The sequence below is a fragment of the Trachurus trachurus genome (genome assembly GCF_905171665.1).
Source record: "Trachurus trachurus genome assembly, chromosome: 18".
Lineage (NCBI taxonomy): Eukaryota > Metazoa > Chordata > Actinopteri > Carangiformes > Carangidae > Trachurus > Trachurus trachurus.
This window is the reverse complement of record NC_139909.1, coordinates 25,297,769-25,420,435: the sequence shown is the minus strand read 5'-3', so window position 1 is coordinate 25,420,435 and position 122,667 is coordinate 25,297,769. Positions and strand designations below refer to the sequence as shown.

General features: G+C 43.2%; 6 protein-coding genes across 10 annotated transcripts; 3 read left to right on the top strand and 3 right to left on the bottom strand.

Moving 5' to 3' along the window:
• The first annotated feature begins 4,264 nt into the window (after window positions 1-4,264).
• paip2b (poly(A) binding protein interacting protein 2B) lies at window positions 4,265-15,447 on the top strand. 2 transcript variants are annotated; one of them, XM_083992700.1, is made up of 4 exons: window positions 4,265-4,519; window positions 12,891-13,057; window positions 13,749-13,931; window positions 14,056-15,447. In XM_083992700.1, exons 2-4 carry the CDS (start codon window positions 12,902-12,904, stop codon window positions 14,110-14,112), a joined length of 396 nt encoding a protein of 131 aa, XP_083848826.1. In that variant the 5' UTR covers window positions 4,265-4,519; window positions 12,891-12,901; the 3' UTR covers window positions 14,113-15,447. The 2 variants fall into 2 exon arrangements, with proteins under 2 accessions (XP_083848826.1, XP_083848825.1); XM_083992699.1 differs by lacking the exon at window positions 4,265-4,519 and adding an exon at window positions 7,070-7,247.
• A 2,341-nt stretch (window positions 15,448-17,788) lies between these two features.
• LOC311001793 (uncharacterized protein) lies at window positions 17,789-19,419 on the top strand. Its single transcript, XM_083992947.1, has 2 exons — window positions 17,789-18,396; window positions 18,476-19,419. Exons 1-2 carry the CDS (start codon window positions 18,321-18,323, stop codon window positions 18,745-18,747), a joined length of 348 nt encoding a protein of 115 aa, XP_083849073.1. The 5' UTR covers window positions 17,789-18,320; the 3' UTR covers window positions 18,748-19,419.
• Window positions 19,420-27,765: 8,346 nt separating this feature from the next.
• nagk (N-acetylglucosamine kinase) lies at window positions 27,766-31,428 on the bottom strand. Its single transcript, XM_083992768.1, has 10 exons — window positions 31,367-31,428; window positions 30,881-30,965; window positions 30,602-30,700; window positions 30,288-30,429; window positions 29,779-29,889; window positions 29,586-29,698; window positions 28,726-28,813; window positions 28,533-28,630; window positions 28,358-28,436; window positions 27,766-28,169 (listed from the first exon to the last, which is right to left on the bottom strand). Exons 1-10 carry the CDS (start codon window positions 31,393-31,395, stop codon window positions 27,964-27,966), a joined length of 1,050 nt encoding a protein of 349 aa, XP_083848894.1. The 5' UTR covers window positions 31,396-31,428; the 3' UTR covers window positions 27,766-27,963.
• A 2,459-nt stretch (window positions 31,429-33,887) lies between these two features.
• On the top strand, window positions 33,888-49,261 carry dok1b (docking protein 1b). The gene is made up of 5 exons (XM_083992874.1): window positions 33,888-34,185; window positions 44,280-44,603; window positions 45,895-45,994; window positions 46,078-46,250; window positions 46,899-49,261. Exons 1-5 carry the CDS (start codon window positions 34,129-34,131, stop codon window positions 48,294-48,296), a joined length of 2,052 nt encoding a protein of 683 aa, XP_083849000.1. The 5' UTR covers window positions 33,888-34,128; the 3' UTR covers window positions 48,297-49,261.
• Window positions 49,262-57,953: 8,692 nt separating this feature from the next.
• On the bottom strand, window positions 57,954-108,222 carry m1ap (meiosis 1 associated protein; the record flags this gene model as incomplete). Its single annotated transcript, XM_083993151.1, has 11 exons — window positions 57,954-58,187; window positions 60,148-60,229; window positions 60,727-60,842; window positions 61,339-61,481; window positions 61,584-61,653; window positions 62,369-62,510; window positions 63,916-64,069; window positions 64,681-64,836; window positions 102,583-102,754; window positions 106,988-107,194; window positions 107,965-108,222. The coding sequence occupies 11 exons, from the start codon at window positions 108,220-108,222 to the stop codon at window positions 57,954-57,956; spliced, it is 1,734 nt and encodes a 577-aa protein (XP_083849277.1).
• On the bottom strand, window positions 72,183-75,175 carry LOC311001752 (uncharacterized protein). 4 transcript variants are annotated; one of them, XM_083992878.1, is made up of 12 exons: window positions 75,067-75,175; window positions 74,806-74,925; window positions 74,671-74,718; window positions 74,500-74,583; window positions 74,345-74,410; window positions 73,622-73,682; window positions 73,471-73,521; window positions 73,350-73,394; window positions 73,184-73,248; window positions 72,992-73,100; window positions 72,610-72,672; window positions 72,183-72,527 (listed from the first exon to the last, which is right to left on the bottom strand). In XM_083992878.1, the coding sequence occupies exons 3-12, from the start codon at window positions 74,709-74,711 to the stop codon at window positions 72,219-72,221; spliced, it is 894 nt and encodes a 297-aa protein (XP_083849004.1). In that variant the 5' UTR covers window positions 74,712-74,718; window positions 74,806-74,925; window positions 75,067-75,175; the 3' UTR covers window positions 72,183-72,218. The 4 variants fall into 4 exon arrangements, with proteins under 4 accessions (XP_083849004.1, XP_083849007.1, XP_083849005.1 ...); XM_083992881.1 differs by lacking the exons at window positions 74,806-74,925; window positions 75,067-75,175 and adding an exon at window positions 74,017-74,179 and having other exon boundaries at window positions 74,345-74,583; window positions 74,671-74,697; XM_083992879.1 differs by lacking the exons at window positions 74,806-74,925; window positions 75,067-75,175 and having other exon boundaries at window positions 74,017-74,583; window positions 74,671-74,697.
• Window positions 108,223-122,667: the final 14,445 nt, after the last annotated feature.

Genomic DNA, 122,667 nt, shown 5'->3' with positions numbered 1-122,667 from the left:
GACGTGTGAGCACCACAGTGTGAAACACACCAGAGGAAACCATTAGACAGGGAGTGAAGAAGAAATGTCCACACCCTCTGACCTCTTGTTTTCTTTCTGGAACAAATGTGTAGCAGGACTATATTTCCATGTTCACCAGAGTCCTTCTTAGAATCAGGCCCATTGCTCGTTGGCGGCGCAGCATTAACTGTACCCCGGTGGTGTGTGTTAACAGGACCTCAGGCTAGAAGTGTGAAGCACTTGTGTGTGCAGGAATACTGAGCTTGTGCAGAAAATAATAAAAGCAATATTGTACCTTTGGGTGTGCGCGTGTTTGTGTATGTGCGTTAACGTGCCTCTTCCTGTTCATGTGCATGCGAGGGTGTGTCATATGTTCCAGTGTGTGCATATTCATATGAATGTGTGTGTGTGTTGCATTGGACAACATTGCTGGTGCGGCCTCGGGTGGGGACCCAGAGCCACAGGAAAGCCTGGGGTAGAAGATACACACTCACACACACATGCACGCGCATGGGCACACATATTAAACATGACTGCCCTCTGACATAAAGTCTGGGCTATTGTGTAATAAAAAGAAAGGGGGGTGCAGGAGAGAGAGGAAGGGGATTTATGATTTATGATTGAATAGCAAGACAGAGGGTGAAATTTATAGCACAGGGGGACTGAGGGAGAGGGGGGAGACAGGGAGATGAGGGAGGGAGGGGGGCTCATGTAATAGCAAAGGGGGGAAAAGAGTCCAAGTGGAGTGATTCCTGTTCTCTGTAACTAAGTAGTGAGTGTGAGAATAGTTGTGTGGATGCATTATATTACAGTTTTTCTCCATTGGTTTGGCTTATTTTTTGAAACAGAAATTACATTCTCAAAACAACATGGACAAACCTCCAAACCACTTGGCAAATGTTCACAACAGAATTGTATTTCTCATTCATTTCATCAAATTGCAAATGTCTTCGTACATCTTTGCAAATGATAAAATACAGATAGCCTGCAGTTAGCACAGTTTCCAAGAGAATAGATCTTGTTGATATAAACTGATTGTTGATTCTAATGGTTGTTCTCTCCAAAACATGTCAGCCTCATTTCATTCTATAAGTCATCACATGCACAATAGTCTGTTCAGTTGTCAAAATTAGTCGAGAACATAATACCATGAATAAAAAAAAATAGTATAGTAACTATTGTCAATGAAGGACTGGGCTAAGACTGAGAGGTGGACATGAGGGATATTTCAATCCTCCTCTGCCATAGTGACAAAACATCTAAACATTTTGACTTGCAGTGCTCACACAATGCCAAAGGGACGATGCATTTTGGAGGCACTGACTATATGTATGAGAAGGAAATTTAGTTTTGACACATGAGTAAACTGTTTTGAGAGAGAGATGCGCTTTTGCAAGTGATCTATGGTGTTGTGCTGAACTGTAACACTGTTTTGCCAAATGATCTTAGAGTTTTGAGAATGTAATTTCTGTTTCAAGAAATGAGCCAAACCAATGGAGAAAAACTGTACTGTGCAACTCTCATGACTTCATGTGGGTGTGGGCTGGAATATGAAGCATCAAGTCAAAGGATTTTTTTTTATTTATTATCAAGTAACAGTTTATGACATATGTTTGTGCACATTTGGCTTCTGTTTGGATGCAGATTGTATTTACATGTATGCGATCGCAATGAAGCAATCTGTTCCTGCAGCCCTCCACGAGTTTCCCAAGGAGAGGTATCACAGCTGCAGACGCACACACTCACACTCACACACACACACACATACATTAATGCTTACAGTCTGAGGAACATCTGGTGTTCTTCACTGCTGATTTAATGTCCCCATCTCCTTTTTTATGTGAAGCAACTGCCTATCATTGTGTCAGACCTTCTTATGTTTCTGTGATGTTTCTATGTGAAGCACTGAACCGTAGCACTGCGTCCAAAACCATCTCCACCTCAAGCGTAATAAAGTTTACTCTACTTTTACTGTACATTCTCCATACATGCGCAAGCTGGAAATCTGTTACTGATGATTTATGGTCATGACGAACCTCAGTTTTCTCTTAGCTACATAAAGACCAAGTGCAATGCTAAATAGACACAAGGATATGCAGGGTAGTCCGTGGCCAGTGAGGACAAAGCAGTCAGGTAGACCTGTTGTTATGCTCCTCTCTACAGATGTTATTAGTGTGGGATCAGCCTGAGCTCCAGCACTTGGATCCACAGACACAGCACAGTGTATTTTGTCACATTGTTCAACACTTACACTGTGTGCTAGAGTCGCCCTCCGCTGTAAATTCAGGGTAATGCATGTAGATCAGACGAGCAGGAGGGTCTTCAAACAGGATGGCTGCATTACTGTAATGCAAGTGAGAGCCGTAGTTACATGTTGCCCGTTTACCCTCAGTTAAGAAGAGCAGGTGGAGACAGAGGAATGCAACACAAACAAGACATGGATTCTGTTGCCATTCAACCTTACACCGTGTCAACGCGTTGCAGCTTTAAAATGCTGCCAGTGAGCTATAGTGCTCGCTCTCATGCCAGCCTGAGAATCACTGGAAATTCAAATTTACAAACTTCTACCAATCTGTGGTGAATAATATGGGTTGGTAGCGTTATCTCTCTCTTTGCATACACCTCAATTTCATTATAGTCTCTAAGGGAAACAGAGTTTCAGATCCAGCTGTCATCACTAAACACTATGCTCTGCTAGAGGGGAGGCAGGTGAAGAGGAACGGTTTGGCTTTGACCAAAAATAGGCAAAATAGTCACTGAGGCTATAAAAAGGCTCTGATGTAAATGAGGTGGCTGCTCTGAATAATCAGAATAAATAAATCACTCTGTCTTTTTGTTGGCTTTGCCATTCAAATATAATTTTCTGGACTTTGATCAGTGTTACTGACAGTTGGTGTCTCTGCTCGGTGCTCGCAGACCTGTGTCAGGAGGAACAACAAAAATGATGAGTGACTGACTGACACTATCTAGTTTCCCCCTGAAAATCACAGTCTAACCTTGGCCACCACACGAACTAAGGTTATGCTAAAACGATAAATGTCGCCATCGGTGATGTCAGTATTTTGCATGAAAGACTGAATTTGACGGACACAACAAAGCACTGAAGATGAAAAGCTCCCTGAGCTGACACACAATACACAACACCACATACACAACATGTTGGGCACGTTACTTTTAAAAAGTAATTTGTTACAGTTACTCGTTACTTTCCCCCAAAGTAGGCTAACTTGGTTAGTAACTGAGTTTCTTCATTATAAAAGTAACTAGGAAAAGTAATTATTCTGTTACTTTTTAATAAAATGCTCAGATATGTCAAATTACTTGGGCTCACCCCCCAAAGCCCCTAACCATAACCCTGACCTCCCGTTTATCTGGAACTATCCAACTCAGTCAGTACTTCTCCACATTGGTTAGTTCCAGATAAACTGCTTTTTTTTCCAACCATTTGAAGGACAGAAATTGTTTTTGTAGCTATATAACATACACTTAAGCAGGTGTATTACTTTTTGACGGGATTTCTTGAGTCAAGTAATGGCGAGTAACAATGCATTTTATTGTCAGTAATGGTAATGGCATTATAACTGGGAAACAGTTACTTTTTTGATTACCCATTACTGAAAAAAGTAGTGCTGCTAGTAGCGCTGTTTATATATAGGCCTAGGCTAATGTTATTCCCATCACTGTAGCCTACACCACACAGAGCATTAATGTTTTATAGCTAAATAGTTTCAATTTGACTTCTCTCCTGCAGAAAAAACATCATCAACAATCTTTCTTCATAGGGCAGGTTTACAGTAGCATACTGGCAAAAATTATCACCTACTTAAATGAATATCTCTCTTTCAGAAAAGTAGATGTGACATCAATGTAGGCTAATGACACCAAATGAGACACGAGCTGATAAGGGCGTCCCCCGCCCCTGAAAAGCCCGCGCACGCCACTGCTCACACTCAGACATTAAATTCTTGCATTGACTGTGACTCTTCGTCTTGTCCGGTCACTTCTCATCTCAAACAGCCTCAACAAACACAAAACTAGAGCTTTGTCTGTTAAACAAAGGTCAGACCCAGTTGACGCAGCCACGCAGTCAAATATTAACAGCTGATATTGATTGCAAAATAAGGGGGGGCAGCAAGAAAAATGGGTTATATTTTGTTTACTTACGTGAATGGAGAGATGGGGCGGGGCGTGTGGACATCCGGGCCAATTGCATTGTGCGGAAACCTTGCGTGACGTAGCCTTCAACCAATCACAGAAGCGTACAGCTGGACAAACGCGACCACGACACAACGTTTTTTTTAGTCTCAACGTTTAGGCAGAAAAATAGTGAATTAATCCATTTTTTAGCCAAAAACGCGAAGAAATTGTTAAAGGAGACAAGTGTTTGTTTGTTGCACTGAAGATTATCAGAAGAATTAGTGCATTGTGTGGGTTTTCTGTGAAGTCCGGGACCGGAAAAGACCCGTTTCCCCCCGACAGCTGGTTCACGGATCCCCCACGATTTGCTCTCGAAGTTGTGGTGAGTGTGTTGTTGTTGGTGGAGAGAAAGAGGGAGATGGACTGAGAAGGGAACAAGAGAGAAAGACACAGCAGCGGTAAAGCGACAGTGTTTATTTCAACTTGTGTTACTCTGTGTATTTACTGCATTTTTTGAATGTTTTTTTGGTTTTTTTGTTGTGCATGTAGCTACATTTACATCAGGCTAGCATAAGTTTTCGAGCTGCACCGCTGAAACTCTCAGTTGTGAATGTTAAAAGATGGAAAAACTGTCACGACGACAACGGAAACACGGTGAAACAACTTGTTCACATTTGCTACGTTACCAATAGTTGTCGGTATTGTAGTGGGCTATGAGTCCTACAGAGTTGGAGTAGCTACTCACAAATTCGTGTAAAAAACCGAAGTGTTCCAAAGCTAGATTTATGTATTTGATTATATCAATAATGTTGATATAAGTGTTATGTACAAACACTGATTTGAACGTCGGACCATAGGCTATGATTTCGTCGCCTTTTGCCTTTTGTAAACCGTTGCTGTCATTTTGTCTTCTTCATATTAGTCTGTTAAAGAGGGACATGTTGGATTATTTGTAATTGATCGACAGAAACACGTTTATTTTCGAAGCCACGCAGGCATTTGTTGTTTTGGAAGAGAGTAAGCAGTGTAGTGTTGGTGTGGCGGAGCGAGAGGATGTTTGTTCTCATGCTGCGTTCACGGACTCGACGTGAGCCCCGATTTCCCGATTGTCAACGGTACTGCGACGTGTATCTGCTCAGCCTGAATCAGTTTCTTGGCCTGTTGAGCGACCCCAGGTCTGTCTTCTAGTTGCTGTTCAGTTCAAGATGCATGTCTGTTAAAAGGTATTTAATTAGCCAGTAGCCAATTTTATGTTTCACAGTAAGTCAGGACTGGGGTGAACTTTACAACTGAAGGACAATTAATTTGCAAAGGTTTGATTGTGAGTTTGAAGTAATGCCAGTGATCACTGTCATCATTTGTCAACTTTGAAAAAAAGCTGCTTTTCTCCTATTAGTAACTGAAAATGAAATATTTAGAGGTTAAGGGCTGTTGGTTGACTCAAATAAGCACATTTTAGACATTATAAGTAGCTAGGAAATTGACTTTTTTCCCTGATAAATGATTTATCGTCAACAATTGTCTGATTGAACAACAAGTTTTATTTGTATAACACCAAACCATAGCATCTATTTGGTCAAGAAACTTTGCCATAGGCTACTAGATTGAGACGCAACAGTATCATAAAGAAAAACCGATACACTGCCACGGTAAGCAGGTACTGGGCCACAGTGGAGTGGAAGACTCCCTGTAATGAAAATGACAGTTTTTGCTCAGTTTTTGTTGCATTATGGAGAGAGAGGGTAAGAGTGACATTGTTAGGCGCAAAAGCATTTGGCTCATTCCTCATTTGCTGCTATAGGCAACCACAATGTCAAATCCTGTCTGTCACTCAATTAGCCTAATTAACGACATGAACTACTGGAACATCTAACCAGAGAAGAGACACATGTAATATATCTATTTCTGGAAGTGGTGCTGTGAGCCCGATGGTGTTTGTTTCTCTCGTGATATGTGCTGCTGATTAAACAGGATGGGAAAAAAACAAACCCACCACATTTGCAGTTTTTCTCTAAATAAAAATTGGCTGTTTTTCATCTGAATGGACATCAGAGGAAAAGGGTCAATGATTTACAGTGTTGTGCTGTGCCGCGTGCATCAGTGCTGGATCTTGTTCTGTCTTGGGATCCATCATCTAATCATGCACTCTTAGCCCCGGGGGAAGAAGGGAAGGAAAAACTGTGGTGGGATTTAACCAGATGTCGTGGTGTAGCTGCTTGCATATCCAGGCTACATCTGTCTGCATCATTGCAAATAGTTTTCTGCACGATAAGACAAAAAGAAAAAGAAATCTGGCCCTTTATTTTTTAATTTGCTCATCACCTGCACAATTTCTTAATTCTGGTCATCGATCAAATAGACATCAAAATGTTCTCAATATTCTTGCTTTCCCACACATGTCAATATTTAGATTAATTGAAGACACCTGACATAGGGCTGGGTGAAATAATTAACACTAATGTGAGTAAAAAGGAAGTATATTTTCCAGTATCAATCATGATATGATAATGAATCCATAGCAAACAGGCTTTAAAAACATGAAAGTACTGTTTGTTTTTCATGAGAATTTGTTCAAAACTGTTTTTTGGACATTGGGAACATGAACAATATGATTCCACTTAACCTTAATAAACAAAGTTATCAAATTATTCCTGAGCCCTAATTGGATTTTAGTCAATTTTCAATAGAGTTCAGACTCTTTCATATAAAAAAGCTTGTGGCTGCAGTCAGATACGTGGAAAACTAGTCTGGCAAATGACTAAGATCCATTATAAACATTTTAAAAAGAACAGACTCCCATTATTAGAAACGATAACATGAGTGACATTTTTAAACACCTAGGCCTACTTCCTACTTTTGCATTGTGTTCATGTGAAAGTTCACTGTAATTTCCCACATTTCTGGGAGCCCACGAACGCAGCACACGACCACGTGACCAGCTTCACCGTTAGCAAGGTGGCTAACAGGATTTAGCTAACTTGAGCTACGTTGCATCGCAGCACGGAGAAATCCCCGCTGGAGAAACGACGAGCACGCACTCTTCGCGGTGTGGTTGCATTAACTTTGTGTAACGTTACAATTTGAAACGAACAACGAGATCACAATGCCAGGTAACTTTAACCCCGGGGGGCGGTGTGAATTTTAGACGGTTTGTGTGTGTGAGTGTGTGGAGGAGCGGAGGCTTGTTTTGTTGACCTGCTTCAGTGATGCTGCCATGCTGTAGCAGCGTGCTAGCTGGTAGCGGAGTAGCCCACTTTGTTTGGCCTTAAGCATCCAAACGGGAGCGGAGTTTGACCTCGGTGTGAGCTTAACGTGTTTTAATAGCCCATGGTGTCCGTTTAATTAAATGTATTATTTACGTTTGAGCCGTTTTCACGCAAAAGCACTTTTCTCCTTTGGTGAAAAATAACTGTTTCTAGCTCCCCGGTCCGCTACCCTTTTGTTGTTGCTGGGATAGCTTTCACCTTAGGCCCGTTCATTGACAGCTATGTGCGTCTATCTATTTGCAGCCACGGTGGACTAGCTTCTTAGCATTACCCCGGCTAAACCCGTCCAATCCCTTTACCAAGTTTTTCCAGGTAGGCCCGGACACCTGGCCGTGGCCGCTAGCCGTGCGGAGACGTTAGCAGGCTGCGAGCCACGACGACGCTCCCATTACACACAGCAGCTCCCTAACTGTTGCATTACATAATGTGTTATGAAGCGCCTTATTCTGTGCCTTTTACAGCGTCTGCTCCGCTCACTGGATGCACCCAACACAAACACGTCCCAGCTTTGATTCAATCTCTGTTTGGGATTTTGAAGTTTTCCTTCACACGCAGGGACACCGAGTGTTTTGCGTCTCGCTTTTCATTTTTTCCTCCATTTAATATTTCGACAAGACCGACCGCACATTTTCAGTTTAGTTAAATATTTCAACCACTGAAATTCTTATTACTGAACTACTTTTGTTATTCAATTAATTGTAGCCGTATTATTCAGTTGTTTACGACAGTGGTGAATGAGGGGATTGAGAGAAACGTCAGCTATTATCTAACTTATGTCTATGAAGCTACTTTCCTGATGATTTTCTTGTTTTAAATACATTTGAAACCATTTCCCTAATTTTCTGGTCAGATATGTGTAAGATTAGCAGAAAATGTCCAGTTTCTCCAAAGCCCAAGATGATCAGATTGATCCAATCCACAGCCCGAAACTCCAGAAATATAAAATTTACCACTACAGTGTACCTGAGCATGCATTATAAATGGCATAAACTATTAATCACTTGCTTAAAATGTTGCTGTTGAGTTTAAAATATATTCCACCACATGCATTTCAGATCACAACAAATGCAAATTTTACATGACGAGCGCACAGTCATCACACAGTTTGAGTTTTCTGGTTGTAGCCCTGCTGCTGAACAGCATGTTACCTTCTCCACTGTTTATCCTTCATCCTCATCCCATCAGATCAAATCACACTCTGCTGGCGGGCCAGGAGGCTGGGCCAAGCTAGGCTCCTCTAACTAAATATTACATGGTGACCAACACATGGTTATGCAACATGAACATGCTAAGTGCTTCATGCAGTACATAATGGCACGGTGCGTACGGTCTCTATTTTCCCTTCTTTATACCTGTTCCTCTGCCACACAGTCCTTGTGTGGTCCGAGTGGAGACACGTTGGCATGCAGGGACTCTTGGCAATGGTTGGAAAATGATGTCCGGGGTTAGGATTCACATGCTAGTTGCTAGTCTTGAAAAGAAGAAAGTTTATTTTTAACTAAACAGCTAACATTTTAAAGGCCGGTGTTTTCCAAGTTGCTTGTTTTGTTGACCCACAGTCCAAACCTGCAAATACTCAATTTAAAATCCTATGAAGGATGAGAAAATCAGGATATCTTAATGTGAGGAGCTGGGAAAAAAATTGTCACTTTTACTTGATAAACACCAGGCATTGATTTGATTTGTTCTGATCTTCATTGCATGTCTCATGGATTTTCTGCGGATAAACATCTCAGGGATTTCTTATTTTTATTTCAAAGCAGACTTTGTAAACAGACACATGTATCCAATAAACTTTGGCAGTAGGTGTTAGAAGTGTGTTGTTTCGCAACACTTCACAGACTGCAGTAAAAAACCAACATGGACACTGGCACACGCACACAACAAGGTGAGCTCTGACTTCAGTGTGTGAGTTACACTGGCCTGGAGTCTCTTGTTCTTTCTGACCCCCTCATTCACGTCTCGTTGAAATCACTGCAGTGAACAATTGTTGTGCTTTATCACCGTCCACAGACATGGACACACCTCTTGTTAATCTACTAACCTACTTAGGTTGTCTGTGTTTATTGGAACTCCTCTGAGGGACAGCGTGTCCGAACAGCGAACAGCGAACAGCGAACAGCGGCCTGCCTGCACATGTTGATTTTTATCACACCAACCAAGGTGGAAACGGCAGGAACATCCGTGGAACTAACATTTTGTCCTCAGTATGGAGATGGGGTGAAGTTTCTGTGAGTTCAGAGATGTAAATCAGTATTTTTCAAGTCAAACATTTTAGTGGTGTGTGTGTGTGTGTGCTTTAGGCTGACCCTGGAGCTGTGTGCATGGCTGGGTTGAGATCATCGTTTTACCCCCCCCACTGTATTCACCGGGAGGCCGCAGTTGAGTCATGACAAGTCTGTTGGAGCTGGCTGGCAGACTGAGGATTATGTCATTGTAGTGGGCATGTCTCATCAGAGCGGTAGTACTGTCTGTGTCGCAGGAAAGGGGATAGACTCGTACTGTCTAATTTCCTTTTTTTTTCTTTTTTCATTATTAAATGTACAGCACCTCAACATCAAAGTATAAAATCTGTCTGACTGCACCAAAGCACAGTGAACGCATCTCTGTGAGGCAGAAAGTTTAATCTTCTCTTATCACTTTCCTCACATGAAATTCCCCAAGTAAGATTGTTTGTGTTGAAGAGCCGAGCAGCACTCTGGTTATATTGTCTACGTATATTTTATATATTAGACTTAAGAAGAGGTAAAAAAGGAAAAAGAAGCTGCTGTTGTGGAGGCACTAAATAATTTCTGTAGTGGATCCTCGTCATCAGATAGACCGTGTGGTATTGTATTGGAATTTCTTTTGGCTTGGACGACGTCCAGCTGCGATGTGAGCGCCGGCCCAGCGGAGAGATGAGGAGGAGACCAGGTTCTACACACAGGAAGGAGGGAGGGACAGTATGTCCAGGCACAGGCAGGTGTGAATCCAGAGACGTGACCTGCTTCCATCTCGAGGGACAGCTTCTATATCCAAATGGGGAAAGGTCATGTGCAGCCAGGGACTGTCCCACTGTCAGAAAAACAAGGAAGTGTGAGGACAAGGTTCAGCATTGATTAGTAGTAGCGGAGACTTTCCTTCCTCCACTCCCTCTGTGCCGAGCTCCAGTCCATCCAAGAGATTCACACTCACTCCTTGAATCCCAGGGGCTTCAACTGGCCAGAGCCTGGAGACATTGAGTCCTTTTGTTACAGGGCGGTAGTCACGGTTTGTCCCGCGCTCGACGGCGAAGCGGCTTGATTATCTGTCAGGCGCGAAGAAGGAGCTTCATTTTGGTGGAAGTGACTCCATCTCGCCGTCTCCCACCTTTTGTGCTGCGAACGCCGCGTCGGGTGTGAACAGCAATAAGCCGACACGATAACAAAAGCGCCAACTTAGTGTCTCCTCCGTCTGTTCTGTGGCAGCGGTGCCAGCTAAGCATGTGCCCCGCTGCCTCGGTATCTGTATCAAATTTGGCACGAGCGCTCGCTCTGTCTCAAGGATGATTAGATTTCAGAGGTCAAAGGTCAAGGTCGACGTGACCTCCTGTGCACACAGTTTTGGCTACAACTCAGAATTCATGATACCAGTTCAAATCAGTCAACTCCTTCACTTGACGATAACGTAGATCCTGTGTTCCTCTGACAGACAGGGGTGGAAGCATCTGACCATGAAGTGGTACTCCGTTAAATGCTTGAAAGGGTTTCCTTCTGTTTTAGTCTTGCAGTCATCTGAAAGGAGAGCGTGTGTGTGTGTGTGACCCGCAGCCTATAAATTGCATCATGCTGCACCGTTACTTGGGATGACTCACTGTTTACCTTGATTAAATCATGTGCAGCCGACACGAGGCCGCCGCAAAACAACCGCACAGTTGTCTGCTCAGATCTCTCTGTCATATATTCTTATTGTTTCATGTCCGACCGTCTTTGTTCCTGGTCGTCTCTGTTGTCCTCTCCCTCGTGGTTTTCAGAAACCCCCGTACTTTTTGTTTTCATGTAATGTTGTGATACAGCAGAGCAGGTCTGCACCTCATTGCAACTTTTCATTCAGCTTTCTTCCATTTAATGATCACTTCTACAATTGATATCTGCAATTTGGACTAATTGTGCACCATGTTAAGATACTGAAGTTGCCTTTAATGTGATAAAATAGCAACAAAATGAGGAATTCTTTGGAGTGAAACAATTCACCAATAATTTCCTGTTAACTTCACTGATTGTATCTGGACAGCAGATGCAAAATAATCAATTAATCGTTAAGGAAAAAGATGTGATTCTGTAATTAGAGCTAGAAAATGAGTCTGCTGATCCAGTGCTTATATAACTATTGCTTCACCGGGTTTGGGCAGCAGTCTCGCCTCATGTGTTGCATGTAATTCAATGTAACCTTCATAAATCAGCTCAGATAAAGGAGACGTGCATGATGTGAATCTGTGACTGTGACTAATGTAAATGTTGAACATTCATCAGTGGTTGGAGTAGTTTATTTGCATCTTGACCGCATTTGAACTGTTCACACCTTCACACCAAACCTGGCCCACATCATAGTGACTGGGAGAAGCCGTCAGAACACGCCCTCTCTGTTTGTACTAGGGATGTATCACTAATTATAGTGCCATTAACTCAAAGGCCACATGATAGGTGTGTAAAACTGTCTTCTAACTTTCTCATGTGTTTACTTCACTGCTACGTGCTCTGCTCGTGCCTGGATTTAAATCTGATTTGACTGGGCCGTTTTCCTTCACACATAGCTTAGTAGGGAAATGAGGAAGCTGTGACATCATGTGGCGTTTTCTCTTGTTATTAGCATAAGCTAACAGATTTAGCCCCCTGGGTGTTTGCTTGCCTGTGAACGGTGCTGTATGTCTTCATGGTGGGGGGGTGCATGGGGGTTAATATCTCAGTTTGGCCTTTTTTTCCCTGCAGCATTGCAATTCACCAACCTGAACAGCGATTTGACTGCAGTCGTAAAAATGACAACGACTCTATTAAGCCTCAGACTCATTTAGGTGTTTTGCAGTGAGAGTGTGTGTGATCAGTCCCAGTCGGTGCTGCAGTTTTCAGTCTGTTTTCTTATTCAGATCATGAGATGCCGAGACGCCGTGTTTGGTGGTTTTATTGTTCAGGAGGACTGAGACTCCAACACTTCCCCTCCCCCTGGGAGCAGTTCTCCAGCTGCTGCTAAAATGTATTTGAGACACTTTCATTTGGGCAGAAAAGCCCCGGTCTGGAGTTGAGACGAGAAATGTAAATTTAACAGCAACAATCCAGCTGTGGCCCGATGAGGAGATGAGCCAAAGTTTTCTGGCTTCAAGAACGGAAGGAAATCAAGTGCACGCTCTCTTCAATTTAGCTTCAGGAGCCACTTGTGCCTGATGTGGAGAATATTCTCAGCGTTTGAGTTTTGTATTTGAAAGTGAATTTCTCTGAGCAGCATTAACGTGTGTGTGTGTCTGTTCTGGTGCAGAGCCGGCTGAGATGAGCGGTCCAGAGGTGGCCAAGACACCGGGAGGAGGCGCTCCGGGCAAAGAGGGAAAGGAGCCGGTGGCCAATGGGCACGCAGGAGAGGGCAGCGACGCCAACCCGTTCGCCGAGTACATGTGGATGGAGAACGAGGAGGAGTACAACAGACAGGTGCGTGCTCACATCTCTGCGGGTGGATCCACTGTGGTCTGCATGTTCACGTTAACCCCCCTCCCCCCCTGGACCCACTATCTCAGGTCGTGACCTTCATATCTCAGCCGAGTCGGAGCTTTAAAAGCTTTCCCATGATGCCCTTTTTCGTACTTGGAACGCCCCTTCTTATCAGCCCCCCCCCCCCTTTTTTCTTCTTCCTGCCACTTCACACTCACTCAGACCCACCCCCACCCCCCTGCACTTTAAACTCTGCCACGTTATCCTGCGTTCTGTTCGTCCTCCACCCTCCGTTATCATCTCCATCTGCCCTTGTTTTGTTTCCCACGACGACCGATAAGGTCACAGGTGAACCGACCTGTTTCCCCCCCCCCCACACTCACCTCGTTCTGTCCTTCACTCCATAGGAATGTTTCTCTTTGGAGGTTTCTTTGAGTCTTAATAAGCTGATACATAAGCAGAGAGGAATGTGCCACCTGCTTTTTCTTCCTGTCCCTCAGCTCTGAGTCATGTGTTTTAATGTCACCACATTACTTTTTAGGAAACCTTCCACCTACTTGTCATGCAAATGATCTTAAACAACCCGCCCTCCTCTCCTCTTCCTCCTCCTCCGTCCATTCATCCCCTTGTTCTTTTCCTCCTGTACCTCCCTCCCCTCTGGTTTGACGCTCACTCGTCTCTTCTTCTCCAGGTGGAGGAGGAGCTGTTGGAGCAGGAGTTCTTGGAGCGCTGCTTCCAGGAAATGCTGGAGGAGGAGGACCAGGATTGGTTCATCCCTTCGCGTGACCTCAACAACCAGGGGGTGGGGCAGCTGCAGCAGCAGCTCAACAGCCTGTCCGTCAGCGATCACCACGGCAACCTGGAGGAAGTGGCGGTGAGTCACAGACGCATCTCGTTTCACAACACTCTTTTTCTTTCTTTTTTTTTTTTTTTCTTATAAAAGCCTTCTTAGAAAAAGAGTGTGTTCTCACCCGTGGCCTCTTCTTCTTCCTCTGCAGAGGAAGAGCATCTTGAATCCCGAAGCGAAGGAGTTCGTCCCGGGGAAGAAATACTAGGAGTCCCCCTCACCCCCATGGAGCCTCCACGTGCACACAAACACACACACACCTGTCCACACATATGCTCAGAGACTCTGGCGGCGCCGACCGCGTACACACTGATACTCACACACGCACGCATGCACACACACACGCACACAGACCTATACACACTTGAAGTCAGTGGCGTGCTGGCAGGCCCAGTCGGGGGGTGGGGGGATTTCTTTTTCTTTCTCCTTTCTTTATGTTTCTTTAATCTTTTTATTTCCTGTTTGTTTCTTGTAAACTGAGGGACATTTGGGAACAGGGGTGGGGGAGGGGTGTAATACCAGCACCGCCCTACTGCGGGCGCTAGCTCATCATCGCATTTCAGATGACGCCGTCGACGTCTGCAGAGCGCGCAGAGCTCATCCAAGCCCCCTGTTGAACTGAGGCAGCTACCAAGGAGTGATGCCAGGATCTAAAACTTCACATCCAGATCGTCTAATAAACATTAAACGACTTCACGTACTTGTTAATTTGTTTGCTGTCAAATTGGAAAAAACAACAACATCGCGTTACCTTGAGTTGAGGGGTTTCCAGGACAGTGAGGTTACAGAGCGACTAACATTTCAGGGGACTTGATGCGTGTCTGCCGCCGCTCTGCCGAGTCGCGGCGCTCAGTCCAACCCGTTGACATTAGCTCCTGTGATGTCGTAAGCTCCACGTGACATCGCAGCTCATGCGCATCTCGAGACGCGGGTTGTTATTTGTATCCGCAGCGGCTCCGTTCCAAACCAAATACAGACCCCGCACCTCCCTGTACATGTATGTGTGTGTCTGTGTGTGTGTGTGTGTGTGTGTGTGGTCAGAACATGGACAGGTGTACTCATGGATGAATTGTTGCTTTTTTCCCAATTTATATGGAAATCTATGTTGATCTTCAGTCCAGCCTGTGAGAACAGAGGCGTCACCAAATCAAGTTCAGTGAGAAAATGTTGTTGCAGAGGGAAGGTCGTAAAAACACTCAGTTATTCTCATTTCTGTGTTCACTCTCAGTCTTTGTTTTGGATTCATCACATATTGAATAACCTCGTTACAGGGGAGTGTTTGGTCTGGAACTCAGCCACTGCCTCTTTCTGCCGGAACAACTTGGTTTGTCCAGCATCAGATCAAGTGTCCATATCCAAATCAGGTTTTCAAATAGCCTCTCCTCCTCTTTTTTCTTTTTTCTTCATGTTTTTGAGGATGAGGCGTTTTGTGTCTCTACTGGGTACAGTAGCCTGTGGTGTCCATTCAGTCCTGTTTGTAGGAGGAAACCTGAGGAGACGGTATTGTCAGAATAAAGCAGTATGCCACATGTGGCCGACAGTATGGCCTCCTTGCTATTGTTTTCTTTGTTGGTTGACTTTTATGAGGAAGTTCTTCTCTTTTAACCACTGATTTCTACTGTGGTCTGGCTTTCCCTTAAATACCACCTCCTGCTGCAAGTATAATCTCCGGTTTTAAGTTGTAAACCAACAGGAGAAAGTTGTATATCTGAAGATGATTTTATTTCCAGTTCAATTTTTCTTATTCTCAGCAGCCTGGTTTAGAAATACGGAGGCAGTATTGACTCGATCTGAACATCAGTCCTCTTCATGCCGCTGTTCATTCATTGAATTTACAGTGACGTGTGTATTTTTCTCTCAGTGCACTTGTACTTGCATTCAGTATCTGACAGGTGAGAGCAACTTCTGTCCATCCAAGCAGGTTTTTAGAATCTTCAACCTGTCAGAGACCACGAGAGTGTGTGTGTGGTTAAAGGGGAACTTCCTCACTTAGTGTTGGACCACAGCTGTCAAATGGCACCCTGGTGAAGCCAATAGGAATGTCCGCCAGGTGGATTGTACAACATGAAATCATTTTTGGTGATTTTGTTTGAGTTAGGTGACAGAAGCCGTTTAAGAAAAAGAGGTCCAGAAGACACAGAGTATGAATTTCAATACAAACAAAAATAATGAAAAAAGATGAATAAAGATGTTAAAGACAAACACCTGGTGTCAGTCTGTTGTCATATTTTAGTTTCGACCCCTTACAGACCTGAAGGATTCAGTTGTATTTATGAATTCAGACAAGGTCAGTGTCAAACATCATCAGCAGACATCTGGCCCACTTCCCTGTTCCACCATTCATCTCTGCAAGCAAGTTCATCATAAACTAAACTAATTCAATGTACATTATAAACTAAACTCTATTGTAGTTATAATAGTGGGGCAGATAAGCTCATATATGGAAGGAATTGTGCGTTTTAATGACTAAAGCATGAAACTTTCAGCATTTCATCTACATACCCCAAGGTTTAATTTCAGACGTGGAACCACTTTGGTGGCTGACCTTTAGGAGTCTTTAGGGGTCTTTTTCCACATTATTCCCCATTGGAAACCTATGAAAATCTGGGAAGTAAATCATTACCAATAAATTTCTTCATCATTGTGTTTATGAAGGTGTGTAATATCATGTAATAAAATGTTGAAATTCAACTCCAGTGGGAAACCCCCTAAAAAACTACTCAAAGTTGGGGTACCCGTGCAGATTTTGCGAAAATTCCGAAATGTTAAATCTGGCCTTAAGTATCTTGTGAGGGGTCAAACTAGAGGTTTTTCATGATTCTGAGTTGATCGCAAACATTCGTTTTTCAGCCAAAACACTCCTTGGTGGAAAAAAACAGCCACACCCACTTTTCCTGCTCATCGGAACCCCCCCCCCAAACTAATGTTTGCGATCAACTCAGAATCATGAAAAACCTCTAGTTTGACCCCTCACAAGATACTTAAGGCCAGATTTAACATTTCGGAATTTTCGCAAAATCTGCACGGGTACCCCAACTTTGAGTAGTTTTTTAGGGGGTTTCCCACTGGAGTTGAATTTCAACATTTTATTACATGATATTACACACCTTCCTAAACACAATGGTGAAGAAATTTATTGGTAATGATTTACTTCCCAGATTTTCATAGGTTTCCAATGGGGAATAATGTGGAAAAAGACCCCTAAAGACTCCTAAAGGTCAGCCACCAAAGTGGTTCCACGTCTGAAATTAAACCTTGGGGTATGTAGATGAAATGCTGAAAGTTTCATGCTTTAGTCATTAAAACGCACAATTATTTTGCTTATCTGCCCCACTATAATAGAGATAGACCAATTATCAGCATTGGCCGTTATTTTCCACTGATAAAAATAATTTATTTTAAAACACACTCTCCTCTGGCTCTGCCTGAAGTCACCACTCTTGGCTGTGAACCAATATTTGTGTTCGAGTTTGTGGTATTCTACAAAAATTAAAGGTCCTTTGTATCAGATTTTCACGGTGTACAAAAAGAAGCAAACAGGCTATACTGTATTCAGTCTAATTCTAGGTGTGTTATTCTAAAAATTGGTGCCATTTTTTTTTTAACTGCAGTGACAATATTGGTTGATTACTACTAGGTATCTGCCTTGGAAAAACCGTATCGGCTGATCCCTAGTTTATAAACTCTAGAGGTGAATGGGCTCTATGCACAGCTTTGCTACTTCCTGAACTTAATGCTGCTCCTTTGGACAAACTGATTAATCCAGGTGTGTCTGACCATTGTGACTACTCACACGCACACATGGATTAATCAGTGTGTCCAATAATGTAAGACAGGAAACAAAGGAGCAGCATTAAGTTCAGGAAGTAGTGGAGCTGTGCATAGAGCCCATTGGCTGTGAACACAAAAACCACTGGAAACCACCAGACTTCACACTGAGCCTTCAGCAGAGCTTCTAGATAAATGCTAAAGCTAATGTGCTAATATCTATTTGGCTGCAATGGCAAAGCTAATATGCTCATGTGAAGATGGTCTAATGACACGTTCACTATTTACCATAGTTAAGTGAGTTAAAACACTAACAAGAACCATTTTTTACTGTAAACTACAGTATTTATCCTGAGGTGAACATGACTGAAACAGTTGGACCAGCCAACCCACAGACTCATTACGTCTGTCTAAATACACATGGCTATCCTACTCATAACACTCACTGGTCTGATTGTTTCTGATGTAACACATGAACACAGTTCACAGGTCACTGGTGCAGCTTCCTGGTCTTCCTCAGCAGATAGATTGTACAGCAGCAGTTGTCATGGAAATGAAGAGTTGATTTGGTTTAAATTTCAACCCTGAACATCTCCAATCCACCTCCTGAGGAAGACAGTGAACACACCTGTGGTAAAACCAACACTAATGGACACTCTGCGAAGAAGGGAGACGTATTACATAGAAACGGACCTGATACCTGAGCAAGAGCAGAATGATCCAGGTATGATAGATGTTTACAATCAAAACTGAGCTGAATTGACTTTATTTTTAAGTCTTATGAGTTTCCTTTCTGCGTGCAGGGAGTCGGTACACCATCAGAGTGTTCATTATCAACTTCAGGAGTCGGTGTCTGACGTCCGAGGACGTGGACAGCCTGTCGGTGTTCATACCTCAGCTGGAGCAGCGTTTCAGGGGGACGCCTGCGCCCCAGGTGACCCTGATCGCAGACGTCAGGACGGACCGCCTGTGGTCCCCCTTCACCTACAAGGACGAGGACGTGGAGAACGACAGACGCTCGTCCTTGGTGGAGACACCGGCGCGGGTCATGATGACCCCCGCAGGCTTCAGGTAGCTGCCGTCTCGTCACGCCGACGTCACCTGGTTCCGCTTTCACCTTTGTGCTGAAATTCCTCCTCCAGACTTCCTGCCGGCAGACTCCTGTCTCCCATCCACCCACAGGAAGCTCCCATCATGGCCCTGAAAGCAGACCGGAGGAACCGCGTCTTCGCTTTGGAGTCGGAGGCCGGGCCCTTCAACAGGGTGGTGGCCCCCGTCTACAGGGCCACGGAGGAGGAGGTGGCGGGCTGGTTGAGGGTGTCTGACTACACCCGAGACGGCCACATGATCCTGTCGGTGCTGTGCTCCTTCCTTCCTCCTTGTGGAGGAGAGGGAGGAGGAGAGGGTGGGACAGGAGGAGCTGTAGACAGGAAGAGGAAGAGGGAGGAAACTGACGAGGGACAGAAACGTCTCAGACTGTAAATGTCGCAGTAGGGTGGGCTGGGGGGACATCCAATCTAAAACCACCTCAAGGGATTCTTATCCTGATGAGAACTGTTTATTTTCATGAATAAAAAATAAGAGACACGATGCTCTATCCTCTTATTTCCATTTCTACTTAGTGTGTTTACCTACACTTTTAGTTTACAACTGATTATTGGCTGAATATTGAGCTACAGTCATGAAGACTCTACATCAGTGGTGGGCAAACTTTTTGGCTCAGGGGCCACAATGAGTTTTAAAATTGAATGGCTGGGCCAGGCCAGTATCAGATGGATGGAGAGTGTTTGTGTGAACTAATGCCGTGTTCCAGTCAGGCTCTCCCTGCCTCCCTTCCTTCTTCAGCTGTTAACATTTCCATGTTTCCCACACTCTCTGTTATAAACTGTTTTCTTGTCTGTAACAACATCTATTGCACGTCTGTCTGTCCTGGGTGAGGGATCCATCCTCTGTTGCTCACCCTGAGGTTTCTCAGATTTTTCCCTGTTACAAGGGTTTTCCATGGAGTTTTTCCTCAGTGGATGTGAGGGTCTAAGGGCAGAGGATGTTGTTATGATGGGATGTAAAGCCCTTTGAGACAAAGTGTTTGTAAAAACGGGCTATACAAATAAAATTACCTTGCCTTTTGAACCCGTAAGTCACGACTTACGACTCTGTAGCGTTCCAGGCATCCCGTAACTCATGTTTTTCCGACCTGTTACCCGTGAAAATGCACTACAACGGCCGTCAAACCCGTAACTTACGACCCGTGAACTCGTACCAGTTAGTTCACGGGTCGGAAAAACACGAGTTACGGGTTGCCTGGAACGCACCATTATATAAACTACATGTGAAAGCCATTACCTAAATGTAACGCCAGTGACAGGTTAACTCCTGGCAAGTCATGGTTGGCCCACCAGGTCAGGTCAGCTGAGCCAGCGGAGCCAATCAGGCCGCTCTACGTCACTCAGGGGCCGTCTCTTTTTCCCCGGGGACGGAAGAAAACGCACCTGGCACACAGAACAAGCCAGCCAGGCAGCCGTCCACTACTCACGGCACGGTGCTACTCACACATCCACGACTACAGAGATACGGACACGAGAGGACTGAAGCAGAAAGCCAGAGCTTCACTGCAACAGTGGGAAGACAGTGACTGCAGAGGAAGCCGGACAAACTCTTATGTCACGTTCCACCTGAAGAAGAAGCTGGTGAGTGCAACTCATTCATGAAGATGCTAATGCTAATGCTAGCGGGACGCCGCTAACGCTAACTAGCATTGCTAGCTCTGAAGCTCTGATGCTAATTGATGATGCCCCGTCATTTAACAGTTATCTGCCTGTTCGGATGATGTGATGCTGTGCTGCTGCTGCTGCTGCTGCTGAAGAGGATGTGTGCTGGATCTGGACTTAATACTGGTGAGGAACTGTGTGCTTATTGTGGATGCTAACTCATGCAACCAGGAGGAATTGAATGAATGAATGATGATGATACCTGTTCCTTAACAGGTCAGGCTTTTTAACCCTGATGATGATGATGATGATGAAGAGGAAGACAAAGACGAAGACAACACGGATGGCGAGCTACCCAGAAGAGTAAAGACAACTGAGCAGCTAAGACACACACACAGGCCGCAAGCCTGGCTGATCCCCAGGTGGTGTGGTAGCACTAGCTTTAGCCTGTTCCAGTTATTTATGGGTTAACAGTAACTAATTCTGCAATACTACTATACTTGAATCAAGGTCTAAAGTCTTTATAAACCACTGCGTACATTTCTGCTCATGGTATTGGGAAGTGTTGTGTATACCTGAATGATTGTGTGTTGAAGAGTTGATTAACCTCAGCTAAGTCAAAGCTGCGTGGAGTACAATCTCCATTTTTGATAGCACTTTATGCTTTATCACATGGAACCTTTGTATATAGTTTTCTTTTCCAAAGGCCTTTATTTTGCTTAATTATTTTGGTTAATTATTTTGGTTATCAAGTATTATTACTGCACTTTAACGTTTCTGTATATATATATCTTTTTTGTCAATACACATTGTCTCTTTGCAACTCAGTCGTTGTGTGCGTTGTTAATTCTCCATAGCTCCTGAGCCGAACCTCCTTTACATACTAGTCCACATACATTTTGGTATTCTCTTCTACCTATAAATATAATTTGAGTGTATCTTAAGTGCTACATAAAGGTAAAAGAAAACTTACATTCTAATTCCATCCAGTTTCAGTGGGAGCAGTGTTGTTGCTCACCCTTTTTTGCCTGTGCATCAAAGTTTGTGGGCTTTGCTATAATTTTTTGACGGGCCGGATTAAAAAGCCCAACAGTCCACATGTGGCCCACGGGCCTTAGTTTGCCCCTTGTCTGCGCTACAGAGTCAGATGGTGTTGGACCTGGTTCCTCTGAGCCGTACCTGCAGCTTTCATCTGCACTCCTAAAATCTGAATTTAATACTATACAGAGGAAGATTTTGAAAACAACAAAATGCATTTTGAGGCTGCTGTCAACCTCAGACAGCAGCAGTTTCAAATGCACCAGAGAATAATAATATATCATTTTGAAATGGGCCTTTCTGCATTATGAATACTTTTATTTTGAAATGAATCTTGCAGATGGTTATTTTATTTAATGCAGGACTTTTGCCTGGAGTATTTCTACATTGTTTATATCCCTCCTCCACTGCACTACTGCATGCACATTTATACCTCTTCCAAACAGGGGGATGACAACAAGCACATGCACACACACACTTCACTGTTTCCTTTGGGTGCCTGCCAGTGGATGCTTTCCTGCTGTGTTCTGACTCATCCTCAGCTTCTCTATCCTGAGGCAACATAACTGAGAATCACAGACACACATTTACACACACACAGACACACAGGGATTGACTGTTACTTCAGTGAGGAGGGGCCGGTCATGTATGAGGTGGACGGATGTTGAAGAAGAAGCAGCAGCAGAGCAAACAAACTGGTTGATCATGTTTTACTCAAAAAACTTGACAATGTTTTGAAACTGCTGTGACAAAATGTGAACTTCACAGTGAGGAGTGGCGATTCCAGTGACAGAAGCGAGGATACTGATGATAGTCTCTCAGCTGGACCGGAGGCTCAGACTGCTAGGAGGAGACAAATAAAGGATTTATATGTAAGGAGAGCCAGTGTACAGGGCAGCAGCGTAGTGATCAGCACACACACATATGCACACTCTCTATCCCCTCCTCACCTGAGCAGAGTAGCTGGTCTGGTACTCGGTCTGCAGCGGCTCAGTGCAGCGGTCAGTGGGCTGTGCGTGGTCCTGGTCCTGAGGCGGGGGGCTGCTGCCCTGAGCCATGTGAGGTGGGACGGTCTGCACCTCCACGTTCAGGCTTCTAGGGCACTCAGTTCTCCTGCCACAGCTGTGGGCGGGAGAAAACGTCACAGAATAAGAATCTCAAAAGTTCTTCTAGAGGTTAAAGGGATAGTTCAAATTTTTTTTGGCAAATTGGCCCATTGCCATAATCCCTAGGGATTATGGCATAGTATAGTTTTAGGAGTAGGTTCGTTACCTTTAACTGTAAGTGCAAGCTCTTTTTAGAACGGCGGAACAGAGCCGTGAGCTGCTCAGCGCTATGCTACGGAGGCTAATGGGATTTCTTGGTTTCCCTCATCAAACTCATCAAATACACAATCCAACAACTCCAAAACGCTCTGGTGGACAAGTTGTGACCTGCACATTCACCACGCTATGAGATAATAACGGAACGACGGAATCGCGCATCAGCGGTTTTGCATGAATTTACCTCTAAAACAACTCCGTCTCGTAACGTTCCGTTATTATCTCATAGCGTGGTGAATGTGCAGGTCACAACTTTTTCCACGAGTTTGGAGTTGTTATGAGTTTGATGAGGGAAACCAAGAAATCCCATTAGCCTCCGTAGCGTAGCTCTGAGCAGCTCCACCGATCTAAAAACAGCTTGCACCGACAATTAAAGGTAACAAACCTACTCCTAAAACTATAGGGATTATGGCAATGGGCCAATTTGCCAGAATGTTGAACTATCCCTTTAAAAAGCCCAGGTTTGTGTGTGTGTCTGAGACTTACAAGTTGCACCAACAGGACGTTGGCTGAAGGACAACGCTGTTTCCTGGTCCCACGCTCCCCATGTAGGCGCCACACTCCCAATTTTCAGCATCTAATCAGAGGTGGAAATGACTGTTTTCATCCAAATCACCCACTTCTTTGCAAGTTGTTGTGCAGGCAGCGACATCCCAGTCCGTCTGCTCTGTGTTTGGTCTGAACCTCTCAGCCTCACATGATTTTACTCTGATTTTGAGTTTTATGAATCATGGAGAAAAGTGTGGTTCATGTAAGACGAGTGTGTGTGTGTATGTTCTACCTTTGTTTGCGATAATGGGACTGGAGGCCACAGGGAGGTTGAGCAGGTGCTGCAGCCCGGCCTCTCTGCACACAGAGCCGAGGAACTCTGCACAGCAGGCCGTGTCGGACGAAACTACAAACGTACCTAAAGGTGCACAAATATGGAACAGTATCAGATTGACTTCTGTACTTTCAGCCTCTCCTTCATGCAGCCGGAAAAACGTTAGAAGCAACTTAAATGATGAAATCAAAGAGTGCGGATGTTCTCACCTCTCTCATAGAGAACATTTATCTTCCGTCGCGGCTCATCTTTTGCTTCATACTGCGCCAACACCTTTGCTGTCGATAGAAGAAGCTGGATTAGTTCCTCCACATCCGCCGGCTCAGTTTGCGTGTGTGTGTGTTTCAGAGAGATGAGGGAACTCACAGTGCAGCTGACCGTTGTTCTCCACACCAAGTAACCGCACAGCCTCCACATCCTGTGTCCGGCCCTTTGTCAAGGAGGAGCCAGCAACCCCTGTCGCCCCGGAAACAGATTCAGCGAGGATGCCGAAAGGAGACCGGGAAGAAGGGAAGAGGCAACAGGAGGGACGCTGAGGAACAGAGCACAGAGAGGGTGGAGATGTGAATGAAAACGTAGTTTAAAAAGGTTTTGTTTTATGAAACTGTGAATGTGATGTTGGTGTTCACCTGTGCAGGTGGACCATAGCTGCTGTTGGTCGTCTTGTAGAAGTAGTAGTTGAACACAGGCCAGATTTCACGTTTAGTCTACAGAAACAACACAAGAAACAAAAAGGAGGATTAAAATCAATCAGAGACGTCTGTCTGTTCTGGTCTTCAGTCCATCAGTCTGGTCTATCTGACCGGCAGTGGGGCGATGAACACAGGAGCAGGTTCAGGATCAGTCCTGGGGTTCAGCTGGTGGAACTGGAGGTGGCGCTCACTGAAGGGTCTGTAGTCACTGGTGTATGAGGTGGTGTATCTCTCACAGGACTCCTGCTGTGAAGACTGGAGATGCAAGTAAGAAACAGGAGTGAGAGAGGAAATAAGCTTTTTCCTTATACAGCATTTTGCAAACCACTGCTGGAGGAAGAATTCACAATGTTCAAAATGTTTCTTTGTAAAAGTATCACAAGCAAAATGTGCTGTAATATACAATGATACATAATCGTGGTGTTATTATCATGCTCTATGAGCAGCATTTTACTGTGACTGATGAAGGTTTATGTCGAATTACACGGCTACTGACAAAGAAAACAATATGACACAATATGTTAATAACTAAAATATCAAACTACAGCTTTTCATATAGGACTAACAGGACATATAATGGAAAAAAGAATAAGAAAATCCCCAGAGGTTTTTAACGACTCAGAGTTTAACTTTCATCTGCACTCATGGAATCTGAATTTAATTCTTTACAGAGGAAAGTTTTGAAAACAACTGATTAAAAAAATTTGATGTTTGATTTTCATTGAAATAAACTCCACCTTAAATAGCAGCAGAGGGCTCAAAATGCAACAGAGAATAGTTTCATATCATTTTGAAATGGGCCTTTCTGCATTATGTATCAAACTTTTATTTTGATACTTAAACTTAATGTTGCAGATGATAACACTGTCATTTTATTTATGTGCATTTTCGAATCCAGGACTTTTTCTTGGAGTATTTTTTTTACATTGTTTATATCCCTCCCCCACTGTCCTACTGCAGACATGCACATGGAAACCTCTTCCAAACAGGGGGATGCAAGCACATGCACACACACAGACTATACGGTTTCCTTAAAATCAATCAGAGACGTCCTTCTTTACTTATCACTCAGTTCTCTGGTCTATCTGACCTGCCGTGGGCTGATCAACGCAGGAGCAGGTTCAGCATCAGTCCTGGGGCTCAGCTGGTCGACCTGTAGGTGGCGCTCACTGAGGGGTGTGTAGTCATTGTTGTATGAGGTGACGAATCTCTCCCAGGGCTCCTGCTTTGAAGACTAAAGGAGATGCACAGGTATGAAACAGGAAAGAATAAGAATAATAACAGGAATAAGCTTCTACCATACACAGCTGTTTGCAAACCACTGCTGGAGGAAGAATTCAGATCCTTCACTGAAAAGTCCTGAGCTGAGGATGTTGCTTTGTAAAAGTATCACAAGCAAAATGTACCCTAATATACAATGATATATCATTGTGGCATTATTATCATGCTCTATGGTACGAGCAGCATTTTACTGCGGCTTTGATTAAGCTTCATGTGGTTTTACACGTCTACAGTGGGAGTGATTAAAAAAGCTGGGCAAAATAGTCTCAGACAATATGTAAATAACTAAAATACCAAACTACAGTTTCTCACATGAGGACAGATAATGGCAAAAGAATAAGAAAATCCACAGAGGTTTTTAATGACTCCGATTGTAACTTTCATCTGCACTCATGAAATCTGAATTTAATTCTTTACAGAGGAAAGTTTTGAAAACAACTGATTAAAAAAACGTGATGTTTGATTTTCATTGAAATAAACTCCACCTTAAACAGCAGCAGAGGGCTCAAAATGCAACAGATAATCGTTTCATATCAATATGCATTATGCATGGGCCTACTTTTATTTTTGATCTTTAAGTTCATTTTGCAGATGATAACGCTGCACTGTAATTTTATTTATGTGCATTTTTTAATACAGGACTTTTGCCTGGAGTATTTTCACATTATTTATATATCCCTCCCCCACTGTCCTACTGCATGCACATGTAAACCTCTTCAAACAGTTTCCTTAAAATCAATCAGACACGTCTGTCTCAGTTCTCTGCTCTGACCTGCTGTGGGGTGATTAACGCAGGAGCAGGTCTAGCATCCGTCCTGCTGAACTGTAGGTGGTGCTGACTGAAGGGTCTGTAGTCAGTGTTGTAGGAGGTGACGAATCTCTCCCAGGGCCGCTGCCCTGAGGACTGGAGGAGATGCACAGGTATGAAACAGGAAATAAGCTTCTACCATACACAGCAGTTTGTAAACCACTGCTGGAGGAAGAATTCACATCCTTCACTGACAAATCCTCAGTTGAAAATGTTGCTTTGTAAAAGTATCACAAGCAAAATGTACCCTAATATACAGTGATATATTATTATGGTGTTATTATGGATGCTTTATTCTATGAACAGCACTTTACTGTGGCTGTGTTTAAGGTATTGAGTAGCAAAAAATGTAAACAGTCGAGTCAAATAATAAAACAGTGAGTGAAAAAAAAAGTTAAATAACGTTGTTCACTGTGGGAGTGGTTAAAAAAACTCAACAAAGAAAAGAATAACAACAATATGTTAATAACTAAAGAACCAAACTACAGTTTTTCACATAAGACGAACAGGACAAATTAGAGAAGAGGAAAAGAAAATCCCCAGAGGTTTTTAATGACTCAGACTTTAAAGAGTGAATTCTAGAGGAACATGTTGTGTCATGAGGTGAGAGTGGAGTTTGGTAACGTAGCTGTTTATGCCGACTGACGTGTTTGTGCAGTTTGTGGATGGTGACAAATTTCCCTGGAGGCTGCAGACTAACTTACACGGAAGCAAAGTGTTGTGTGTGAGTGTTGTGAGCAGCTGTTGTGTCTGTTGTGTTGTGCATCTTCAACACCTTCTCATTTCAATTCAAAACACTCTGAGAAAAAAAAACAATTCAACTAAAAAATGTGCAAAATAATAAGGAAAAGTCATGTGTCTTTACCTTCAGGGGAATCATCCGATGTTTCATGACTCCTCTGTGGACGAGCGTCACAGCAGCGAAGCTGAACTGAACCGAGGAGCCGGTTCAGACTCAGTGGAATCCTCCTGCTGCTGTTTTCAATCAAATTCTGTTGTTTTTTCAAATGGTATTTATTCTGTTCACTGTAGTGACAGCACATGGAGCTGCACTTCAACTGATGCTGCTCCTTTTTTGCATGTCTGTCCCATCACAACTTCACGCTCTCTGAAATCCATCCCAAGTTATTCTTGTCTGTAAATCTCACTGGCTAATATAAAAGAGATAACTGGCAAATGACTGTTCTAAGTAATCTGAGTCCATGTGGACCTGAGGAAGTGAGGAGCAGGGCGGTGGTGTAACAGCACCATCTACCTGTAACCAACAAACACATAGAGGAGCTGCCAAAAGAATGGACCAAGTTGTAACTTATGTTAAATGAGTCATTTCTCTCTGTGTAATAAGTGGTCAGTATTTTAACATATTTAACATATATTTTGTGTTTTTACTTCACAGATTTAAAACCATGATTTAATTTTCTTGCAAATCAACAGTTTTATTAAAATATGCAAAGTTATACAAAGGTGCAAAGATTTGGAATGAAAATAAAAATGAATTGTCACATAATTTCTATTGTCAGAACAGCAGCTGTTTAAAAAACCACCACAGTCTGGAATATGTTCATCTCAATCAGTCATGATTAGCGTTACGGTTGCAGCTCGGTCTGAACGCCGTGTTCTCATTGGCTGCTGCTGTTGAAGGTGTGTCGGTAGAAGATGTTGGTGTTGGCTGCGTAATCCATAGTTAGGTTGGCACCTGATTTCTCCGCCCCGAGTCTGGCGCCGCCGAGGGCCGAGGACTGCCGCAAAACCAGGAGGCTGTAACCGCGGAAACGGCCTTTGAACTTGTCGGACGATGCCATTTTATCCAGGACCTCGGTGAACCCTGGTTAGAGACGGAGAGAAACCACAACTGAGACTTCTTCTTCACAGTGGCTTCAACTCTTTCTACTGCTGCACCTGCTTGTCTCGGGGCCCCTTTTCTCCATTGCTTCCTTTCCTCCCTCCTTCTCCTGTCCCTACCTTTCTTCCCACCTTCCCATCTCTACCTCCTCCTTCCTTCCTTCCACTCACCTGGCTTCAGGAGCTCCCAGCTCTTCCACACTTGGCCCTCACACAGGATGGGCAGGCCCAGGTCGCCGCTCAGTAGAGGCTGCAGAGAGAAAGATGAGGAGGTTTGGAGAAATTCAAATGAGTGAACACACAGCTACGTATTGTGTGTATGTGTGTGTGTATGTGTGTGTGTTACCTCTTGTGCTGCAGGTAGCACCGCTTCAATATGTTTGGCCAGGGCTCTCCCAGCCTGAGTGAAGACGTACTGACACAGAGCGTCCCCAGCCTCCGCACCTTCAACACATTAACACATGGTTTCACTTTACTTACTAACATTTTGCTCTCTTTGCCTTAAGAGGAGCAGGCGGTGGTGCAGCAGCAGCACCCACCTGCAGCCAGCTTCTTGGTGAAGGAGGCAAAGTGCGACTTCTGGAAGTTTCTGTAGAGGTGCGGCAGCATGCCCATCAGATCGGACACCTGGGGAGAGTCACAGGTTTGTGAGAGCGTTTCCCTCAGCACCTCCCTACTCCAACATGACTATGTTTATGTTTATATGTGGTGACCCCCTGCTAGTCTTACTGGGGTCCATATTTAAAGGGATAGTTCAACATTTTGGCCCATTGTCATAATCCCTATAGTTTTAGGAGTAGATTCGTTACCTTTAATTGTCGGTGCAAGCTATTTTTAGAACGGCGGAGCAGAGCCGCTAGCTGCTCAGAGCTATGCTACGGAGGCTCATGGGATTTCTTGGTTTCCCTCATCAAACTCATCAAATACACAATCCAACAACTCCAAAACGCTCTGGTGGACAAGTTGTGACCTGCACATTCACCACGCTATGAGATAATATTGGAACGTTACGAGACTGAGTTGTTTTAGAGGGAAATTCATGTAAAACCACTGATGCACGTTTCCGTTGGGGGCAGTTTTTCGGCAAGCAGTCTCTGCATTTACCTCTAAAACAACACTGTGCAGCTCGCGGCTCTGCTCCGCCATTCTAAAAACAGCTTGCACCGACGATTAAAGGTAACATTATGGCAATGGGCCAATTTTCCAAAATTTTGAACTATCCCTCTAAAACATACATTTATAAACATGGCATGAATAAGACAAGACAAGTCAACAAAAACATAAAATCTTTACATATAAATAATCATCCTAAATCAAAAAACATACATAAGACACTCAAGTGTACAGTGGTTATAAAATAAAAAGGCAAAACAAAACAAAGAGAAGTTAGTGCTCAGACCTGGAAGTGTTCCTCCATGGCTTTTCTGACATGTGTGACATCATGAGGGGGAGTGGCCAGATTGTCTTTGGCGTCAAACACCGTCTTCACGGCTAGATGGGCGATCCAGTACCCTGAGAGACAGAAAGACGAGTAAAAACTTTACATTCTGCAATTTGGTTGTCTGTTTGTGTTTGCACGTTGTCGTGGTTACCAGATCCCTCGTCGCCCATCATGTGCCCCCAGCCTCCACAGCCGATGTGCGAGCCGTCGGGATTGACTAACTTGCAGTTGGAGCCGGTCCCTGTTATCACGACTACACCTCCTGCAGGACAGAAGAACAGAGTGGAGGGAGCTCAGCGGTCGGACATCCCATGAAGACAACGATGGCTGAGTCTAATCAGGCCATAAAATATATGACGGTCCTACAGCCGCACCTCAAGAGGGTAAAGTATCAACTGTCGCCCTGCTGGGACTCCTTAAGGAAATGATTTCAACTCTATATGTTACTTTCAAATGTAAATTTAAATAAAATGTGTTGCTATTAACATGTTCTATAGTAGAATATGACATGCTAAACATGGTTATGAATAAAAAAATATAAGACGCTGATTGAATTTAGCCAACACACAGAAACACACACATAGGCCTACACATCTTACAAATGTAGTTTTGTGTGGAGGATTGACAAAATACACAATAGAAAATGTTGGATGTTGTTACCACGATCGCTGGCGGTTGCCACGGCGCCGATAGCATCAGTGGTGATGAAGTAGTGCTGGCTGAGACTGGGGAAACGCTGCTTCATTTGAGTGATAATTCCTTCAATGGCGTCCTTTTGCTCCCCTCCACTCAGAGACATACCCTACACACACACACACACACACACACACACACACACACACACACACACACACACACACACACACACACACACACACACACACACACACACACACAAAATCTGTGTTTATTTCTTCAGCAAACACTTTCATAAGAGGTCAATAAAAGTGTGTGTGTGTGTGTGTGTTGCTGACCAGTGAGCGCAGCGGTGTGTTTGGATCCAGGCCTGCCTCCACCTTGGCTCTCTGGACCATGTCGTTGATGGTTTCTATACATTTGTCCACTCCAACCAGCTGTGGACACACAACAACATCTTGTAGCCTAACGGTCATATTATGATAATCACTCAAATTAAAAAAGAAAAACTCCATCTCATGCACTAAGGAAATGTATCAGGCAAGTAGGAACCCCATCGCTTTTTCTTTACCACTTCATGTTTCATGCATTTCTCTAATAAAACTCCTCCTGCTCACCCAGTGGTTGGTGGATGGTCCGTCGGTCTCTGCCAGGATCTTCCCATCTGCTGACACCAGAAGGGCCTTGGAGTGGGACCCTCCACTACAGACAGAGGAGACAAACACACTGTTAATACATTTTCTTCTATTCATTTGTTGTGGTTGATGTATTAACTCTTATTTATACGGGTATTTTGAAATGCAGTGAAACAATTTAAATATACAGCCAACTAGCCTATATCTTTTAAAGTCAACTGTACATTTAAAGAAATGTTGCTCAATCCAAACCGATAGTGATCATGAGACCTGCAGGAAGCTGGAAGCTTCCTGGTGTCCCCCGGTCCGACTGTCATGGTCACAATCAAACTCTGCTGATACGTTACTCTCTGTGTGACGCCAGCGAGAAAACGAGTAACAGCACGAAACACACACAGACCTTCATTTATAACTCCTAAAAACATAAATAAAATACTATTTAAATAGTGTATTTTAACTTATTCTCACCCCTCTACTCCGCCGAACACTGATGCCATGTCTCAGTTCCTGTTTTGGTCCCGTCCAGCCAGTCAGTGCGCAGATATCGCGAGAACACAGTAAAGTTTCCATCTGCAATGTTAATTTATAACCAATAGATGGCAGTGGTGTTTTATTCTGTTTTCAAGGATGCAGCTTTTTAAATCACCCACAGATACATGGTTTTAGCATAGACTGTGGGTTTAAGTTATATGATCATGTTTTGAGACAGTGGTCCCAAAATGAGTCAACTAAATCCTTTATCTACAGGAGACCACGTCTTTATTATTTTTTAAGAAGGACAACATATAGGCCTATGAATAGTTTTATCAACAAAGTCTGAAGTAAAAGTGACTACAGCCACCATATAAGACAGTACAGGCCTATGTATTGGACAGGTATCACACCAAAAATTACCAAGCACAAGTGTGTTGCGTTGTTGTGTTATAAAAATAATACAGTGTCAAATGTATTATCCTTTCAAATGTAGTGAAAGAGGGGAAGATTACACTCAATAGCCTAATAAAAAGTACAACTACCCAGAAACCGCATATACAACACTCAAGTAAATGTAGCCTACCCAAAGTGACATTCCACCACTGAATATACTCACTAAGGTTTTTTATGATGCCTATATGTTAGAAAAATGAACAACGGGGCAAGAACAAAAGAAAAAAAGTTGTTGTTGTGGCCAATTACAAAAACCATTGTGAGTCTTGACTCATGGTATAAAAATCTGTGCTCGCTGTCAAGAACAACACTGACAGAGATCTCGCTGCTGGCTTTCAAGCTGAAAACAGGAACATTTTGAAGTGAGCTGCCAGCAGGAGGCATCTGCAACACATTAATTTGGGGCCAGTTTCTCCTGCCAGCACGGGCTGCTTACAAAATACTATCATTCTTTGGCCAATCAAAAGTATTTTTCTAGTTAAAGTGAAGAAGTAGTAACAGTGAATGAGCAGGCCGCTATTACGCTTAAACAGTAACAGCATCTCTGCATGAGGCTGAAAGCCCTGCTGTAAAGACTTCCAGTTTATGTAGGCTACAGTTGTAATCATTAACTGTTGTTCCGTCCATTTATCATATGTCACATCAGTCATATATGTTGCATTTGCATTAGAAAGTGCGTGTGTCAGAGCTGAAACCATCAGAGAAGTTACACAAGAGTGAGGAGGTGGGAGGAGAGGAGAGGAGAGGAGAGGAGCGGCTGAGTGCGCTGCGCTCACCACGCGCTGCTCACTCCTCCTGCAGGACACAGCTGCGTCAAGCGCCACACACTCTCCACACAACCGGATGTTGTCATTTAAAAAGTAAAATGCACATCTTGTCAACATCTGTCATCTACAACATATGCATATTAGATATTAAATATTTTCACTTTAGAACATTGTAAAATCCAGAAGCAGTAGTACGGGTAGGCTATCGCTGCTAATATTTGCCCAAAATATATAATTTTACCAGGTGATAGGGGTTACTGACAACGATTACCAGACATACAGTAGCAGACAGTCATTGACAAAATCATCTGAGTTAAATTTGATGTCCTTTTCCCCCCTTTACACTACCCTAACCCCCTATCAAATTACGATCATATTCAGTCAAATGTATTATTATTTTTTATTTGGGGCCTGGGGTTTTGGGCATTTAGCGAGGCTGAGCATCAAACAAAGCAGCTTTGGGAACCTGCCCTGGGGGCCTAAGAACCTCAAGTGAGGGGCCCATGGACTTATTATTATGGACTTCCTGGTAGCTGTATAACTAAGTTGTTAAACTACCCAGCAATAAATCTGACCCCGATTTCAGGTTTCTGTTTGTCATTTGACTGACTGCTATAAATAGATAAATAAAGTAAAGTATGCCTTTATTCATCCCATGATCCCACGACGGGGAAATTCGCAATATTTTTGTTTCTTTATTTTATTTTATCACCATGGTTGCACTTTTTTGTTGCTTGATGGATCATTAAATGTTTGTTGCATCCGTCAATCTCTGGTGGACATTGCCATTTTTGATCAGTGTGCGAGCCTTTTCCTCCTGTTGCTCTTATAAATAAATGAAAAAATAAAATTAATACATTTGTAATCTGTCCTTCAGCAAGTTACCTCAAAATATTACTGATGACCATTAACACATAATGTTAAAATAGGAAAATCACTGAGGATAGCTTGCAGTTTTGTTCTTGGGTACCACACAAGGTAATTTGGCTCCTGGTTGGCCCTCAGTAATTAACCAAATATACATTTTCTCACAAGTTTTAGTTTAAATCAGTGTCTGTCACTGTTTTTAAATGTTTATGTTTTAAATGAGTCACACACTAAAGCCCCCAGCTGTGTTATCCTCGCATGCACCCAAACAGCGTCTGATGAGGCTTTTATTGTGGAGGCGCTAACCGGAAGCATCGTGTTACCTCTGTTTGTGACTTTCACCGGTCCAGCCCTGCAGGAGGAGTGAGCTGCGACAGATAGGCGACCCGCCGACAACATTTAGACATTATTAAAGTCGGTCGGGACCACCCAGACAGTGTTTGGACCTTTTTCTACTCCCACCATGACACCGTTAACTGTCCGCCATCGTCACCGTGAACGCGTCTTGACGGCTGGGGAGCGGAAGTGAGTGAAGGGGAAGTTGTTTGGAGGAGAGAGGAAAAATTAAACCGCTCAAAAAAGAAAAGAAAAAAAAGTGATTATCTTCTGTCAAGTTCAAGTCAAATCTCGCCTTTCTGGGGGACGGGGACCCACGGAGTGTCAGTGGGCATGGACACCCACGTCAAAGAGGGACAACTTTATGTGCAGCATCAGAAGTTTGGAAAGGTAAGTCCATGAAGAAGCTGTGAGTGTGGTGGAGTGGCTGTGGCGTTGACAGAAATGACCCTAATGAAAAATCTCTGTAGCCAGGGGCAACATACATAATTAATGTTTTTATGATGCTGTAGGCCTATAATATTGAAATGATCTGTGGAATCATAAGAATAAAACAGAAGTTTGTTAAGCAAGTTGTACATGAGGAACTGAAAAACTCCACGAGGCTCTGAAGTCAATCAAAACTAGTGCAGTTACTTCTCAGACGTAGAAAAAAGTTTCTGTGGAATACTGCACAAACACTGCAGGAGCTGAAGAACAAGTGCAACAAGTCTCTAAACAGTCACTGATGGCCATTATAAACAGTTTAAATCCTCATAAAATTGATGTAAATGGTTGTAAAACACAATAGGAAAGTAGGACTATCATATCAGACAAATGAAACAGATTAATGTCAGCAGGTAAACACACTAATGCTCATAAAGATACCAACTGTTCACAGAGATGATAGTATCCCCTCCCATTGAGTAAAAAAAAAAAAAAAAACTACTAATATGCTATTTCCATGTGTAAGCCAGAGGGGAGCACACAAATAAATAGAGCACACACTGGTGCAATTACAGACCAGTCACTGTGCCCAGTGTCTACAAAGGAGAAACCTAGTGGAGAGGCAGAGAGAGAGAGAGGAAGCTATCGCTGCTGATCTGGCCTTGTTTTGATGTGGTGCTTTGGAGTAAAGCTGCCGTAGCCTCCATGTGTGTGAGTGAACGTTCATGTGGATGTGTTTATGAGCTGGTGAAACCCCCCGGTGAGCTGGTCCAAGTCCAGTCAAGATGAAGATAAACTGAGGCAGAGAGAGGACGGGTCGGAGAGTTATTGTGTGTGAACGCAGTCTCATGATGAAAGCTGTAATATTGTTATCACCGTTGCGAGATAACTTCCCACAATAAACACAACAAAAGGCTGCAAATCAGTGGAGTATAGAGACGGAGTAGTAAAAGCTGAGACAGATCTTGTTGACAGATGTGCACATGCAGCTGTTGGACAGTCAGCAGGCCACCTTTATGGTCACATGGCAGCGCTGGCCTGGGCACTGGTAAATGTCAATGATAACACCTTAGTGGGTGTGTGCTGCTGGTCTCAGGCTTTATCCTCCATGCTGCTCTGCCTTTTACTCCCAGAGCCCCACCGAGTAAGAGCTCATCGACTCCTTCAGATTTTCTAAAGAGGGTCTTTGTCTCTCCGTCTCTATCTGGTCATATGACATGGGCCAACAAAATATTCTGGCCCCGCTTCCTGTCCTGAAATCAACCACTCCACAATAGATATTCATACTCCCCCCAAAACACACTCTCAATGCCTTTTATAAACAGTTTACAATAGAAAAGCAGCAAAACAAAACCTCCACATTCTCATAAAAAAAAAAATTTGTTATCTGTGCACAAGAGAGACCAGGGGCCGCCCAGACGTGGATGTGAACCTATCAGTGCAGAAATGAATAGAACAGGAAGTTGAGAGCTGGCTGATCTGAAAGTGTTGAAACTGGTGTGAGGTTAGCATGGTGCATTATGCAATCGTTAGCGCTGTCAGTGGACACACACACACACACACACACACACACACACACACGCTTGCTCACACTTGAGGCCTGTTTCCCACGTGCGTGTTCGGAAAATGTGACTCAAGAGCAGCAGCAGCAGCAACGTCCGACCAGAGAAGATTCTGTTTCTGTTTCTAGCTGCTCTTTTTTTTATTTTTACGACATGTCAAGTAATGGCCATTACCGAGCTATTACAACACAGACTGTTAGGAAGTAAACCACCCAACAACATCTGTGTTTCTGATATGAGCTGTGTCTGAGTTTCTTCTATTTCTCTGTTCCCTCTTTATTTCTAGAGCTGAAATTATTGGTTATCGATTGAATTTGGTGTAAAATTGAATCCACCATCAATATTATTTACTTAGTTTGATATCTCACAGTTTAGGAAACACTGTAATGCAGTGTTTTTCAACCTTGGGGTCAGGACCCCACGTGGGGTCGCCTGGAATTCAAATGGGGTCGCCTGAAATCTCTAGTAATTGATAAAAAATACTGATAAAAATATTTTTTTGACCAATTACTATTTAAAAAAAAATTGTGATTAAAAACACCACACCCAATCTTAAACATGTATTCTATACTTTCACTTTCTCGAATATGAATCGAGTTTAAATAAAATGCAGCATATAAAAATATCTGATATTATATCCAACGCTCACAGGAGATTGTATCCATGTCTGGCATTCATGCAATTGTGTCTATTAGCTCTTTGTTAGTTTCAGTTGTATTGTTTTTTTCTCACTACAGTTTTTTTTGAAACTCAATAAAAAACAATTTGAAATAAAAATATCTGAGCTGGCGCATCTTGATTGGCGTCACAAATTTCTGGCGACCCCACGATCACGTGACTGCTCGAAATTTGCGATGTCAAAATGGGGTCACGAGCCAAAAAAGGTCGGGAACCACTGATATGAGGGGACAGACATAAAAATGAAATGACAACACTTTAAAAAACTAAACTTTGCAGCATTTTATATGAGTGTAAACAGGGTCCCTTTGTTTTTTTTAAAATTCATTTCAAACTTTGCAAGAATTTTGTAGTGAGATGACACACTGAGCTCTATGAACTTGGACACAAAGCCCTAGAAATGAAATGCATCATCAGAAAAAAAGTTGACAGATTGTTTTCTGTTTGTTATTTCGTCTTTTAAGTCTTAATTTGGTGACGCGAGTGATGAGTAGTGATGAGTGTTAACAGGAAGTAAAGGGAGAGGTGAGAGGTTTCAGGTCTCTAGACCACCAGGACGCCCCAGATACTAACAGCGGTCATTAGCTGCAACCTAACCACTAATTGCAGTATAGTGTAATGACTCTTTTTTACACTGATATATGACTTGCTTCCAGCCATCTAAGACACTATAAACATGTTTTAACAGGCAGTGACTCGCGTGTTTGTCCTGAGGGACGTAAACATCACAGGCACAATTAGTGAGTCGTCTCTTAAATCAGAGAAATCTGAGAAACGATAAGCTGTGACAACCACCGCAGTGTTTCCGACTCCTCTCTCTCACACACTCCTGCAGGACACACAGACCCTCTTCTGAAGGTTAACACACACTTCATTACAAAGGTATTCGTGACATCTGAGGCACGGCCGTCTCAGCCAATCGCAGTCAACAACGTCTGAGCGGCGTCGATGTGTAAAGCATGACAAATATTCGGGGGCCACGTGGAATGCCCTCTGAGCTCTGAAGAATGCTGCTGAACTGAGCTTCTTCTGCTGTCGTGGCTCCAAGTTCAACATGTGACGCTGCCGTTTGATTTTATCTGGCGGTGAAACCGAGCGCAGCGGAGCGAGTGTGATGGTGTTGGTGATTTGGAGGGAAAACATCTGTCTGTGTGCGTGTGTTTGCTTGTCCACCAGATCCAGCTCCAGGATGCTGCGACCTGCACCCTGCAAGCTATACTAAGCAGAGTGCTGCTGTTGGCATGGTTACAGTGTGGTAATGGTAAACTGAAGACATCTTCAGCGACCTGACTAGACAGGGTGTGTCAGGATAAGTAGAAATACACACCCTGGAGCTGCTAGGTTAATACAACACAGCAGTGTGTTATGTCTAAACTGATAATTACCTCATTGATTAATGGGATTGGATGTTGGAACATTTCTGCTTTTCATTAAAACAGACAGCCAATCAGACGCTGAGTCAGATTTCTGAGAAAGAAACACCACATCAATTTAGTACAGAGAATTTTTAGTGCAAAGTATTTATGAAGCAGTAACACATAGGAAAGTGTATCTATCTGTGTGCGTACATACAGTATAGGCTATAAATGTGCATGAGTAAGTTTGACGTTGCTCTAACGTGTGATCTGAACACATGGTTAGGAGCTGTGTCCTCCCCCCTCCTCACTGGCTGTTGGACAGTAAAGACCAGGGAACAATCCATCCCATTGTTAACACGTCTTCAGAGACCATAGGCCGATCTTCTGGTTTTGTATGATCAACGGATAATCGAGCATTTTATATTTTCACAAGCCAATCAGTGAGATCTGTGTGCAGACATTAGAACATTTCAATAGTGCTGGTCTGCTTATCATTCGTTCCCACACTGCTTATCGTTTCCTCCTCTTATCGAGCCTGATTTCCATTTCCGGTGGATCATTCAAGCAAGAAAAGAAACAACAATATGTGGTAAGCAAAACCACCAGCAGATTGTTATAAAAATCGGATTAAATATGATCAATATTATACTGATTAAGACATTTAATGTTTGCTGCTTTTCTTTTTTTTTTTTTTTTTTTTACGTGAGTTGAATGTGACTTTCTCCATAATATACATAATGAAGGAGGATTAGAACTTGAAGGCAGAATCACTGATCAGCTGATCAACAGAAAAGGAACAGGCAGTAAATGTGATCATTTATGGTGAATAATAATTAATGACTGCTTCCTGCTTCTCAGGTGTTTTTTTTTTGCTTCTCCAGACTGAATATCTACAGGTCGAAGTTAAACAAAACAAACTTTTTGAAAATATTTCAATAAGAAAACTATAGGGTAATTAATCAGAACCAAATAATCAATAATCTCACAGCAGCAGTATGTGACACTTCAAGTCAGAATGTAACACAGTTTGCGGTCTGACTGACGTCATCGTCTTTCAGCCCTCGGTCTGTGAGGACGTCAGTACTTAGATGATATGAGGCTGGTTGAACTTGACTGGTGCTGCATCAACGTAGAGGGTGATCTTATATTAAGTGGATTTTTTTCAGAGATTCAGAGAATCTAAGACTCATTGCTGTAATTTCATTAATATTTGAGCTCTGTCTCAGTTTTGGTTCATCACTTTCAGGTAGTCAAAAAAAGAAAGAAAGAAGAAACCTGTTACTCCAATTTATTTTGCAGACACAGATGAGGATGAAGCTGAGAGCAGCTGAACTCTGGTCAATGATCTCTCTCTAACACACACACACACACACACACACACACACACACACACACACACACACACACACACACACACACACACACACACACACACACACACACACACACACACACACACGTTTGTATGGCTATCTTTGTGAGGACACTCACTGACATAATGTTTTCCCTAGCCCCTTACCCTAACCTTAACCATCCAAAACAAATGCCGAACCTTAACCATTACTCTTAACCTAACTTAAACCTAATTATAATAGCCTGGTTATGATAAAGTCTTCACCCTCAAACAGCCCTTGGAAGGACCGGCCAAAATGTCCTCAGTTTACAAAAGGTCCTCACTCTGATGGTTTAAAACTCAAACGGGTCCTCACATGTGTAGCTGAACAAGTACACGCACACACACATATTGCTCCTGCATGTGTCTCTGAGGTCAGGCTGTGGCCAGTGGGAACATGGCTGAGTGGTTTGGTTAAATAACAGTGACGGTGAGGGTGGATAAATGTGCCCACACTTAGATACATATCATTATCATGTTCTAATAATTTAAACACTGGGGTCGTTGAATCTTATTCTAAAATACGTAACAAGATCTTAAAAACAACAAAACCCGATGATGTAAATTCATTTAAAAAAAAGATCAGTCCAAACAAAAACAACTTTGAGGCTCTGACAGAAATAGTATCATCACTGTTGTGTGTACAAAATTAATTCGCAAGAAAAACACAAACCACGATGATGCCAGTGTTGAAAGGCAGAAAGAACAAACAGGCCAGCGACGGTTTTACAAAATACCACTGGATGATGCATGATGGACGTCACTCCTTGTATTTACATTGTTCCTGCATTGTAGAAAACTTCCACCTGCTCACAGTCTGTTAGTAACAAGGTGTTAAAAAAGGAATGTTGCCGTTGTTTGAGCTCTTTCTGGTCTCAGGTCTATTTTAAAGTGCACATATAGGTCAGTGTGACAGTGACACGGAAGGCCGTGTCCTGTTTGAGCCGTGAAAAGGAGAAACACGAGCGCACACATGCTCTTGTATCACAGCTGAGTGAACAGGCAGGACATCAGGGAGGAAGTGTCTCTCCCTCCCTGTCATGATCCTTTTTGCATAATTTCCACTCAGTGTATTAGTGGATGATAACGCTCTGTTGCCTTATATGGAGCAGTCGTCTCACGTGCAGGCACACAAACACACACACAGACATACTGACCATACTACAAGAGGGGTTAGTGTTACACCCTGCTCATGTACGCTGATCCAAAAGAGCCAGTGTGTGTGTGTGTGTGTGTGTGTGTTCGTGCACTTGTGCACAGCAACAGATGGTCCAGAATGGATCAAGGGAATTTTTTAAAAACAAAACAATAGAAACACATGCATGTACACATCTGTACATGCACGCAACTGCAGAGACACACCTGGACGCAGAAGAAGGAAGCAGACAAAATCCCGCGTGATGACAGTCCCACGCATTTCCTGTCCTTTCTGCCAGCGGGTGTGTGTGCTAGAAATTGATGAAGCTGGCTGCCGTGCACGTCGAGGCCTCTGTTCTCGTCCTCTCTTTGTCATTTCTGCTTTTACACGTTACGCCGTCACATATGGAGAAATAATAGTGGAGAGTCATAACTGCGGGTTAGATGCGTGATCATGCAGCCTGTAGCTGCTGCCCTGTGGCTGCACTTTTATCAGAGCCATCATGCAAATACAATAATTATACCTTCCAAATGAATCACTTGACGCCTGTTCTCATGCTGTGTAGAGGTCAGGTTCATCAGCGGTGGAAATTTAAAAAATGTGCATTAGTTTACATTTAAATACTGCACATACAGGAAGAGTAGTTACATGCATAAGTATTTTTACTTACAGGGATTTAACTTTAACTCTACTACATTTCATCCTTTTTACTCTGCTCCATTTATTTGCATTTCATTTGCCAGCTTTAGCTTTCCTGCAGATTAAGCAAAACAAAAGCTCCGGCTCCAGAAAAAATGATTTTCATAGATGAAGCAGCAGCTCTGTGTTGCTTTCTTTTTCTTTCACCATTGGCTACTGAAGGAAAACATGTGGACGCTGCCTCCAACACTATCAGAGCTGTTGTTTGCTGTCGGAGCATGACTAACACACTGGCAGGCTGGTGTATGTAATCGTTCACTTGAGCTGGAATATCTCAGCAGTTATGCAAATAGAAACATATCTATTTATATGTTGTATCTTAAAGGTCCAGTGTGTAATTTTATTTCAAGGTTTATTGGCAAAATCTGAATATACTAACTACCAATGAATAGCCTATTTGTATACGTTTATAATCGCTATAAAATAAAATCTGTTTGGTTTTCATAGCCTTATAATTTTTCTTCTATATCCACCTTTTTCAGAACGTCAAAAACGTAAGCCAGTTTTGCTCTTCCGGTGGAATTTTATGTTTACGTTTCCATGGTTTCGGTAGTCGCGGTAAATGCATGGATTTTATATTTTTCAATGAAAATCTGTAAAACGCATGCATCATCACACCAGCTTTTAACAATGGATATCACACAAATTGACATCCGTGTTAAAAGCCAGCGTTAATAGATCCATGCGTTTACCGCAACTATGACAACGACTGAAAACCATGGAAACGTAAACGTACAATTCCACTGGAAATGCAAAACCGGCTTTCGGTTTTGACCATAGATGACGTTCGGAAACTTTAAAGGCTACATGAAGCTAAGGGTCTTGCTTAGAGAGTGTCGCCATATTGTGCCGCCATGTTTATACAGAATGGAAAATCCAGCCAACCAGAGAGCATGTTTCAAGAATTTATAAATATAATTAATGAATAGATAAATAATAGAATCGTAATGCTAAGATGTCACCGTTTTCCCCTTATTTTACACACTGGACCTTTAATGGATTTCTACATTGACATATTTAAATGCTGTTTAATGAAGTTAAGAATTTAATAATTTGATTGTAAAGCTTATGAGTCATGTTCCGGTAACAACCAGCAGATACTCACTAGTATCAGTTTGTTGGTTTGCTGTGTTTCAGTCACTGGGTCAGAAGCTCAGGATGCGTTCAGGGACCTGCGGTTGAGCTGTCGTGTTTCTTCTCTGTAAGCTGGATTTCCTCGCTGGTTGAGGGATTTTTTACAAACTGCTGACCTTCCTGTCTCAGGCTCAGCGCTCTGACCGTCAGACAGAAACTGTGAATGTAGGGGAAAACACAAACACACACACACACACATAGGTGAAGCATAGTGTGATATGGGGCAGTTATAAAAACGCACACACAGAAATGTCCACAGGGCACAAGGGATGACGGGGACTTCCCGAATATGTTCTTCTCCTTTGTCCCACGCTGTTCTACCGTATTTACAAGTAAACTCATTTCTACAGGAGTGATTGTGCACCGTTTCACATGTAGCGTGTCATCGTGTCCATTCTTAGCCGCCGAACATCTGGGGTCTAGCACACACACACACACACTCCCGCTGTGCGTCTTATTGTTCGCCGTTGTGTCATATTGTCCGTTCATGTCCGTGTTTGGTCCCTGAGGAGGAAGAGCTCATTGTTTGCTCTTCCTCCTCTCTGCTGTCACCTACTTTGGAACCAGGTCATATTTTTAACCTGTTATGGGCCACGGCACATTAAACAGAGGTCAACAATGCACAATATAGTGGATATTTATTACACAGAAGTGGCAATAAAACACAGCTTTATGATCACAACTCAGGGAATGAGTGAGAATAATATATTATACGGTAACTTCAGGTTAAACAGTGAGGTTTATCTGATCTGGGTTCATTTGAATCTTTTAAAATCATGTAATTACTCACATGTGGTTTTTTTTCTTAAGCTGGTTTAGTGGTTGCATTTAACTTTCTCTTATTTGGATCAAATTGTAAAAAACCAGACCAGCACAGCACATGTTTTGATTTTTGGGGGTAATGGTTCTTTTCTCTGTGCAGTGATGACTCATGCTGTAACTGAATGTAGAGGAAACATTGGTTTGTGCAAAAGATCTGAGTCAAACTGCAGGAGATTTATCACCACATGCCTCCTACATGAAGCCTCAGTCAGCAGAGCAGAAGCAGGAGAAAGACCCAGAGACGTCGTTTTTTGACTCACTTCGTCTCCCGACTTCAAACGTTCACATTTCCTTTTCTCTCTCTCTATTCATCCAGTTTTGATTACTCGTACCTCGTATCTGCAACTTGTCCCGTATTGCCCTCGCAACAAACCCACATGCAAAAATGTCTTCCCCTCCCCTGAGAGAGGTGAACAGGCCAGAGTCACATTTTCTGTTTCTGTTTTCACCCTCTTCTTTTTCCTGTCATCCTCTTCCATCCTCTGCATTTCCCTTGCAGTGTTTTCTATTTTCAGTTTTAGTTTATCTTCAGAGATAGCTTAATTGCCATTTTTGCGAATGATTCCGAAACCTCTCGGTTCTTTTTTTGAATCTTGAGGGGCGTGATCAACGGTCGCAGACCAAATTATCTCTGGACGCAGCTGAATAGTCCTGCAACCAAACGGAGCAAACACTTTGTGCTGTGGTGGTTTCCTGTTTGTCTTTTAGAGAGAATAAAAAAGACCATCCAATTTGTTTATTGGTCTCACACTGCTATCTGTCTGTCATCTTATCAAACCCTAACCACTGTAGACAGATAGTTGTGATTGGCCCAGCCTGGCTCAGGACGGCTGAACATCTGTCTGACATCTGTCTGAGGGGGTCCAGGATGATCTGCAAGAGTGAATAAACATGAGCTTTAAGAAAAGAATGAACACAAAATAATAAATTATCTACAAAAGCAAACTAGAAAGAGGAAAACATTAAAAAAATATATGCATTTGAAATAATAAAACAAAAAACCATACAGATAAACAAAGACAAGAATAAAATCAAGAGGAAAAAGTCAGGAAATGTTTGAAAGTCCAATATTTGCCCGTCTTTTAGCTCCATTTTTGGTCTCCACCATCTCCTGAGGAAAATTGTCCTCCACAAACCACCAGATCACTTTGCGTTGTCCACTTTTAGTGCTGGGCAAGTGGTGCATTGTGGGTTTTCACTGAAAGCAGCTTTAACAGGGCTATGTGTTAATATTTTGCCTCTCTAACTGTCTTTCTTTCTCTTTCATTCATCAGAAATGGAAGAAGAACTGGTTCGTCCTGTACCCTGCCAGCCAAAATGGCATCGCTCGCCTCGAATTCTTCGACTCGCCCTCGGGTGGAGGAGGTGGAGGGGGCGGGGGCACGGGAAGCGGGTCCAATGAGAAAACCAGGAAGCTGGACAAGAAGATCATCCGCTTGTCCGAGTGCATTTCCATCCTGCCGGCGCTGACCGAGAGCTGCCCCAAAGACAACATGTCGGCGTTCTGCGTGGAGACCAACGACAAGACCCACGTGTTCGCTGCGGAGAAGAACACGGCCAAAGACTGGATGGACACCATGTGTGACATCGCCTTTCAGGTACGGACCGATGTCACAGTGTGCAGTGTTTGCAGCAAGTGACTGAGACGTGGGTGGACGTGTGAAGTGCAAACTTTTCGTTGCATGTTTTAAATGTGTTTGGTCAAACTAAAATAGACTCTCTGCTCTGTGATGTGTTTGTAGTTCTCTAAGTTTGGTAAAAAGAAAAAAGAAGAAGCTGAAGAGCTGCTGCTTTAGGTTTAGTTTTCCACTGGGGTCGATGTTTAATTCTCTTTGTTTGGATGTGTTTGCATCAGTCCTCCAAAATTTCCCACATGCCCCTGGAGTGTCGTCGCGGGCCACGATGTCTATTGCGTGCACTCGCGCACATATTCACATAACACACACTCGCAGAGAGGAAGCCAGAGGGAGTTTCCAGGAGGAGGACTCCATCCGCTTCACTCTGTGGCACACACACGCACAAACCTCTCCAACTCTTTATTCTCTTTCTCTTTCCTTTAAAGGGATAGTTCAACATTTTGGCAAATTGGCCCATTGCCATAATCCCTATAGTCATAGCAGTAGATCCGTTACCTTTAGTTGTCGGTGCAAGCTATTTTTAAAACAGTGGAGCAGAGCCACGAGCTGCTCAGAGTTACGCTACAGAGGCTCATGGGATTTCTTGGTTTCCCTCATCAAACTCATCAAATACACAATCCAACAACTCCAAAACGCTCTGGTGTGACCTGCACATTCACTATGCTATGAGATAATAACGGAACGTTACAAGACAGAGTTGTTTTCGAGGCAAATGCAGAGACTGCTTGCCGAAAAACAGTCCCTGATGGGTACGTGTATTAGCGGTTTTGCATGAATTTACCTCGAAAACAAAACTGTCTCGTAACGCTCCGTTATTATCTCATAGCGTGGTGAATGTGCAGGTCACAACTTGTCCACCAGAGTGTTTTGGAGTTGTTGGATTGTGTATTTGATGAGTTTGATGAGGGAAACCAAGAAATTCCATTAGCCTCCGTAGCGTAGCTCTGAGCAGCTCGCGGCTCTGCTCCGCCGTTCTAAAAATTAGCTTGCACCGACAATTAAAGATAATGAATCTATACCCCTAAAACTATAGGGATTATGGCAATTGGCCAATTTGCCAAAATGTTGAACTATCCCTTTAACTTGTCTCTCTCTGGATCCACTCTTTGTTTATTTGCCGGTTCCTCCAGCTCTCCTTCACCCACAGAAGAAACTCCTGCATGTCACATGAAGAAAATAAATGATCGACTTCTAACATTAATTCTATGACAGCTGGTTAATGATCGGTCTCTGTGCATGTGTGTGTTGAAAGGGAGGAGGCGGCAGCTGCAGCAGTACGACTGCAGACGCTAATGGAGGACCCCAGGACCTGCAGATGGCTGAAAACCTCATCTACTACTCCAGAGAGGAAGGTAAAGGACACGAAACAGTTGCAGGACAGACGACTGATAATCATCAACCGGAAGAACTCATTTCCCCGTCTTCTCTTTTCAAGTGAACGAGTTTTGGGTGAGCGTCCAGCGCACCGAGGCGTCGGAGCGCTGCGGGCTGGCGGGGAACTACTGGCTGAAGGCCGAAAACGACGTGCTGATCCTGAAGGAGCCCAAGACCAAGAGGAACGTCCTGGTGTGGCCCTACAAGCTGCTGAGGAGATACGGCAGAGACCGGGTAGGTGACGGACGGGACAGGAAGACGCCTCTCAAAGGAGAAATGACAAAACGTCTCCTCTTCTTCTGACGAGCGCAGAGAGAAAGGGGAAGTTCGCTGTGTTCAATTTTAGCACAGAGACTGCTACAATTGATCAGAGTTAGGAAGTGCACAGAACGTTTTTAGTAGCGGTGAGTGCACATGTGGTCAGGGGGCTCATGGTAGAGATATTGAGCTTTACAGTCTGAGGTTTTTTTTGTGTTGAGACCAGGATCTGAAAATGACTGGTGACCTTTTATAGAGGGGGGGATAAGTCATCTGCATGCTGTGTTTATTTATGCTTTTGTCAAGACTGACAGACAAGTTCAAAAGATGCAGCTTCTTTGATGTGCACGCTGTAGTGAAGGGTTATCGAACCACACAGAAACGGTGAGCAGTGAGGCAGAAATATACATACACTGACGAAACAGAGAAGTGAAGTTCAGTGGAAAAAACGAAGCAAGAGTCCTTTGGTGCCAAGACAAATGATAAATGAGCGATGACTGGAAAAGAGCACAGGAACCTCTGTGACCAGCTTCCATTACTTCAGCCCCGTTCTGGCATTACGGACACCTCTGTATATATTCAGTAATCTTATTTGTCTCCGTTTCCTCTTCTTTCTGTCTTCAGGTGATGTTTTCTTTCGAGGCAGGGCGACGCTGCGACTCCGGCCCCGGGAACTTCACCTTCGAGACCAAGCAGGGCAACGAGATCTTCACGCTGGTGGACCAGGCCATCCAGTCCCAGAAGGCCCTGGCCGAGGAGCGCCACCTCAGCCTCAACTTCGACGCCGACTGCCCGGCGTCGCTGCAGCACATACGCAGCGCCTGCGCGGCGGCGGGGAGCGGCGGCGACAGCAGCAGCTGCAGCAGCCGCGAGGCGGACGGGGATTCGGGCGGCAGCAAACCGGGGTCGGCCGATGGAGTGCTGGGGAAGAGGGAGGTGGGAGACGGAGGAGGAGGAGGAGGAGGAGGAGGAAGAGGGCAAGGAGGTGGAGCAGCAGGACTTAAAGGCAGGAGTTTACCAGATCCACCAGCCATGTTGGGGGTGTTACCAGGGGGAGGGACCCCTCCTCGTTCCCCCAGGGGGCAGGGGGCGGGTAAAGGTGTTTTGTCGGCAGATGATCAGGTGGGTCTGTATTCTGAACCGGCCGACTCGGTCCGACAGCCCCTGCTGAGCTCAGACTGTCTCTACTCGGACCCGGTGGACAGCATCAAGTGCCAGAACCCGGCCAGCCCCCCGATGCCCACCCCGCGCGTCCGACCGGTGGGGGACGAGTCGTCGACGGGCGGCGTCCAGGGCGACCAGCACCACGGAGGCACCAACCACAGGAAGCCGCCGCCGGACCTGTACTCGCACGTGTACGACCGGATCAGCCTGGAGCTGAACCAGAAAACCAGCGCTCTGAGTCTGAACGGGGCGGCGGGGGGAGGGAGAGGAGGAGGAAGAGGCGCGAACAGTAACAGGCGCCCCCCCGGGGGCCAAGCGGAGGGCTCCTCCTCGCCTCCCGCTGCGCTCCCCGAGCACATATACGATGAGCCGGAGGGCTGCGCCAAAGGCAGCACCAGCCTGCCTCTTAGTTTGGGGATGACCATCTACGACGAGGCCCGCTTGGACGTGGTGCCCCCGTCGGGACTGGAGGGGACTTACAACACCCCCTCCCTCGGGAAGTCCTCGGAGCCCCACAGACACTCTCCCCCGCAGCTGGGGCCGGGCCGCGGCGCCCCGCAGCCTCCCAGGGGGCCCAAACCCGTTACCTTCCCCAAACCGGGAAGGGGCGTTTTTGGTCGGAAGGAGCCGGTGCCGCTGCCTCCTCCCGGGAAACACGGAGGTCCCGGCAGTAATGTGAACAACAACAACAACAACATCTGGGGGGGAGGAGGAGGAGGGGGAGGGGGAGAGGGGAGGGAGCTGTACAGCAGAGTGTCCAAACAGAAGCCTCTGCCCGCTAACTCGTGGTACAGCCAGCACCACCAGGGGGCGCTGAGGTCGCCCGACATCATCTACGACAACCTGGGAGATATTTGACATCTGGAACGACGAGACGTTCGCTGGCTTCTTTTATAAAGAGGAGAGAAGGATGTCGACGCCTTTATCCTTGCAGTTTTTTGCGAGGACTAAGCACATTTTCTGGTTCCCCGTCCGCGGACTGGAATAATTATTTGAGACAGTGGATTCATTTGGAGTGGATTAGCTCACAGCTATGAGAAAAACCACATCATGACTGCATTCTGTGCATCTATTGTCGGGCCACCCTCTGTGTGTGTGTGTGTGTGTGTGTGTGGATTCGAAAAGGAGAGAGAGTGAGTGTTTGCATGGTCAAAACCATAATTGGTGTACCAAGCCACAGTGTGGTTGGAGCCAGGCACTTCACTTTAACGCACACACACACACACAGGCCCAGTATGAGTTTGCCAACAGGACCTGGGCCTGCAGGCTTGACTTTAACAAGCTGAGAGAACGGCCTGGCTCCTCTCGTCTGAACAGTCTGCCATGCTTATGAAGTGACTGGGAAACATGTCTTTGCACTGCTGCTTTTCCGTTTCTCTGCGATGTGAGACAACGTAACAATGAGGGGATGTTGTCCCACCGGTGTGGAGGAGTTCCACTGAAATAAACTGGAGTTTCTTTTTGTTTTCTGGACTGATCGATTATCTATAACCCCGGCAACACAGGGAGATGTTAAACCTTTTTCAGCCCAGGACACTAATATGCAACGTGGCTGCAAATTTCAGGATCCACTAAATGGAAAAAACATTGTTGCTACTGTTTTGAAGGAAGGTGGGACTTTTAAAGACCCCGTCTGGGTCTGGGAAACAGACACACATGGCTCATGAAGGGGTCATAGGGTCACATGGTCCTCATGGGGCCCGGCACAAGATAATATTATTGAATCCTTTGTGTTTCTGTGTACAGATAAACTAAATATCAAACTAATCAATCCCATGCAATGTGTCAATACTGTATGTGTCACAAACAGCTGTGCTGTCTGTAAATAGAACTAATAATAAATGTGGCTCAGAAAACCTGTTTCTCAGTCGTGGATCTGTGAAGAGCAGAGCTGCATCACTGCTTCCCCTCATCACCACCCAATCAGACACAGTTTTTTTTATTTTTGCCCTCAAAAGACTTTTCTGTTCTGGAGCGAACGGGACAGTGAAACAGTCTGACCTCATCCTCCACCTCCCTCCCTCTGCCACGCTCTGTTTTTGTTGTTTCACTCCGTTTCCAACCACTTAATCACACCGTTAAAGTGGAGCTGCGAAAAACGAAACAAAGACTCTCTTTCTTACTTTCTTGTCTTTCTTACTTCCTCTCTCCCTCCCTCGCGCTAATGCTGTTGTTTGGTTGCCGTGGCGACAGGTAATGGCGACTGGTTTGTGTCGGACACGCCGTGCATTTCAACTGCGGAGAGAGGGAGACAGATACGGTTAGAGGAGGCAGCAGGAGCACACAGGATGGAGGGAGGGAGGAGAGGAGAGGAACGGAGGGAAAGTGTGGGTGGTTATCCAGAGCTGAGGAGGAGGAAGGAGGGACGAGAGTGAGTCAGAGAAGAGATGAAAAAGATGCTGACAGGATGAATGCTGGCTAGATGAACCTGTCTGTGTCTGGTTGGCTCACAGACAGGTACAGACTGTTCCCTTCACTGCTGCTCTTTATCCCCGTCATCCCCATTTATCCCCCTTTCTCTCTCTCTCTTCCTCTCTCTTTATTTCCCCACCTGCTGCTGGAGAACCTTCTGCACAGGAAACTTCTCCAAAAGTGACTGAATTGCATTTGGAGGGTAAATTTCCTAACTCTGTCTCTGCCTCCCCACTCACCCCCTCCTCCTCCTCCTCCTCCTCCTTCCCCCTTCCTCTCTTTTCTTTCAGACCGAGCAGGGGAAGAAAAACAGAGTGAAAGAGAGCGACGACAAACTTCTGTCTTTCTCATTAAACTCCGGTTGAACTCATTAAAAAAGAAAAAAAATGAAAAATGAAAAAAGAAAAACACAGGCACAGTGGGGAAAGGGCACACACACACACACACACACACACACACAGTACCATGTTCTCATGCTGTGGCCGTTTGCTTTTTCTCACGGTTCAGCACTTCCCTGTTGGAATATCCAAAACAAGTTGTTTACACATTGTCACTCTGTGTGTGTGTGTGTGTGTGTGTGTGTGTGTGTAAAACATTTTGACCACGTTCTGGTCATAAAGTGAACTGCATGTGTCTGTGAGAGTGAAACCTGTAACTGCTCCTTTAGTGGCTGATGACCTGAGGTGACTTCTGCTCTTAGAAATGATTCAATAAAAACTGTTTCGTACGTAATCACGCACACACACACACACTGGAGATTGTTTCTCATTCACCACACTTACATAATTTATTACTGTAAAAAGAAGATGGGGATTCACTGTGTCGAGTTAAAAATATAATTACTGTGAATTTCTGTGTTTCACTGAGTGTCTGATTGTGGTTTAAAAACTTGTCAACTTTAAAACAACTTAAAGGGATGACTAAGTCCAGTTGCTTTTGATTTAACCTCCTTTGAAAAATTTAAAGGGATAGTTCAACATTTTGGGCAAATTGGCCCATTGCCACAATCCCTATAGTTTTAGGAGTAGGTTTGTTACCTTTAAGTAGAACTGCCCAGCCGAGCGGCGAGCTGCTCAGAGCTACGCTAGTGGCTAATGGGATTTCTTGGTTTCCCTCATCAAACTCATCAAATCCAACAACTCCAAAACACTCTGGTGGACAAGTTGTGACCTGCACATTCACCACGCTATGAGATAAAAACGTAACGTTACGAGACAGAGTTGTTTTCGAGGTAAATTCATGCAAAACCGCTGATGCACGATGCCTTCAGGGACAGTTTTTCAGCAAGCAGTCTCTGTATTTACCTGGAAAACAACTCCGTCTCGTAATGTTCTGTTATTATCTCATAGCGTGGTGAATGTGCAGGTCACAACTTGTCCACCAGAGTGTTTTGGAGTTGTTGGATTGTGTATTTGATGAGTTTGATGAGGGAAACCAAGAAATCCCATTAGCCTCCATAGCGTAGCTCTGAGCAGCTTGCAGTTCTGCTCCACCGTTCTAAAAATAGCTTGCACCGACAAATAAAGGTAACAAACCTACTGCTATGACTATAGGGATTATGGCAATGGGCCAATTTGCCAAAATGTTGAACTATCCCTTTAACTCACGTTATTATTGCTGCCTGATTTACCACGGGCCGCTCTCTGCCACTGCCATCTCTACATTTCTCTCCTCATCTGCTTTGACCTTTTACGCATCTGTGAAACAGTCCAACTGATGCTGGTAAGTGTGTGTATATGTGTGTGTGTGTGTGTGTTTGACAGCCACAGCCGAGTCTATGTGAAAATGTGAAAATGTGTGAAAATGTAAGCGGGCCTGCTGCTGCTAACTCTGCCCATGCAGCTCATGGCCTCAGGGTGTCAGTTTGTGAAATGTATAGATGTTTTACACCACTGCTGTTTTGATTGTGTGATGGTGTGTGTGCATGTGTGTGTGATGGGAGATTCACACTGAAAGCATATCAGACTTCACTTCATAGTTTCAGATCACCCTCTGAGTTTTCTCAGGCTTTGGGGAAATGTCATGTCAGTGGGAAGCTGCAGAACAAACACACACAAAGCACAGCATCAGTCAGTGGGTTAAACACAGTGGAGACATCTAAGAAGATCTGAAGACACTTCAGAGAGATGACAGACATAGCCCAACGTGCACGCATTTGTGTTTGTGTGTGTCCTGTTTCTTGCCACACGTCTTTATCTTTAGCCAAACGGTTTTGGTTCTTTCTCACTCCCCCCACACCCACGTTAGACTATTAATACATCAGTAACAGTCCTCAGCCCTCTCTAACTGTCCTCTTCCAGTCAAGGTCTCACGTTTGGTCTTGTTTTTAAAGATCATTTCAATAAGAGGCTTTATTCCTGTGGTGCATATTTTTTCGTAGCTGGCAAACAGCTCATTTCTGCACAGTTGGTACATATTGTTAATGAGGTTTGGGTCAAATAAACAAAAACAGTGGAGCTGTACAAACTTTGCAGATGGCTCAAGATAAAAGTGCACCTTGTTTTTTTTTCTCCATGCACCTTCAGAGCTGCACTAGTTGATATTTTTGGCAACGTAGGTGCTGTAAACACAACACTGCCACGTTAGCACCTTCTAAAGCTGATAAAGCAAAAGAGGATGTCAGCAAACAGTGTCTGTTTTCACCTACAGGAAACACAACAGCAAGCAATTTTTGGCAAATTTTTAGCAATTTGACATGTTTTCTGGCCATGAAATGAAAAGTCTTTTTTAGCTCTGTCATGGCCTCCGGCCTTTTAGCTGGTACAGTTATGCCATTATGTTTAGCATCTAGTTGCTGACAGGTGCTGGGAAGGTAATGCAGAGAGTGTGAATGTGAAAAGAAAAAAAAAAAAGCATGGTGTGAGACGTCTGTGTTTATCGCAGCCCCAGCTGCTGCTCAGGCCGCTGAACCAGAACCAAAACACCGACACGTCGTGGGCCTGAAAACCAAAACAATGAAACGAAAGAAGGTGAAAACGCTCCCCAACTGCAGAGCTGGTTGATGATTCTCTGTGGCTTCATCACTTTTCATGCATAGTCATTTCCTTGTTAACCGTTCACTGCTGATATTAAACTATTGACTGGTGAAGCTTTAATATGAACCCAGTCTCTTAAACTACGGAAAACTACTCATTTTTGTAATGATGTGGTTACAACCATGAACTATTTGTCATATACTGAACCTGTTTATGTAATAAAGTATCAAAAAAGTTAAATGTCAGTGGAATTACATGTCACACCTGTCAGCTGCGCTTCTTAATATAAAGGTGGCATTTCCTCAATCTGCTGCACATGAAACACCAGAGACCCCCCCCCGCCCCCCTTCAGCACATCTGATGGAGACTGGTGCGTTCTGTCTTCAGACACACCTGAAACTCAACAGACCACCAGCTTTTATTTTTAGCTCCTGCGTGGGCAAAACCCATTCAGTCTCGAGTCTGAGAGTGAGTTTCATTCACTCCGTCTCGGCTCCCGGCGCCGTCTGAAGGAAACGAGAGGTTTTCATTCAGTTTCTCGCCGCTGCTTAGAAAACACAAAAGGGCGTGTGAGGATGAGGATGAAATGATCCTGATTCGGTTCTAGTCTGTTCTGGTTTTCCAAAAAAAACCCAAACAAACAAAAACATTAAGCTGCAAAATGTGCACAAAAGAATGCGGAAGGTTTTCACAGATCACTCTAACTTTAAAATAGTTGTATCATAATAACTTCCTGACCAGATGTGGTGACCACAGCTGGTCTTCAGTGTGATTCATGTTGATGACTTTGATGCTAATAGGCAAATCAAAGGTGCAGATTTTCCAGTCGTACTCTGCGTGTGTGTGTGTGTAGGAGCAGAGACCTTTGAGATTTGTATGAGGGGGACTATAACTCAGGTCCTGACTTCACCTCCTCGCTTCCTCCTCCCAGAGATGCACTTCCTCTATCTGCTCTCACTCAGAGCTGCTTGTGAGAGAGTTCTCCTCCGCCTGAAACCTGGCTATGAATTGTGACTCTTGCACTCTTGTGTTCCGGCTCCGTTCCTCTGCGGGTACGTTATTAAAGTCCTGCGTGCGGCCGCTGACGACAATTACAGGAAAGAGACCGTCTATTACAGTTTCTGAGACATAGACCCCGACAAGAGTTGTTATTCTGTGCTAATGATTGCAGCAAAGAGGGAAATGGAACATTGCGAATAAAGCAGGAAGTCACAGCACTAATATTATCCTGACTCAGATGTAGACACTGATGAGACGCAGAAGAAATATTATTGCACTTTTAGACGGCCACAGTCCACTGAGCTTCTTTTTTTGGGTTCAGAATGGAAAAAATGCAAAAAGAAAGAAAGAAATAAGAAAGATAGAAAGAAAGAAAGAAAGAAAGAAAGAAAGAAAAAGTTAACACTTTACTTGAAGGTCTCTGTCATAAGAGTGACATGTCACAGTCATGAACATGTCATAAACATTATGTCAATGTCATAACACCCAGGTTTGTAGGGTTAGGGTTAAATGAATGACACTTAACAACAACGTTATGACATTGACATAATGTTTATGACATGTTCATGACTGTGACATGTCACTCTTATGATGAGACCTTCAAGTAAAGTGCTACCGAAATAAATAATAAAGAAAGAAATAAGAAAGAAAGAAAGAAAGAAAGAAAGAAAGACAGAAGACAGAAAAACTCAGTGAGATGGTAAAAATACTCAGTAAACTGTATCAAATATTTGAATTGTCATGAAAGAGGAAGCCAAGAGTTTGATGCATACAAATACAGAGGGCTTATCAGCCAAAGTGTCCTCTCCATTCTGACTGAGATACATAAACACGGTGCGTTCAGTGTCTGCAGAATCAGACAAAATGGTTCAGTGAAAGGTCATTTCTACACCCTCAGGAAACCATGAATCAAAACTTTAAAAGATTGGAGACAAACTGTCTCCTGCACCAAAAATAAACGTAATTTATATATATAAAAAAAGTCTCCCTGGTTAAAAGTGCTGAACTAGGGTGCAACACACTCACCTGAGTCAAAGCGTGGTGCACTTTGCCACAGTGTGATAACTGAGTTTCTTTATGCTGTGGGATTTTTGTGCATCATTTATCAAACTGGAACCGGAGCTATCTGATGGTTGTGGAATGGCTATGATTAATAATTAACAGGCTGCTATTACTCACTCTATTGCTGATGATGGTAACACTGGCGGTGGTATGAGTTTGCTGCTGTTTGGAAGTTCAGCAAACGCAGCACCCTGTTGAAGTGGGAGCAGGGACAGACAGGAGCATGCAAATACAGTCAAAGGTCAGAGGTGGTTAGACTGCTGTCACGATAAGGCTCCTGCCAACAATAGCACAAGTTTAAATTCACTTCAACATTTCAAAGGTGACAGGACTGACAGGATTTTTGTGTGGGTTGAAAATTCAGTCTGGGCTGATTAATGTCTGCAGGATGTCTGCATACATGAAAATAAAAGGCCTTGAGTTTTTATAGACTGACATTATAATAGTGTTACTTTTAAACTGACCACAAAGATGCAGAGCAGAAGTCATATGTATTAATAAATATATTCTATTGTCATCTCCTGTCTGAGACGGTTCGACATGGAGCCTCCATCCTGCCAGCAGCTCTGTGTGGGTGTGAAGGTGGTTTGATGCCTTCTTCTACAAGCAGCCGCACCGCACGCTGCTTCCCCTTACGGGAAAGTCACCAGAACGACTCTCACACGGAAATGTCATTTATTTGACCTGAGCTTCAGAAACAATGTCAAGTAATAAATACATATAAAATCACAAGCTGAACCAGCAACTGATATGAATTCACAGAGAAAAGCAAACATCCATCAGAGTGTTATTCTCCTCCTGTAGCTCAGACAATACAACAGATCAAAAACATTCAACCCACAACATGAAAGCTCAACACTGACAAGTCAACAACAGTGCGATAAGGAGGTTTGTCTTAAAAACAACAATGAACAAAGAACTTTCTTAGAAAGAAAAAAATGGCGGCAGTGGGAGGCAAACTTGCCAAAATCTATCAAATCTCCTGAGTAATGCCGCGCTCGCTGTCGGATTCAACTTTGCAAACACAAACAATCACACCCTTGTCGGGGCGGGTCACGTCTCATTAATCTGTTACAGTTGTGACATTTAATGAGGAGTGTGTCCGACGGCGTTTGGGTCAAACAGGGGAACTTTGACTCTGACCTTCCTGCGGGGACAGAGACGCTGCTGTGGCTCCGTTTCAACTAACGTATGAGATTCAGACACGTTGACTCAGCTCGAGCCTGTGGGGATTAAAAAGAGAGTACAGAGTGGGAGAGGAGGAGGAGGGGAGTGGGGGGGGGGGGGTGGATGGAGAAGTGGGTAAAATGTCAGTGGGTAGTATTGGATGTCCAGTTGAATTCCCTCCAGGGACAAAAGCATCGTTGTGGTTGTAATTTGTAAATGCGGAAGTCCCGTAGCATCACAACGTCATGAAGTCATTGGCCACAGGGTTCTCCCCTAATGTTATAAGGTTCAGCGGGGGGTGGGGGGGGGGGTGGGGGTGGAATGGCGGGAGACTGATTAAGTGTGTGTGAGTGCCTGTGTGTGTGTGAGTGTGTGAGTGTGGGCGTGGATGACAAAGCCCCATGACGAGGAATAAATGAATACTGTAATAGCCAATGTGTGTAATGATTGATATCTGCGTATGAGCACATGACTGTGTGTGCGTGTTAAAGGGATAGTTCAACATTTTGGCAGATTGGCCCATTGCCATAATCCCTATAGTCATTGCAGTAGGTTCGTTACCTTTATTTGTCGGTGCAAGCTATTTTTAGAACGGCGGAGCAGAGCCGTGAGCGTTTTGGAGTTGTTGGATTGTGTATTTGATGAGTTTGATGAGGGAAACCAAGAAATCCCCATTAGCCTCCGTAGCGTAGCTCTGAGCAGCTCACGGCTCTGCACCGCCGTTCTAAAAATAGCTTGCACCGACAATTAAAGATAACAAACCTACTGCTATGACTAAAGGGATTATGACAATGGGCCAATTTGCCAAAAATGTTGAACTATCCCTTTAATGTTCCGCAGAATCCAACCAGTGTTAATGTCAGAGCATGAACTCAAACTGAACCCTACACACACACACACACACAGTGGAAACTTGTCTTCAATGCAAAGTTATCACGCTCACAACTTAACAAACCTACAGGATCTTTTTATGATCACTTTTCTCTCATCTCTGCCCCCCCCCCCCCCCCTCCAGCTTCTGGTTGCCTTTCAACCCCCAGAGAGGGAAGAGGCTGAGGGGGTGAAGGCGAGCAGAGAGGCCCCTCTGTCTGCTGCTTTCTTCTCTGTCCCACTCCAACAGTGAGGCTGTGTTCAGACTGGGACTTCAGGGCAAACTGGAGCAGGAATGTGCATGTGTGTGTTTGTCTACAAGTCAGTGTAGTGGGTCTCCTTCATTAGGCCGCAGTCGTATTTTGGTAGCTTTCTGTTTAGGACTTTTACTCTGTGTTAGTGGGTGTGTTGTAACATGCGTGTGTGTGTTTCACACATCCATCAGCTTCTGATCTCCCTCCAGTCCCCACCCCTCTTTTGTCCTTTTCTGTTGTTCCTCATCACTTCCCGTTCCTTCCCTCTGTTGTTTGACACTTCCAGGCTTCCATTGTCCTGCTGCTTCCCTTCTTTTCATCTTTTCTCTTTTTTCATTGTTGATGGTGGGTGATTTTTCAAAAAGCTTTGCTGCCTCAGCAATATCACATGGAAGCGAGTTGAGACTTTCCTCCCTCTCTCGTTAAATTCACGTTTAGTTAATGCCGTCCGTGTGGCGACAGTAAAACGAGATGAAAGTATGAAAATAAACTACAACCACCCAGAGAGTAGCACACATTAAGTGTGTGTTTACGGTGGGTGTTGTGTACAAATGAGTGTGTGTCATTAGAGCCTTTGTGAGCTGTCTGATTACTCACAAACTTTACAGTGGAAACCGATCAGACACATGTGTGTGTCTGTGTGTGTGTGGAAAACCCTTTGAAGAGACAGGTTGAGATTTTAAAATGTGTGCGTGTTGCATGACGTGTCTCTCTCTCCTGTCGCTGTGTTGCTCTCTCGGGCCCACTTTCTTCCACTCACCCTCCAGTTGTTCTGACTATATAACCGTGGAGTCATCGTCATCGTCGTCTTCCTCCTGCAGTGACGGGGCCGGGGCCCGGTGGCTTTTGCTGCTGCTGAGGAGGGTCAGAGCTGGACGGGAGGCCTTAGCAGGGGGAGGTCCCAGGGAGGAGGAGGAGGAGGAGGAGGAGTGGGAGGAGGAAGAGGGCATCGGAGCCACGGTGGCCCTGACCTTGCTGTGTGCTCCCACATGGCGACCCTGGCCTTGAGGCTGCATGGAGACAACAGATACACTGCATTTCAAAACAAGTGCATATATGAGTTGTAACAACACCATAGGATTAAGACATAATAAAAAAAATATCTTAACTGTGGGCGATTAATAAAGCGGAGGAAACGACTGTGACATTTTGGTTCACTTGATTCATAAGAGAGACATGACAAGAAAGAGTGAGATAAAAGAGAGGAGGGGGCGGAGGCTCTGAGGGAGGTGGAAAAAGAAAGAGATAGAGAATTACAGAAGAGAACAAAAGAGGAAGAAGACGTTTCCAGACAAAGACGGCTTGTGTAGATAAACCCAGACCTGAAGCTGAGGGTCAGAGCGGTGGATAAAGACCCAGAACGGAGAACACGACGCCACACACAACGCCGCACAAGAACATCAGTTTTGTCACCGTAGTGAAGGATTTGCATGTCAGCAGCCTTATCAACCCTAATGAGTCACACTGCCCACAGATACAGGCTGCAGCTGGTGCCAACACAGCTACAAAAGTTGAAGTGAGACAGACGGACGCAGGTCTCTGGTCTTATTTTAACTGCTGATAATCAACCGTGTCACTGGGGTGGGTACTGTAAGTGTGAAGTGTGAATGAATCTTTAGTGATGCAAACGCTTTTAAAAAAAGGTTGTGAGATCAGAAAGAACAAGGCAGATAATTGTACTACTATTCATGACTCACTGTGAAAACTCTAATATAAAAGAATGATTCATAACATTATCTGTTTCAGTCCGTTTGAACTCACTAATTCTTCTTCATGAGACATTCTGATCTTCCCATATTAGCACTTTAAAACCAAATTTGACCCCATACTATATAAAGCCATGATGCACTTGCCTTGTGGGATTTTTATGCAACATGATACTCCTTCTACAATTCAGAGAAACATCGTATTTGGATTCCACCACATTTATTCCTAGAACTGATTCCTTATGACTTATCACAGTTTAACACAAAACACTGTGGAGGCTGAACCGCGTGTTTCTGGCCTTTTCAGCTTGTGACCAACATTACATCAGGCGGTGGCACTCTGTGAAGTTTCAGATGCCTATATGTTGTCAGCACTTCCACCGAGGGCACATTTCCCGCTAACCCTCTCATATGGTTTCAGTTAAAGAACCTTTTGAATCATCCTGCGTGTCAGAAAACACAGGGACTGAGAAAACAACTAAATAAGCAAAAGGAAAATAAAAAGGTCTGTAGCTGAACTTTGTTCTTTTCTTCTTTCCTGTTAATCATCTCATGAGGCCTGAGGTTTTATTCTGTGGTTCTGTGGAGGGGCTGGAGCCACTGGATTATACTGCCTGACTGTGTATCAATAAAATAAATGAAACTAGCTCCACCTCCACCACGTAAAATCACACACACAATTTACCATGACAGTAACACATGCATTTTTACCACATCACTTTTTAGCTGGTTATACTTGTGCGCTTTTACGTAAGTGGCATTCTAATGCAGGATGATGAGGCAGGACCGCACGATGAAGTCATGTCTGATTATGTGAAGTGCATCAGAGAGAACACTGTCGGTGAATGTTGTGGTTAGTTAGAGGTGAGATAACTTCAAACATTACGTTTTAACTGCATGAAAACTATGAGGCTTGTGTTTTTGACCTGAGGCAACCTCAATAGTTTTCACTTCTCTAAATCCGAGGGAATAAACTTTTTATTTTCATCCTCAGAACAAGTTTGTGCTTGTGTCTGTGCATCTACCGTGGCATCGACCTGCATGCAGCGAGTGCTGCCACCTAGTGAGAGAGGACGTGTGGAGCGAGGAGGAAGCAGCGCTGCAGAGGGACACGCTGTCTGCACACAGCTTCAAAGAGCTGCACAAAAACATCCCTTCCTGCTATCAGCTGTCACACTGCTCATTAGTCATGTTATATCATTGTGATTATGTATATGAGCAGCACATCATGACCTTCACTCTGCCATAAAGCCTGGTTGTTTACCTGCCCACGCTGCCGGCTTCCTGCGCCTCTAGGGCCCTCTGCTGGCTGAGACTGGACCCTGACCACGGCTGCTGGCTGGAGCCTGGATAACCATCATCATCATCATTATGATTATTTTGTCTTCATCAATTCTATCTATATGCCTCACCTAATACATAATCATTACAAACAGCATTAATCGTAATCATCATCCTGTTTAGTCATCATCATCTTCGTTCACTTAAATATAAATCCCACAGATTTCTCTGCATCTTCCTCTCCTCCATCACCAAGTATTTGAATAACTGTATGTTCCTATTTCCTTCTGTTATGAAATATGTTTTGTACCTGAATGTTTGTGACGTGTGAGTGGGTGTATATATGCACACGTGTATGGGTGTTTGTTTTGTTATATACGTTGACAATTTGTATCTTTTTATTGTTCTTACTCACCTGCCCAGGGACTATGGATGGAAAAGTAGCCAGTCAGCTGAATCCGGTACGAAGCATCTCCATCATTTTGAGACTAATGTTATTTTGTTCATTGTCTATGATACAATTAGACTTATTAAACTAAACTTCATCATCTTCCTCACTCACCTGTATGGGTACCGTGGCTGTGAGAGCAGGCCTCTGCTCCTGAGGTGCAGGTACAGGTTGCTGCTCAGACAGAGAGGGTTGAACACCGACTCCTCGTCCAGCTGACTGAGACAAGCCTGACAGAGGCAGAGAACACAGTCATCCATCAAACCGTCTACGCTGCTCTCTGTGGTTGACAACTCACCTGTCATTTAAAAGTAATTCAGACTAATTTCTGTTTTCAGACAAAACAAGATCCTACTTATTTTTTTCCCAACAATGATGTATGAATTCATTGCAACATAAAGGGTGATCTCACCCTTTGAATCAGCTGGTAATGTGACTACAGCTGTGAACATCAATCTTTTCTATGTCAGCACTTTTAAAATCCCTCACTTTCCTCAGTTTCATCAGAGCTGGTTTCTGTGATGATAATCGTTCTACAGAGGGAGGCAGTCAGCTGACTCAGTCGACCAGTAAGGAGCTGTTATATATTCTGGGGTCAGCCTTGTACTCAGTTCCTGGTATCAGTGCACACATAAGTGATTAAAACTGCTCTGTTTCTGCTTCTGAGTTCCGGGTGCCTCGGACTACTTCTGCATTTTGTTAACAACGAGCAGAGTGTGGTCTGACCTGCATGGTGTGCAGAGCCTCAGGTGCAGGCTGCTGGGCGGACAGCGGCAGAGAGCAGGGCAGCAGCAGCTCTCTGGACACCACGGGCTTCAGGAGGAGGGAGAGGGACGGGGACGGCTGGAGGACGTAGTGAGAACACACACCTGTGTTGTGCCCAAACACACGAGGCATATGAGTCCACACACTCGCATGTGCTTTCTCTCTCTCTCTCTCTCTCTCTCTCACACTCACACACACATACACACACGAACCTGGGCCTCCAGCTGTGGACCTCTGGACCTGCTCCACCTGCAGCAGCAGGAACAGGTCACGGGTCTGAAAGAGGGAGAAACAGATGCTGTGGTTCATCTGAGGGACTGGAATCTATGTTGTCATAGGTGATTTATATCTAACAAATTAATGATTAATGTCTTGATTGTAATTTTGATTATTATAAGTCGAGCAACATACAAGTTTTGACAATAAATAGTCAGATTTGATTTTACTCTTAAAGGAGCTGTTTTCAAGTTTTGCTCTTGATGCCTGACCAACGTTAGAATCAGCAGCTGTTTACTGAACAGTCTAGAAAAACATTGTAAGTTCAGTGAGACACTTCCATTCCTCTCATCACCTTCCAGCACTGAGTTGGTGCAGGGTCCAGGCTGCATCTTGTGGCCTCTTTTAGTCGACATGAGCACCGGAGCCTTTGCCAGGACTGCTATGTTAACAGCTGTTATGCTAATCTCAGCTATAGAGCAACAGCAAATAGCTCATTAAATAAAAATATGACTCATACTATCCTAGTAACTAATATAGGGAAGGGTATAACACTGATTTGCATTATGCAAATACACATATCTACTGAACGGGCAGAATGGAAATCATAACCAGGAATAATTAACTCCAAGTTGCTACTTGATTTTTTCATAAGATTATGTTATAGTTTTGTTCTTTCAAAGGTTATTTATGACATTTTCTGTTACAAAATTTGAATTGACAATTGCCACAATTTAAAAAAAAAACAAAAAAACAAGTGAACACACTCACACACCCTGAGAGTGTGACACAGGGCGTGGAACAAGTTGTGGTTGGTCTCCATCTCATCCCAGTCCAGCTGCCAGCAGGTGGTGGGGCGGATCACCAGCGGCAGACCGTACAACACACTCTCACACACTCCATCTGCGCGCAGAACTCTGTAACACACACACACAGACACACAGAATGAAGGACAGATGTGTCTACGATGTTAGAAAAGTGTTACGTCGCTGCTGAAAAGTCAAAGAAACACACGACCATCCTCTTCTTCTTCTGTCGGTGAGCGAACGCGAAACAGAAACAGAGGATGACATCATCCCTGCTGTGGCCAAGCTGTCCTCCAGCTCCATTTAAATGTCACTGCTATAAATCATTATCATCAGTATGGAAAGCACGTATACACACACACACACACACACTGAGAATAATAACTTTTGTACTGACTGTATGCAAAGTGCACACTCACAGACACACCTCATCTCGCTGCAGCTCCTGAAAATGCAAAACCGATGCAAATGAGGGAGGAGGAAGGAACTGTTTAGTCAGGTTAGGAATGAGCATCTGCTTTCTATTAGCAGAGGCCTGTGTGTGTGATACTTTGTGTCTCTGCATGTGTGTATTTGAATGACGTCAGTCTTTGAACAACAGACACCTGTCACCTGTCATAATCCACAGAAACAAAGTTGAGTTTTGAAGCATTACTATTTATACTGTAATCTGTTTCCATGGATTAATTAAATTGAATGGCAAAATTCAGACTCGTCCTTTATTCCTGTGTTGATCATTATAATGTAGTTCCTATTTTTTTTACATACAAACAACTTCATAACTTGAGATGATGATGATTTGTTTGTACAGTTAGTTTATCCATGTTTGTCAAAGCTGGTCATAATAAAGACACTAGCACACAGATGCACCATCTGGAATGAATATCAAATCAGTGTTTTTCTTTATACTATATGTTTATCCTACTGTATATCACTTTTTTCCCCTCCATTCACCATGTTCCAACAAAAGGAGAGGAAAATCTGAGCCGGAGTTTTACGATCTATTTCTTTTTCTCTTTGACTCTGGATGTTTGGAGTGTTTTCCATCTTCGGAGCAGACGCGACCAGCTGAACAAAGCAGACTCTGATTCCATGGTGATGAGTTTCATCTGAGAAATATTTCACTACTTGCTGCTTTCAGAATGGTGCCATTCATAGATGGGAGAAAATTTTGCTGAATACAAACTACATTAGACTCATGGACCATGGAGCATACACACATGATCATGCACACACATCCCCCCTTCTTCCAAAAATGTCACAAACAAGGATGGATATGGATATTTTGAGAGACAGTGTACTTTATAAGTATTTATAAGTTTATTTTTATGTAACTTAATGTTACTTTCTAAGCAACAGTTCCCAGCCTTGTAGCTTCTTTCAATTGAGCCACAAAAATCTAAATTACAACACTTATGTATTGTATTAACTGTCAGTTCATATGGTCCTCAGGATAAAACATGACAAGGTGTGTGGATAAAGCAAGAATTAGCAGCCCTGCAGCTCGCTGACTTACTTGGTCACTCTCAGTGCCAGTGGCGATGGACTCTGATTGGCTGAAACCTTAGGCAGGAAGTCCTGCACACTCTCAGTCTTCACTCCCAGGTTGGGAGTCAGAGGAATGAGGGCGGGGCTTATCAGCCGCTCCTGCATGTCACACTTCACACACACTACGCAAGAGACAAAAGGACATTACACTTAAAAGCCTTTAGTTTCTGTCCGTCCTGAAACACAGTTTGTCCCCCATATTGTCATATAAGAACTCTGTTTAAAGGGATAGTTCAAGATTTTGGCAAATTGGCCCATTACCATAATAATCCCTGTCGTCTTAGCAGTAGGTTCGTCACCTTTAATTGTCGGTGCAAGCTGTTTTTAGAACAGCGGAGCAGAGCCGCGAGCTGCTCAGAGCTACGCTACGGAGGCTCATGGGATTTCTTGGTTTCCCTCATCAAACTCATTAAATACACAATCCAACAACTCCAAAACACTCACACTGGACAAGTTATGACCTGCACATTCACCACGCTATGAAATAATAACGGAACGTTACAAATTGTTTACGAGGTAAATTCATGCAAAACCACTGATGCGCGTTCCCATCGAGGGCAGTTCTTTGGCAAGCAGTCTCTGCATTTGCCTTGAAAACAACTCTGTCTTGTCAAAATGTTGAACTATCCCTTTAAGTAAATGGTAAAAGGTAAATGGGTATGTAACTGAGATTAATCAGATCCATGCTGTTACTACACTAGTGGATGTGAAGTGTGTGTGTGTGATATCTAACCTGGTATGGGGCTGTCTGTGTGGTTCGGCAGCAGCAGGTGGAGGTGCTCTCTGTCTCCACCCTGGTCTTGAAGCCACGCCTTCAGCACCGTTTCCATGGCGAACACACTGTTCTCCACCCGCTGCAGGTCGACCTCCGTCCCCAACATCAGATTCTCTACGGACACATGGACGGAGGTGTGAATATCTGGACACAGCTGGAGCAGACGAGTTACACAAAACACAGCTTTACAATACAGATAATCTATTTATCACTCTGACCTGTCGTCATTAAACAGCTGAAACAGATCAGCATCCATCCAATCCATCCATTTCAGCACTAAGCCACTATTTCAACGTAATTATGCTTAACATATTTGCTGATGATTCAGACAGATCTCAGCTCTTAAAGTGCACTGGTGGGTGAAACTAACTCTGCAACAATTTTCCTTTTTGACCACTAGATGGAAGCATCATTCAATTAGATTCAATAGATTCAGAGCCAGTGCTGCCTAGGTGACTGAAGACTCTTTGAACTTGTTGACATCTGAGGGCTTCAGTGTCTCTGGTCTTAAGCCCGTCTGGATGAGAGGACCTGACTCTGATTTCCCACAGGAAACAGCAGCAGTGTGTTTTAGACGTATCGTCACTCACAGTGGAAGCGGCCGACTGTTGCTCTGCTTTGGTTTATTTTAGTAACTTAACGTAAATCTCTGTCGATCCTCTCTTATTTTCTGTGTCAATACTTTACCCAGCAGACCGGAGTGAACTGACTCTGCATTCCTCTGTTTTTCCCACTGATTTCCACTGATCATTGCAACAGAGAATGAGACCCTGTGGACCTGCCCCACCCTCCTCTCCTGTTCTCCCTCTCTCTTCTCATTTCCCAGTGTCCATTTATTACTGCAGACTAGACACAAACCTTATAGACCAACCCTCTCCTCCTTTTCCCTATATCTGGTGTTTAATAGTTAACGACCCATCAGGAGAGAGCTAATGGGACTGAAGGGGGAAGGAGAGGATCTGCAGGGTGGCAGGAAGGAGGGAGAGAGATGGATGGAGAGCAGGCAAAGTAGTTAAACTTCCACAAGCAGGAACTTTATTGGAGAGAATGAGAAACTTTAAATTCCTAGAATAAAATATGTCATTGCTTCTTCTCATGTGTCAGAGGCAGCTACAGTACGGAAGCTATTTCTGGTTCTGGGCCAAAGTTTCTAAAAAGTGCTTCATCTAGAAATAAGTACTTCATCTGAGGGGAGAGAATTATGTTTGGGACTTTTATTCTTTTTTGCTGATGGACGTTCGTGGTGTGATCCAGGCTGAAGAGAGAAGGGTAGGAGATTAGGAAGGGAACACAAATCATGCACTAATGGCACTTTTGCAATACAAGTTCGCCTTTGTTGTGTCAAAAAAAAACAGCTGCGGTGGAGTCAACACGTCAGAGCTCCTGCTCTTTGAGTAATATGGATTAAAGAAGTGGTAGAAATTCTTTGACACTTGGGATCAGCGCTATAAAAAGCCCTGTATCCCTCCGTACATGAGCATCAGCGCCGCTATGATCCTGAGAATATACAGTGTGACTGCTGAGACGGAGCGAAGGAAAGAACTAAAGGAAGAAGAGGAAGGAAGAGGAGGGGAAAAAAGCCCGGATTAATTCACATTAACCCAAAAATACACAGAAAGAGAAACTAAAGTAAAAGCCGAGGTGGATGTACAGTCATTGAGGAGAAAAGGAAGAGGGAGAGAAACTGTGTTCCGGCCTTTGTAGAAATGCTAATGGAGAGATGAGAGTAAAATCCTTGAGATGGACAAAGATGGAGGAAAAAAAAGGTTGAAGCAAATCGATTCCCATTCCCTCCTGTAATGTCTGTCTAGGGAATCAGAGAGAGCAGGAGAGAGAGAGAGGGAGAATAGCAGGGGATGGAGTAAGAGAGAGAGAGAGAAGAATTATGGAAGTTAGTGTATAAAGAGAGGAAGGGGAGGGGGGATAAATCAGAAAGTGAAAGAGCAGCAGGGAGAGTGGAGGATAAGAAGAGATGGATGGGCGTGGTAGGTGAGGGATGATGATGGACCGCACTATTGGAAATGTTGTAATTAGACCATGGAGTATGTATCTGTGTGTGTGTAAATGTGTGTGTGTAAGAGAGAGGAAGGACTGGTGAGAGAAAGCTTTTCACAGCAGCATGAATAACTCATGACAGTTCATCCTGTGTGTGTGTGTGTGTGTCCGTGTGTTTGTGTGTCATAAAGCGATCCACAGAGGAATGTGTTCCCCACTGAGCGGGTTAGGTGAGAGTGTTTACCCGTGATGTGTGTGTTCGGCGAGGAACCGAAGTCAGTCGGTCTCTGCAGACGGCTTATCAGTGTTCATGGAGGATTTGTTTACCCTGCTCCTTCCTCCTACAGATGTCTCTGCCGCTCAGTCTTTGCCGAGTTCATTAAGTGTGTGTTTACTGCGAGATACAAAAAAAAAATCAATTATGTGTTATCATTCTTCCCCCCCAACTCCGTGTCTCCGTGCTTCCTGCTTTTTTTTTTGTCTGTTTCCTTTATCTCTGCCCTGTCAGTGTGAAAGATTAAGAATCTATTAAATTATGAGGCAGACTGAGTGACCCGCTCCTGTGATCTACAAGTCTGGCTGTGCTCCTGCATGTCATTAGCAGGTCCTCTGTGTGTGTGTGTGTGTGTGTGTGTGTGTGAGTGAGTGAATGGGAGAGAAGATGGAGTGTGACACACATGCTGAGGTAAGGATGCAAGGTCGAATCTCATTAAGGGTGTGTGTTCAGGTACGCCGTGTGTGTATGTACAGCGCTGATAGCAGAGTCAAACATGCGGATCGCAGGTTAAATATCTCAATGAACATACGTGAAGGTGTGTGAGTGTGTGAGTGACTGTTCCACTGCTGCAGGTTTATTCAGTCGGAGTCCTTGTGAGGTGTCGTAGTACAATGAGGGGCGAGGTCACAGAGATAACACAACACACACACAAAACACACACGGTCTGAAATAAAAACTACATCTGAGATGCATCGTGCTGTTGTGTCGAGGATCAGCTTTGATTTCCTCAGATGGGATGTTTGTGGATTTTATTCTGAAATTCTGAAAGCATGAACTGTCAAACCCACCGTCAGTTTTAAAGGGATAGTTCAACATTTTGGCAAATTGGCCCATTGCCATAATCCCTATAGTCAGAGCAGTAGGTTCGTTACCTTTAATTGTCGGTGCAAGCTATTTTTAGAACGGCAGAGCAGAGCCGCGAGCTGCTCAGAGCTATGGAGGCTAATGGGATTTCTTGGTTTCCCTCATTAAACTCATCAAATACACAATCCAAAAACTCCAAAACGCTCTGCTGGACAAGTTGTGACCTGCACATTCACCACGCTATGAGATAATAACGGAACGTTATGAGACAGAGTTGTTTTAGAAGTAAATTCATGCAAAACCACTGATGCGCGGTCCCGTTGAGGGCAGTTTTTTGGCAAGCAGTCTCTGCATTTGCCTCAAAAACAACTCTGTCTTGTCAAAATGTTGAACTATCCCTTGTCCCAACTTGTTCGTGAGAGCGTTTTGGAGTTATTGGATTGTGTATTTGATGAGTTTGATGAGGGAAACCAAGAAATCCCATAGCCTCCGTAGCGTAGCTCTGAGCAGCTAGCGGCTCTGCTCCGCCGTTCTAAAAATTGCTTGCATCGACAATTTAAGGTAACGAACCTACTGCTATGACTACAGGGATTATGGCAATGGCCCAATTTGCCAAAATGTTAAACTATCCCTTTAATATCAGAGAATCTCTGCATCAGATCTGACAACACGCTACACACTCCAAACTGGACTCATGAAGCTCAGCGCAGGTTCTTGTCAGGAAGACTTCATGCATCATGGATTGTCTCACCTCACACCTCATCTCAAGCAGCCAATCAGTGTCAACTTGCAGATGTGTCCTCTCCTCTACAGTCAGCTGCTGTTGCATTGTGTCCACCTCCTTTCCTCATCTCTCTCTCTATATATACAGTATATCTCACACACACACACACACACACACACACACACACACACACACACACACACACACACACACACACACACACACACACACCCTCTTCTCAAATGTGCTGACATCTGAATGAGGTCTCATCACCATGGATTCATTTCCCTCCTCTTTTATGCACGTGTTCATAAAGTCTCTCCTTACTGAACTATGACAGCTATGTGCTGTGTGTGTTTCAGCTCCACCCTTTTCTAACCACTGCAGCTTTCACACTGCGCCTGTCTCAACGGTTTAAGACGGTCTGGCCTGTAACTGCAGGAACGGTTTAAGACGGTCTGGCCTGTAACTGCAGGAAGTGATCTTCAATCTGTGAAACGAACCTGAAACCCACCATGACTCGGTTATTTTTCGCGATGAGGCACACCTCGCACCCGCGTCGATATTTTTGCCCATGCTGTTGCTGAATCTCTGAAATCTGCAGAGGGGCACCCACATTTGCGATTCACCTTGAGTCAACACACACACACACACACAGACACAAACACACAAATAACCTTGAAATGCTATTGATTTGATGAAAATGTAATGACTTCACTTTTGCTGTAATTTCCCTGGAGACTTCTGTTCTTTTTGTTGAATGAATGATGCTTTCGAAGAAGGTTGGGTTTGTTGTGCTCGGCTACTATTTGTTTAAAATAATCATGAAGATGGCAAAAAAAAAAAAGCATCATTATGAATTCAATGTGTACGTGCAACAGGCTAATCAGATCTATTATGTGCCCTGTTGTCCTCAGTTAACAAGGCAATTACTTAACACAAACTGCAGAAAAGCATTTTGCACACGGCACCACAGAATGAACGTGAGGCCCTTTGTTGCATTGATAAACACACCTGCCTTCTAATAACATGACCATTATAATAAATTCATACTGTATCAATCCTTGTGCTATAATTTTAATTTCCCATCTTTAAAACAGTCACTGCTGCCTTTGAGACATCAGGGGATCTCTGTTTGTTTCTGTCTCTGTGACCAGAGTTTAAAGGATAATTTCCGTTTTTTACAACCTGGACCTTATTTCTAGCATAAAATAAGATCATTTTACTCACCCAGAAACTTTGGTGTCATTTGGAGTTGTTTTGACGAAATTAGCCCCAGTGGAGCGGCGCGTATATCCGTAGGCTATGCGAGAACACGGGGCACGCAATGCAGCCTCTAAATAACACATTATCCGCCGCAAAACTCGTTCATTTCGCCAATATTTTGTTATGATACACTAGTGATATTCCCCTCCGAGCCCGTGGTGGCATGTTATCAACATGCTGCGCCTGTAGGTTGACTACTAACCTCTGACCTGGATGATGTCATCTCCGACCGCTGCCCGGCTCATTCTGACAATAATCATTCTGCCTCGGCATTCGGGTCCATTTTTAGCTCAACTAGCCGGAGCTTTAGTGAGTCCAGGTTGAGGAGAGGAAGCCTGTGGAAGCTGAACTTCATCCAGCTGCTCATTTTGTTCTGACAAGTCAGAAACACGCAGAAACGAACCATAGCATTAGCCGTAGCAAGTTAGCCGCGCCGGGCAGCGGTCGGAGATGACATCATCCAGATAAGAGGTTAGTAGTCAACCTACAGGCGCAGCATGTTGATAACATGCCACCACGGGCTCGGAGGGGAATATTACTAGTGTATCATAACAAAATATTGGCGAAATGAACGAGTTTTGCGGCGGATAATGTGTTATTTAGAGGCTGCATTGCGTGCCCCGTGTTCTCGCATTATACGGATATACGCGCCGCTCCACTGGGGCTAATTTCGTCAAAACAACTCCAAATGACACCAAAGTTTCTGGGTGAGTAAAATGATCTTATTTTATGCTAGAAATAAGGTCCAGGTTGTAAAAAACGGAAATTATCCTTTAAGACTGGGATAATATAATCATAAACAAATTATAATGGACAGACATAAATGTATTGATTTCTGTAACTCAAGCTTTATGGATCTTGTTTCTCCCCGTCTCTTTCTCTTATTTCTTTTCCTGAGCCTCTGCTGTCTCATGTCCTGCCCAGGCCCACGCCCAGTAACGATCCCCTGTTCTCTCTGTGCATTAGGAAGAGTGCACCGTCCTCCTGACCACTGACCAGCAGCACATTAGCTCATGTTGGGGGGGTAAAATCAGCAGCACGGTGAGCTAATGCACTACAAGAAGAGGAAGCAGAGTGCCAACGCTACTCATTCATTCAGATATGGATCAGCGTGAGCAGAGACAGCTAATGGACGCTGTCCCCCTGTACGAGTGGGAATCCTCCGGAAAGTTACTAAGCATTACATTGTCTGATTCCTAGAACCACCACGCTCACAGAGAATTACTGTGAAACCACAACTTCCCACTAAATTACTCTTTGGACTCTTTATTTCCTGTTTTACTGAAAGGACTTCCTGGTGTATTGTTTGATGTACTTTCTGTCTTGATGTTTCCCTTCCCTTCTTCTTTCTCAGAGAATTAAATATAGTGGATATTTAAATTGATTTGTGCTCTCATTATGTGGATCATATTCTTGTAGGTTTGGCTATTTGTGCATTGTATAAACCGATTACTGATTTTAAAGGGATATTTCACCCAAAATCGATAATTCACCAATTTTCTCAAGAGGTCCTGGCTGCAGACCTCCACTGTGAGGTCGCTTCCGGTGCAGGCTCCACTCTCAAGCCGCCTCCACTGTGAGGCCGCTACCGCGGCAGGCTACTCACAAGCCACCGTCACTATCAGGACAGGAAATGCACGGGATACGTTTCAAAATAAAATCGCAAGTACACTTCCGGTTGAATCGCTCTCCTCACAAAAGCATGAATTAGTAAAAATATGATGTAAAATCGATCAATTGCTATAGTATATATAAAATAAAGCTTTTGATATGGACAATTGAAGCATTAGCCTTTGTCTTTTTCAAAACAATTCTCATTAATGATTGCCATATTATGTAGAATCTATAGCATACACTGCGCTGCTTAACTGTACAACTTATCATTATGAAAAACAAACGGTGGGTGATAATCGGGGCTCAATTGTCTTTGTGGCCTACTATAAAGCTTAGGATCTTGAAAAGAGGCCAAAATAGTTGATCAATGAAAACAATGTAGGGCAGGAATAACATAGGTCAGTGCACAAATTTAAGTTATTACTCATATTCATAAGCCAACATCTCATAAGCTGTCATAGGCCTATAAGTTTTATTGTGTACTATTACTTGACTGGCTTTTCAATATCATTTAACTTTGACTTTATTGCACTGCTGTTTTACTTTTTTTTTCTTCAATTTGTTTTTCTGTTGTATCATTCTGTATTTTTATTCATAACCACCATAAATTTCGAATAGTTTCAAATAGTTTGGTTCTATGTCTATGCTAATGTTCTTGTGCTGCTGGAACACCTAAGTACCACTAGATACAACCCTCTTGATATCTACAGTATAATCCAAGTGAATTATTAAGTGATCAAAGAGAAAAAACATTAAAAAAAACACCAAGTCACAACATGATCAATGTTCTGTAGCCCTTTATTTCCAGAACACAAGTCACACATCTGTGGGACATTCACAGTAGGCCAAACAGTTTCTTTTGTCCATAATTTCTTCACAAAATGTCCACATGTCCTCAGTGGAGAAAAATGTAAATTTGAAGGGCTCCAGGATGGATTCCTTCTCATCGTCGTCCAGTTGTTCTGTCCAAATCCTCCCATACTGCAGAGCAGCCTCAGCCTGGTTCTCCTCCCCCATGCACAGAATATCAGGCAGGCCCACTTTGGCAGAGAACAATTGTTCATTGGCCTCAACCCACTCTGCTGCATGTCTGCAATCATGGAGAATACGATCTTCAACCGAGTCCTATGGAAAAGACAGAAAGATGTCTGTACCATAGCTGCTGCACCAACAGTATCTGACCAATAGATACTGTGAAAAAGCTTACCCATTCCACTGGTGTGTCCTTGTCGGCAGGTCTGACTGAGACCTCAGCCTGCTGCTCTTCATCCTGAAAATATATAGGCAAAATGATCAGTTGTAATATTCAAAACACAAGCTCCAAAAAGAAAAAAAGAAAAGATCCAGCAGTGCCCTCCTCGACATATTAGAGATCATGCAATCATGCATGATCTAGACACTTTATTTTTAAACTGCAGACAGAAGGTCTAACCTCAACTTGTGAATGGCATGTTCTTTAAAGCGACCCCACAATTGCAGTAAAATTGGAAAAAAGATTGGTAAAAAAAAATAGGGAAATAGAAATGCTGGTTTCTGACCTGAAACAAAAGAAAAACTCAGATGGAACTCAAACAAAATTTAAATCTGACCTCAGTTATGTCATCCACCTTCCTTTTCATCAGCCTAAACACTGGTGGCACCTCACCTCGCAGGAGGGCTTTTGATGCATCTGTCCAGTGGGCGAACAGCTTTCCATGGCTCAAAAATGATTAAACAATAGAAATAAATAAAACATTTCTTGCAACAATTTCAAGTCAATATCAAAATCTTTGCAGTCTCACCTTCCAAGGTCAAAGTTTTCCATAAGGATGATACACCACCACTGTCGCAAAAGTGGCATGTCCATCTGAAAAGTGAAGATAAAAAAACAAAAGCCTCACACCATGTCATAATAAATGTTTTGTTGTTGTAATTTTGAGCTTACTTTGATTCCATGAATGAACTTACAATAGAAAAGTCATAGGGAGCATCCAGTGTGGTGTAAAAGGCATTCTAGGAATAAAACATAGTAATTTTAGTTTAATGCTGATATCTGTAACGCACACAGAATTGCACAAATAATTAATACCATCAACATGAAGATGCCACAGTCAATCCCGTATGGTTGTCGTGGAAAACCCTAGATATCAGAAAGAAGTCAATTATGTAATTATTGTTTTACAGTGTTTTACAGTATTTAAGTATTCAACTATTAATATATACATACTTTATACTCTTACCTGAATTTGTAATCCAGTTTTCTCTGTCCAGTTGCCAGGATTTAGTGACTGGGAAAGGTTTCTAAAACAGTTGCATTAAAAAGATAAATAATAGTAAATATAATGATAAATATGGGCTCTTTTCACATGCATCACTGGTTCCGATTCAGGACAGACCATCCATGCATCCCTTTCCATGCAGTCACACTCCACACATTATTTCAAAAGGCTTTTTTATGGTGCCAGTTTCTTGACTCAATTGTATGAAATACGTTAATGTTGGTAAATCTGTAAAACTAATATAAGATTTATAAGCATGATTTGATACACAAAACTACAATTGTACTTATGTTGCACCATAAAAAGGCTGTCACACAGATCTGAACATGACCTGGTTAAAAAACTAAATATGGAACTCTTTAGAACAGCTTTGGAACATGAACTCCAAAAAGCACACACAAAAAAAGTTTTTGTTAGTGACCTCATCAGCTCCCTCATCTCCTTATCACCAAATCCTAATGGTGCTTCAGCACATTTGGAGTCAAGAAAGACTATTTCTCTCTGTACTGGTTTCAAAACCTGTAATTGTAGTTAGTGACATTTGAACTCAACATTGTGTGAAAGTGCAGCACAACACAATACAACAACAGCACTGCAATAGAAAATGAAGATACTTTTGTTAATATTTGATATAAATTTTCTGTGACATGCAAACCACCTGTTACAGTAAGCATCACTACTTACAGAGAGCAGGAAATGCCCAGGTTGCCACACAGGAATGACAATGGCATCTCTGATTGAAGCATCATTCTAATACAAAGGAAAAGTTCAAAAGCAAACAGGTAAAATACACAAGAAATATAATCTGAATAAAATTCAGTAGGATAAGTTGCACTTACAGGTAAGCTTGCAAGTGGATCACACAATGTTGGTTTTCGCCAGGTTGGTACAACATAGAGGTCAGCAACAAAAATGGTTTTCCCCTGTGTAATACATTTCAAATGTGAGCAAATACCCATAAAATATAAAAAGGAAAAGTATACTACGAAAACAATATTTATGTTTTATACCTGTGATTGAGCAATTTTCTCAATAACTTCAAAGCACGCATTTCCTATCTGCAAACCAAACAAAAAACAAAAACTTGGCAGTGACATACAAACATGATTAGCTCACAATTAAAATGGGTTCAAATGTTAACTCACGGTTGATTCCATTTCCTTGTTCAATCCAAGCCCCCAGAAGTCAGCTCGGGTCAGGCAACTTTTTCTTGTTTTTACAATGAGCTCGCCCGCTTGGTTGTCAGTGTCCAATACGTATTTAAGCTGATTGTTGAAGAAGAAAAAAAAAATCATAGCAAGCATATTTAAATTTATAAACATAGGAACATGGGTGGTAGGGCGTCAAGATGAGAAGCACGTATCTGTCTAATATATCACACAGCTGTTTTTTTCAAGAACACATACCAGCTGCTCTTGGGCAGGATGAAGCTTGAAGGACCATGATGATCGGCATGGTCTCACATTCTCACTTTTTGTGATCGTTTCACAATGTGGTCCACAGGCATTAGTGTCTATCAAAAAAAGGAATTAACATAAAATCTTGCCAATACTATTTTGTGTTGATTTTTAAAAAACAACCAAAAAAAAAAAACACCTACTTGTGTTTGGGTCAGTGGGGAGCACATGGAGCTGCTGAGATGTTCCAGCTACTGCAGGATGATGCTGTGTAGGCATATCAGGTGCTGGGGGTCCTGAGGTTTAAGAAATCATTATCAGGCAACATAAGCATTATATTTCCAATTACCACTGGCTGGTTGGCTTGGCTTGAACATGCCTTTGGGGCAAAGGGGGCAGTGAAACTGACGGCAGCATGTTGTGCAGCGTTCCACTGCAGGCTTTCCATCACGCAGGATGATTGAATGATGCATCTAAAAAGGATATAAAATGCATCAAGTGTTTGAATGATAGTACGTGAACTTCAATTCAAATTAATTAATACAGCCTGCAAACTTAGATTGTCTTTGCTTACAGGTAAAATGGCCACTTGCACCAGGTAGTGTAAATGAGGCCTTACTTCTGTAGAAGAATTAATAATGACCAAGAAAATGCTGCAGTGCGGGTTAATGTCCAGCATTCAAAAACGTAGTTAAGTGACAGTGGCTATAACAAGACACTTAATCTAGTAGGTTATGTTAGAAGCAAAATGTACTCAAGTATCAAAAACAAACACATGACACATTAAAAAAAAGGGTCCCTGAGAACTTACGGTGTTGATGCTAACCGCCATTGGAGAAAGCTAACTTTGGCGTTATCTAACTTCAAAACGACAACACAAACCGACATGTAACATCCAGTAATTTGCATCATTAATGACTTCTATAACGTTACTATTTTACGGCACCGATATTGATGAAGAGCACAAGAAATCATGTATTTACTTACTCTGTGTACGCAAAATCAGCAACTCACCGGCGCTCCTCTGGACATTGACTGACACGCTGGTGTCACTCGGTTTAAATGGCGGATGCAATCGACATTAAACTTCCTCACTCCCCCCTGCCCCGCCCCCCGCCCCCCAAAAAAGTCCGTACTTCCCGTCCTGACCGTCCTGACAGTGGAGGCGTCCTGACAGTGGAGCCTGCACCGGAAGCGACCTCACAGCGGAGGCCTGCAGCCAGGTGCCTCTCAATTTTCTACTCACCGTCATGCCAATGAAGGAAAAAAAAAAATTTGATCTCTGTTTTCAGCCTTGTTGTAGCAGTAGCTCCCAGTGGCTCTGTTGATGTTTGTGCGCATGTGTGCGGTTTGCTGCGAGATGTTCTTCTGTGTTTACGTCCATGGTTTACCAAGACAAATGTTTGTCTCCCAGCAAATCTCGCGCATGCACACAAACATCAACATCTCCACTGGGAGCTACTGCTACAACAAGGATAAAAACAGAGATCAAATATTTTTTTTCCGAACAACTTTTTCATGTGGCGGCTTCAGGACACTTGGGTCAGTATGGACGAGCAGTATGGAGGTATTTGGATGTTTCATAGTGTGTGTTTTGGACCATTAAAAAGTGAATTTATATGAAAATCCGTTGCCAGCTGGACCCCCCCCCCCCCCCGAACTCCAAAAGCGTTTTTATAACTCTGAAAGTTCTCTCAACCCTTCGTTGGCATGACAGTGAAAATTAGTGAATTGTCGATTTTGGGTGAAGTATCCCTTTAACTGTTGCACATTTTTATCAGTGCATTGTTGTTATTTTCACTGCAATATTGGAAGTAAAGCACTCCTGTACTTACTATTCTATTCATGCCTCTGGTTATATTGTTAAAAATACATGTAAATGTATTAGCAAGGAACTTGTTGCTACCAAACACAGAGACCCCAGTTGAAATAAGCAGAATTATCTTTCAACATTCACGTAATTGAATTATTATGTAAGGCAAGTTTTCCAAGATGACTTTCTTGTGATTAGTAAATTACCAAGAATCTCGGCTTATGTAACACAAACAAAAATATTGCTACTTGGCACCAATGTGTCAATTTATTATGGGGATGAAGCAATACAAATATCAACCTAATGCCTCCCCCTGACACCAACTTCAAAGTCTACAGAAACATGAAGGAGGCACAGATGAATGTCTGTCTGTGGAAATTCCCTCCGACATCCATATTTCACACACGGAGCGACGCTGACAGCGCACACACTCTGTCCTTGTCTGTCACAGCATTAATGATGAATAGCTCATTGATGTAGTTTTAGACTGTGACAAGCAGGACATTGATCATCTGGTCTGAAACACAGGCACTCGACACACCAGCGGCTGCGTGACCTAATTGCCTCGCAGTCGAATCAGCTCGAGCCGCGCGGTCATGGAGACAATTAAAGCAGACAGACGCTGGGAAAGGCAAAGAGGACGATGGGGGCAACAACAGAGCTGTTATCACTTGGCTGTCACCACTAGAGGAGGAGGAGGAAGAACAAGAGCAGATCTACACTGAGAAATAAGTTAGAAAAGGTGAAAAAGGGCAAACTCATTTGCTACATCTGATTCTGTGTAAAGTCCAAAACCAAAAAATGAAATAATACATTAATCAACACCAATAAAATCCCTCCGTGTTCCTCCTTATAAATTATGCTGCTAATAAGATGTTTCCTGCAGTCTACCACAAATCTGTCCTGAGACCAAACTGATACTAAAGAGAAAGAGAGAAAAAAAAAAAGTAAATTTGGGATTTTGGGGGAAGACGAGCTGCAAACCATGTTAATGCAAATAAATCGTGTTATAATGAGTATGGCCAGCAGACAGAGAGCAGAGTCACATCGGGAGATCTGCTGCTGCTGCGTTTCAAGCAGAATGTGGAAACAGGAGAGGGCGCGACGGAGGAGAAGGACACAGAGACTCCACGATGGCAGCTGGGTGACTTCTTTGAAGCACTTGAAAAAGACAAGAGGACGGAGGATGAGAGGAGCTCTGCAGACGGGATTCATGGAGCCACACCACAGAGGAGAGGGAACTATGACCAGGAAATACATCTGATACAAAACATTAAAAAAATCACAGTACCACAGTTAGATTTATAGCTACAAACGTGAAGGAATCAATTTAATTTCACTCTCGTAGTGATTCCCACACGTATATATATAATGTACTGATATGTTACCAAAACAAAAGACCACGAGCACATGTGACTGTGAGTGAAAGTAGAAAAGAAACGAATATGGTGGGTGGAAGAAACGGGAGCAAGGCTGAGACTGCAGAGGGGACAGAGAATAACAAACCTCTCAAACGAGACGGGGAGGACGACCTTGTGTTTTACTTAAGAGGCTTGAAAGCCGAGATGAGAGAGACGCACCAGATACAAACTAACCTGAGGCAGAAGGAACAGAAATTTGAATTTAGGGGGGGGATGAGTTTAATTACTGTGCTGTGCTGATAAAACAGACTGAGCAGGTTTGTGTCTTTTTGCTTCATCACAAAGTAAAATCAAGGAAATAGGACAAACAGATGATTCATGCTCAGATGGATGGATAAAGAATGTTTTAACCATCCTGTTGTATTTTGTCACATGAGGTGAATTCATTGATGATTAGAGGTGAAAGTCCGAGTCATGGTCTTGCTCAATATCACTGTGATGAAGACGGGTTACAATGTCAATAAGGTTTGACTCTCCTATTTGATCCGTGGGCCTTCATGCAAAAAAAAAAAAAAAAAGTTTCACTTTGCCTTGAATTTTCCACTAGAGCGATCTCACAATACTTCAGACTGTCAGATCTAGAAATACAATTTTCAGCCTCCAATCTTTTTTAGTTTGGAGAGAGAGGTGATGAAGGCAGAGGAGGGGGATGATTGACGGAGCAGCATTAGTGGCAGACGGAGCCAGGTGGACACAGAGTGTTTAATAGCTGTGAACTCATCTCAGCCTGAAGGGCCCTTTTCTTTTACTCACTCCCTGCTCCTTCTTCTACCAACCGTCTGTTGTTCCGTGTGACATACGGGAGACAAAAAAATAAAAAATAAAAAGGGCGGCGTCACTGCAGATCTGAGACGTTTGTTTTCTGGTTAAACAGGTAGCACAGAGAGGATTAAAAGACGTAGTGACAGATAAACAAGATGCTCTGACGGGGTTAGATGAAGGAAAATGGTGAGCGTGATGCGAGAGCGAGCAGCCACTTCTCAGCGTGGAACTAATAAGTTCCATATCCTGGTGTGAAGAGTGATGCCGGTCTCCATCTGTATGATCACCTGCTGCTCTGCCAACGTCACACAGACGTGTGAACAGCCTGACCTTGGCAGCATGTGTGTGGGTGGCGAGATGAAAAACACGCGCTCCCGATTTTCATGCATCTCGACGTCCCCGATCGCATGAAACCATATTTATCGACCAATAAATTAAACGCCGACATGGAAAACTCATTCAAGCAGAACGTTTTTGAGCCAAATTATCCAATTGTGTGTGTGTGTGTGTGTGTGTGTGGGGGGGGGGGGGTTCTTCCGCTCTGTGGGTGGGTGTGTGCTCGTGTGTCAGCAGTTCTAGGTGGGGTTTCCTCCTGACCACCTCGGTGCACTTTTACTAACCACACACTAAAGTGATGGCGCTGACTGTGACGGAAAAAAAGAGGTGGATGAAAGAGACGGAGAGGGAGAGGGCGACCCCGGGTTGAGTGACTGCAGGTGTGCTGCTGTAATCAAAGCTGAGGAGGAACAGTCTGCTGGAAAGTGGTTTTTACACACAACTAATTACACAAAAATGTAGGAATGGTGTTTATTAACATCCTCTGGGAGTTGAGTTCACAGTGGAGTTCGCTGCACCGAGCTGATCACAAATACCATCAATACCGTCTTTCATTACTTCCAGTAATACTTATCATGTTGACTTTATTAAAATATTGAAATCTTTTGAAGAGGAGACAGCGATTCTGAATCACAATGATGAAATCAAACTTCAGCTTTCCCCGTCGAGTTGAGAAAGAAGAGAGATCATTTCACACTGAAAAGACTAACTCTGAAATATATCCATCTGATTTGTTTTACTCTGACAGCTGAAGCCTCGCTCCACAGTGGGACGACTGAGGATTTTGTTTCAAGATGAGAAAATCAATGCCAGTGAAATTCGTCGGTTAAAGGGATAGTTCAACATTTGAGGAGTTGTTTTCGAGGTAGATTCATGCAAAACAGCTGATGCGCGTTCCTGTCGGGGGCACTTTTTCGGCAAGCAGTCTCTTCATTTGCCTCGAAAATAACTCTGTCTCATATTGTTCCATCATTATTACACATTGTGGTGAATGCGCAGGTCACAACTTGTCCACCAGAGTGTTGTGGAGTTGTTGGATTGTGTATTTGATGAGTTTGATGAGGGAACCCAAGAAATCCCATTAGCCTCCAAAGCGTAGCTCCAAAGCGTAGCTCTGCTCCGCCGATCTAAAAGTAGCTTGCACCGACAATTAAAGGTAACAAACCTACTCCTAAAGATATAGGATTATGGCAATCGGCCAATTTGCCAAAATCTTGAACTATCCCTTTAATGTAAAGGCCGAGGCCAGTATCCGACTAGCTGCAGCATAGAGACAGAAAACAATGGAAAACAGCTGGACTGGCTCAACGTACCAACACACATCTGTTTAAAACCAAAAACCAATTAGATCAATAGCAAAGTTCCAACTGTATAAAATCTTACAGTGACACAAGGCATGGTTATTCATATTCAGTGTCACAGCTCAGTGAAGCACTGTGGCTGGTTGTGAGGTAGTGGAAGAAGTTTGTTTTTGACTGGTTTGTCTGCAACTGTAGTGGTTCTCTAAAAACTACAGCCTCTACTACACCATCTACTTCAACTACAACCTTCACCACAGTGGCTCCTCCAATCAACTCTTCTGTTATTACCGGCCCAGCACACAGGTCGACCTCAGCACAGACTGTTCTCATCTGTGGTGGAACAAGCTGCAGATGCTATCAGAGGAGGAACGTCTCTCTATCTCATATCCTCTCTTCACACCTCTCACACCCAAACATGTCCAACTACAACTTACTGAGAACTGTTGATGCATGGAACAAACATAAATGTGCTACCTAGTGCCAAGTTCCTCTGATGTCCCTGGATTATAGGTCCCTTTTGATAAAACTATCTGCCAAATTTGTAAATGTAAATATAAATGCGATACATTATTAGGGGGGAAATGATACTTGGAGCACAGTGTAAATCTTATCATAGCAATTTGAGGCTTTAGTCTCATTTTTCGGGCTCCAGTTGCTGGGACGTTATCCTCCACTGGCCTCATGACCTCAGTTACTGTACTAAAAACACATTCGCTGCCAAACTTGAGGACGCTTCAAAGTTTCTGCTCTGTAAATCTTAACACCCAGAGGAGGACGGGGACAACTGAGCCCATAAGTTTTTCTCTGGGCGTCAGCGAAGTTTGACATTATTATTGCAACACTGCTATTAGACTCGCTGCGAGACCTCGGGATGAAGACTTGTTTTACCCTTTTATAATTCTTGGCTGTCAGACAGTGGATTATAATCCTCCTCTCAAGGGGCCACACATTTTCAGAGTCACTTTGCTTTGCGACTTAAAACGTTTTTTTTTTTTTTTTTGTGGAAGATGTGTGCTGATCCAAGTGTGTGGGGTGTGGGATGGCTTAAGTGTTCCGCAGGAGGCGACGAGGAAAATGGGAAAAACACTTTGAAACAAAAAGAGCATAACGTGTTCAAAGTGGCAGTCACACAGATGAAAAGGCATACAGTACACACTGCAGGCTATATAACAGTTAATATGATTACACAATACAGAACACCCACCGCCTTGGCAACATGTCTATTCAATTGTGACCGGATATAGAGTGTAAAGACTGAAGCCAGGCTCCTGTCAGTGTGTACAGTTCGTACCGCTCAGTTATCTCTCATCTTTGTTACCTTTACATGCTGCTCTACACGGCCTTCACTCACACTGCTAAATGTGACTTCATTTCATGAGTAAACTGCATGTTTTAAAGGTATAATATGTAGGAATTACTCCCATCTAGTGGTGCGGTTGCATATCAGAACGTATTCTTGATGTTGCATTCACGTGAAATCGGGCAGATGTCAGACAGACAACAGACGCTGCATGTAACAGGATGAACAAGCGTCTATGTAAACAAGTGGTCCGCCAGCACGAGGCAAAACAATACAGGTGTGACAATATGTTGTCATGGTGATGTTGTATTGTTTACCTGACCCACGCTTTACCGTCTTTCTCTCGTGGAGTAAAATGACATCCGGTTGGTTTGCCGACGGCCGTCTGCCTGACTGTACCTGAATGCAACACCAGTGCCTCCGTCCTTCCTCACACTACACAGTGGTGACAGTTTTAACAGGCGCTACCTGGAAAACTTTCTCCCCGAGCCGACAGCTCCGCTGAGTTTCCGTGGTTACCTACGGTCACGCTGCCACTCAACATAAAAAATGGCGATGCAACATGGCCGCCTCGGTTCGGTGCGCCCCCCCTTGTATATTTGTAACGACTTGTAACAACTCATTCTAAGGTACCAGAAAGCTTTCATTTGTATGCGGGTGTGATTCCACTTCAGTGAAATATGTATTTATGAAATCAATAGTTGATTTTTGCTAATAAAAAGCCAAATAAGTTACATACTGGGGCTTTAAACATCATAAACTTTGTAAACTCTGAAACAAATTCCCCACGCAGCCTGCCTTTTAACTGCAATGACAGGAGCGTTTTTATTCAACAGAGAACTACTTTTAATCTGAGCAGATCCACTTCTAGAAAAATCCAAAAGTGGTTACGGCAGCGGAGTACAATAAATCTGGGTTAATACATCATAAATCTGTGGTAATACAAAGGAGATACAGCAAGAACAAGATGAAAGCGGGGAGGAAATGGGACACTTCACAGGACGTCGGCAAAGTACGAGGGAGGAGAGGGAAAGTTGGAGCCAAAAAAACATGGCATAGAGTTTCTTTTCTTTCGCCTCCTGAAAAGAGACGAAGGAAAAGAGGGGAAAGGGAGGCGGAGGAGGAGGAGAAAGTAATTAAGGAGCTGGAGAGAGAAGAGAAGGAGAGGGGAGAAAGTCCTCTCATCTCTCTCTGTAATGCTTTGATGGAGCACGGCAGAGCCTGTGATGCAGGGGTATGATTAAAATAAAAGTGAAAATTATACAGAAGAAAAATTATGTTGGTAAGGACCACACACACACACACACACAACACACAACACACACACACACACACACAAGCAGACACATGCAGTACAAGAAAAGAAAAAGGCGCAAATTGAGATATTGATGAGTCACTTACTTGTAACCAAATAAACATACCAGTAAGAACAGATCCTGTGAAAAAACACACACACACACACACACACACACACACACACACACACACACACACACACACACACACTGGATCTGTTTGTCCATGACTTAGACCGAGAGCTCGGAGGTCCCAGGCAAAACAAACACAGCATTAAAGAGGAGCTGTCTCCACCAGCAATGTTTTATGAACAATTGTTTTAGTGTCAGTTAGAATGTTACTTCAACAATCAAACACATCCATCGGTAATACACTAATTATAGCGTTTAAATGTGAAATTACAGTCATTTGGAACAACAACATCCTCTGATTTATTTCCCTCCCACACTACAGATCTGAAACGACAGATAGCTCTGTGGTAAACCGTCAAGGTGAGATGATTGCCACTTGTATGGCTTGTAATAACAGCACCAGTAATTATATTAAAATTGCAACATTAAATCAAATGATAGACAACACGGATGCAGCATTAACATTTAGATTGTCTCTCCATAAATCAAAGCAAATCCTGTCTGAACAAGTTAGAGTCGCTTATTTATTTCTTTTTCTTATTATTCAGACTCTGTAGCCACAATGGAAATCAACTATATTTAACATTAATGTAGTTCAATAAAATGTTCTAAAAAGTAAAGAACAAAGAGGTGTGAGCCTGGTAGATGTTTACGTTCACACACTGAATACACTACATTTACAGCATATTTTGTGTTTTGAAAATGGAGCACAGGTCAGGAATGATAATTAATGACCAGATGTTGCACGTATCTGATTACCGGTAATTCTCTTCAAAATCTACCTGTAAATATTGAGTTATTGAAAATCAGAAAGAAGGATTAAAAATTTGTGAGAACATTTCGCTGTTATCAAGAACCCACCATGTTAACTGTAACTTCAGGGCTAACTCTGGGTTTTCCGTACTACGACGGTGGTTCACTTCTTACCAGGATACATCTCCACGGTAACTGATGCTTAACGGCTAACACGGTCTGGAGCAGGTTATGTTCCAGATTGAGATCTCCAGGTAGCTCCGCCTCCTGGCCAATCATTCTCTTGGAAAATGACATCACTGTTGTTAGTGGGACAGTGAGCGCACGACACAGTTCGATGAGCTGACAGAGGTTTGTCAGTCCCTCCGATAAAAACTTAAAATAAAACTTATGAACCCCCCGCCCCCCTCCACACACACACAGAGGGATCGATATAGATAGTTAGATAGATATAAAACGCATCGCTCTTAGAGATGTAAATCTAAAAACTAAAAATGCAGGGGGTCTGTCGGTCCCTGAACACTCAGGATCCTCTCACCATCAAGGTTTTTTTTTTTTTTGACACTTATGTGCAATATTCACACGCCTAACTCTCTGCATCACATACACACCACAAAATTACATGTGAGCAATAGGCCAGTTTAACAGTATAATGTGATTCCTACAGAGCTATCAGCCATCCCATAATGATCGAGCAGCGATTTCTAAAATTTTTAATCCCATGAACTACTGTATAAGCATTGATACCCTGAGTATGTTAAATTCGTAGTATAGGCCCCAGGTCCATCACCACAGAGGAGAGACTCTCGGCTACTGTATCTGTTCATTTAAAAGTGCAACATAGTGATGTGCTGGAGGAGGGGATGTAGCTCAGTGGTAGAGCGCATGCTTCGCATGTATGAGGTCCTGGGATCAATCCCCAGCATCTCCATCTTTAGACGCCACGACAGGCTTCTTTAGTGTTAGATGAGAGGAAATAAAGTGAGGATTTGCCATAAACGCACAATAAGGTATCAGGAAGTGCTTCAATGGTAGCACAGTATGCTAAAGTGGCCGTGGCTTTATCAAAGGATGGTTTTTATTTTTTATTTTCATGGGGTTGTGTGAGGTTTCTCATGTCTGTTTAGAGGTTTTCAGGTGTGTATTCTCCTAACTGGAAGGCAAGGTAATGTATTGATTATGCATCGCTACCTCACACACACCCACCCACTTCGGAAAAAAACAACCCCAAACTACCACTTGAAGCAGCTGCAAACCTTTCTGGAGCAACACACCATCCGACAAAGCCAGGATGTGTGTGTGAGGAACTGTTTACCTTGAAGCTCAGAGCTAAATAGAGATGCAATAAAGGAGGTTATTGACGCGAGACAGACGGGTGCGTGGATGGAGGGGAGATCAATGAGGGGATGATGCACCCAATTCCACAAGCAATCTGAAAAACAGTCGTGGTGTTTACGGTGTTTACACAGAATAAAGAGCGTGGTTTGAAAGCTGGATTTAGGGGCTAAATATACGAGGATGGAATGACAGCGTTGTCACTTGGAGAGGGATTTGCAAACTAGGTATTTAAATGAAATAAACGCTTTGACAAAGCTGAGAGGTGATAGGAAAGAGACGGGAACTATTCGAATGAGTGTTTTGTCAAAATATGAGGAGGAGGACGTGGCAGCCGTCTGAGTTGATCTTTGAGAAGACACGCGTCATAATACTGCAATGCTGACAGGAGAGCCAAGGGTTAAAAAACACAAATACAGAAATACAAACAGAAATAGTCTGTAGAAAACCAGTGAAGATCAACACAAAGAAGTGCACAAAAGGAATGCACAGTCACTGTACTGAGCATACAGATACGGAAATGTATTATTTGAGTTGTTTATTGTGTTTTGTGCATCAGAAATGTAGAGGGAAGTTTTCTAGAAGTATACTTTTGAAGGAGAAGTGAAAAAACATAGTGAGGAGGAAGATGTTGACTAAACAGACTAGAGGCTACACTGCTCTCAAGGATATCTCACATTTACAGGAACACAGGTAAGAACACGCATCGCCCTCTGACTTGTACGGTTCAATTCAAAAGTGTGACATAAAGGTGAAGGGAGAGTCTCGCTGTCAGCACAAGTACGTTATGGATTATAATTTTTCAGTCACGCACACCTCCTCTCTCCTCTCTGGTAGCCCACCATCTTGTCTCTGCTGCCGGCACGGAGGAGGTTGGTGGGATCAAGAAGGGAAACACAAACAGGTGTGCGAAAAAAAAGAACAGCTGTCAATGTGTGTCTGTGGGAAATGACAAAAGTTTTATGTCGGAAAAAAAACAGTATCTTATCTTCTGAGAGAGAGTTGTGACACTTATCTCCTGGTCTGTCACACCATAAATGACAGGCACATCACACCACCAACTCACCAAAGAATCCTGCACTGTCCATCACAAACAACTTATGAAGACGGAGTTTTGGACTTCAGTTCTTCATTAGGAAAAGGTTCATGTAATACAGTATGTAGGGCTGTCCCTACTTAAAGGATAATTACCGTTTTTTACATTCTGGGCCTTATTTCTAGCATAAAATACGATCATTTACTCACCCAGATAAGTTTGGTGTCATTACGAGTCGTTGCGACAAAATTAGCTCCAGCCGAGAGCCGCGTCTATCCATATAATGTGAGTACACGGGGCAGCGGAATGCAGCCTCTAAATAACACATTATCCACCGCCAGACTCATTCATTTCACCAATATTTTGTTATGATACGCTCGTGCTATTCCCCTCTGAGTCCGGGGTGACCTGTTATCAACATCCGGGGTCTGTAGGTTGACCTACTAACCTCTGACCTGGATGATGTCATCTCTGAGCGCGGCGCGGCTTGTTGCTACCGCTAATGCTATGGTTCATTTCTGTGTGTTTCCGTCGAGTTGTTGTCGATTACGTCACTTACGCAAAAACACACAGCAGACGTTAACGTTCACAAAGAGAAGTGGAAGGAAATGTCTGAGGCTCCAGGTCTAAGTGATTCAGACGGAGAAAAAGGCAGCAGTGGCATCATGAAACAGCCAAAAAAACGGTCAAAGACATCAAAAGTGTGGAAATATTTTAAAGAGAAACCAGATGACTTGGTCATCTGCAGCCTTTGCAAAACAGAGAAGGCCTACCACAGTGTTTTTATGAATTAAAAATTGTCAACCAGAAAATAAAAAATACATTTTTTGACTACAGTAATCGACTAGTCGAAAAAATAGTTGCTAGATAAATCGTTTAGGACAGCCTGGTCTGACGGCCAAAAAGTGATGAGGCCCACTAGACTTGTTCAGTTTTGTAGTTTGCATACTCTCAGTATTTCAGCTTGTATTGATGCAGTAACTGTGTGTTGTCTTGCTCTGCAGCAACTTTCACACAAACCTCAACACATGCCAGCTGCACATCAGATGATGCTTTACTGTTTTTGCTTTTATGAATGGGATCGTACTGATGTATGCATACTGCACTTTAAATACATTGTCGTAGCCTTCTATTTATTTTTACTACATGTTTTTATTGTGACCTTGTATTTTTTTTATATGCTCTATGTCTTCCGTGTATGTGCAGTATTCCTCCTCTATCCAAGACCAGTTCCTCCCACGGGAGACAGATGAAGGAATCCTTGACTAGGACTTTGACAGTTAAAATGATAGTGGTGAAGAGAGGGGATGTAGCTCAGTGGTAGAGCGCATGCTTTGCATGTATGAGGTCCTGGGTTCAATCCCCAGCATCTCCACTTCTTGTCATCATTTGGCCAAAAACATGCACAAGGCAACTGCACTTATAATTTGACAACCTCATAGAAATGTGAGAGGGAAATACCGTTCGTATAAACAACAGCTGAGCCAAGTTTATTTGCAGACACGTTGCTTTCAATTGCAACATTCAGAAAATCAAAGTCTATTTCAGAATATCTGAAGATAATGTCTGGCTGAAAACAGTTAGCAGGGTGCCTTCTCTACGCTGTTGCTTTATGATGCAACGACGTTTTAATTGAACTTTCAACAAATAATCTGTCCCGACTCCCGCGCTCGTATGGCGTCAGAGTTACAAAATATTTAGAAGACGTTTCTGCAGAAAAACACTGAGGAAATATTGAGTGTAACATCAATAGAGTATGAACTTTTCACAGCCTGACACAGGTAGCAGCTATCCTCAGCAGGAGATCGAACAGTGACATTTTCTGTTGAGGAACGGTCGGTGTAACATCCCATTACAGAGTTCAAATGATTTCCTTCACACAGATTGCCACCTCTGAACCAGTCTGTGTGGAGGACACACTTGTACCACTTTTACACGTACCACATAATATATGCTTGTTTGTCGGCATCAGCCGGAGCCGAAGGCACTATGTTGCAGGATGCACTTATCTCTCCCAGTTGGAAGTTTGAAAATTCTGTGTTTCATCTTGTATTTCTGCCAATTTAAAACAGAATTAGATTATTTACTGATGGGGGATGTAGCTCAGTGGTAGAGCGCGTGCTTTGCATGTATGAGGTCCTGGGTTCAATCCCCAGCATCTCCACTTCTTGTGCCAAAAACACATAGTAGTGCAGAGGTGTGACCTGGCTGAAGAAGACAACTAAAGACTAAACCTGTGGTACAGTATCTCAAGACTTCTTTAGGGGAATTTAACAGATTTGGGACAAAGACCCACTTGAACTGAAGCAGTAATTCCAAACCGGGGGTACACGAACACATTGCAGGGGGTAGGAAACATTTATTAATCTATTTCCAAGATGATAAGTACATATTTCCAGTCCCAACTGGTTGCCCCCGGGAGACAATAACCTGCTGCACGACTCTGTGAAGACACATGCCAAGGCCACGCCAAACACCAAAACAGCCAGAAAGAACAAAAATGCAGGAGAATTATTATTTAAAATACAAGCTGTGTGTGCTGTACGTGTAAAACATCTTTGTACAAATTAAGGAGAGAAATTGAAATGATTTTACATTTTATATTATTATATCAACACGTATGAGTGAGGGGGGACTCATGGTATGGCAAACTGGCTCAGAGGGTACACAAGACAAAATAGGTCGGGAACCACTGGACTAAAGGATGAACTGAGAAGAATTTAGTGGTTAAAGGTGCAACTTCAGCATCTCGGGTAAGACCTTCAGACAATCAGCCTTCTCTATGAAGAGCTCCCAGATGTGGAACTCACTACAGACCGAAATAAAACTAACCTGGGACATTAGGATCTTAAATAAAAATGTTAAAGTCTGGCTGAAACAAGATCAGAGCTATATATGGGTCATGACTTGGTATAGTTTTAGATGTATTGTACATTTTATTGTAATGGTATGTCATTTTGATGTCTTTTTTCTTACTTTCTTTCTTTTACTAAAAGCCTAAGTAGGGACGGGAGTTGGAAACTAGCATTAGCTATAACCTCTGTATGCAGTGTATCAGTCACATTGACTTGTTTGTAACAAGTGAATGTGTTTCTATGTTAACCTGCATTGTCCCGATCAAATAAACTAAATTGAAATTGAAATTGACACAGTGTAAAAACACTTCTGGTGATTATAAACCACTGTAACTCAGGAGGACAAGGTTGTGACCATGTGTCCTGTAACTCAGCTGGTTGGCAGAGGCACACAGCTGCAAAACGATGAGTTTTGTTTTGTTTTATTGAATAAGGGTACTGGAAAAACAGGATGAAAATGTGGGGAGGGAAGGAGAGAGTGAAAGGGAAGAGAGTGAGCGATTTAAAACTGTGAATGTTGCAATTGCTCCAACTGTTATTACTAGACTCATTCTTTTTCTGTCGTCTTCTCTCTCCCTCTGTTTCCCTCTGTCTCTTTTCTGAGCCTCAAGCAAATGATGTTTGAATGCAACGCAATAGAGCTGAAACTCAAATCAAAGCACTGTCGTGTCCAATAGCAAAAGCAAATACATCATTGCCACAATAACTCTGCATGATGACTCATGTGCATTGAAGGTTGGGAGTATTTACTGTGGGACACGGGAGCTGCATCTATTTAAAAACGGGGGAGATCAAACTGTCCTCCAGCTCAGTGAGAGATAAAGAGCAGGATGCAGCTGAAGGGACGAGGTCCAGGTGCTGGTAGGAGACAGTCAGACAGCGGTAATCTGTCACTGTAGCTGTTCCAGACAGTTTCTGGTGTGTGTGCGCTACCACAGCTGTCCGTCACAGTGGGCAGCCTCCAGCGCTGACGATGACTTTGCAACTTTCTTTACACCCTGAAGTGATGCTGCTGTTTAGAACTGATGACTCTGTCTTGAAAGAAAAGTGTAAAGACACTTCAAGTAATGATTTGGAAGTCGACTGAACGCAAGCTGGTGAATAAGCTCGTCTGCTCGCAGCAGATTGCACGTGCACATGGACACCACGGCCACAATATGGACACAGAGATACATGCTCCGTCTCTTTGTAATGAATTTACATCACAGGCAGACATGCACACGCACAGCAGCAGCAGCAGCAGCAGCAGCAGCAGCAGCAGCAGCAGATGGAGGGACTTGGACATATTTCTCCAGTCTGGAAGGAGGAAATTATTGAACTACTAAGACGACTGGCAGCCACTTCCATTGGCCTGCAGAACGCACGCTGGATCCAATTCATCCGTCGTACTGTCTGCTCTTTACTTTCCACATTTTTGGTCTCTGGGATTTTCCATGTCAAAGTGTTTGAGCCCTTTCAGCACCAAACACTAAATGGCTAGCTCACTCACTGGTGGTAACTACAGCGTGGTGTGTAACCTTGAAGATAATTAGGATTTTCGGATATATCAGGGGCATGTACATTAATTAGCTTTCGTTAAAAGAGCTCCACTGCATTTGTTTCCTTAAAAGCAAACACACGGGACTGCTTCCCCTGATACCCCGGCTCAGTGGCTGCTTCTTGGCTTGACATAATCGTGCTTTTCTACAAGGAAGGGAAAATTTTCTATCTCCCTACAAGAAGAAAGAAACAGAAATGTGTGAACCAGAGAGAATTAGGCTTGTGTATACGAACAGAAGGGGAGGACAGAAATTACACACGTACTTTATTTTGTAAATCAGACTAATTCTATGGGCTGTAATTAGTCTAATCGTATTATGGTAACCTGTATACTATATGGGTCCAGTGAAGGTGCTCTTAGTAAACTCATTATTATCATGTGTCAGCTCTGTTGATGTTACACTATCCATCCTATGGTGTTACTGAGTGGTAGAGTGAGGTGCTGGGTTCACTACCCAACATCCTGATTAAAGGGATAGATAGACAACTCCAAAACGCTCTGGTGGACAAGTTGTGACCTGCACATTCACCACACTATGACATAATGACAGAACGTTACGAGACAGAGTTGTTTTCGAGGCAATTGCAGAGACTGCTTGCCGAAAAACTGCCCCCGACGGGAACGCGCATCAGCACTTTTGCATGAATTTACCTCGAAAACAACTCTGTCTCATAACGTTCTGTTATTATCTCATAGCGTGGTGAATGTGCAGGTCACAACTTGTCCACCAGAGTGTTTTGTTGTTGTCGTTTGAGTTGTTGGATTGTGTATATGATGAGTTTGATGAGGGAAACCAAGAAATCCCATTAGCCTCCGTAGCGTAGCTCTGAGCAGCTCAGGGCTCTGCTCCGCCGTTCTCTTGCACCGACAATTACTGTAAAGGTAACGAACCTACTGCTATGACTATAGGGATTATGGCAATGGGCCAATTTGCCAAAATGTTGAACTATCCCTTTAAGATATAATCTTGGCTTTGCCTTCATAAAATAACAATTTGCACTAGAGCTGATGACATAACACTGAAGACTGAATACAGGATTTATGTTTTTCCCTGATTGGACCAATTGATGAAAGAGCTTTTACAGTTTAATCTCATGTCACTCATCAGTTAGAAACTGGAAGTGACGTTACATTTTGTTCTGTATCCTCCTGGCTGCTTGGGATCATTGTAAGCGACCGGATATTTATGTGGTAACGTTGTAGCAGTTTGGAGGAAGACTCTCCTGGACCAAAGCTACGGCACAGATGGAGCAGTACCTCACCACGGGGGTAAAGGAAGAGAGACGCGCTCCAGCAAAAAATACAGTAGGTGCTGGAAAGCAGACGGCTCTCTGGGTGGATGCCAGCAGCCCGGTCAGCCTCAGGTGACGTCACGTCACCGCCTCTCCTTGGACTCAATCAGGCAAAAGGCTGGAGGACACCTGCCCACATACTGATACTGTTACCAATGACTGTCTGACACGTTTTTTCTCTCTCTCTCCTTTTTTCCAATCTCTGTCAAAATCTTTTTGGAGGGAGGCGTTTAGCTCACTTGGTAGAGCTGCCGCCCCACGTTGAGACTATAGTCCTCACTGCAGGCGGCCCCGGTTCAAATCCTGTATCGGGCAGTGCTTTCCTGTGTGTCATTCCCTCTCTCTCTCTCGACTGTGCTATCAATTAAAGGCATTAAAAGCCCCAAAAATATAATAAAAAAAAAAAAAATTTGTATCTGTGTGCATCCTTAACAGGACAGGTCAATGACGTGATGCAACCCAATGTCAAGTGCAGGGGTTACAGCAAAAAAAAAAATGTTTTGACTGAGATTTTTTTTGCAACCGTAGTGCGAAAAATATCCCCCACACTCTTACTTTTTTACTTCACTGATTAGCGGGAGAAATTAAATGAAATAAAAATAACATGAATACAAACCAACATGCTTTTAAAAAGACATTTTTGAATTGCTCATCTTGCCAACACGTATTTGTCACTGACCTGTGTATTGCCACACTGCTGTTTACCTTCTCACTCAACTCTAAAACCAACAGCTGTAAAAATGGCTCCTTTCAATTAATTACATCAACGGGTCAACAGGGACTAAATTAAATACACTACAAATATGTGCACCGCCCCTTTGGAACATCATTAACAACCTTGTTTTGACTCATCAGCCCCTTTTGACTGGCCAGTGTTGTTTTAAAGTGATGAAATACTTCATTCCCCTGCTTTTATCAAACTCTGACCCTGGTTTCATCATGGGGGACAATAAAAGTCAGGCTGTTCTGCAATATCTATTAATGTGGAGGAGCCACATCTCTGTGGGGAACGCCTAATGCAAAAAAAAAAAGAAAAAAGGAAGCACTTATAGACACTATGTTTTGTCTGCAGCAGCTATTATCTGTCTGGGTTTTATGACACAGTGTCCCAGGCATCTACAACCTGGGAAAAGTCGTTAGATACAGCCAGAAAATGTAAATCTGAATATTGAAACGATGAGAACAAACATATTGAGAATAATTCTAATAAGATGTTTTTTTATTTGAAAATATATGGTACTCTTGAGAAATTGTAATTGTGTTCGCAAATATGCTGTTGCCAGGGAAACACAATGCAATTTAACTTCTCTGTGATCAATCTAAACAATGGAAATGAACTGTTTCTGTCAGCGACTGCCTCGAATTCCCTCGTGTGGGATAACTTGTTGCCTCTCAACAATTTGTCTGTTCAGCTGTGAGACGAAAAACCAAAACCACTGGAGCCATAATCATCCCCGTCTCTATCTCACTCTGCTCTCTGACCCATTTCTGGATCTTCTCCCTGCTGCTGCACTGTGCAATTACAGAACCGACCTGGGATTCAAGGATACACTGGTTGAGTTTCTACAAAAACAGGATGCCTACCAAGGCGTCGGCCTTCAGACACAAACACACTTGAACATATCTACTTGTGCGGACTTTATATACACACACATTCCTAAGCCTAACCCTGACCATCAACTGCTCCAAATCAACTCAATCATTACCTGAACCTGGAGCTACAAGCTGAAGCACTGATCCAAATCCACACTTCTCTGTTAACTGCAATCTTAAAGTGTGATTGAAACTGGTCCATACATAGATAGACCTACAGACTCTATTTCTATCTTCATGCACATTGCACACACACACACACACACACACACATGCACCCTTGTATAAAACACTATCTTTCTTCTAGACCAGAGCCGGGGACCCGTCTTCCTGCCGAGCGATAAGACAATGCCTGACGATAAGATGGAGAGAATGAAAAGATTAGTTATGACTTGTGTTGTCAGTTTAGTGCAGAATGAAAAATGGATAACTCCACCCACTTCCTATATTATACTGCACTCCGTGGACTGACTGACACGCAGCTAAAATAAATAGTCTGGTGTTAGTAAGACGCATTTGCTGCTCTCTCTCTCTCTCACACACACACAGCGTTCCCACCCTGCATCCTACACACACGGACACCATTAAGATTCCACAAGGCCTCCAGATGCCAGAGTCCTCCCAGACTCAACACTGCTGCTGCCTAAACTTTTGCGTATTAAGACTGATTTATTAGTTCCACCTCCCCTTTCTTACAGCCAATATTACAAAGTGCTTTACAAATTGCAAGCACGAATCGTACGGGACATCATTCAGCCTGTCGGAGCGCACGTCACATCCCACGGCTGATTAGCGAGGTTTTGCTGCAAGGTCCCCCAGGGTCATGAAAAATGTAATAACCCTGATAAATAACTAGAGAAACAGGAGTGCCTTCCTGTACAGTCATTTGTGAAAGTCTCTGCATCCTCCTCTACTCCTCCAGCAGGTGGTTTTCTCATAGTAAACACCCTGCTGAACTTTCACCAGTAGCGACATGTAAGTAGAAGGGCTTGAACTAGTTTAAAACACAATTTAGGACATTTCCCGAACATCCGGTTAAAGTCTGAGTGGGATCCATATTGGCCACACAGTTAAACTTCTTATCTTTGATTTAAGCCTGTTGCAGTTTTCAGCCAGATGAACTGTGAGGTCACTGTAGCTCTTGGATGCCGCTCTGACCCCATTCCCTTTCCTGTGTTGGCTGATTCTTTACAGAACCTCATCAAAACCTTTGGAGAGTTGACTGTGGATTCAGCGCCAGACTGAAATATCATGCAAAGTTCATTCAGAACACTGGATTTCACACAAAGGGACCCCCGTAGCTGAAGGCCTGATTGTTTTGTCTGTTACATTAGCTGCCACGTCTCCAAGTCTTAATATATTTCGCATTTATGTGAAAACTGATGGTGACAGGAAAGTCAGGAAGATGCAAATCCAGACTGACAGTTCTGTTACACACCAAGTATGAAAACATCCATCATTTCTGCAAAGCTAACACAAACACAGTAGAGATGATCTGGGCTTTAAGCAAAATAAATACCAGAGGAATCAATGAGACTCTTCTGTTTCCTTTCAATAAAACATCTTTATGCAGAACATAAATGGTGTTGTACACTATAAACCACAAGTAGCTGACATAATTAAGAGGGTGTAGGCCGTGGTATCAAAGAGTTGGAGTGATGATTGCGTTTCAAACTGTAAACACTTTGGAGAAAAACAACACTGTGGAGGAGCGAGGAGATGTCGTCCCACCGGCATCGCAGCAGCTAAAAGGGTGTCAACCTCACTATCGTCAAACTGTGGTTACTACAAACCCATGTTTCCCAGGCTCCGCTCCAAACATCACTTTGTTGAACGGCGGCTTTTATATCAAACACCACTCATGCTGATCGATGGATATAATGTGTACAAAGGATCTGAAACACTACTACACAGTTGCTGCTGCACAAACACACACCCTGTGATTCCTGTGGAGTTCTTGTTAAATACATTTTCAGACCACACACACACACACACACACACACACACACACACACACACACACACACACACACACACACTATGAGGTGAAATCAAAGTCAAAACAACTGGAAAGACGCACAGCGACGTGTGTGTGCACGCATGGTTACTTTGTTACGCGTGCGTGCGTTGTTACGCGCAGGTTGTATTTCACGCGTATGGCGAGTGGATTGTGCCACGGTTACCCAGCCAAAGGAGACTGTCGTGTGGAATTGACGTCTGAACTACGTCGCCTCACCTACGTGTTGATAAGTACGTCGCCTCACCTACGCCGCCGCCCCCACCCCCACCCCCCATCCCTCCTCCCCACCACACACACACACACCTGCAGTTTGTAAAAAGTAGCTACTACTGCCTAAGCTGCACAAAGCACCGTCAGTGCATATAAAACACAGCTTAGGCCTAAGAAAAACAAAAAGTGAATCCAATATTGAAAGACTGGAATTCACTCAATTGGGGAAAGTGACGATGAGGGGATCGACGTAGCCTACTTTTTTTTCTTCCAACTTTATTGAACAACAGACAATTCAGACATTCCAGCTCACGTGTCAGTACAATAGCTAGATTTACACATGACAGCATAAGAGTTAACTAAAGAGAGAACAATATAATTAACAATAATAAAAAATACATTTCTTGGTGACCGAGCTTGTAATCAATAATGTTCTTGTTATGATGTTTAAGTTCTATGATTTCAGCCCAGAGGAGTGCAATTGTTTTAATGGAGAGAGTATGAGCGATATAAAAAAAAAAAGCACGATCGCAGCCTGAAGCAACAGTGTTGCTGCAAATACGACGAGAGGAGGCTGCTTTTAATTTTTCTGACAGCTCTTGCGCTACTTTTAAATATGAAGCTTTATCCATTTAAACTAGGAGCAACATCAACTGTCATTTTAAATTGTGTTTTATATTGTTAAATATTTCACTGATCGCAATTATAACACGAGTGTGTGTTTCATTGGAAGCGAGGCTGGATAGGTTACAGTGAGGTTTTTTTTAGGTGCTGCTGCAGCTAGGTACAAGCAAATCTCATAAACAAAGACCTTTTTAAATGTGAAAACAGCGGAAACTTATTCAAGATTTGAGTTTGGGCAACACTGAAATATAACAGGCGACACATCGGAATTAATTTATTCACGGCCACATTAAGTGAAATTATTAACTTTACCGATTATCCATCTGATTATCTGTCCTGCTGCGAGCGAACAACTTCTATCAGTGGTGACTGTATATAAAAGTAAAATATAGGCTATAGCTAATGACCTCTGACGCTCAGGTCAACGGGTGAGGAGAACATCTGTAGGCGGAGACAACTCTCGGCGGAGACGCTCAGAGAGAAAGCGGATCAGCTGATCTCTCCCTCTGTACAGACGCTCCGTTCTGATCCAGATCCACTGGACTTTCAAAGTAAAGGTGACGCAGCTGTAAATGAGTTACATGGTGAAACAGCGGCGCCCTATCCGATTTTATGATTAAACTCTGAACATAACCTGGTGTGTGTCATAGAGGAGGCTCACCTCTGCCATTCTGTGTTGATTTTGAGCCAACAGGTCACATGAATTTTTTTATATATTTTATACAGTAAATATGGGCGTTAGAGCTCAGTAACTCCTAGGTCAGGTGACCTGTTGGCTCAAAATCGACACAGGATGGTAGAGCTAAGCCTCCTCTATGACACACACCTGTTTTTATTGCATTTAAACACATTTACTATTTTATATGAATTTTTAATATATTTTATACTGTAAATATGAGCATTAGAGCTCAATAACTCCCAGGTCATGTGACCTGTTGACTCAAAATCAACACAGGATGGTAGGGCTAAGCCTCCTCTATGACACACCTGTTTTTATTGTATTTGAACACATCTTATATTTTCTATGAATTTTTAATGTATTGAGAAGGAGCGAATGTCTGTCAAAAATCCAACTTAAAACTAACTTCACTGCAGTCTGACGACGGCGTAGTAGCGACGACGTGTGTTTCACACGTCAATGGTGGAGACGTTAGTTTCACACGTCGTTTCACACGTTTGTGGTGACGACGTACTTAGTTCAGACGTCCAGAGCAGGCGTAAATTTGTTGGTAATTCTAACATACGCCGCCGTCACGTCGCCGCCGTCACACGTTCCTTCAGTGCACTCGCCGTGACGTCGTCGCCGGTCTCTCATCTGCTGTCCCGTCCACTCCCATTCAAAAATCCACACGTTCAGACGGCGACGGGAGGGGAGGTTGCTCCTTCTCCTTCTCCTGGTAATCCTTGATTTGGCACAATCCACTCGCCATACACGCGTGACAAAAGCGGCGTACGTATGAAGCAGCGTGTGCACGTCTGTCAGTCACTGTTTGACAAATTATGTTACGCGTTCACACGTACGTGCGGTCGCAGATGTTGTTGCTGCGCAGCTATGGCGAGTGGATTGTGCCAAATCAAGGATTACCAGGAGAAGGAGAAGGAGCAACCTCCCCTCCCGTCGCCGTCTGAACGTGTGGATTTTTGAATGGGAGTGGACGGGACAGCAGATGAGAGACCGGCGACGACGTCACGGCGAGTGCACTGAAGGAACGTGTGACGGCGGCGACGTGACGGCGGCGTATGTTAGAATTACCAACAAATTTACGCCTGCTCTGGACGTCTGAACTAAGTACGTCGTCACCACAAACGTGTGAAACGACGTGTGAAACTAACGTCTCCACCATTGACGTGTGAAACACACGTCGTCGCTACTACGCCGTCGTCAGACTGCAGTGAAGTTAGTTTTAAGTTGGATTTTTGACAGACATTCGCTCCTTCTCAATACATTAAAAATTCATAGAAAATATAAGATGTGTTCAAATACAATAAAAACAGGTGTGTCATAGAGGAGGCTTAGCCCTACCATCCTGTGTTGATTTTGAGTCAACAGGTCACATGACCTGGGAGTTATTGAGCTCTAATGCTCATATTTACAGTATAAAATATATTAAAAATTCATATAAAATAGTAAATGTGTTTAAATGCAATAAAAACAGGTGTGTGTCATAGAGGAGGCTTAGCTCTACCATCCTGTGTCGATTTTGAGCCAACAGGTCACCTGACCTAGGAGTTATTGAGCTCTAACGCCCATATTTACTGTATAAAATATATAAAAAAATTCATGTGACCTGTTGGCTCAAAATCAACACAGAATGGCAGAGGTGAGCCTCCTCTATGACACACACCAGGTTATGTTCAGAGTTTAATCATAAAATCGGATAGGGCGCCGCTGTTTCACCATGTAACTCATTTACAGCTGCGTCACCTTTACTTTGAAAGTCCAGTGGATCTGGATCAGAACGGAGCGTCTGTACAGAGGGAGAGATCAGCTGATCCGCTTTCTCTCTGAGCGTCTCCGCCGAGAGTTGTCTCCGCCTACAGATGTTCTCCTCACCCGTTGACCTGAGCGTCAGAGGTCATTAGCTATAGCCTATATTTTACTTTTATATACAGTCACCACTGATAGAAGTTGTTCGCTCGCAGCAGGACAGATAATCAGATGGATAATCGGTAAAGTTAATAATTTCACTTAATGTGGCCGTGAATAAATTAATTCCGATGTGTCGCCTGTTATATTTCAGTGTTGCCCAAACTCAAATCTTGAATAAGTTTCCGCTGTTTTCACATTTAAAAAGGTCTTTGTTTATGAGATTTGCTTGTACCTAGCTGCAGCAGCACCTAAAAAAAACCTCACTGTAACCTATCCAGCCTCGCTTCCAATGAAACACACACTCGTGTTATAATTGCGATCAGTGAAATATTTAACAATATAAAACACAATTTAAAATGACAGTTGATGTTGCTCCTAGTTTAAATGGATAAAGCTTCATATTTAAAAGTAGCGCAAGAGCTGTCAGAAAAATTAAAAGCAGCCTCCTCTCGTCGTATTTGCAGCAACACTGTTGCTTCAGGCTGCGATCGTGCTTTTTTTTTTTTATATCGCTCATACTCTCTCCATTAAAACAATTGCACTCCTCTGGGCTGAAATCATAGAACTTAAACATCATAACAAGAACATTATTGATTACAAGCTCGGTCACCAAGAAATGTATTTTTTATTATTGTTAATTATATTGTTCTCTCTTTAGTTAACTCTTATGCTGTCATGTGTAAATCTAGCTATTGTACTGACACGTGAGCTGGAATGTCTGAATTGTCTGTTGTTCAATAAAGTTGGAAGAAAAAAAAGTAGGCTACGTCGATCCCCTCATCGTCACTTTCCCCAATTGAGTGAATTCCAGTCTTTCAATATTGGATTCACTTTTTGTTTTTCTTAGGCCTAAGCTGTGTTTTATATGCACTGACGGTGCTTTGTGCAGCTTAGGCAGTAGTAGCTACTTTTTACAAACTGCAGGTGTGTGTGTGTGTGGTGGGGAGGAGGGATGGGGGGTGGGGGTGGGGGCGGCGGCGTAGGTGAGGCGACGTACTTATCAACACGTAGGTGAGGCGACGTAGTTCAGACGTCAATTCCACACGACAGTCTCCTTTGGCTGGGTAACCGTGGCACAATCTACTCGCCATAGTAGTGTGATTACAGGCGTGCAGCAGCCATCACGCGTGAACGTGCGCGTGAACGGGGGGCCATTATAAGTCAATGAGGAAACTACATTACACGTCAGGCGCTGACTGCTGCACAGGCGTCAAAGCACGCGGGTGTGACACGTCCAGTTGATAGGTGCGCACGTAATATGAGACGATTGTACCGGCATACACACACACACACACACACACACACACACACACACACACACACACACACACACACACACACACACACACACACACACAAGACCTGCACAACCACCACGCTATGAGATAATGACGGAACGATACGAAACGGAGCCGTTTTCGAGGTAAATACAGGGTAAATACGGAGACTGCTTGCTGAAAAACTGTCCCTGAACGCAACGCGCATCAGCGGTTTTGTATGAATTTACCTCGAAAACGGCTCCGTTTCGTATCGTTCCGTCATTATCTCATAGCGTGGTGATTGTGCAGGTCACAACTTGTCTACAAAAGCGCTGTGGAGTTTTGGGATTTTGTATTTGATGAGTTTGATGAGGGAAACCAAGAAATTCCCTTAGCCTCCATAGCGTAGCTCTGAGCAGCCTGCTGCTGCGCTCCGCTGTACTAAAAATAGCTTACACCTACAATTAAAGGTAACGAACCTACTGCTATGACTATAGCAATTATGGCAATGGGCCAATTTGCCAAAATGTTGAACTACCCCTTTAAAGCTAGGATTGACGTTGAGAACGATTGATATTATTATTATTATTATTAACATCATTTAGATGGTGGTTATGGCCCAATAGTACGACCTACACAATGTGAAGAGCAAAAGGAACCAAAAAATCTTCTAGTGGCTGCAAGCCTGCAAAGAAATTGACCAATCACAGCCATTTCTCCCTGCTCAAATTTGCACTCTCTCTCTCGTACCCTCCATCCCCTCCCCTGCTCCTTGTCCTGACCTGTCCTGTCCTTGTCCCTTCTGCATTTGCAACTACGAGCGGTTTGTAAGCGCCCTGAGCAATTCAGCCATAGACATATGATGTTTGTTTATGATGCCTGATGTTATATATTTATATAAACTGAATACATGAATTCAGAGGCCGAAAGAAAGTGCAAGTCTGTCACTGACAAAGCAGAGACGAAGAGATGTGACAAATTGAGGACTCAAAACTAAGTAAACATCAGGTCATCGTTTGACCGATGGAGAAAGCTCTGCTAAGATATGGGCCTGAAAAGTGAGGCTGAGTTTTTTAATTTCTTTCATTTCTATTGTGGAAGTTGTGACTTGTGAATCCGACATTGTTACGCCACATTCAAAGCCGGCGCCGTGTTTGGTTTCTGTCGGCCGGCGTGTTGGGTGTGTTGTTAGGAGGCTCCGAGGGGAGGGCCACACGAATGCTTTTTTTCAAATCTTTCTCCGCGTCTTTCTCAACGTCGACCATAGCTTTAAGCTGACCACTAGTTTCAAAATCATGACAACATATTATGGTGTTGCGACGTTAGGCATGCTACCTCTGGTTTGATAATGAACCAGGTTGTAGGCAGGATTACATAACTGACACGATTGTGTCAAGCGAGTTGAGACTCACAGGATCATTGGTAGCATGTTTCCAAGGTCTTTAACCCTGGTGAGAAAACAAAGCCGCTGATACAGTAGCTATACGTCAACATGGAATGAATATTTCAGATGGTGTGTAAATATTTTTACAGGCAAGACTTTACAGCTTGCATTTACCACACCCCTCTCTCTTCAACTTGTTTTTTTCCTTCTCTCTTCTCCCAGTATGTTTGTCTTAGTTTCTTTCTCACTCTCCGTTTCCTCTCCTTGGTTTCCATCTAATCCTCACTGCGCTCTCTACTTTACCCAGACCACACCATTTGAACCTTCCTGTAATGACATATCATTTTGAAATTAGGCTCTCTGAGGGGGTTCGGCAAATGTTTGGAGTGGAGCCAAGTTCTATAAATTGTGACATGTCTCCAGTGTTGAGTGCAGATATGTGGCAAACAGCGCAAATACAATAAATGGGTCAACGCAGCACAAACGCACTGAAGATGATTAAGACGGCACAGAGGAGGGAGGGGGAGTAAAGTATGCTCAGGAAATAGATAACAGACCTCCCTCAAGTTGCTTGAATGTGTGTACTAATCCTCCTGTATTGATAAGCAGTGCGAGTGTCCCTGCCCTATATGAACAGTACCTGTACAGGTTGTGTGTATTTGTGTCTGCTGTACCTTCATTGTTGGTGTATGTGGCCTCAGGTGAAGGAGTGTCCTGGCCCCAGTCTCCTGCAGCGTTGATCTGAACCACCAGGAGCCGCTTCAGTGACACCAGGTCAGCGTCTTTGAGCCCCGTCTCCAGATGGCGGACGATGCCCTTCCCTGGCTGGCTGGTCACCACGGTAACCTGTAAAGACAGTGAGAAGAACGTATGTGAAAATTGCCTCATGAATCCAGTTCCAGGAGAAAAAGGTTAAAGGTCCAGTGTGTAAAATGGGGGGAAAACCGTGATATCTAGCGTTCAGATTCTAGATTGCAGCGCTCGCTCACCCCTCCCGTCGGCAAAGTGACGGTGGCCTCCGAGGACAAAAAAACTGGAGCATGGAGCGATGAGGTGAAGATCTAAACCATTTTACGATATGTCTACTGTTTCCTACTCCTTCTTCTTTCCTTCCGCCTTCTTCGTTTGTTTATTTATGAATACGAAACTCAAGAAACGTGCTCTCTGACTGGCTGGATTTTTCGTTGCCGTACAAACATGGCGGCGCAAGATGGCGACTCTCCCTAAAACAAGACCCTTTCTATATGTATATATAAAAGAAGAATTATAAGGCTACGAAAACCAAACAAATTTTATTTTATAGCATTTATACACTTATATACTGTATATTCATGGGTATAGTCAGATTTTGCCAGTAAACCTTGACAAATATTACACACTGGACCTTTAAACGTAAACAGAGCTTCCACGCTGTAAAAATCGTGCCTGCAGCAAAGAGAAAGTGAGAATCATAATCTGTAAGTCGTTAATCTTCAGGTTAAACTCAACAGCATTTTGGTCAGTAGCTGTAAAGATGACTTGTTTTATTGACTGACTGATTGATGGCTTTAATTAAACCCTAGGAATACTGCACCGCCACTGGAGATGCGCCAGCATTCAAATTCTTCCATCTTAAGTCGCCTCCGTTCTGCCAAAGTCTCTTTTTTTAATTGTATTGTTATTAGGCCACACTCATGTCCCACCCCACTGTGGTTCCCCAGAAGCTTTACTCTTGAATGCTTCCAGCTGGCGTCATGAAAGCTTACTGTATTGTTTTTTTTTTTTTTACAAGATGTCACATATGCAGAAGCACAGGACACAAAATACCACAACAAAGCATTCCTTGGCTATGACTGTAATGTATGTTTCAGAGCCATGACATACAGTTAATTACAGTCAGTTACTGAAATAAACACACAGTGCCAGAGTGGCTGTAATAGTCCTTGTAAAGAGAAGCCCCACCCTAAGAGATAAGTGGAATATCATATGTGACAATGACACAACTCGACCATAAACTTACATAAACATAAAACTCAACTGCCCTCTTTGCTGTACTGTCTGAGATTTTAAGTCTTTCTCTATCGGAGCCATCATCATCATCATCATCATCATCTCACTGACGTGGCACAAATGAACAACACTGCTGCTAATGGACTATCATTTTCTGATGATAAAGATTCCTGCAGAACATTTACACAAAAGACAACATCGTCTTTTATGCGATGGCGACAGATGAAATTAGTTTGCATGGGAAACAGAAGATGAGCTAATGTTAGGCTGACGTTAAGCGGCAAACTGAATCACATTAACGGCAGCAGTAAATGGATATAATGTGATTATTGATTGGATCTGCTCTCTGCTTCCTGCTGTTTTCGCCAAAATTACAATCAGTCGCTGACGCCTCGTGCGCCGCAGCGAGGACGCACAAAAACACATGAAGGCTAGAAATGTACCTATACATGAATGTGTATTGTACGAGTGGATCAGACACACACACACATGCACACACACACTGTCTCTGCTTAGTGTCTCTGTCTCCTAATGGTGCTATTCATATCTGCTGCTGTCGGAAACAGTGGGTCTTAGTGTAATCATCTGTCCAGAGCTTCCTAATAAAGCTGGCTGGATTTGAGAAATCCTCATCAACAAGCCAGTGCCTTGTATCCAGAGGGGGCATTCAAATTGAACAAGAAGGCCTCATGCATCAACAGGCTCCACCCCATATGTCCAGCACTTAAAATTAACAAATGAGACGTTCTCAGCGATGTCAGCGAATCTCCCTCTTCCACTTAGCTGCAGTTTGCTGACATCAAACATGTTGTATCCAAGTCTCAGGTTTGGAATATTAGCCTAAAGCTGGCTTTGACTTACATAACATGAATGTGAATTAACAGTTCTTCTTTTTTTTCTTTATTTATAGTATTAGATGTGCTGCATCTAAGTCGTTTGCTATGATCTTTTATTGACGTCAACAATTCCATCCACTCCAATCACAATGGAGCGATGTACTGTACATTAGCAGGCAGATTACACCAGGATTTGCAGTTGTAAAAAAAAACATCCACCCTATGGATTTGGCTCTAACATGTGATAGCTGATTGCGAGAAGGTACTTACTAAGCCTCTGAAGCTTTTCTGATGTCAGTTTAGTAGCTCTCTCTCACAGGTGGCTCTGCAGCGGATGAGTAAGGCACAATATAAAACGTACACATGAGCTGGATTTAACTGAACAGTCTCATGTAAGACGTGAAGAGTTCTCAGCCACTGAAATGGACCATTAAAGCTTTTAGAAACATGCTAATGAGATTCATAATTCGCTGTGTTCTTTCGCAGCAGCTGAATCCAGTGAATTGTACCTGAGGAGGGCTGTTTAACAGGTACAAGTGGAGCCTCTTCACTACATTAGCATGAAGTACAAAGCTTGAATTTCAAAAGGGATCTATTCAGGCCAGCCCGGTCTGCAGCTGTAGAGATGGATATAAAGAGATAAAAAGAGCCAGATATTTGGAGGAAATTACTTCATAATCAATAAAGATGTGCAAAACTGACAAAGTGGTTACTGTACTGTGAGTCACTGTTATCTAATTCCACATTCAGACGAATATGGTTTTACTGTCCTAGAGACAGAGTCTCTGTTGTATCAGGAGTGAAGTTACTGTCCTGTGTGTTATAGCCTCACACTGTCTGAACTGAGGTTTTGTCAGCCTACTGCGTCATTGTCTGAGGCTATGAGTTACGGAAACTTTTCTCGGCTCTAATCCTTTCTGAGATCAGTCATTTTTAATTTCAGTACAGCTAATATTTAAAGCACAACCGCTCTCATTAAACTGTAATTGTGCTATTCACTGCCTACAGCTGCTGTTTGCTTTGTCAACAGGTATCGTTTAATCATTTAATCTGCCATCAAATCGCAATTTAATGCTCCCTCAGAAATATATGTAAACAAGAGCGAGGAGTGTACGGGGCTGACACTCAGCGGGGAAATGAGGCAACGTTGGTCCCGTTCTTTATCTGATGTTGGCTGTGATTCACAGGAGCTGTTTGCCAAGTGAAACACCGTGAGACAGATTCAGCTCTTAACTTTTGTCATAGTGGGTTCTCGGCTCAATCCCCAGGTAAACAAAACTTCTGAGGTTGTACAGTATGAACTTCTGGGAGTTAAAGAGCAAACTATGCAAGATATCCTTAATTAGACAGCTTTGGTGTAATTGTGATGGTTAAATGACTTCTTAAGGGGAGAATGGAGGCTCCCAGCTCACGTCTCGGTGACACCGCGGCACAAACACACCCCGAAATCCGAAATCTCTTGTTTATGACAGATCAGACTACACAAATAATACACATCGTATATGATGTATACATTATCCACCGCTCCATGGATTGTTTTCTTTCTCGCCAGCTTTGTTAAAAACAAACAAATGCACATGGCCGGGAGGAGGGTTAGCAAGACAGTGGAAAAGTGACTTGTATTGTTCCCTTTAAATACTGTTGAAGCACCATGTCATTTTATAAATGTGCAGTAGTGATGACCTCAATAAACTTCTTCTACTATATTCACAAATGGATGAAGATCTTAACAAAGGCCTAACAACATGAGGTGTTTTTAGGAACATCATCCTGGCTTCACGCTCCACTATCTCTACAATATTTAAGAACTTATCAAGAAGCACCTCACCACTTTAATGTTAAGTGAAGCTTAAAGCAGATGCCACAGAGACTGGATTACATCTACTTTCAGTGCTATAATCAACAACGGTTTAAAAGCCCCTATAATAGACCGTCGTTGATTTTGTTTAGAGAATGATGCCAGCCTATAATAGACTAACTGTTTAGGGCTGGCCGGAGATGCACGTCTATTTAAATAACTCATCAGCATCATTCACAAGTCTGTCCCTCTGAGTGCTGTTGCTTCTATAAGACACAATTAGCAGCCACAAAGTCAAACACAAAGTTTTGCTAGAACACACGTTGTAAAAGCAAACAGCTCACCACAGCAAACATCCCTTTGAACCATGATTTCGGTGAGAATAAAAAAAGGGTTTTGAATCTTTTTTGTTGTGCTGTTTGGTGCATGAGCAAGGTCAATGTACAGTATGCACACCTCCACCAAAGTGTTGTTGTTGCTGTTGTTTGCCTGGTTTGCGGTGCTGGTGTGCCTGCTGTACTGTTTGAACTGCTGCAGACTGTCCAGCACGGCCTGTCGGAGCAGCTCGCCTCCTCTGGCTGCTCCCCTGACGCAGCCTTCACCTGGAATAGACCTCAGCTCCTCCACACAGGAGTGCAGCCGCGCCAAGTTACCACGGACCTGCTGCAAAAACAGAGAGGCAGGAGAAAAAAGTTAGAGCAAGGCTCCAGACTGCGACTAAATGGTCGCATTTTGCGACTAAAATTTGAGACAGTTGCGAGTACATTTTTCATCTACTCGCGCATGTGCGACCAGTAAATTTGCCAACTTTTTTTTTTTTTTAATGACCACTGTGATTGGCTAATATGTGAAAAGAAATGTGTGTTTCTCTTCTCTACATCTTGGAGCGGAGGCAAGGACAAGGAGGCCAAAAGTACAAGGACTGGCCACAGACACCTTATCACCCAAGGGGGGATCTGTTCTAGGATGAGTTTACCACAAGTTGTGTGTCTATTTGTTCTGTTATTGGTCAGTGTAGCCTAAACATTAACTTTTTGTTTTTAGTATTTAAGCTGTAGGCTGTAACGTGTTTATTATTATTAATTATTAAAACTTTTGCACAATAAAATATGAATTTAAAACATTATAGTTTCTGCATGTATCAAAGTATTTATCAGTAATACAGTGAAAATTAGAGGAAATGTGAAAATTTACTTTGCAAGTCGATTTCTGTGTGGCCCCTAACATTTATGCTTGCGCTCCTAAAATTTTAAGTTAGGGGCCACTGTGCTCCAGGTAAAAAAAGTTAGTCTGGAGCCCTCAGCGATAATGTGGGTGACAGAAAACAACAAAGGGCAGATTAAAGGGGAGAAAGAGGTACAAAATAAAAAAGCAATAATATGGAATAGATGAAGCGTTTTTTGATTGTTTACAAAATACTTTATCTATCTTACCACAAACGGCAGTAGACATTCCTGCTGCCTGCTGATGGCGTACAGGCTGAGCAGTGGTATCCTGCAGGGTCCATCCACGCTACAGGCCAGGGACAGGAAGTTATCCAGAGCATCGCACAGCACCGAACAAATCTCTGACCACCACGGTGGCAGCGCCTCCACGATGAGCACCCTGGCTGGCTGGCGCCGGAACGACGAGGACCAGAAGCTCCCGCTGCCGGAGGAAGCTGCTGGCCTCTTCCTGTTGTCCATGGACATCTGTGACAAACACAAGATAAAGAAGATGCCAGATGTTACTGGTATGCATACAAATGAATGATTATCCATCGACACAGTACAGTTGAATTATTATTAAGTACATTTGTAGAAAACATAATCAGCTCCATAAATAGAATATGAATAAATAGGTTATGATAAACATGGATATTATGTAATCATCTGGGTTATCAACAGTTCAGTTTTCACATGAATACTCAAACATCTGAGGAAGTAAAGTAGGTTCTGTTCAATAATGTCTGAGTGATGCGGTTCTTTTATGGCTGAGAGATGTATTCACTATTCAGATCAGTCCTGTCCTCTCTACATATGACATAATGCATATATAGAGGAGATTGTGTGCTATCTAATATGGATTCAAGTTCATTGAGAGGTGACTACACAGAGCTAACCGCATGTCTGTACTTAGTAAGAAATAGACAGCTTTATAGACATGTGTATTCATTTGTGTCAGGACAAAAAAAAACGTATTCTTACATTTTCACAGCTTTATAAGAATCATCAGAAAAACATGTGCATAGTTCAGTGTTTCCCCCAGAAAATGTGTTAGTTAAGGTGGTGTCTGTCCTGTTGACGGGGGGGGGGGGGGGGGGGGGGGGGGGGGTCGGCGCGCCGTATTAAGTTTCGCCACGCGCGCTGCTGTTATGCATGCGCGCTTCTCTGTGGTGTGTATGTGTGTGAGAGGATGCGGAGATGAATGAAGGCGCTCGTCCGCGGCGGCGGCGGCGAATATCGCTACATTTTTATTTTTTTTAAGACGTTAGTTTAGGCGGCAGCTCTTTGTTGTTAAGGCGGCCGCCTTAACAGGAAAGCGCTGCGGGAAACCCTGTAGTTGTTGAAAGGCAACAGTCAGTCATGCACAGGGAATGTGTCCAGAGGAAAAACCCATCATGCTTCACCGAGTCACTTTGTCCATCTGAAACCCTGTCCTGTCATTATGGTATGTACAGTACAGTATATCTGCATGAATCTGCCTTTTTGTTGTCCAGTCAATAGCATCATCCTTATTGAATTAACAATGCCACTGACCCCTATTTCTGACACACATCAGTGCAGTTAGTCATTTCATCTCCACACCTGAGTGGATGAAAACAGACAAGACCACAGAGAATGTTGAAACTGGTTTCCACAAGACCATCACAGAGGTTTTGGTGGCCTTTTGCCACTAAACTGAAAACAAAATGACAACATGATCATCAATTATGGAATTTTCAACCAAAAAAGGCAACAACAAAAAAATCACAGAACACTGCTTTTCAAATATAACACTGTTTTAAGTTCCTATAAACAGAATTTCTTTGGACTTGGGACAAATATGCCATTTGAGTGAGTCACACTGGACTTGTTGAAACTTTAATCAGCCTCTTTCATTATTTTCAGAAGATAAACCCTAACCCTTACTGACTAAAACATTTGAAAATAACTATAAACAAATCCCTTATTTATTAAAAAAAAACTAAACTTGACACCAAGAAGCATAGATCTCGAATCTAATACCTAAACACAACTACTTGTGTGTATTACTCAGCCATCTACTTTGCAGCAGGGAAGCTTCTTCACTCGACTGGAAATAGAATAAACGCGGGCAAAAAGCTTTAATCAGCCTGTGTCCAAGGTCTGGGTGCTGCATTTCTAATTCTGTTTACAAATTCCCCTTCGTATTTGAGTGATGATTTAATTTAAGGGCGGATAGAGTATTTCAGCTTTCTGTCATCATGTTGCCATGAATCTGCCACCGGGCCTGTTTCACATCATGCGTCTGCGACAGCGTTTTAACACACACACACACACACTAACAAACACTATCATATTGGTCTGCTGATTCCTGCAACTAAACCTCAACTAAGATACCAAGCCTCATGGAAAACACCTGAAAGCCTGTACTGCTCTTATCAGAGTAAAACCCACTGACAGAGCTAATCCCATACTATTGAAATCTGAGCTGTGAGCACTCCTTTATCATCCAGGCTCTGAAATCCACTGTCCTGAAACCAGGCTCTGTTCTGATCTTCACAGAGAAGGGCTATTTTACTAGTAAGACCCAATATAAAGGGCATATTGTGTGAAAGCGTGTGTCGTTTGATCTTGTGCCCTCCTCATCTGTCTCTGACTCGGTTCCCTTTTCCAGGCCAAACTCTATCTCCCTCACCCCCCAGATCACACGTCTTTCACACTCACTTCTTTGATCTTGCATCATGTCTTAGACCACTCTCTGTGTAAACATAAATACATTCAATAGGATTAGCCCCCCAGACAAATATAGCTTCTGTAAGTCAGCTACACCTGTGTGTCGGCTTGGTGCCACTTCAGCTAAATTTTTTTGCTGCACCATAGTGCATAATATTACCACAACGGTGCACACTATGATTGTAATTTTTCCTGTAATAGCCAGCTCAACATTACTGTAAAGCAAGACTTATGTGTCTATGTGCAAATGCAACGTGTGACTAGCAGTGTTGGGAGGGTTACTTTTAAAAAGTAACTAGTAGTTAGGCTACTCTCCCCAAAAAGTAACTGAGTTACTACATGATAAAAGTAACTAGGAAAAATTATCTATTGCGTTACTTTTTTTTTATAAAATGCTCAGATATGTCAAATTACTTGGACTCGCCCACACCCCCCCTGCATAACCCTAACCTCCCGCTGATCTGGAACTAACCAACCCACTCAGTATTCCTCCGCACAGGAAAGACACAGTGCTGATCCAAACAGCTGATAGGCGGAGTGATACTGAGTGCGTTGGTTATTCCATCAATCTCTGGTTTCAGATAAATGGCTTTTTTTCGGACTAGTTGATGGACTGAACACAGTAAGGGTGTTGAGTCAAGTAAGTTAATGGCGAGTAACGGTACATTTTATTGTCAGTGACGTTAACGTTAACGGCGTTATAACAGGAAACAGTAACTTTTTTGATTACTCGTAACTTACTGAAATAAGTAGCGCCGTTATTTTATAACGCTGTGATTCCCATCAGTGGTGACGAGTCATGTAGCCAAATTAATAAATATATGAATATTGTATAAATCTAAATTGAATGGAGAACATATAAACGGCATGTTGACAGTCTTGAAAAGTGAACATGGCTGTTAAAAGCTCAGTAAACCGTCATATTATTTTATTGTTAGCTCTGTTACTTCTGTGTTTGCGACTTTTGCTAGCTTAAATCACATTTAGCTAACGTTAACTGTTAAATTACCTTAGCTACGTTAAATCCCTCCTCGGTGGTTGGCCTCATCTGCGATAGCTGTATAAATGCAGTAAATATACAGTATTTTAGAAAGTATCAGAAAGAGGAGACCAGCCTGTACTCAGCAACAACCTACCACTACTTCTAACTATGTAGGTAAGTAGCTACTGTAGCTCTAAACTCCGGCCGGGTTACCTGTAAAAAATAGTCCGTCTGCGCATGCGCAACGTTTGTCTCCGGCCGCTCTGTCAAAGATTGTGTATTGCTAAGATGAATCACTCAATGTCGTGGCAAAGCCTACTTGCATGTAGAAATGCTAGACTACAATTCAGATAGCCTCCAGTGAACTTTGATTAAATATTAGCCATTTTCTCACCAAGTGATTAATTTGTTAATTAAGGAAATGATTTGCTTTGATGAAAAAAAAAACGTGTTAGGTAGCCTAATCATTAACAGGAATATCCCTTCCAGGTGGATGAAGGCAAAAACAATTTAGACTGAGTTCACAACGAGTTCACAAGTTCACTCAGAGTCTGGAGTGTCTGAGACAAACTGAAAAATAAACACCACAACTCAAAGTAACATACTGCCTCTCTCTTGATGTTAGAAAGAACAAAAATCCACCAAAGTCCTGCAAAGTTCAATTCAAAACTTTTACATCTTGTCCTGCTCTCCTTCCATGTGTTTATTTCTATTCGTCATTTATAGATGAATCGAGAAGAAGATAAATGAGAGGCCGGGGGGTGCAGGGACAGAGTGAAAGAGTGAAATGGAAATTTGTTCCTGATTGTTGGTCTGTTCAATTGAAGTGCTTTCCAGTAGTCAGCGTCTGTGTGAGTGTTTGTGAGAGAGAGGGAAATAGAGAGAAAGAAGGACTTTCAAAGCAGAAGCAATAAAGGTGCAATCAAGATATGAAAGGGGGGTGAGATGGAGAAAATACAATAAAGGGGTTTTGATGTGCGTTCGTGTGTGTGTGTGTATGTGTGTGTGTGGTGTATGAAGGGGCTTTGTAAAGTGCTGTGGTCTGTGTAAGAGGCTTTGGTGAATGCTGGGTTGTGAAATGAGAGCTGACTGATGCACAGTCACATACCCATCCCACCTCCCACCCCCCCACTCTGCGCAATATATTGCTTCCTCACAGTGCATGAGATTGACATGAAGAAATGTGTAACATGCACACCTGCTTATGGGAGATAAGATGAGGCGTACGTGTGTGTGTGTGTACATCAGTGTATTTGTGACAGGGGGAAAAAAACTAACTTCTGCCAACTCTCTGTACCTGGCAAAACCATTTCCAGATGAATTTGCCCAGTGGAAGTCCTGATTTTGAAAGCACACTGTATTTGTGTGTGTGTGTGGGGCGAGATGATTGAGGATTAATGTCGCTGGTTGGGCAGTGGCTTCCTGAAAACTCTGGCAGTCCTCCACTCCTCTCTCTCTCTTTCTCTCTCTCTCCTTTCTTTACTTCTTTTCCAAGTTAAACTGGGGCGAGACACTACAGGCAAAAACACTGTTTTTCATGTAGCCTACTGATCAATTTTGAGATTTTGGGCTATTTTTCTTCCTTAACATGTATTCTCTCAGAAAAGTCAAAAGAAATGGTAGAACATCCACATGTAGGTGGTTATTTTACTTCATTTTGTCTCTGTTTGTAGATTTCTCCTATTCACCAAAAGTTATCATGCTACTGTGACATACAGTACTGTGCTGTGCCTGTTGTCTGACCCATGTCATGTTATCATTGTAAAGCTCTCTCTCTCTCCTTCACAATTATGTAGGCTCCAAAAATGGTAATTTCCTTTGTATCCGCAACCAATCGTAAAAGTATGGTTTACATTAACAATATATGGAATTTTACAATACAAGTCGTTTTCTCAAAATTAGTTTTTCCTCAGACTCTGAGCTAGAAATCTCCACTTCAGCAGCACTTACAGACACCAAACCTTCCAGTTTTATTCCTGTCTATATTCTGAAGGTTTTTTTTTACAGAGGGGATTGTTGATATATCATTCAAAGCCTGATTTATACAATGTTTTGTACCTAAAAACATGGCAAAATTAGATTTTTTAGGGCTCGTGACAGTATTTTCTCATTTACAAAGTGATAAAAAGAGATATCCAAAATGCCCTCTGTAAAAACTTCTGACTCTAATATGTCAACAAAATAAAACAAGAATTTTTAAAAGGGCTTAAATCCATTTTTCAGATTTCGGTTCTGGAAATGTCTGCAAATCAGCGCATATTTCATCAGATATTGCCTCATTTACATATTTAAACATAAAATTTGACAAAACTTGTAATACCAAAAATGTTTGTCTTAATGTAAGTGATAAACTTGGGAAGTTTCATGGTGATATCTGTTATTTAATATTTGTTTTACCCTATTCACCTGTAGTGTCTCCCCTTAAACAAACATGACACACTCCCCTCACACTTTCTACTTCCAATTCACTCATTCCTCCTCCTCCTGTACGTCCCACCTGCCTGTCAGCGCTCAAAGCTCTAATTTTATCTGTTTGGTATAGGCTATGCCGTGAATAAGGTGAACACTGGGATGCACAGATTTCACTATGGGGACTGAGACGGATGCTGAGTTTTGAGTCTAAAATATGAAGGTCCATGTAAGGGGATTAGGCGCACCGATATGACTGGAGCTTAATCGCTCTTTCGCACAACGACAAATGCATACACACACGTCATAAAACACACATGTGCTTCCTAATTTAGTTGTGATAACACACACACACAGAGACACACACACACTTCTAGGTCAATAGGAGCTTTGCGACAGTGCACTAATCCGCTGTGCCTTTTTGATTTACTGAGGGGGATTGAGGAAAAGTTCTACCAGTAGTTTCAGCTCCTGCTTTACACACTAGTTGCTTTTTCACTCCAGCGTGCTTCTTGTGTCTATTTTGACTTTCATTTCTGCTAGGTTTAGTTTTATTCACTCGGGTTAAAAATTAATGTGAAGTCGATTGTGTTTGAGTTGTTTGCCGGCTTGAGAAGTTTCAGTTTAATTCCCTCAGATGGGAACAGGGGCATGAAATTAGAAAATCCCCTTAGCTCGCTCTGGCAGGTTTAGCCGAGGAGGTACAGATCGAAGTGGATAAGACACAAACATTACTTCACAACTTGAGTTTTTAATGATCTGACTATTTTATTTGTGATGTCCACTCATATAGTGTAACTACTTTGGTTCTGCACTCTAATAAACACATAGGAAATTGTGTTTTTTAATTGGTTAAAGGTGTACAGAAAAGAAAAATGAATTTGATTCCACTGTGGGTCTTAACATTAGTGTAATAACTCATCTATCAGACGATGTAGCCCAAACTTTGTGCAAAATTCTATTTTCGAGTAAATCCGTGATGAAAGTGGGGTATTTTTTTTCGCATTGTATAATGCAGGCGCACGGATTATGCGTCACGTTGCTCACGATTCATCAGCCACTGATATTGGATCCGTCATCCGTCAATCAAACGTCTGAGACACACACACACACACACACACACACACACACACACACACACACACACACACACACACACACACACACACACACACACACACACACACACACACACACACCGAGCTCGGTCTCGCCCCAAACATTGAATATCCCTCCCGCTCGGTAACGACCAATCAAATTTGTTTTCCTTACTCGGGCAAACATGTGCGGCAACTCGTGGAAACCCGTAGAAGGAGGCGTGAAAAACAGGACAAACCGCCATTTCTGAACACCTTTAAGCTTTAACCTTTGAACAAAGCCAGCTGTTTCCAGTTTCTGTGCTAAATCGGGGCTAAACTGTTGTTGGCATCAGCCCTGTGTTTGTCCACACTTGAAAGTGATATTGATCTTTCTGCTTAAAGCAGATATCAGTGGAATGTTTTTGTTAATATAAGTCCTAAATAGTCCTATTTTCCGTCAGCAATCACTTACATGAAGTATTTCAGCCTAAACACGAGTCTCTCCGTCACTCTGCTCTGCTGTAACCCGAGGAGAAAATTTTCCTTGTGGGATACAAGTGTTATCCAATGAGGAGAGAGAACGGCATGAAGGGCTGTGTGTGCAGCCAAGGGATGCGCGTGAATGTGGTGACGTAGCACGAGGACCAATTGATGCCTGACAAGGGCGGGGGCTGCTAACTCATGGTGCGTTCAAAGAAACTCGTACTTTGTGTTTTTCCTTCCTGTGAAGTCATACCAGTTCGATCTGGTACGAGTTCACGGGTCGGAAGTTACGAGTGGCCGTTATAGGGAACTTTCACAGACAACAGGATGGTAAAAACACGAGCTACGGGTTACCTGGAACGCTACCAAGTCGTAGTTGTGACTTGAAGCTGTAACTTACGGTTTCAAAAGCCTGCCTTGAACGCAGCATTAGCCGAAACGGCCGTGAAGCTGATATCTGCTTTAACTCTTGCCAAGAAAGTGCATAAGTGTAGCCTATTCACTAGAAATGTTGACCTGTCATTCGCAAGAATGAGTGTGTTCAGGGTTGTTTGTTATAGCTGGAGCATCTCCATCCACCCTGGTTATTACATGTTGTCTATCACCGTTGCAGTGAGCCTTAGCAGGAATTCAGTGTGAAACCACAGGCTGCCTTTGACATGTTACTGTAGCTGCAGTGTGATGTGTAATAAGCCGGTTTAGATGTAGACATCACTGTGAAAATAGCTTGTTTACGGTATTAGCACCGCATGCCTCTCACGCATCCTACTTCCACTCGGCTACTGCAGATATTGCCTGGTCCTGTAGACAGGGTGAACTCCTTCATGTTGAAACCAGATTGTTAAAGACATGAAAGATGAGAGAGTGAAGTGATGAGAGTTCTGAATCATTCCACGGAGCAGCAGCAGCTCTGATCCTGTATCAGGATGCTCTTCTGCCTGACATGGAAAACATGCTCCAAAATCTGCGCTGCTGTTTGAAATTCCAACATTTAAGTATAACTACTGAAGTTTATTAATGTCACTTTACATAGAGTTTAAATTTTAATGACTTTGTCGCCCTGTTAGAGCATCCAAAGCTTTATATACCAGCTCTGCAAAGCTTTATATACCCCGCGGCAACTATGCGAACCCTCAGGGCAAGTGAGGGTTTAGTTTGAAGATCTTTGGAGTTGAGCCCAGTGAAAAATGAAAATGTTCAATCAAAGTGATTTTAATCTGCTTTAGCCAAGGAGAGCAACTGAAGAAGAAGAAAAAACTGGCTGTTATTTCATCCCTGTGAGACCTATAGAGCCAAATCTGTTTTATTGTCAAAGAGGACCTTTGGGTCACAATGTAATGATGAGTATTATGAGAAATGCTGCTCCAGGAAGTTTGTGTGTGTGTGTGCATATGTGTGTGTGTAGTTTTGTATTTTAGGATTAGTAATGGTAAGCTTTAGTACTTTAAGTATAATAATCCGGGTGGGAAAACAACTTTATTGGAAGTTGTGTGTGTGAGAGAGAGAGCACAGACAACCAAACCAGTTGTAACAGGGTGTAATAGAGGAGAATGGGACAGAAAATAGGGAGGTGACCGTCCTGGTGTATTTCACAGTAAAAGCCTGGGTTGCAGATCCTTTATGGCTTAATGGTCTAATGGTCTGTGCTGATATAATTCAGCTCTGATGTTTCCCAGACAACACACTGAACTATCTCCATCTTGAACCAGAGTTCATGTAACAAATAGGCTGTGCTCCTTCATCAGAGGCCATTAAAGTCTTCCTAAGTGCTACTAGGTGGTGCATTCATGTCTGTGTGTGTGCATCGGTACATTTCCTGGAGACATAGGCTACATGACTAAACGGTTTTAGGAGTAATGGCAGCATGACGAGGTGCCGCGGTGAGGTCAGGAACACAAAGCCCAGACTGTAAGATAAGTTCCCCTTGAAGCTACTGTAATCTACATTTTTATTACAGCTGTGAATCATATGACTTTGAAATGTCACAAGGGTGGATTGTTGTGATGAACCCACAGGAGATGATTACCTGACTCTCTCCGGTTCTCCACGAAAGAGCTGGATACCATCTTTCAATCATGTTTCGGTTTTTACGACCTTCACTCTCGTCTCCAGCTGCAGTCGGTGTTCACTCAACTGCCAGGCACCAAATGTGGGACACACACAGCCAGCAGCCAGGTGGCCAACACAGCCGAGCAGATCAGAGCCAGAGATTTCCCCTCGAGAATCAGTGGGACCCAAACACGGAACTAAGTGCTGATTTAAACCCAATTTCATTTTCATTTCAACCATTTTTTCATACTGATCTTTTCAGCCTTTGTTCTTTACTTGTTTGTTCTTTGCATTTGATGATTTTTGGCTGTTGAAAGACTTCTGCAAGAGCAATTCATTCTGCAGCTCTCAACCTGCCACAGTCAGAGTGTAACTAATACCATTCCAGCTCTGCTAAATGTAATCATCCATTACATATCAATCGACAATCTAATTTGTTATTGAAAGCCTGGAGCCACTTCCCTCCTAATGAGATGATGGATGGAGAGTTTTAGTTGGTGTTCTGCCAGGGATGATGGGGGGTTGTACACACTGATGCCACTCCTTCATATGGAGGCTACAGCCTGCAGACAGTGACCATAACATCCTCTGTTCCCAGTCTTATCTCAGCCACATGAGAAAACAGATTGTCTCCCAAACAGCAGGAGCTTCTGATGATGATCTTGTGACTGTAGCTTCATCAATAAGTCAGTGTTCCTAATGTACCACATGCACAGGAGTGATGTTCTCCTGAGGAAAACTATGGAGACAGTCCTCATAAACATGGATGACTCATCTTTAACTGAACATCAATGTCTCCAGGGATACGGTGATGACGTCATTCTGGTCAGGTCATCTCCTGGTTGTTTTTATGATCTCATAAGAATTAATTCTTCACAACACCTGATTGGTGATGTGGTGTCTTTCAATCCCTCGTTCCAAAGTATATTTATGATAAATGTTGTGCAAAATTCAACCTAAATTTGCTATCATATCAGTTCTTAGTTCCACTCATTAAGTCATTTGGTACATCTTCAAGAAATAGATAGAGACATGCGTCATCGTTTACACGGCAACAGAAATATAGTCCAATAAAAAACACTCTCAGTGTGTGATTATTTAGTCATTGCTAAATGCAAGACCTGTATAAAAAGGTTCTGATTTTAACCGTCTACACTAAAAAATGCAATTTGTTGACTTTACTTTAAAGCAGAATTGGTCCTCGTCCCTACGTCACCACATTCACGCGCATCCCTTGGCTGCACACACAGAGAGGACCGCCCCTTCATGCCGTTCTCTCTCCTCATTGGATAAAGGTTGTAGGATACAAGGAAAGTTTTCTCCTCGGCTCAGAGCAGAGCAGAGTGACTGACACCCGTGTTTCAGACCAAACACTCTATATAAGTGATTGCTGTCGGATGATATAACTATTTAAGACTTATATTAACACAAATATTCCGCTTACTTCTGCTTTTAAAAAACGTAGGAAACCAATTGCCGCAAAATTTAAAGTAGATCATTAATTCTAAGTTGTTCAGTGGAAAAGAACTGTGTTTAGACAAGTTTTGTCAGTCAGTTACATTCAATTCAAATTCAAATTCAAAGACTTTATTGTCATTGTGCAGTACACAACGAAATTGACTTGTGCAGCCTTTAAAAACAATACTCACATTCACACACGCATGCATAAATATATTAAAAACATAATTAAAAATAATTAAGGGTATCCGATATTACACCAAGTCCCATATTGCATCATGTCTCATGTAGAAAGTGCACTCGCCAAATGCTGCCGGGTGGTTTCTACAGAGGATGGTTCTTCTTATTCTTATTCTTCTCCTTCTTTTTTCTTTTTTTGTGGTGGTAATAAGCTTTAAAGGAGTATTACCACCATCTTGCTTTGAGGATGGTTAATCCTCACTTATACTTTCCAGTAAAGGTTACTTTAGCCTGAGGAGTTTAATTACTTTCCTCACCAGGAGTCATTTGTGTAAGAGTCAACAAATTAAGCAGACATCAGTTTAAAAATTTTAATTTAAAGCCCCTGTACAGACTTTTCATTTAGTGTTGATTTTGGCTGCCCCTGTGGATGAAAGTGGTGGTGTTTTGCCGGAATGAATGAAGACTGCATTTCCCACTGTCATGAAGACGTTTGTCTGGCGTGTAGATTTGTTTTGGAAACGTCGGAAAGAAGACGGGAAAACTGTTTTTTTTTTTAGCAGCTATCTGCAGCGTGCATATGGATGAGGTAATGTATCTATTCGTATCGTTTTGTCAGTGGTCTGACCCGACCATGCCTTCCAGAGGTATAGAATTAGACTTCTTAGAAATAGCGTATCTTCACACTGATGGGCTCATTTGCTGTTGTAGGTAACAGAGACACATCAGCAGAAACCAGAGACTTTTGCGTATCCGGTTAAAAGCTCCATACAGGGGCTTTAAAGTAAGGATCAGAATGACATTTTGCAATGTATTGTTTAGTCAGCTGGCTAACTTGGTCTACCCCCAGTCTTAGACCACATGCTGTACAAGTGAAGACAACCTCAGCCCACGCCAGCAAGTGTTACCACGGTGCCTGATCGTGTGCTAAATAGAAAAAAGCGTACAAATACATGACTTCAGCTCAGAAACTATGTGGCTCCAACACGATGTACACTCTTTAGTTGTTGATGTATGTATAGGCCAAAGTGGACACTGGCCCTCTTTGTGCTCTCTGGCCATACGTGTGACATTGAGATGTCAGGAAGCTCTTCCTGCTTATCTCTGCCGTAGGACAGTATGGACACTAGTATGGACAGTATGGCTCTGTTACAGCGTCTCATCCGATCTGTTGATGCCCCACGTGACTCTCCAACAATCCACCCTGTTGTTGCTCTTTGCCTCTCTGGTTCACATTCAGACAAGCAGGGACTATAGGTGGTGCCAGCTGTGGGGCCTGATGCTAATGACCTTAACACACTGTGATTTGTCTCCTCCATTACCTCTGACAGAGAAAAAAAAAGCCCATGGAGGGTTATTACAGCTATGAATACCACTGACTTGGTGATCATGAGGTGCTGCCGTTTGTGCTTTATAACAGTTTTTCTCTTGGGTTATAGATTTTCTCTTAATTAGCACATATTGTTTTATAGTAGGACATTACTGCACCATCAGTGGAAAACCTGAACCCTCTCAGAGATGTTTACAGCTGTAGCAAAGGCAGTTTTCCTGGTGAACGTGCATGTGCATGTGTTACTGTGTGAGCGGTCATTGCTCTCTCTCCCTCTCACTCATGCATGTATGAGGTGAGGGGTTGACAGTGGAGCCCAGTACGTCATGGTAACGATGTCACCGCTCTGCCTCTGCATCTGCATGTCAGCTCTCTGTCCCCCCCAGGGCCATAATCATCAGGTCACTGTCACAGGGTGTCGGTTATCTATAATAGGCTGTAGTGTCCTGTGGTAGCTCCTTATTTACATATTCATGAATCCAGCTCCTCCTGTTGATCATAATTTACAGATTCAAGTCATGTGCATGTGTGTGCATGTTTCTTAATGTACTGTACAGCACCGCTAGGGAAATCAGACACTGTACTTTGCATGTGTTGTGTTGGGAGTGATTTAAAGTTTTTTTTGCCCCATATATTCTGATGTTAAAGGGAAACTTCGTTTTTTTTCAACCTGGGCCCTGTTTTCATATGTTTTTCTGTATACGTGAGTGATGGATAATACAATTATTGAGGTGGCTCCAGTATTGAGCAGGGCAGGCAGCCTGCAGCCCAGCTAACGCTCTTCAACCGGGCAAGTGGCTCCCGTCAAAGTGACGGGTCCATGCCTACATGTATGTTCCCACAGCCCTATGTTCCCACAGCCCTATGTTCCCACAGTTCTAAGATTTTTCTCAAAATTAGGCCCTATGTTCCCACTGGACTCTCTCTACCTATCTGGACTCTACCTATCTGGCCTGTCTAGCCTCTACCTTTTTACTAAACTTAACCAACTCTTTTCTTCATTGCATAAACCCAACCAATGGTGGGACCAAAAGGCTGTGGGAACATAGGGCCTAATTTTCAGTGACAACAAAAGTTAGAAATGTGGGAACATAGGGCTTTGGGAACATAGGGCTGTGGGAACATAGGAATGACCCCGGCCGGTTGAAGAGCGTTAGCTGGGCTGCAGGCTGCCTGCCCTGCTCAATACTGGAGCGACCTCAATAAAAGTATTATCCATCACTCACAGAAAAACACATGAAAACAGGGCCCAGGTAGAAAAAAAACCAAGGTTTCCCTTTAACTTCACAGTGGACACATTTGTGGCAGAATAAAAACCCCATGTTCATCAGATCCTCTTAAACGCGGCAGATGTTTCTGAGATGAACATGAACGGCTGCTAACTTCTGAAAAGCAGCTCAGGAACAACTAATTGGAGGGTGGCTGCATCCACCCGTGCAAACATTGTTCCAAGCCAATCAACATAGAGGACATTGTGCTGAATGACAAGCGGCATGTCTGTTCAATTTTGCAGGCGGGTTGAAGATTTGTGCGTAACGAAAGAAATCGGTTCGAAGAGGCAGCAAAGCATACGGATCAGGTTAAGAGAATCTGACAGATTTCTATGAATATGGAAAAGTGAAATTAATACATAAAGGCTTTTGCGCAGTCGTCGTCCCCCCAAAAAAAACATGAAGCTAGTTATAAACTTCTGAAAAGGAAATGACTGACAGGGCGCTGTAGCAGCAGCCACATGGAACATGCTCACACCGGATGTTTTTTTTCCCTGTTTAGCTGCGCTTTGTTAAACGAACATGAAATTTGTGGGAGGCAGTCCGTCTGTCACAGGAAGATTAGGTGAAGCAAAATGAAACGAGAATTTGAAATGTCAAGTTTCTTTAACCTGCCGCCAGATCCCTCCAGGTGAATATGAAGCATCGCTAAAATTACTTCTGCGGCTGAGAATTCTTCATGGTCATGTCGTGTTGGGAGGCAGAGTGCCACGGTCTCCTTCTGTCTGCGGCGCAGCTGCCACGTCTTTAACTCAGATCATGTTCAAAGTCAAACCAATCAGACTCTAAAAAGGCTTCGTCACTGAATGAAAGACGACTAATGATCTCATTAAGGTGTCCTTTAATATCCCTGATCAGTGAAAAATGTGTCACTTATTGTTGCTGTTGATTAAGCTCCACTGTGCAGAGTTTGATTCTCCGTGCTCACCTTTAATCTGAGTCCTTCAGTTACACTTTTGAAATTTGTCTGCTACAGGCAGGCAGGCAGTCTGGCTTCCT

What these genes read in the sequence shown, in the direction of transcription:
- paip2b (XM_083992699.1), top strand. An exon ending in AGGAGGAGTACAACAGACAG is followed by an intron (nt 13,058 to 13,748) that starts GTGCGTGCTCAC and finishes CTTCTTCTCCAG; the next exon opens with GTGGAGGAGGAGCTGTTGGA. An exon ending in GCAACCTGGAGGAAGTGGCG is followed by an intron (nt 13,932 to 14,055) that starts GTGAGTCACAGA and finishes CTTCCTCTGCAG; the next exon opens with AGGAAGAGCATCTTGAATCC.
- LOC311001793 (XM_083992947.1), top strand. Translation starts at nt 18,321, where the DNA reads ATGGACACTCTGCGAAGAAGGGAGACGTATTACATAGAAACGGACCTG. An exon ending in GCAAGAGCAGAATGATCCAG is followed by an intron (nt 18,397 to 18,475) that starts GTATGATAGATG and finishes TTCTGCGTGCAG; the next exon opens with GGAGTCGGTACACCATCAGA.
- nagk (XM_083992768.1), bottom strand. Translation starts at nt 31,395, where the DNA reads ATGGCATCAGTGTTCGGCGGAGTAGAGGG. An exon ending in GACCATCCACCAACCACTGG is followed by an intron (nt 30,701 to 30,880) that starts GTGAGCAGGAGG and finishes GTGTGTCCACAG; the next exon opens with CTGGTTGGAGTGGACAAATG. An exon ending in CACCAAGAAGCTGGCTGCAG is followed by an intron (nt 28,631 to 28,725) that starts GTGGGTGCTGCT and finishes AATGTGTTGAAG; the next exon opens with GTGCGGAGGCTGGGGACGCT.
- dok1b (XM_083992874.1), top strand. Translation starts at nt 34,129, where the DNA reads ATGGACACCCACGTCAAAGAGGGACAACTTTATGTGCAGCATCAGAAG. An exon ending in AGCATCAGAAGTTTGGAAAG is followed by an intron (nt 34,186 to 44,279) that starts GTAAGTCCATGA and finishes TTCATTCATCAG; the next exon opens with AAATGGAAGAAGAACTGGTT. An exon ending in TGTGTGACATCGCCTTTCAG is followed by an intron (nt 44,604 to 45,894) that starts GTACGGACCGAT and finishes GTGTGTTGAAAG; the next exon opens with GGAGGAGGCGGCAGCTGCAG.
- LOC311001752 (XM_083992878.1), bottom strand. Translation starts at nt 74,711, where the DNA reads ATGCGTGCTTTGAAGTTATTGAGAAAATTGCTCAATCACAG. An exon ending in ATCCACTTGCAAGCTTACCT is followed by an intron (nt 74,411 to 74,499) that starts GTAAGTGCAACT and finishes CCTTTGTATTAG; the next exon opens with AATGATGCTTCAATCAGAGA. An exon ending in GTGGCATCTTCATGTTGATG is followed by an intron (nt 73,395 to 73,470) that starts GTATTAATTATT and finishes TTTTATTCCTAG; the next exon opens with AATGCCTTTTACACCACACT.